Consider the following 144,179-nt stretch of genomic DNA (forward strand, 5'->3'; position numbering starts at 1 on the left):
ACGGCCCTATTGTTTGTAGTCAAGGCCTATTGTTTGACAAGCGTACCCACAGCCCCTACTTTTGGCTTTGGATCAGTTTAGAAACTTCACACTCAGTTCGGTCCCACCTTAAGAAGTCTGTTATTGCTACTATTCGTATAGTAAGTTAGTATTATTACTATTCACCCCAAACTTTCTCATGATTGGCCCCATATATGAAATCACATCTGGCCCCACAAGAGAATACTATTATAATACAGTGGTGTAATTTTTATTTCAACTTGTGTACTACTCTTACTGCATGACCCAACCGATGATAAGTACTAATCATTAGCAAATAAGTTATTAAAACAATATACTTCTAACCAACAAGCTCTTTCCTATTATAGGAGTTCATGGATGAAAGAGAGATGTATCAGGATGAAAATAATTGATCTACCTATAACCTATACATGACAGACTTATTAAGCAATTGAAACACATAGTGTGCATATACTGTAAAGCAGAGGTGCAGGACAGTGGAGAGTTTAGATCCGACCCACCTGGCTCTAATATTCAGATGCCCCTGAAGGCCTTGATTACCTGGATCAGGCGAGCTAGATTAGTGTTGGAGTTAATCTTTGTAGGGTGGTAGATCTCCTTGACCAGGATTGGGCACCCCTGCTGTAGCTACATGTGCTTAGCTGCTTGTATATTATATATATAATATATATAATATATAATATATATATATAGTCTATTAAGATGCTGAGTTGGTGAACCAAGAACAGTGAAGTCTCACTCACACTTTGCTGTTGACAGTTCTAATATCAGGCTTCTTTTCCTCTATTACTGTTTATCGCTGTAACACAGACCAGTGTAGCCATCAGAGGGTTGAAAGAGGGAAGCACAATGACAGAGAACTGCACTTTATCTACTTAGAGTGAGACCCAACTGGACATTTTAACGCAGCTTAATTGCAGTATCATCTAGCCACAGAGGCGCTCAAAACTGGACTCTCCGGTCTAAAACGGACATCTGACAACCTTGATTAGACATATGTAGGTGTCACGCAGGCACAGAAGCTCAACTTTTAGATGTATAAACTGTTTCCAGGTTAAATGAAATATATAAATCTGCTAGACCTACTAACCTACCTAGCTAGCTAGCTATCTCTACTATTGCTAACAAACTAGTCTACAGCATGAGTTTTTTTAATCCAGCTACAGCCTGCGGTAGATAACAATGGCAGTATATTACACTTATCACAGTTAATCTACTTAGTTTACCTCACTTTTAAACATCTTTGACAGTTATGAACTTGAAAGTGGAGCTGGCTCACTTAGCTAAAGTAAAGGAGCTTGAACTGTGCTAACTGTATATGGACTGCATTTCCCAAACACCTATAATATGTACCCATTAAACAAGCAATGTATTTTGAGGCTGTCATAAATTCCATAGATTTGTGCTGCATGTGGTAGGCTATATGATGACATTTATCATTATTATATATAGCATTTCTAAAAGTGTTATTGTAACAACTGTTTCATTTCAAATGTAATAAAATTAGGCCAGTTTGAATGGATTCAGTGCAGTATGTGAAACAGTAAATAAAGACTGTTTTTGACGGTATGTTTTAATGAGGCATTACTAGTTCTTTTTTCTCTTTAATCAAACCTCAGGAAGTAGCATGAAAATGTCAAATGTTGTGATATTTTTTGCCATATCTCCCATTTCAGGCTACATGACGACATGGTTTCTCTTCAAAGTCTGTCAAGATGTTGGGACAAGATGAGCACCAACCAGATAAGCTGCCTTTATTTATTTCCCTTCTGAACTCTGGGGATTTGTGTGAAGACTTTTCAGAATCCTATTATGAGCAAATAAATAAATCACTGGCTGCAGACCACAGAGGTTGAACAGACATCTTATATATTTACGCGGATGTAATGGCCTTGAGGTCCTTACCTGCTGGGCTTCTGTTCTAAACATGTCAGACTTTGAGAAGTTTGCCTGCACAAGCTTAATCCTGCTTCTTGGGGAGTCTATAGGTTTTCATTATTATGTGAGACCCTTTTAGCAGAGTTGACCCTTCTAACGGAACTCACTGTCTATTACTTTAAGCCTGGCCTCTTGAAAGACCCTTCAAAAAGCTGTACCTCACGTGAGGCCACCACACAAGATAAAGAAGATCATCCTTCTTCTCTGCCATCTCTGAAACTATAGAAAGCTGCTTTCACGCTTGGCTTTTGAATTCTGTGGTGGTCCAAACAAAGAATTACTGGATAACAAAGAGTTGAAAACTGACAATGGGGCAACATCACCCTCCCGCCGTCTTGGAGTGAATCAAAGACAAAGTCCATGTGCTGGGCTCTGATAGTATTACAGAACTGTGAGATATGCATAAAAGTATTGCATTTCTATTAGTATACAGCACCTAAAACCAATCATTATTAAATAAACCATTGTTTAAAGTATAAAGTTTGATATACAGTCTCCTCCAAAATTACTGGCAAGGTCAATTATTTTGTATTTGCTACACACTGAAGACGTTTGGGGTTGAGATAAAAAAATGAACATGAGACAATACACCAGAATTTCTTTTATTAAGCCTTTATTTCCCCATATTTACATCTAGACGTGTTAAGCAACTTAGAACATGGCACCTTTGGTAGCAGACCATCTGATTTTCAGGTGAACAAAAGTATAGGAACAGATAGTCTCACAGTAAATTAAAGTAATCAACACTTAATATTTGCTTGCATATCTCTTGCTAGCAATAACAGCATTAAGCCAGTGACCCACTCACATCGACAAACTTGCGTTCTTTTTTTGTGATGCTTTTCAAGGCTTTTACTGCAGCTTATTTCAGTTGTTGTTTGTTTTAGGGAGGTTCTCCCTTCAGTTCCCTCTTCAGCAGGTGTAATGCATGCTCAATTGAGTCCAAGTCAGGTGATTGTCTTGTCCAGTGTAAAACCTTTCACTTTTTCCCCTGATGAAGTCTTTAGTTGTGTTGGCAGTGTGTTTTGGATCATTGTCTAGCTGCATTATGAAGTTATGGCCGATTTGGATTGGATGCACTTCTCTGTTAATTGTAGACTTCTGAATTCATTCTGTTGTTACCATAATTAGCTACATCACCAAGGAAGATAGGTGAGCCCATTACTGAAGCAGCCATGCAGGCCCAAGCCATGACACTACCTCCACCATGCTTTACTGATGACCTTGTATATTTTGGATCATGAGGAGATTTTTTTTGCCACATTTTGGCCTTTCGTTCACTTTGGTAGAGGTTAATCTTGGTCTCATCAGCCCATACAACAGTTCCTGTGGCTCTTCTCTGTATGTCTTTGCAAATTCCAGTCTGGCTTTCTGATTCTTACTGCTGATGAATGGCTTGCGTCTTCTGGTATGGCCTCTATATTTCTGCTCTAGAAGTCTTCGAACGGTGGCTTATAATACTCCTACTTCTGCCCTGTGGAGGTTGTTGGTGATGTCACTACTATTGTTTTTGGCTTGTTCTTCACAGCTCTCACAATGTTTCTGTCATCAACTGCTGTTGTTTTTCTTGGCTGACCTGTTTGATGTCTGATTGTTAGCACACCAGTGGTTTCTTTTTTTGCAGGTCATTTTAAATTCTTCTATTGGCTTTGCCCAATACTTGTGCATAATAAAAAATAAATGCAAGAAAAATGTAGATTATGGACCTTTAAATAAACTTGCACATACTGTAGGCCTATATGAACAACCAGCCCACAACAAATGCCTAAAAATCCCTCCCTGTACTTCACCGCACACACACTCTCATAGAATCTCACACACCTACACACTTGCCAGATGGTGGGACCTTTTACGCTAAAATTTATCCAAATTTTGGTTCGCTATTGAAGTCACTAATGTGCCCTTCTGGTAGCATTATCCTCTGCAACGCTGATCATATAGATTTTCATGGGTGTTTGCAGGGCTGAACAGCGGAATAGGTCAGTTCAAGGGCACAATAGATCCAAAGCCCCGGAAAATATTTAGCCAGCAGGGTTAAAGACTCTGAGACTGCTGTTTGAAAAGGAAAGCGGTTATTTCCTTCACAAAGGGTGAAACGTGGGGAAGCACCTCTTCTAGGTCATTGTGGCCATCCAGATACTTCGGTATGGGAATGAAAGACATCACAAGACTTCCTGATTCTAAGCTGATGATCTCCATACGCGTCTCTCAAAGCTTTAACAGTTAAACTTTTTAAAGAGGAATTCCCAGAATTTTTCAAAATTTTGCATCATTAAATGGCTAAGATGTAAACAAAGTTATTCAGACTGGTGTGATGTGAAATGTTCCATTGTAAAGATGCTCAGTTTCAGAGCTGGTCACAGTTTACAGTTGTCTGAAGTGTTTAATGAATCTAAAAGCTACTTTGCAGAAAGGTATGACATGAAATGGTCACAGCTTTGCCAAATATGTTGTTGTAAGAGTTTTGAGAAGCTTTTGGCCTAAAATTTCTTAAAAACTATTCATCACACATAGGTACATGCAAGGTGTTGTCAAAATAGTCCTCAAAAGATTTTTTTTTCCCAGATCCTTTTCCAGATACTATTTTATCATTAACAATATCATTTTGGATAGTAAACATTATGGCTATATTTGCATTATGGACATCATGACTCCTGGTTCCTATCATCAGTGTAATTTTTGAAGATTGGTCAAAAATTAAAGTCCTCTTTAATAGCATCATGATTATGAGATTCTCTTGTTTGCACTTTGTACACACAAAATATACCTATGATTCTACGGGACACGTAGACACATAATGGTATTTTTGTACATCTTTCAAATGATCAGTTATCGTCTATTCTTCTCTTTCCTGAAGTCATAACCCCATCCTAAATGTGCTTTTTCATGAAGTAAGAAAACACAGGTATTTACTAGTAGCAGGCATGAACTAATGGAAACCTTTCCTCTCAGCAGTGTGATAGAATATTACAAGTGGAAAAAGGCTCTGGTTTTGGCCATGCCCTTGAATGACACTGCGTTCTTATCATTTTCAGGATTCTTCAAGCAGTCTGTGCACTCTTAGACAGATGGCTTGTGTTTTCAGCATGCATTCTAATCAAAAGCCATTTTTTTTCCCATTTTGAATCTATCACTTGTTACTGGTCTTCTGGTGTACAATGAAGAAATGGTTTGGTGAAAAATTATATTAACACAATTTTCCACTTACCTCAGATATAGTTAATCAGCCGAGGCATGTTTGGAGTCCAAATTAAATGAAACAAAAAAATGAACAAAAGTAACTGACTGAGGAATCCTTTTCATCAGTAGCTACAGTATCATAACACTACTGAAACTTCTACCAAATGTTTCAGTAGTGGCTGTTTTGGTACTGACAATTTTAGCTAATTTTGTGCAGATTTCAAAAACGCTAGCCAGTACATGACTAGCAAACACAGTTTTGAACAGCCTTACATGTGTAAAATCATAATGTTCATTAAAACAAAAAGTTTACTTCATTGCAAAAATCTGTGTTTAGATAGTGAAAATTCCTAATGTAACACAGATTTTGAGACTTTGGGACACATTTATTTAAAAAACAATGGGATCTAACTGCTTACCATGTGGCCATGAGGGACAGGGATGCAGCCTCACTTCCTGCTCTAAAATTCAGAGGATGTGGCTAAAATAAGGCTCCGCCTATAGACTAAAACTCTGTGTTTTGGTAGTGACATGAAAATGGGAACAGCATTTTTTTTTAAATTTTTTTTTAATGAAACTCCTGAGAAATCTAAATCTTTCAACTTCACTTTAAGAGAACCCAAAGAAATCTTTAAAAACCAAAAAAAGTATTATTTTCGCCAGTCATTTAACTTTATTACTATTATTATTACTATCTCAATGAATGTCTTGGTTTTAAGTAAATCCTAATCAAATGTCTAAGGTCTGAATACTTAATTGTTATTTGAAATAGTTTACTGTGGTAAAGAAGTTTGAACTAATTTGGTAAAATGCTCCATATCTTCAGTTATTTGTTAAAAGAAACAACAGAAATCATGAATGCAGTCTGCAGTGTTTATATGCATGTTTGACGTGTGCATGCGGAGGACTTCTGTACAACACCTGCTGAACACTGGCTGCCCTCATCATTTAGCTACATGACAATGTTTTGTTCATTTAGATTAGTTTGTTCATAGTAAGTTATACTGTGTCCTAAAACAATTGATCAGTCTTTGCAACCTGAATGAAGAGCTGAATGCAGTTTGACTATTGACTTCTGGTGTTTTTAGCTATATTAGCCTCGGAGCTCCAGCGCTAAACTGAAGGACTAAAATTTGGACACCAAACATGTCTTAACTGATAAAGGGTTTGGCAAAAATATGGTCATGTATGGAGTATGCATATTTAAGTATCAAATATTGGACATGCATAATATTGCATAATATTTGAATTCATGTATGCATAAAATATGTCAGATACATGTCTTATACAAACACCAAACGTTTTTTTTAAAGCAAATCTAAATTAAATAAAAAACTTAGCTCCATGTTATATAATGTATATATGAGTAATATGTTCCATACATATATGAATAAAGTTTTTTATTGCATAATTGTAAACGTTATATAAATAAATAAATGTTTGCAACTATTGAAATATGACTGAAATATATGTCCCACATTTGAAAACAGGCAATTTCAAATACATTGGCATATATGTCACACATGTGTCCATATATGACAAAATGTAAGTTGGGAAGTTCATATATGCTAATATATGCCATACATTTGAAATCCATATATTGCCATAGATCAGATTTCTGTATCGGATGACACCGTACCTCTGCTTGACATGGTCGCACAGATCTTTCATGGTGTTTTAACTGGAAGTAAACTGTGAAAATGCTAAAGGTTGCGCTGTTGAGAGTGAGACAGTCTAGTTTTATTCTCTGTAGCTATATATCTTTTAAATAGCGTGATATGATTCGTGCTTTTACAAGGTAAAAAAGGTTAAGTTGTCTTTAAAATCTGAGTGATTTATTTGAAGGCATTTCACTTCAACCATAATTAGCTTCAGGTTGACCAGACAAAGAGTCAAATAGCAGGCTCAGTCTCTTGACCTCTCGCAGCAGAGAATTCAGTCAGCTCCTAATCAGTGAACTACTCTCCATATAATCCCTGTCAGAGGGAGACTTTATTTGTTATGAAATCATTGAGCTGGGAATAGTTTGCCCACCACCTGGCTTTGCAATAGACAGGTGAAGTGAAGAGCCGCCAAAGACAGGTCATTCTGCTATTTATTACGCTACCACAGAATATTAATACAGTACCTTGTTTTGGAGCGATGGTATGCCTTAAAAGGCTACATGTGAAAGTTCTAAATATTTCAGAAGTGAGTCATATAGTAACTGCCCCAAATCTTAGGAAAATACAAACCCATTTCCAAAAAAGTTGGGACGCTGTGCAGAATGTAAATAAAAATAGAATGCAATGATATGTAAATCATCTAAACCATATTTTTAAAAGAAAATACTGCAAAGACAATATATCAAATGTTGAAATTGAGAAATTGTATAGTTTTTTTTGAAAAATATATGCCCATTTTGAATTTGATGCCAGCAACACGCTCCAAAGAAGTTGGGACAAGGTTATGTTTGCCACTGTGTTTCATCACCTCTTCTCTTAACAGCACTCTGTAAGCGTTTGGGAACCAGGAGGAGACCAATTGCTGTAGTTTTGAAAGGGAAATGTTTTCCCATTCTTGTTTGATACAGGATTTCAGCTGCTCAACAATTCAGGGTCCCCTTTGTCATATTTTTCATTTCACAATGTGCCAAATGTTATCAGTGGGTGACAGGTCTGAAGTGCAGGCAGGCCAGTTTAGCACCTGGACTCTTTTAATATGGAGCCATGCTGTTGTAATACATGCAGAATGTGGTTTGACATTTTCTTGCTGAAAAAATCAAGACCTTCCCTGTAAAAGACGTCATCTGGATGGCAGCATATGTTACCAAAACATGTATATATCATTTAGCATTATGGTGCCTTCACAGATGTGCACGTCACCCATGCCATGTGCACTAATGCACCCCTATACCATCATGAATGCTGGCTTTTGAACTGTGCACTGACAGCAAGCTGAGTGGTCTTTAGCCCGGAGGACACAGTGTCCATAATTTCCAAAAAGAATTTACAATGTTAATTCAGCAGACCACACAACACTTTTCTACTTTGCCTCAGTCCATTTTAAATGAGCTCAGGCCCAGAGAAGGTGGCAGCATTTCTGGATCCTGTTTATATATGGTTTCTTCTTTGTGTTTTAGAGTTTTAACTTGCATTTGTGGATGCAGCGATGAACTGTTTTCAGACACTGGTGTTCAGAAGTGTTCCTGAGCCCATGCAGTGATTTCCACTAGAGAATCATGTCTATTTTTAATGCAGAGCCACCTGAGGGCCCAAAGATCATGGCCAGCAAACACTGGTTTTTGGCCTTCTCTCTTGCATACAGTGATTTCTCCAGATTCTCTGAATCTTTTAACGTTATTATGTATCGTAGATGATGAAAAAGTAAAAGTTCTTTGCTATTTTACATTGATAAACGTTATTCTTGAATTGTTGCACTATTTGCTTGTGCAGCCTTTCTCAGAGTGGTGAACACCTCCCCATTGTTACTTCTGAAAGACTTTTTATACCCAATCATGTTACTGACCTGTTGCCAATCAACCACGAGGTGTTTTTTTTAGCATTACACAACTTTACCAGCCTTTCGTTGCCCCTGTCCCAACTTTTTTGGAATGTGTTGTTGGCATCAAATTCAAAATGGGCATATAATTTTCAAAAAACTCTAAAATTTCTCAGTTTCAACATTTGATATGTTGTCTTTGTCTTTGTGATTTGCACATCATTGCATTTTGTTTTTATTTACATTTTGCACAGCGTCCCAACTTTTTTTTGGAAATGGGGTTGTAAGAATAGGGCCCATATCCTCCATTATTCTTTCATCCATCCATCATCTAAACCGCTTATCCTTCCGGGTCGCGGTGGGGTGCTGGAGCCTATCCCAGCTGTCATCGGGCGGAAGGCAGGATACACCCTGGACAGGTCGCCAGCCCATCGCAGGGCAGACAAACAGACATATACATCCACACACTCACTCACACCTAGGGGCAATTTAGCATGTCCAATTGGCCTGACTGCATGTTTTTGGACTGTGGGAGGAAACCCACGCAGACACGGGGAGAACAGGCAAACTCCACACAGAAACGACCCTGGTCACCCAGCCGGGAATCGAACCCAGGCCCTTCTTGCTGTGAGGTGACAGCCCTACCCACTGCGCCACCGTGCCGCCCCCATTGTTCTTCAAATTCTTTCAATTTTTTATATGAAGTATGTTCATAATGTTGGTATGGTTATATACAAAAGCAGTCAGAATATATATATATATATATATATATATATATATATATATATATATATATATATATATATATATTCATTTTCCAACCTCTCACTTACCATTTAAACAGGCTGTTTTTATGCCTTTAAGACTGAGGGCTGTTCTGATTGGCAGCCCTGTATTGCACCTCATTCAGAAAGCAGCCCAGGCTGAAACACTCCTTATAGCTTCAGCATGAATGGGTGGAGCTGAGCTCCTGTAGGCTGAATAGTAAATGAGTTTGTGTGACATCACAAAAACAGTGGATTCAAAACAGGCTCTTAGTTTTCCATACATGGACTTTATGGATTGGGAAGTGAAGGGTACACTCTTAAAAAGATGGTTCTTCAAGCGTTCTTTAGTAAAAGGAATTGTTCTGTTTAGAATCATGAGTTCTATATAGAGCCATTTCATGCTTAAATGGAACTTTGCATGGTGAAATGTTTCTTCAGATTGATGGAGCATGTGTTGTATTTGTGATTTTATTTGACACCAGAAAGGGTTCTGCTATTGTTGTTGTCAAACTTGTAACAATAGAAGACCCATTTTTGGTGCTATATAGCACCATTTTCAAAAAGGTTCTATGTAGAACCAGATATAACATATTCTCCATCAATCTGACGACCCATTTCACCATGCAAAGAATCTTTTAAGAATTAAACGATTCTATTTAGAACTCATGGTTCTATTTAGAACCATTTGCCTTTACTCAAGAATGCTTTAAGAACCATCTTTTTTAAGAGTGCATGTTTTGAGACTTTTACAGTGTTTCCAAACTACATAATTAAATAAACTGTTTATTTTAAAAAAGAAATGACAGAAATTCTGTTTTTCTTGTAATCAGATTTCTGGATTTATCCTTGATTTTAACCCTTTTGTTGCTGTTTTTCCTGTGCATGGTTAAATATACAATTCCACCGTAAGTTCTATGATTCATCTGCCATGTTTCTAAGTATGTGTTCATTCTCAGAGCATATTCATACGGCTTCAAGCTTGAACAGTTCTGAGGCCCAAGCGTAAGATGCTGGCCTGAAGTGCAGTGAGACAGATGAAATGTGGGAGAAGGCCTAGCTTTCCCTGACAATAGCAGAGGATTATTGGGCGTGAGGTGGTGGGGCTTTGGTTGTTTTTCTAAGAGAGGCAGAACGGTTGCATCAGCAGAATTCCAGTGTGACTAAATGCAGCACTGCTAAATGGCTCTCCACTGTTTATCGAAGATCTTAGTGGACGTGGCACTGCAAAATGATGTAACCCTGTGATCTTGAATGCTTGGAGATGAATATTGAAAGATGTATGAGAGACGAGACATGTACATTTAAATGTCAATGTTTATTTATGCACAGTTAGATGAATGTATACACAGTATACAAAGGAAACGTAATAAAATATAAGTGCCTCTTGCTGCATGAACATCAAAAGATGCAGATCCTCAAAACCGCTTTCAGAACAGAGACTCCAACAGCAATAACAGATGTATAGGTATTGTCTAAACTAGACGTATACAGCAGGGAGTAGATCTGTGAGGAGGAATGTGATGATTTAGCATGGGGGTCATTATATTTGCAGCTACTGCGTCCTTTCAGATGGGGTCATATAATCCAATAAAATGAAAAATACACTATTCAGCATATTTTTGATGATAAATTCTCTATGTTTACAAATTGCAAGCAAACTAGATTCATGTTTAATCATTTGAATTAAACATGCAATATAGAAACAGGAGGGAAAAAAATGCTCACTTGGCATTGAAAACATTGAAGAATACTTCGAAAAATTGAAAGAACCACTAATATCTACTTTTAGCCTGTTTTACTTGTTCATTTGTTCAGTTTTAGGCTTGGTTGCACACTAAAGCATAAAGACGGAACATTTTTTCCAAGGCATCTGAACATGCAATACAGACTTATGTTACTTCCACAACCTTTGGTGGAAGTTTCAATATGGATATTTCAGACTTTTCTGGGGTAAATACCTTTTTGGCCATCTACTCGGTTAAACATAATTCAGCTAAGTGTTTGTCTCGAGCACTAACCTGAAAGGAGCCACTGAGGATTACAAGCATTACAAGCATATCAGTAATTGTGAATCTTCAGTCTACAGGCATACTGTTAATTGACCAAGCCAGTACAATTGTTTCTACTAACAACAGTTCAACGTACAGCTTTTCAAAAACAAGTCTGAAATGCTCAGTCAATTAGATTTTGTAGCACCAGGTGTTTTGAAGTTCCAGTAAACCTAAATATAACCACAAACACTTAGTGTTGTATTTACACCGATTTTAATGCTTCCAAAAGATGGATAACTGTGTATGAAACCGTTATACTTAAACGGGTATTACTAAATATCATTGTGTATAACTGAAGTTACCGGCAATACTTTACTTGAACCCTGCTATATAACATTGACATAACCATGCTGTAAACATGTCATGGAAGATGAGAAGAGGCTTTGAGAGCAAGGAAACATACGCAGAAGCCTTTTTGTATCACAATATGTGACACAAGTGTATGTTATTTCTCCTCCACAATTTCTCCACCCCCACCTCATGTAGTCAAATTGTTGATGTGGCTGAATTTTAATAAAGCATTCCCATGTGAAAAGACAGTTCATAATAGATCATTTGGTTGGTATAGTGTAGTGGGTAACACCTCTGCCTTCTATGCTGTTCAATACCCCATCTGGGCCAGCACCCTACACTATACCAATAAGACAAGGCTTGGGCAAGACTTCTAACACTACCTTCGCCTACCTGTGTAAAATTATCAAATTATAAGTCGCTCTGGATAAGAGTGTCTGCCAAAAATGTACATTTGACAAACACATTAGACAGATATAGCAGACCATGAGATGGCTGTAATATAATATCATGTCCCAATTAACCAGTTTATTATCAGCGTCAATGTATGTTTTGAACCTGTGGGCTCACTGGGTTCTGCCGAAGTCCTTACATTATAAAGGAGGAGACAGTTCACAGGTTGTAAAATGAACAAGAAAGCTTGTAACATGGGATCTGTTTATGGGGAACGTTCTGCCCTTCAATTAAAAAAGCCAAATGACATGCTGGTAAAGCCACAAGCGAGGGAAAAGCCCTTTGTTGTTGTAGATACATGCACATTCGCAACATGTGATTTTTCTCCAGTTTCCCACTGATTTCAAATATATGTTTGAAATGTTAACGTGGCTTTCAATTTTGACTTTATTTCTCCCCATTCAAAGAGATTGTTAGCCAACATGTGTGAACAACATAATCTTAGCAGAAAAAATATAGAAACTGACATATAGGCAATTTCACATAGCGTGGAACATAAACTGTAATTGTCCTAAACTCTTACAGAAGTGTTAAAAAGTGGTGAGGGCATCACCCCAGTACCTTAAAAGTTGGGGGTTCAACTGTGGTCCTGGCAGCCATGGTGATATCACTGAACAAAATCTGTCACGACAGCATATGACATCTCCCATGATATGTTTATGTCATGGTTATGTACTTGGGTTCAAGTAAAGTAAAACCAAGTTACCTTAGAAAACCCCTTGTAGTGCAAGAGCCATGCATCCCTATTTTGTATACCCTTTTCTTCACATTTAACTTATGGTACTGATGTGGATTCAGATAATTTACTACAAATCAAAAGCCTTCATTTATTCTTCTAACAGCAATATTGTGATGTGTGAAATAAGGATGCCTTTGCCTTTGTGTTTTTCACTTGGGAGGACATTTTTACTGTGTTCTGCGTTCTGACTCTTTGTTGTTGATGTTGTACTGTAGTTCAGTGTCTTTTTCGAGGTAGGCTGTGTGTGACTCATCACATAAATGATACCAAAGTTTGTAATGTGCCTTTTTTAATCACGTCCACCTCCAGTCTCAGCTGTCGCTTTGCTCCTGTTGCAAAGGTGAGGCACCATGAGACACCAAAGTAGAAACAATGGAAACTAAATAAAGAACAAGTTTCTTTCAGCTGGAAAATAGTTGTCCTACAGAATGTCTACAGCTTAACGTCTGAAAGAGTCATAACAAGTCTTAGCAAGACTCTAGCAGGTTTGAACAGAGCAGAAATCTAGTTCCTGGGGCTTCCTCTTGCCAGAGCAATGGTCTCTGGGTAGAAGTAATCCTGATAAAGTGATGCAGCGTAGAGGCCTTCTCTTGAAGCCTTTCCCGCAGCTTTTTGAACAAGCAGACCACTCTCCGGTGCTCCACATGGGGCAAGGGTCACCACACACCCTGATGGTACTAGGCCTTTGAGTGCTGTCACAATATGTGGCTGCTTTACCATTAGAGTCCAGACACTGGACAAGTCTTTTCTGAAAGCCATTCCCACAGCTCACAGAACACACCTCCCAGTCACCGTACACCCACTTACTTGAGGGCTTCTGATAGGCTGGCTTCTTCAGCTCCACCTTATTGGTGTCCTCCAGAATGCTGTTCTGGGCATGGTTCCTTTCCTCCTTCTTCAAGATCTTCTCCTCTTTGCTATCCTTGGTCAGGTAGTAGGAGTAGCGCACACGAGGAGGTGTCATTTTGCCCACAGACAGAACCTCCACTGTCAGGGACTCCCGAAGAGGTCTGGTGAGATGCAGCGTCTCCACAGCTGAGGAGGTTCCACTGTAGCGCAGCAGGCTGCCTTTCACAATGATGTCCCTCTCCACAGCAGACACCACATAGTTCCCATTGAGGAGATACTTGCCATGGATGTCCTTGACAGCTAAGTAGTTGTCATCATTGACCAAACCACGGTAGCCACGCTGTCTGATGTCCACGTTTGATGCTCCGACAGGCAGGGTGACCACAAAGTTATATCCATGTCTGAAAAACAACAAAAAATTTAGTCATTGGTTTATTTTGAACTCAGTTCACACTTATCTGGTGAGAAGGTTATAGAATGTTTTTTAAGTTTAGTCAGTGTGAACTGCAGAATGTTGCATGTTGGCAGTTGTTTTAGAGTTATAGAAAGTTGAACATACATCATTCCTTCATTTGACCAATTAACAGACGTCAAATTTACACTGGATTTTGGTATGAGGAAAGAGAGAAGCTTATTCTCCTATTTTGCAGTGTATAGACTGTGCAAGATCCAGGGACCACCCTTAATTCATTTAATTTGAAATAAAAAAACAGCCATTGGGTTCTAGTAATCTCCACTGACTCGTCCCACCCCGCACACCACCCGTTCCAGCTCCTTCCCTTAGGCCGGCACTTCAGCCACATGAGGATCAGGGCATCCAGGCTACAAAGGAGCTTCTTCCCACAAGCCATCACTCTCTTGAACAGTTAAAATATTACACATTAAAATATTCCAGCTCCTAAACTGCACTTCTAAAATACTGGTATATAGTATCAAACTCAACTCCATCCTCTGAAACTACCATCTCAGACCAGTGTTTATTCTAGCATCTTACTTACCTGCCTTATTACCCCACTTATCTGACTGTCACCTCATTGATCCCTTTGAATGAATTAGCTCCTCATGGGCTGGGTTTAGTGTATTAGAGTAGGGAAAACACAAAATTGTGCAGAGCATGGGATAGCTAGGACTAGGATTGGGAATCACTGATTTAAGAAATGGGAAAGTCAAAAAAATAAGTGAAAAAACAGAAAATTATGAAAATATATAGAGAAGATGAGGCTAGAGGAGAAAATTAAGCTGATCTGAAAACAAATCCACAGGAGTTTCTGTCCATCTTTCCACTGTGAGAAGACAACTCAACACTATGAGTCTGAAAGGATGTGTAGCTGTCAAGAAACCATTATTGACTGTTGGTGTTCTCAGAACAATGGACTGAGCACCCCACAGTCCAGACCTCATCATCACTGAATGTGTTTGGGATTACTTGAATTGTAAGAAGAAAAAAAAATGCAACCAACTTCTAAGACTGAACTTTGCAGGTATGGAAAAATATCCTTGCAGATTTCTTTGAAAATAATGGAAGCTGTAATAAAGGTAAAGCGTGGACACACTAAATACTGAACACACTGATATTTAATTGTTGAGGTTTCTGTGCAATTTTCTGTTGATGTTCATGTATGTTTTCTGCTTTTTTCTGATGCGGAAAAATATATAACTGGAAATTTGGAAAAATAAGAGTTTAATTCCAAAATGCTGTATATCAGTTTATAACTATTTTATAACCAACAGGCTTTTGCAAAGAATAACATAACATATAATGGAAACACAGTTTTATTTCTCTAATAAAGGTGGTATTAATCGTAATATAGCATTGATATTTCTTATACATGTAAAGCCGACTCCCAACAACTTCTATTATAATAAAAAAAATACATTTTTGAAAGTGGTCTAAACTGTGTTTTGCAATGCAACCCTTTAAATGAATGGTGGTCTCTGAATTTTGCACAGTACTGTATGTACAAGTGGCAACAGCTTGACTAATTGATTAAAGTCTAAAGCAATGATATTGGAAATAATAATTATATTAATAGTCATAACAATAAGAATGTAAATGCAGAGAAAGGCATTTGCAACTTTCATTTTCAGCTCTTCACAAAGGTTATAAGAGGCACCCTGACTGTCCCACCGCTGAACCCAATGCTGACAAAGTGACCAAATAGCAGTGCCAGCAGTGTCTAATCCACAATCAAACATTTGATGACAATGATTGATTGAAAGGATGAAAACCAAACCTCTGGAAACCTTGGATTACTGAGTGACTTTGAAGTTTCAGAACCTTTCATGGTAAACCATCACTCACTCTTTAAGTGTTCACAAAGCACAGAGACCTTAGAATGGAACTCACATGGGTTTGGTGAAGACTCCAGAGACCTTTTTGCAGTTCTGGTTGTCCCCTCCACACACTCCACACTTGTCAAACTTCAAGCTGGAGCTCAGCTTGCCATCACAGCCTGCCTTGATACACTTCCCTTGAACGCAGACCGCTGAGGTGTCAGGAGAACAGAGTGTTCCATCCACGACCTGTTTATGAAGATAAAACACTTGTGTCACTGCACTCTGCTTTCAACTCAAATGCCTAATGGATCACGAAGACCACCTATTGCACATCAGTCACATACAGAGCAAAGGTGCTAAATTATACAAAGCTTTCTGAATGTAGAAGCTTGAACATACCATACCAAGTACTCAACCAAAATGTAGTGCAAATGCAGTATCAAAGCAGTGCAGGGAAAGATGTTCAGCCTGTAATTGGTTTATTCTGAGGTGGCTCTGTAAACACTCAGGACTGATACTATACAGCTGTATATGATCTCCTCTCCCACTTCAGTCCTGACATAACAAGCAACCCTGCTTCCTCTCACTCTACACATCCATATCTGAGAGAGATAAGCTCTAACCATTACTCTTCAGAGTCACTCATTTCCTCTACAGCATGGATGTTATTCATGTTATTCTGAACAGAAAATGCAGAGATAGTTGTTTTCCACACCTTTGGGGCAAGAACGTAGAAATATCCCGTGCCATTGGCTCTGCAGATGAGCTTGCATCTGTCTTTTGGGGAAACTCCGGAGTATTTAGGGATCCAAACCACAGAGGAGCCCAGCCTGTTGGTGTTGAGGCTGAAACCATTGAAGGCCTCGCACTGCTCCTCCCGAAAGCTTTTTCCTGCAAACAGCAGTACAACATCAGTACACAGCAATAACAAGAAATATCAACATTTTGCCAGGGGTATCCAATTGGCAGAGCATAAAGTTATGATTGACACTCTCAGCCAATCACAAACATCCCTAAAAAAACTCCTCAGAACAAACCTGCGGTAATAATGGCGGTGGTAGTAAGTTAGTGTGAATTATCGGGCTAAGAAACAATGGAAAGGTACTGCAGAGGAACATTTGCCATCATTTGTATTGTTTCACAAGTTCTAGATTGTTTCATGAGCTCTAGTGTTAGCTTTAGCATTAGCTCATCTAAAAAGGCAGCATTTTTGGATCATTTTTACATCAGTGTCCCCTTATTAGACATGAAAACCTACCACTTTAAAGCTGCATGACGAAAAGGGCACCCTGGTTTGATTAAAAGGGAACTCCACTGATTTTTTACAAAAATCTGCATAATTAAGCCATTAATATACAAAAAAAATCCATTCCGATTGGTTTGATGTGAAAAGCTTTGTTCTCATGTGATGATAGGAACCCGATTTAACCAAGGTGTAGCCAAAGGGTGGCCAGGGGTGGCCAGAGACCCCAGATATGGAAACTGAGACTGTCAGCCATCATCAGTAAAGCAGTCACTAGAAAAAAAGGGTCATAGTTATCAGGGTCATTACCAATCTGTTCTAAGACTCAGATAAGTCTGCATTTATTAATTAGCATAACTTGCTGTGATAGGCTAATTATGCTGAGTAAGCAGGTGAGTGAATGTAAGCTACATTATGAAGTAGACTACAAAATAGTAAGATTTGCAAAAAACAGTTAGCTATAATCGTTTATCATGCTAACTAATTACTTTTTACAGCTAAATATCTACAAGTTGTTGGCTAGATTCCATCTGTGGAATAAGTTTATGCCAAAGCTAGGTCAGGTTTTTCTCCCATTACGTTCCCTTATACAGTGCTATCTGGCTAGCTTTCTAATATTTAGACTCATGTATAACCTAAAAACCTGTGGCGAGGGCAGCCTAAATGAATAACTGTGGCCTGAGTACGTGATTTTTTTCTTAAAGTTAACATGTTGCGGTGGTGCGTTAATTAACTTGATTCAAAATTCCACAATTTTCTCCTGAATTAATAAAATACCGTTTCATCATTGAGTTTACTTTTGGGCAATAATTGTGCTGATGTAATATTTTATTCATGTGGAAATGATGGACAGATTTAGTTATGTTCAGGGAAACACTTTCATCACTGTTTATGTACTTTGAACGTGCACCCCAATAATATTTCTGGGTCTAACCTGGCCACCCTATTCTGAAAGTTTTATGACTTTAATGACTCTAAAAGCTCCTCACAGAAAGTTATTAAATGAAATTGAATATGAATATGAATATGAATATACTGCCTGATGCCTGAGACATTGCTTTTTGAGATAAAATTTTTGCCTAAAATGTTTTTTTTTATTATTTATTTATTCATAAGAGAGAGGGGCATGTAGTGTGTTGTACCATTACTAACATTACATATAAAACTCTGAAGACACATGTAGGTTCACTAGTGATTTTGGATAGTAAATAAAAAGGCTGTATTTGTGTTGTAAACATTGTGACCCCTGGTTCCTAAATTTTTATATGATGCACCATTTCACATTAAACAGCTCTAGATTACTCTAATTACATCTTAATGACTGAATTATTCAGAAATTTAAAACAATCAGTGGAATTTCCCTTTAATGTAAATGTTTTTCAGAATTCTTTTTGTATGTTATATTGACCTGCATTCATATTGCTAATACTCAAATATTTGTCTACACTGAACAGCTAAGGGAGTAACTAAGGGAGACAAGACTTGTCCGATTTTCATTCTAATTAACCTACACACAAAATTCAGTTCTAAAGAAAAATGAAATAAACCCAAAGGTCCACTATACCACCTGGGCAAATACAAAGGCATTGAAAGGGAACCACTGTCACCATTTACTTATGTTAGTTTGTTTATCTGGACTTTTGTTAGCAAGAAATTTGATGTAACAGGACCTTCATAAGTTTTAGTTTAGAGCTAAGGCCAAGAGCTGGACACTCCTGACATACGCAAATCATTGCCTTGAAAAACATTGTTCATTTGAAAATGGAGATGGTTTACCTGAATCTTTGCATGGCTCCAGATTGCAGGAGCGATGCTTCACACGCAAGCCTTGACAGTATTTGCCCCCATTTTCTGGAAGAGGGTTGTTGCAGTCTCTTTTGGCCAGCTGAACTCCTCCCCCACAGGTCCGAGAGCAAGATCCATATGCCCCCCACTTACCCCAGTGGCCATCTACCTGTGGAAAAATCCCATGTTCAGAGGCAGCACATACTGCATGTCCTAAAATAAGGAACTTAGAAAATTTCCATACTGGCAAATTAAGCTTCTCTGTATGACTGTAATTCAGAAGGACAGTGGTTCTCAATCCAAGGTCTGGATTACCTCTGCCCTACATAGTTTAGTATCTCCCTGCTGTAACACACCCAGTTCAACACAGTTAAGGCCTGTCAATGAGCTGATGCGTTGAATCAGATGTTTTGGAGCAGGGGTATTCGAGGACTAGGGTGAAAAACACGGCAATGTTGCATGGACCATGAAACAGAGGAGGGGGCCCTATGTTTTTTGGGCCCAGGAACTTTTCCTAATATATCACTTTATAAAATGTGGGACTGTATACAGTGCATTCAAAAATATTCAACCACATTTGTTTTTTCCTTATTTTCTTGTGTTTTACAGCCTTAAAATTGATTCAAATCTACAAAAAACACTCTTATAATAAAGCATGAACAGGTTTTGTCAACATTTTGTAAATGTGTTAAAATGTATCAAAAATGTGAAAAAAATGAAATCAGATATACCCACATATTTAAAGCCTTCACTCAGTACTTTGTCGTAGCCCCCTTAGCAGCCATTACACCCTGAAATCTTCTTGGGTATGATATTATAGGTTTGGCACACCCGAATCTGGGGTTCTTCTTTTATTCCTTCCTGCAGAACCTCTCAAGCTCTGTCATGTGGTATGAGGAGTGTTGCTGCATTCAGGTTTCTCCAGCGATGTTTAATTAGGTTTAAGTTCAGGCTCTGGCTTGGCAACTCAAGTACATTCACAGAGCTGCCCTTTAGCCATTCTTGCATTGTGTGCTGTGTGCTTCAAGTCATTGTCATGTTGGAAGGTGCACTTTCACCCCAATCTAAGGTCCTGAGTGCTCTTGAGCAGGTTCTCTTCAAGGATTTCTCTGTACTTTGATCCTTTCATCTTTTCCTCAATCCTGACAAGTCTCCCAGTCTCTGCTACTGAAAAACATGCTAATAGCATGATGCTGCCACCACCGTGCTTCACAGAAGGGATGGAATGGGCTAAGTGTTGCCTGGTTCCCTCCAGATGCAATGCAGTTTAATTCTGAGTGAAATTTTAGTTTCATCAGACCATAGAATCTTGTTTCTCATGGCCTGAGAGTCTTTTACTTGCAGTGCATCTTTTACTGAGAAGTAGCTTTCATCTGGCTATTCTACCATTAAGCCCTGATTGGTGGAATGCTACAGAGATGGTGGTCCTTTTTGCAGGTTCTCCCTTTTCCACACAGGACATTTGGAGATTCATCAGAGTGACATTTGGGTTTATGGTCATCTCCATGACTAAAGCATTTGCTCAGTTTGATGGGGTGGCTCGAAGATTTTAAGTGGTTCAGAACTTCATGTCAAACCAACTTAATGTATCACAAGTGAACTTTAAGCAAGTTGTAGAAACATCTCAAGGGTGATCAAAGGAAACAGGATGCACTCAGGCTCAATTTTGAGTATCACAGGGATATGAATGCTGTAACTGCAATTTTTATTTTTGATAAACTTACAGAACCTTGAGAAAGCCTGCTTATGCTTTTCATGCTTGTGCATTTTTATAGACTGATGGGAAACAATTACTTGAACCCATTTTCATAGTAAAGCTGGACACCTCTGGAAAGCACTGTATTTTTGGGTATGAATTTATTGTCCTACCCATTCTGTTGCATGAAAAAAAGAAACTTAACTTATAGGCTTATTGATTTTTACCTGTATTACAATCAATGCAATAATAAACTTTACTTGACCTCTGCTTTTTAATGATTGGTTTAATTCATCCCTATTTTGAGTGTAACCAATCAAGCTGTTCTCTGCAAACAGACAGACGTTATAGGATTCTGGGATGCAGATTAAACTAACTGTGTCTACAGTGAATAACATGCTATAACACAAAAGAAAGAATGCCTGGCTCCACCTAAAGTACGTTTCATGGTCCATGAAATATTAGTCTTGGATCTTAAGGGGGGTTTCCCATAATGTCTCTATCTGATGTAGGATGAAAGATTACAGCCATTTATTTCAAAGATGAAAGCCAAGAAGACTCAAGTGCATATTTGAATGAAATGGGATCACCAGCAAGGCCATAATAGCATTTTGAGTGCTCTCACCTTGGCTTTTGTAGTGTTGCTCTTCTCTATGCATGACCCTCTGTAACATATCTTGTTGTTGCCACAGTTGGTGCCATCAGCCCAGGGGAAGTGGCGAGTCTGGCACACCAGCTGCCCCCTGGCCTGTCCCGTGCACCACAGCTTGGAACAGGCTTGCATGTAAGGGCAGGGCTTGGATCCGGAGCCAAAGGCCAGCTCACACTGACGGCTAAGACTGTAACTGAGTCCTGGAGGGTCCTCAGGTAGAGCAAGCAGCTTCTGCGGCAGGTCCAGTAGACAATCACCTTATGGAGAAACACCAGCAGCTGTTGTAAATATGCTTGCTCGTATGCCACAATGGTGAATGAAATCATCATTTCAATAGTGAGAATGAATTACCCAAACTACAAAAATGACTCATCAGATGAGAAAGGCAACAAGCTAAATGCTATCAGTTTGGTGCTAAATAACGATAGAATTGTTCATTTCTTTTCATTTGTGTTTGATGACTTGGATCAAACTTTATTAAAGTTCATTTAATACCACCTTTGTTGTATTTATTAGCCTATAGATCAGCAACTATGATAGCAATGAAGATTGGTTGACACCACAGGAATGCCCAATGGTTGTATGATGTATTTGCATAATGCCTGCTGGGTATCATAGTGAGTGAACACTGATAAATGAAATACACAAAAACAATAAAATCATGAATTTGTGGCATTCATGAGTAACTGTGGTAAAATCACTGGAATGTGCAGTTCTCCAATGGCTAAAGAATTTTAGAAAACTGCAACAAACTACAATATGATAAATGTCATGCAAATGTTCTATAAATAATTAAATCTAACTTGATTGCTGAGTAGGATAATGTTTTTATAACTGCTCATGTTAATGACATAGTTCACTGGATCTCTGTGCATTTTTTATGTAGTAGTATGTATTTAATGTATTTTTTGTATTTTACAGCAGCTTTGAATGTGGCTCAGCCGGTCAGATCTTACAACCAGAACTATCAGTTATACACCAAACATGTTCAGCATCTGAAGTTAGAATTTTCCACTTCCACTGATGGCAGTAGACTGTATCTTTTAAGTGTCTGCCATAAAAATATTCAAAGCAATAACTACACCTCATCCGCTAGCAACACTGATAATTATTTATTGCATTAAGCTGGTCTGTTTTCTAGTGAAGCACTTAAAAATAGCTTTGTTATGTATACAGTTGTAACCATGCAAAACTCAGGCCTGTCCTGATGGCCTCCGCTCTTAGTAACCATGAAGGTGATGCCAGACTACATTGTGTGGTCTCTCTTGTTTTAGTGAGAGAGTAGGCGGAGTGTTATGACAGCTGGCATGTTATCAAAGGCAAAGATACTGTATGGCAGGTTTAATGGAGGCAGGTTGTCTGGACTAACCGTGGCCACTGTCCAGGAAGTCAGTGACGATGGCGGCACTGCAGACAGACCAGGGACTGTTGCGGTCAATCTGGATGAGGGTGGGGGACATCATGTGGTTGTCCTTCAGTTTCCCAAACACCTCCTCACAGGCCTTCACATTGTCATGAGGCATGTTGAGGACATGACCTGGACAAGACATAAAACACGACTTGAAATATTGTTTTTATACTGTTTAAATGTTAATATGTATTTTGTATGTAAGCGTTTGGTCAAATTACAAGTTGTGCTGATTTTCTAAGTGAAAGAAGTTAGCACATCCTCAACAAAGAACATACATTTGCACATTTTAATTCACAATTACTGTGTATTTCCTAAATTTAACATACTATGAATAAAATAAAACATATATTGTAGCCTGTGCAAAAATAATGACACATTTGATATTTTTTCCAATATGTTAAACTCAGCAAATAAACAGAAATTGTGCACTGAAATTTACAGAAAAATGTCATATTTATGTTCCCTGCAAAGGATGTGTTTACTTATTTTCACTGAGATCAACATGTCATTTGACCAGATGTGTTCAAACTTTTTCATACGACTGTAGCATGTAGGTAGTGTGGCATTTACATTCATAAGCAGCACAAAAATCAATGTTCTATATACGTCTGTTAGCATGTGGTAGTACTTTCCCATCTGTTTCTGTTTAGAATTCTGCTTCCACAGTGATTAAGAAATGATCTAAAACACTTGATAGCTTGATAGCAGCTGTCATCGTTTTAGTCATTAATAACAAGTCCATGACAGCGCACGCTTTTGTAGGAGTTGAGACTCGGTTTGAGTGACAATCATCTTACAGGATCAAAGCAGCGAGAGAAAGAGTTCAAGAATGAGGACAGGACTGATTCAAAAGGACCACCAACCTGACAGACTGTAATTTATCTGCACCACATTTAAGACCTCTAAGAACTGAGGGGTTTAGTTAAGGTCAAAGCCTGACAACAGGGCCTGAGGGTTTATAACAGTGGATTATATAGATGCCACAATTTTACACAACTGTCACATGATATACTTTGGCAGTCAATATTATGATAACTAACGGCAAATGTTAATATTTATTGGCTCAGTATTGGAATTATAGTCGATAACTAAAACCGATGAACTGAGGCACGTGTAGCCACTAGAGGTGGACTGCTCTGTTCTTGCCAACTCACTGAAAAGGAGAGCGTAGTAGATTACATCACCACCTCACACAAAAGATTTGATTCCTCATCCAGGCAGGAATGCCACTGCTTTACCAGTGTTGTATTTATTAGCTTATAGATCAGTGGCTAGGTTAGCAGTCAGGATTAACTGACACCACAGGGATTCCCAATGAATGTATGATGGAAGGGGAAAGTCAATGGAGAATACATGAAAAAGAGGAGTTTTCAAAACTCAAAAACTGGCCAAAATCGTCGCCATATAAACAGTACTTAAAGCTTTGAGAGAGAGGAGAAAATCAAGCTCCACTCTTACTTCAGATCTGAAAAAACAAGGGGTGTTTCTGTCCATCCTTCCACTGTGAGAAGACACTATGAGTCTGAAAGGATGTGTAGCTGTTAAGGAGCTGTTACTGAAAAAAAAAATTGTCAAACAAAGAGGCAGCTGGTGTTCTCAGAACAATAGACTGGTCACCCCAGAGTCCAGACTTTATCAACATGGATCACGAAGCCAAAATGCAACCAACTTCTAACACTGAACTTTGGGAATGTAGGAGAATATTCATGCAGATTTCTTTGAAAAACTGAAAGCAAGACTTCTGAACAGGGTGGAAGCTGTAATACAGATGAAGAGTGGACAAACTTAACACAGATTTATTATTATTATTATTATTATTATTATTTATTAATTTTTCATGTTTCTGCTTTTTTCCTAATGCTGGAAACGGAATCACTTTACACTTTAATTTTTGTTTACAATAATTACAATAATGTCTGATTTAGCCATGTCAAGGACACGTAAAATGATCCATCTTTGGAGTTTTAACCTGTTTTACACTTCATAGATGAACTATAGTGTGAACCAAAATGCTAAAATGTAAAATGATTAAATGACTTATTGGGGTCAGGCTTTAAATTATGGACTAGAGTTATTGGTTCTGAAATTCTATATTCGTGCATATCGCAGAATTTTTATAACATTTCTGTCACCAGCAAGGAATTTTTATCTCAAACAAAAGGGCTCTTACAGGGTAGTAAGTCAGAAAGCTTACCTAGCTCATGTGCTGTGGTGAAGGCTGAGGGCAGGCCATCATCCTCGATGACTGAACAGCTTCTCTTAGGGTCACACATGGTCCCAACATCAGCCATGCCCAGAGTGTCACAGGTGGTAGCCCCACACAAATCCTAGCAGAATTAAAAAAAAACTGGTCAGGGTCTCTGAACAGTAGTCAAGTGTTAATGTTTTAAGCTGGGCTTTCACTATCGAGTGATCACTATGGAGCTATTTTTAATAATGACGATGATGATGGTAAGGGAGAAAAAAGGCAAAGAATAAAAATGCAACAAAAAACCATGCACAGCTTTTCAAAGATGCCAAAACACTTTAAAAAGATAAACAAGAACGACTTTCAAAAGGCTTGTAGAAAAATACTATGTAGCAAAAACTCATATAAATGGATCAGGCACTGTTTCTTACTGTAAGAATTACATCACAGCTTGTGTGAATCAGTGATACGATGGTCAGCATGCCTGGTATTGATCAGCATTTTGAGTCAGTGGGGAATTTTATTGTCTGGCCAAATAACGTGCAGGACAGCAATGACCAGCAAGGGTGGCCAAGAATGTCTATAAAGAGCTTTAGTTAAAACACAGATGGAAACATAGAGAGTAACCATCAGGGCCACCTGTTACTCCCATGAATACAGAACGGATAGTCTGAATGCATTTCAGTGGTCTCGTCCAGGAGAAACTGAAACGTATTCAAAGCTCTGTCTGATGCCAGCTGCACATTTTACAGTGTCAGTCATTCTGCACTGTCACACTGAACCTAACAGACACCAGACTAGGGTGGTTCAGGGTTAGAGGATGATGATATTGGTCTCCTGCAACTATATATTCGCTAAACATTATTTCTTTTCCCATAGACGTGCACTTTAGTGTATTACTAACATAAATCTGCTTGTAAAATTTAACGTTTTGGGCAATGCAAGCTTTTAATGATGTGCTTTCAGCTTAATTGCCAGTTTGTCAAAGGCTCCTCTTTAAACTCATTTGGCTAAAACTGGTCAGCTAGCAGTGCCCAGAATTAGAACCAAGCATGGTGACAGAGCATTTAGCTCTTATGCTGCCCAAAGCTGGAACTAGCTAGAAGATCTCAGATATGTCCCAGATTTGGCAATTTTGAAAAGACAATTCCATCAATATTTTCAAATTGTCTACAAAATTCACTCATAGAGATGTTTTGATGTGAATTGGTGATTTGTACACTCTTAAAAAAGATGGTTCTTGAAAGTTTCTTTAGTAAAGGAAAGGGTTGAAAGGGCATGAAAAGGTTCTATATAGAACTCATGGTTCTAAACATTCCTTTTGTTAAAGAACCCCTGAAGTACCATCTGTTTTAAGAGTGTATAGAAACTTGCCAACTCAGAATTCTTTACAGTGGTGTTGATAGGAACCAGGGCGACCCCTGTCTACAATGCAAATATAGCCATTTTATTTACTATCCAAAACCACCAGTGAATCTAAACGTGTCTTCTGAGGTTTTATATGTAATGCTGATAATGGTAAAACAAACAAAAATTCTTTGGGAACTTTTTTGCCTTACAACACCCTGTATGTACCTCTCCACCATGAATGATTTGAAAAAATACATTTTGAGCCAAAAGCCGAACTCAAAACTATAGTAACACAATGTCTCTGGCATCAAACAGCAAATTTTATATCTTTCTGAAGCTTTTGGGCGACTTAAACACTTTGGACGTCTGGTTCCTATCAGCACCACTATAAACAATTCGGTATGTGAACCATTTTTAATTAGGACTCCTTAAAATGGAGCATTTCACATCAAAACATGCTGAATTATTCATTTACATCTTAACAATTTTATTATGCAGACATTTGAAAGATTGGTGGAATTCCCCTTTAAGCCCAGACTAAAGACAGTTCTTTTTAATTATCTTGTTTATCATGCTGTTTTTTCTTTTATTAATGTAAAGAACTTTGTACTGCCTTCGTGTATGAAATGTGGTATATTTTGCTATGACTTGCCTTGCATAGGGCAGACTGTTTTGACAGTATCAGATGAACATCATATAAACCACACAGGTCAGCATATTTCATATATTTGAACCTCCTGCCCAAGACTACATTATTAACTAAGTGAATAGAAAGCCCCCCAGAAGAGCTTGGGCTTAAATGCCTTTCTTGAAGGTGTGACTCCATTAAATTGGACTTGAACCCTTGACCTCTTGATTCACAGCCAAGTTCTTCAACCATATTGCTACCAGAAGTTAAAGTGCCCTCACCCACCTGTGCCTTTGTAATAACCCACATTATGCTGCAGTACTTTGTGCAGTTGTTTTGTGGCTTTCAATGAAATCTGTAGGAAGGGCTGTTAAACTGCATGTAAGTTGTAGGTTCTAATACACATCTCAGATTATTTTACACTGTTATGTCTTTGTCCAGATGTTTGTGCAGTGACTCTAGCACACATCTGGCAGCATCCTCCTCTCTAATAAAACAGTTAACAGCCCGGAAGAGCTAGCCTCCTCCAGGCTGAGAGTGACGCTACCACCCCTTACCTGCTTAGTGAACAATATAGCAGTGTCCCAGTACTCGGGGTGTTTGTCGTTGACCTTGTTGAGCTTCTTCTGCCAGGTGCAGAAGTTCCTCAGTGTCAGAGCTGCATTGCTGGAGATCTTGGGCCCTTTTTCAGCCTCAGTGATCACCATGAACTTGACCACCACAATGTTGATGAAGTTCAGGATGCTGGGGTGCTTGTACAGCTTAGCAGCCACAGACATAAGAGTCAGAAGGTAATGCTTGAGGTCGTCCCCGTGGAACTTGGCCATGGAGTCGTCGGCGACGACCAAGACCTCAACATACCTGGGGAGAGATGCAAACCTTTTAGACCTGGTCATGCCTTTCAGCACAGTTTCCGTCAGATTTTTGGCCTTCAGGTGCTTGTATTTCTCCAGGGACTCCGCAATACCATGGTCAGGAGCAGATGCCACCCCACATCTGGACGTGGAGTTGTGGGGGTTGATGATGGCATGCCTTCTTCGTATGATGTGAGTCTTTTCTGCACTTGAGGGGAATCCTGGACCTGTGTGGTTCCCTCTGGGCTGGAACAGGTACTCCATCCCATTGTAGGAGAAGGCTCCCTGCACTCCTCCGCACAGGCTGAGGGCTGCATAGGAGGAAGAGTCTGAGTTCACCTCTCCCGAGTAGAAGCACCTTCTCAGCTCAGAGACTGAAGAAGCTGAGGATGACGGATGACTTTCATATGTGGCATCAGGTGCAAGAAAACTGGCGTCTGGCAAAACGTTTAGGTAAAATTCCTGTTTAAAAGCGCTTATTTTCACCACAACGCCAGGTTTTTTGGTCTCTTCGCGGTCAAGTTGCACAGGCTGACAGAAATCTATTTCCACACAGAGGGACAAGTGGATATAAAGCAGGATGTTGAAAAGAAAACATATAAGCCGGGCTAAAATGGACATTGTTGACCCTGCGGTGTTGTCCGTAAAAACAAGTCATTCACAAAAGACGTGCTGCCCGTCACTGCACTCCTTTATATCCCGGTAAAAGTCCAGCCGTGACCCATGATGTCTGAGCAGTGCAGACGGACTCTCCGCTCTCTCTCTCGGTCTTTTGCGTCACATGTAAACATCGCGGCTCTGAAGCGGAGTTCGCTGCTGGAGGCGCAGAGCGGCGCTGATTGGCCGCGCGCACGTTTTAGCCGCAGCCAATTAAAGCCCGCGCGCGCCTCACGAGCAGCGAGAGTCAGACTGATGAATGAGACCAAACAGAAACGGGCTGTCTTCAGCTGTCCGGTAACGACGACCACTGGAAACGCGTGTATATATCACCTCTCTCTCTCTCTCTCTCTCTCTCTCTCTCTCTCCTTTCTCTCTCTCCCTCTCTCTCTCTCTCTCTCTCTCTCTCTCTCTCTCTCTCTCCCCCCCTCTCTCTCTCCCTGTCTCTGAATATCCTTTCTCTTTTTCTTCTTTCTCGCTGTCTGTCTCTCCCTGTCTCTCCTTTCTTTCTCTTTTTGTCTTTCTCTCTTTCTCTGTGTCTCTTTCTTCCTGTCTGCCTTTCTCTCTCTTTCTCTCTTTCTGTCTTTTTCTCAGTCTTACTCTATCTTCATGTCTGTCTCTCCTTTCTTTCTCTCTCAGTCTCTCTTTCTCGCTCCCTACATGTCTCTCTTTTCTTTCTTTCTCTCTCTCTCTCTCTCTCTCTCTCTCTGTCTGTCTGAGGATAGTTTAGCAGCTGACGACATTTTGCTGGTTGTCACATGAAAACATGCTGTTTTTAACCCCAAAAAAGAGCAGAAAGGTCGCCTACTGATAGTGGCCTATGGTTTAATACAGAGGTCTATGGAGGTCCTCACAAATATAGCAACACCACCTATATCCTCACGAGACGAGAGAATTTTAAGGAGCTTTATATTTAAAAATACTTATTAAAAGCATTGAGGTTAAGACCAGCCTTTACTGAGGTAAAGAAGCCATAGCGTCACGGGGGCGGGGCACTGAAGTAATCTTACAAAGATAGAAATACAAACGCAAAACGCGCATAGCTACGGGAAATGCTATTTATTTATTTATTTATTATTTGTTTTTTTATTTGAAAATGCCAACTTTTAGTTAAAAGTTATTTTAAAGAAGTCAACACTGCAAAAGATTATTACCTGTTTGATGTCGGTTGGCTGGATCAGTTGTAGCTACAGCATAAATGAGCTCCAATATGAGAGTCAGTGGAAACACTCTGCAGAGATAGCAATATAAACTCGTTTGTTTGTGTGGGTTTGTGGTGTGTGTGTGTGTGTGTGTGTGTGTGTGTGTGCTTGTACCAGGTTTATGCCACATTATGGGGACCAAAACCTGTTCATAAACTCACGTTGTGGGGACCTTTCTTCCTTGTAGGGACCACTACTTAAATCGTTACATTTTAAGGTTAGAGTAAATTGAGGGTTAGTAGTATTTCTTAAGGTGTGGGTAAGTCTCCAGGAAATTAATGGAAATCTATGTAATGGCCCCACAGAAAAAAAGGAAACAAGACTGTGTGCGTGTGTGTGTGTGTGTGTGTGTGTGTTGGGGAGGGGGGGGGGTGACGTGGGATAAAGTGAATTTAACTCTCCGGAAACGTCGAGTAAACACAGCATTAATTCAGAGCTGCGCGTTGTCTCATGTCTGAAGCTCTAATTCATCTTACATTCTTCATTTATTACGAATCTACATAATGACTCGTTCATCTCAAAAGACTCGCACAGAGAGTGTCAGCAGAGCTCGGTCATTAAGGATGCCGTACTGAGCCGCTTCGCTTCGTGTATTCTCGTGTTTTGTCGCCCCCTGGTGTCTGACTTCACCAACATCAGCTTAAACAGGGCGATTGAACTATGAAGGAAAAGGTGCACATTTAACCAGTGATGTGGATCATTTTAATTAAACTGTTAATCAGTAAATAGCTGCGACCACCAGACAAAATGTATTTTAAATAAATAAATTAATAGGTTCAAACTTCTGAAATCGACTGACGTGCATCACTGTAGAGCCAATAACACAACACCATATCGCCACCCTGTGGAGATGAAAGCACATTACATAGTTTGCTCTGCTTGCCGAGCTCAAACCACCGCAATATTTTCCCCTATAGTGATCTTCAGAAAGTCATCGATCTCTTTTTTGCTAGTGAGTTTTCATACATTAGTTCTACCCATTTGACTCCCGTTAGCTGAGTGGACTGAACCCCAGAGTAGCTCTATTAAAGTTCCCTCTATCAGCTCCAGACACCTTCACATCATTTTCAGTTTGACTTTTCTGAGAGATTTCAGATGAAAGTACAGATGCATATACATAAGTTTATTTGCGAAGAAAGTATTCAGCGTTTTTCTCATTTCCATTCTGGTTGTTTACATTCAGTAATTCCCTTTTTATGGGCTTAATTTCATTCTCTTGCTGAAAGTGTCTTGGCAATTGTCTCTTACAATTCGACCAAATGAACCCTGCTGTTATCTTCAGACTTACCAACCTCTTTATCCTTTACTCCAGCAATTCAAACCTCCAGAAAATGATTATGATTAAAACTGTCACCCAGCCTTATGTGTTAGGTCAAACTAAGCTAAAAGAATAGGAGGGTTAACCAACTTCCTCCCGCTGACAGATGCTGGATGCATTGAGAGGTTCCACTGCTTTACTCGAGTGTTTGTGTCAGGCTACTTTTCCTTCTACATGAGTCCTCCACTGAGGGAGCTGCCTGAGTCCTCTGTGGACTGTACAGCTGTAGACTCCTCTACCCGCCTCTACGGCAGAGGAAAGGCTAATAAAGCTAATAAAAGCCCTTCTACACGTAAAACCATGTTCATTAATAGGGAAATACCCCCGGTTTCTATTGGACCAGCCTGATTCTGGGCGTTTTTGTCGTCAAATGCGAGTGGGAGGAGAGAACGGCGCAGCGCTGGATATCAAAAATAGTCTGAGAGTGATGTGTGAGAGGAGAGTGGAAGTATAAATAGCAGCGCCATGCAGTCCGCGGGCAGTAGGAGAGCGAGTATCCCAAGCTGGCTCACACAATAGCTTTAGCTGGTGGTCTGTGTGTGGACGAAGCTGCAGGCTGAAGGTTTCCTGATGAAGGCATGTGCTGCTGGATATTCAGTGTCTGTGTCAGTCAGTTAGCGCCCTTTCAGACCGAGGCTACACGACATAGCTGTACAGTGTAGCAGCATTTAGCAAAGCGCTGAATAAAAAGTGACTTTCCCCCCATTTTAAGTCTCAGTTTCGGATAAAATGCGCTCGTGGTTTGTGGCTGTGCTGCTGGTGGTCTGTGCGGTGGGGACGAGTCTCTCTCAGCGGTCTGACTCTGAGGAAACTCTACCTGTTCGGCTGAACGGCGGACGGGTGTCGAAGAGGAGTGAGGAGCATCCGCGGTTCAGGCTCACCGCCTTCGGCAGGAACTTTACACTGAATTTAAGCCCGGACAGCAGCTTCATATCGCCCACCATGAAGATCTACCGCATTAAAGCGAAGCACTCTTCTGAGCACAGTCGAGGGAGGGTGGCGAGGCAGGTGTCCATCACTGCACCCTTCACACATCCTCTCAGAGCCGTGAACACGACGAGGGAGAGCGGAGCGGACCTGAGAGGCTGCTTCTTCACAGGCACCGTGGAGTCCAGCGCGGACTCCGTGGTGGCCGTCAGCCTCTGTCACGGCATCCTGGGCTCGTTCATTACAGGAGGGGAAGAGTTTCAGATTGAGCCGAAACGCGTCGGCTCGGAGAGCTCCACTCAGCAGCTGCACGTCATCAGGAGGAGAAGGTTCACTGAGGAGCTTCTTGGAGCAAAGCCTTCATTTGGACCAGCAGAGGATGGACGTTACAGAGGACCATGTTCAGCTGGAGAAGACAGAGAGGGAGTAATCAGAGGGGGTGCAGAGGAGAGCCAGGAGACACTTGGAGATGGTACAGTTAGAGGGGGTACAGGGGAGAGCCAAGGTACATTTACAGATAGGACAGTTAGAGAGGGTGCAGAGGGCACAGAGGAGAGCCAAGAGACTTTTGGACATGGTACAGTTACGGGGGGTACAAAGGAGAGCCAAGAGACTTTTGGAGATAGTACAGTTAGAGAGAGTACAGAGGGCACAGAGGAGAGCCAAGCTACATATACAGATAGGACAATTAGTCAGGGCACAGAGAGTACAGATGATCCAGTAAGAGAGAGAACAGTTAGTACTGTGACCCCCAGGCACAGGCGCTTTGTGTCCGCGCCAAGATTTATTGAAACTCTGGTGGTCGCAGATGCCTCCATGTCCAGATTCCATGGAGAGGAGATAAAGGCAAGTCGTCTTTTTGCTATTAAAAAGACACAAATAGTCCAGTTTAACACATAAATTGCCTATAAGCAGCCCTACACTTACAGGTTCTCTGGTTCCAGTATGTTCTGTGGGTCCATTATGTCCAGATGATTCTAGCAGGCTGTTAAGACTATTAACTTTTTGTTTGTTATTTCGAAAGAGGGTTCCATCTGCTAGTCCAGTGTTCACACCCTAAAATTCACACCCAGAGATCTATTTTGTGAGACTTCTTCACTATTTTTCTTTGTTTCATCCAGCTTAAACACAGTGCTGACTTCGGTATTACTAAATCAAATAAGGAAAACATTTTGTCAGTGGGTTATTTATGCAAATCTGTTGAGTTTGATTAGGTTTGTGGTCAGATGTGGTTCCTTCAGTGACAAAACAGGTGTGCTATATCATCAAAGCCTATTTTTCCCTGATACATGTGTAATATGATTTGTAGCTTTCAGGGCATAAATTGCTGGAATAGACACTGAATTGGGTTCCACCATCTGGAGAGAAGAACAAGCATATAATTTTTGCAGTTAAACTCTCTGAATCGGCAGTGCCAGACCCCACATTGAGCATTTCCAACAATGTCAGATCTCTGTTAAAAACACCATTTATAACTGTGTTTGACCTCATGTGTCAGTGCCAGTTCCAGGTGAATTCACTGGCTGACATAGTGGTTCATGTTTAGAGGTGACTGTGAAATGAATGCAGCTTAGTCTGGATTGTGTAGTTTGTCTTTGAATAGTGGTCTTATAATTACATCAGAGAAGCAGCTAATACTGTTCTGTACAGTGGGACTTGGCAGAGTAGCACATTTTTTACAAGCTCAGCTGTCAAAGGGTAACATGTTTGATTTGCTTCCTTTAAACAGCACTACATCTTGACCTTGGTATCTGTGGCTGCTCAGATGTACAAGCATCCCAGCATTAAGAACTCTTTGAACATCGTGATAGTGAAGGTGTTGATTGTGGAAGATGAAGAGGTTGGACCATCCGTTTCCAGCAATGGGGGTCTGGCACTGCGCAATTTCTGCTCCTGGCAGCAGCTGTTCAATCCATCCAGCCAGAGGCATCCAGAGCATTTTGACACTGCTGTGCTCTTCACTAGAGAGGTAAGAGGCCAGAGCTGACCCTTCTGAATCCAAACAATGCTGTGTATATTGATAGTTTTGTCCAAAAATTAAAATAACACAATTTTGCCTTCCCTAAACATAAAATTGGACAAAAATATGGACAAAACTCTGTCTTCAGTATGGCAACTTCTACTCACTTTAGCATGCAATATACCTGTGACCAGTTTTATTAATAGCTGTATGTCATACAGTGTCAGAAACCACTTAAGCAGGTCTATTTGAGAGGCAATGTGGTGATTCATGCATGCAGTTTGCACAATGCTAAGCTGGTGACTATAAGATTTTACTGCTTGTTAGTATTTTGGCTCAGGTGCAAAAGTAAACCAGCCAAATTTAGGCACCAAACAAGTCTTTGCAGATGATTTAGGGAGGGGGAAATGGTGTAAATTGTTTGGCTGAGTCATCACTTTCAGCAGAAATGCTCTCTATGTAGACCTGCCTCTGTATTGGTCCTGTGAAAGGTGTACACATGAGTTTGATTCACTAGCCGTACCCAGCTCAGACATGATTCGAATCATGTGTGGCTTTGTCTTGCGGCATCTGAGGGCTGAGCAAGGGATGGAAAAGATTTAAGGCATGTTGTTCGGACCTATTTCAGATACCACACTGTTAAACGTTGTCACTTGATACGTCTGCTGTCTGCCAGAAGTATTTATTTGCTTGGCTTTATTGTGGAAACACTGAAAAAATGCTGCTGTCTCTTCACTATGAGGAGAGCGTAATGTGTTTAAAAGATTCTCTTCTTGCTCCTGCTGTCTGCCAGGATATCTGTGGCCATCAGAGCTGTGACACGCTGGGCGTTGCCGATGTGGGGACCATGTGTGACCCTAAAAGGAGCTGCTCCGTTATTGAAGACAACGGACTGCAGGCGGCCTTTACAGTAGCCCACGAACTGGGTGTGCATATCCACAATGCGTACTTGCAGATGAAATGTGTTTACATTTACTAAGTGATGCAGCGGTACATCAGCTGTCAGTGAATGCCAAACATGGAAAGTAACCAATTAGGATACAGCTACAGTCATTACAGTGGAAAAAACGAGACATTTTTCCCTGTAATGGAAATTTTGTGTGTAATTAAATCATAGTGGTTTTACTTTTATTTGAGTTCATTTTTAACATTAGTAAGTTCATTAATATTAGTAACTTCAGCCTTTGAATAACCATTAAAGTAACAAAAAAACTCAATTTTTCACAAATTGTTCACTAATCTTAGCTGAATAGCTACTGTGTCCTTTTATTATTTACTTTGTTGCCTAGAACTTTACAGCTTTTGATTAAACCTAAAGCTGTTGCATATGTTGTATTGAGTGCCTGTTAGCTTGTTCATTTAACTTACTTTGAAGGCTAACATATAGGTTAAGCTAATAATGCAAGGTAATCCATTAGCGTACATAGAAGGCTAATTTACATAGCTAACGATAATCTAATGGGTTAGCTTGAATTATTATCTTACTTTGAATATAAGCTTACATCTGCTATATTAGCTAGCTAATTAAGCTAATGTAAGGCACTTAAAGATAAGCTAATTCTTTTGCTACGCTACTCTGCTTTTAAGTTTTTTAACCTAAAGTTGTTGTTTATGTTCTATTATGAGTGCCTGTTAGCTAACTAATTTTGCTATAGCAATCATTAGTTTACCTTGAAGGCTAACGTAGCTAACGTTCAAGGTAAGCTAATGGGTTAGCTTAGGTAGTCAGTAAACTTGGTGAAATCTTTGGCATTGAATCTTCTTTCTGTATTATAAAATTAAAGCAACTCCAGTTACTTCAGTAATATTTTTATTTTATTAAGACTCATTTGTATTGAAGTGAATTACAGTATTATTACTTTTACATAAGTAGGCATTTTCAGGTCTCTTTCTGCTGTTGGTGAATGCACTAATGTAAATCTTCTTGTGTAGGCCATGTGCTGAGCATGCCTCATGATGACTCCAAGAACTGTGAGAGGCACTTTGGACATGTGGCTCAGCATCACATCATGGCTTCTGTATTCAACGGTTTCAGTAAAACATCTCCCTGGTCTCCATGCAGTGCTTTCTACATCACTGAGTTCTTTGACAGTGGTTATGGTATGTACCTGGTACGACTGTACATGGTATTCATAACTCTCTCTCTCTCTCTTTCTCTCTCTGCAGGCTTGCTGAGAAGTTTAGATTCTTAGTCCGATGCAGTCCCAACCTGTTGCTCTGGCTATTGCTTTACTGTACAAGAAAGTTTGCTGGAAAAGTCATTAAAATGAGGTCTACATGTAAAGGGAATTCCCTCCTTTCCTCCCTTTAGGAATATATTACTGTATCTGTGACACAGAAAGTAAAAATAACCATGCTATTGTAAGTCTATCAATAACTGGTGATTCATTGAGTTCCCTTCTTTTGAGTCACTCAGACATTATTACAGTTGTCCCATTCAAGAATATATGCCTCAGAAGTAATGGTGTAATATATTTCCCCCTTTAACTACTGTAGCATTTGTGGTGGGCTGTGGCCCATCTCCCCCACGTGGCTCTGGTGCTCATTTGGATTTCTTCTCTCCACTCACTCGCCCAGATGTGCATTCCTGCAGGTTTCCCTAAATGTCAGCCAGGGGGAGCCAAATGTTCCTACTGTTACACAATACTCGGCCTTCTAGATTTACTGCTCTCTCTCTTTCTCTCTTTTCTCTCTCTCTCTCTCTCTCTCTCTCTCTCTCTCTCTCTCTCTCTCTCTCGGCTTAATAACAGGAGATTGTCTACTGGATGCTCCTGAGAAGGCGATGCCCTTGCCCACTGAGTTGCCTGGTCTGACTTTTGGTCTGGACCGCCAGTGTCAGCAGATCTTTGGGGAGGGGTTCTCATATTGCCGCAACAGTTCAGCTGACGAGGTGTGCAGCCAGCTTTGGTGCCAACAGGAAGGCCAGTCTTTGTGCACCACCAGAAACGGAAGCCTACCCTGGGCAGATGGAACGGAGTGTGGCCCTAACAATTCCTGCCTGGACGGTGTGTGCACTGCTATTGAGGAGGTCATGAGACCAAAGGTAAAGCATGTTATGTAAGCATATACTTTATAATGCAAATTGAAATACGTACTGAAGTACCTTGATATACACAGTGTCTTGCAAAAGTATTTGCCCCCTTCCTGATTTTCTCTATTATTGCATATTTTAAATGTAACACATGACAAAGACAACTTTTTTAACACAAAACACATTTAAAATTTTTTTGTTTAATTTATTTAAGGAGCAGAGTCATTCAGCATGCTAATCACCCATGTGAAAAAGTAATTGCCCCTTTAGTTCCAACAAATTGACCATATTTCATTGTTAATGTGTTTGAACACAGCTAATGTAAACCTCACTCATACTGAAGTTGTAGTTGCCACAAACTAGGACATGATCGAAAGAAAATCCAGGAGAGATAAGGGAGGAAAAAGCTTTTCTATGTTTAGGACATCACTGAACCACAACGAGAGTCATTGTCTGTAAAGTGAAAACCCTAAGAGTAAAAGTGTCAATCATGGAAGAGAAGCAAGGCAGAAAACACTGCTATTCAAAAGAAACTGCAGTGCTGGTCTCACATGTGCAAGGGAGCACCGGGACAGTACCTTTATATCTCCCTAAGTACCTTTATATCTGCTGTTAAACAAGTTCTGCATTCACAGTAGAAACATCATATCAGTAATTCAAACATGGTGGTGGTAGTGCGAAGGTGTGGGGATGTTTTGCTCCCTCAGGATCTGGACAACTTGGTATTATTGACAAAACCATGAATTCTGTTCTGTATCAGAGAATTCTTAAGGAGGGTGTCTGTCTCTAAACTGAAACTGAAACATAATCAGGTTATACAGGAAGACAGTGATTAGAAACGAAACAGCAAACCCATACCTGAACTGCTGAAAAAAAACAAAAGTAATGTTTTGGGGTGGCCTCGTCAAAGTCCTGACATGAACCTATTACAGCTACTGTGGCAGGACCTCAAATGGGCAGTTCATGCTCGGAAACCTACTTGAAGCAGTTCGGCAAAAAAGAGTGGGCTCAAATTCCTCCACAACAGTGTAAAATTAAAGAAAATTGTGATTGCAGGTATTGCTGCTTAAGGTCCAGAAACAAATTCTTACTTTTAAGGGGGCAGTTACTTTTAAAGGATTCACTGTGAAAAATAAAGCATTCACTGTGACAAGTATGCAATAATAAATAAGAAAAAATATAGGAAATGCCTTTTAACAGCACAGTAGATTGGATGTAGATATTTTAGCTATGTTTATTACAATAACTTAATAACTTAAAATATAATAATTTACTCTATATAATCTACATAATTTATCTGTTATACAGATATGCAATCTACAAGGGCCCTACATAGCTCCCACTTCAATTCTTCACTCTTGCAACTAATACTCTTCCCCATTAGTTTCACAATAGTTACCTAATAAGTGATAGTAGTTTTTGAATAATAAGCTTGTAGTTTAAGTGGTTAATATTATTAATCTATTATGTAAATATAATTAATCCATGTCTAATCTATATATGAAATTCTAATGTGTTGAACCAAAACTATTATTCAAATAAGTCATGCTTAGTATAGACACATCAGTCTTCAGACTGCTTAAATATGTTTTGAGAAGACCCTAAAATATAGTGGCATCAGAAAACACCTAGTACAACATTTTGTTGTGATTCAGGCCTGTGTGGTTGTTATTCTTGGTCAGGTGTCTGTGGATGGAGGCTGGGGCGAGTGGAGGCCGTGGCAGCAGTGCTCCAGATCATGTGGAGGAGGAGTAATGTTCTCTTACAGAGAGTGTGATCAACCATCTCCTCAGAATGGTGGGAGCTACTGCGAGGGCCAGAGAGTGCGGTATAGGTCCTGTAACACACAGGCCTGTGAAAACAGCCACGGTATGTTACACTCTACTCTTTACAGAGCAGTGTTTTCAAATCCTGGTCCTGGAGTAGGCCTGCACATGTATTGTTTTCTCTGCTATAAGGCTGCACAATATGTAAATTGTTAATTATTATTATATTTGCATTTGAAATACTGATATCGCGAAAGTCTGCAGCATGTAAACTACCAATCACAGCTGCAACTGAGTGTTTTGATAAATCAAGGTGTTCATATTAAAGCAAAAGATTTCAAAAGGGAGGGTGTTATCGCAAATAACACATGACCTTGAGTGCTGTGTTGCTTTTCGAAAACAGTTATGCAAAATAAAGAAAATAGTAAAGCAAAGAAGCCCTGAATATTGCATCATCAACGAATCTTTAATATTTGCAATTTCCTCTGCCACAAAAGGGATAACCATTTGTGTCATGGATAGAGCCATAAAAGTGCTGCAATATCTGGTTCAGCTCATCTCTTTCAATATTTGCCAGATAAACTTGTGTAACGGGTTTTGCAATTTTTAATATTATTATTGCTATAACCTTATGTGAGGGTGTGAGGTAACCCGGATTTATTTGAAGTCTACAGACCAGGGCAAGAGAGAGAAACGCTCGCACCGAGGATGCTTCAGAAAAGGGAATTTATTGGCTAAATATCAAACTACTTTTGGACTACATTCAATGATAAACAATAGAAAATAAAACAAGAAAACAAAACAAACAAAGTGATAGTAATGAAAGTAATGGGTCGTCTCAGGACAGACTCGATCGAAGGCTTGAGCTCACGCGGTGGTTCCTCTCCTAGCTGGCCGTGGATGCTGCATCTCTGTGCGGCACGCGCCTTCCCATCAGTGATTGGGCGGAGGCGTCTCGTGGCCGTCTGACGGTGGAGCTTGGGCGGCATTTCGAGGGTCGATCTGTTCACAGATCAGTGCGTGGCTCTGGGTGCGATGCTGGGTCTCCGTGGCGTCAGAACCGCTCCCACTCCGCTGGCGAGGTTCAGGTTGCAATCAGGGTTCTGAGGCTGGTGGTACCAATTTAACTAACAACCTCTCTTTAGCAGAATCGAAAGTTATGGATATATTCTCCCTGGCCCGACAAGAAATATCCACCTTCCTTCTCTGAGGGTGGTTCAAACTTAAGGTGTGTAGGCGAACAGGCGAACAAACAAAGGTTTCAGATCTGATCATTTAGCGTCCTAATACTTCTGACCTGTCTTTCTGACCTAGGCCGGCACAAACTTAGAAACTTGTTGCGAACGCAGGAACTCCCTAAATTTTCGGTGCACTCTGGTTTTGTTCAGCTGGAGGCCCTTCCCTTCAGGGGTGGAACCCAGGTGTTGATAGGTTCTCTCACCTAACGGGTAATTAGCTATTCCTAATTCTTGGTCCTGATTGGTGTGGGTTTTCCTGTCCTACCAGGGAACTCCCTCCTTTGTTCCTTCTAGGTTTAAAAGTTCAATGCGATTGAACAAAACAGTTTTCAGATCAATTAGGTTACTAAAATCCATAACCTACAAACCTAACATTTAGGTATCTACGTGCAGTTTCTACCCACATTATCTGAGAACAACTATGGCAAAGGCAGAAACAATCTTATAGATAATCCTTGGGTGTCTTTTCATTGCAGGGACTTTCAACACAGTAAAATCATTACTTCAAATGACAATTAAGTAAATGAGAAGAGTAAAGATATAGAAGGCTAAATAAAATAAGTGACAAGAAAACCTAGGTGCATAGTGGTCTAAAATCACTACTTTAAATGGTTATTTCGGTAACTTCAGACATTTATCCCACACATTCCTAACGTCTGACAAAGAAAGGATGAATACACTTTAAGTAACTGAGTATACAAATACAAGCATCATCACTCGTGAAATTAGATAAAGTTGATAGTCGACAATGCATATCAATGAGTTTTCCTGGGATCCTTTGTGAGTAACAGTCCTTAGGTGGTGGCGTGGTAATCCTCGTTTTCACCCCTTGGGGGTGCTGTGGGTCCATGCTTGAGATCCCTAGGGAATTTAGAAAGTTGGAATTTTGCCGTCCAAAGTCGTACAAATTCCGTTTTGGTATGTCTAGTTTAGTTAAAAAGAGTTCTAACGAATGGTTGTAGTTTGGAGGGGACAAACACCTTAGTACTTTCTTTTACTTAAGAAAAATTTGTCCACAGGATTTTGGAGAGCCGTGCAGCTGCATTCCAGTGAAGGGTCCTGTTTTTCTCCAGGTCAAAGGAGAGAGAGGGGTGCTGCTCCTTGATTCAGCCCTAAATCGACTGATTTTGGGAGTTGGGGGTGATAAGTGACAGATTTACACCTCCAGCTCCAGACTCGCTGGAGCCAAAAGGCTTTTAGTTTTTGGTTGTTGAGTTTAAGTAAACAGTCAACTTGAGGTCATGTTTCGGCCAGTGTTTGTTTCAGCCAGTGTTTGCTACACTTGCATGTCGTTTTGTTCCAGCCAGTCTATAAAGCAGAGTTGTTCAGTACTTGTCCTGGAAATCTACCACCGCAGAGAGTTCAGTACTTGTCCTGGAGATCTACCACCCCAGAGAGTTCAGACCCAACACACCTGACTCTAATATTCAGATGCTCCTGAAGGCCTTGATTACCTGGATTAGGTGAGTTAGATTAGGGTTAGAGCTAAACTCTGCAGGGTGGTAGATCTCCAGGACCAGGATTGGGCACCCCTGCTATAAAGCATTTTACAGCCCACCTTGTTTGCTGAATTGTATTCTGGAATTTGATGTAGGCCTGCTGTCATAGTCTTTTTCAGAATCTGATAAAGTTAGTGCAGGACAAATATTATCTTATAAAAGTTTAATGTCTAATATATCAGCTTTCTGTTTTTGTTTTTGCTAAAGTAGAAAATTAGTAGCAGTTAAAGGCAGTGTAAAGCGTCATTACTTAGCGACTGGTGCTTAGGGGAATGATACAGTTAATGGGGAAAGAACAGGTAGAGGGCTTCTTAACCAATCAGATCGTGCTATCACAACTAACTGTTGTACAGGTCAATTAGTTGTTCTCCATGAATGATTATTTTTAAATTATTGTAGATCTTTAATTAATTAATTTAATTCACTTTCTGTTTTAACCGTGTGTTTCAGGGAGTATCACCATCACATGATGTAGCAATATAATTTTGTCCATATTATGCATCCCTGCTATGTTTCTGTCACCCCTGACTCAGATCATCAGCAAATGAATAAACCCTTCACTGATTACAGGGAAGCGCTTCCGAGAAGAACAGTGTGAAAAGTACAACAATCCCAATCATTTTGATATTTATGGAAACATCAAGCAGTGGATACCAAAATATGCTGGAGTGTCACCGCGGGACAGGTGCAAACTCTTCTGCAGAGCAAGAGGCAGCAGTGAATTCAGAGTGTTTGAAGCAAAGGTAAATACAGAACACACAAATGAAAAATCATGCTTGTTTATGAATTTGTTAAAACCTGCTTATGAAAAGAAAGAAAGCATGATGTTTTTTGGACTTCTAAATGATTTAAATATGTATCATCCAACTCTAGGTAATTGATGGAACAACATGTGGTCCAGATACCACATCGGTCTGTGTCCAAGGCCAGTGCATCAAAGCTGGCTGTGACCTGGAGATCGGGTCTAACAAGAAGTTTGACAAGTGTGGTGTGTGTGGTGGGGATGGACACAGCTGTAGGAAGATATCTGGATCATACAACAAAGTCATGTAAGATAAATAATAATTTCAATGCTTTTAAAGCTGTTACAGTCAACTCTGACTGTAAAGTCAACGTGTGTCGAGTTATTTGATGATTTGAGCATATTAAATAAAAACGGCAAATCAATAATTGCCTTGCGTGGTGCCATTAAAGCTCCACTTTTCTACCTTTCAGTGGGTGGTTCTTTAGAGAACCATTTTTGTAAATCAGATGTGAGAGTGTGAAGAACCTTTTTAAAGTTTAAAGACCCTCCACAAAGTATCAAGGTTCTCGGAAGCACTTTGCATCATTTGAAGGTTCTTTAAAACTTTAGTAGGTTCTTCACATTCACAGATATCTTGTTCAAACACATTTCTTTAGGGAACTAAAAGTCATATCACTCAAAAAACTCCTTGTGGCATCTTTTTTAAGAGTGTAGAAGAACCTTAGTTTTATGTTTATAATAAACTCTTCTATTTTCAGCCACGGATATAGTGATATTGTAACAATCCCAGTCGGAGCCACCAACATTGACATCAAGCAGCGCAGCCACGGAGGCGTAAAACATGACGGAAACTACCTCGCGGTCAAGCGAGAAAACGGCGAGTATATACTGAATGGCAACTTCTCAGTGTCCACTGTAGAGCAGGACATTCCAGCTCGTGGAGCTATTCTCAAGTACAGTGGCTCGGCCACCACCTTGGAGAGGATTCAGAGTTTCCTTCAACTTCAGGAAACCATCACCATACAATTGCTTTCCACTGCTGGGGAGGCGAACCCACCAAAGGTCAAATACACATTCTTCATTCCTAAAGGCGTCTCTTTCAGTAAACCCAAAGAGAGGAACACATCTGTCCACATGATTCATCCTTTCGGTGTTCCGCAGTGGGTGTTAGGAGAGTGGGCCGAATGTTCCAAAAGCTGCGGCTCGGGATGGTCTAGGAGAGCCGTGGAGTGCAAGGACAATGCTGGCTTCTACTCAAACCACTGTGACAAAGACCTCAAACCCACTGATATCAGGCCTTGCGCAGACCTGCCATGCCCCATATGGCAAATCGGGCCTTGGTCTTCATGTTCCCGAACATGTGGTCTTGGAGAACGCCGCCGCAGTGTGCTCTGCATCGATTACACTGGGAAGGCTGTTGAGGAAGAAAAGTGTGATGCTTCCAAGCAACCCAAGCCAGTATCTGGAGACTGTATGTACCAGGAGTGTTAGCAGCCTCTAAGCAGGCTTTGGCCAAAGAAGAGGCTAGATATTTTAGAATGAACTACTAACCACCTTGACAGAGCTTTAAAGCAAAGCAGGAAAAGCTTAGTTTTAGAATGAAGAACTAAACTGACCTGAGTGACCAGGCTTTGGCCTGTTTGAATGAAGCTTTGTATTTCTGAGTGCTGTTGCCAACATTTATTTATAACCACTATTTTTCAGTAGAGATCTACCTCAACAGGGATATATTGTTTTTTTAATAACCTTCTCCCTTTTTTCCATGCAGTGAAGCTGTTGAACAAAAGCTGTCAGACAGTCCACTCCTCATAATTCATTTTCCACACATTTTATCTTTTGTAATTCCAGGTGCTACTGTATATAGGATGTGAAGTTGGTAAATCCTTGCCATTTCCCCCGAGTGCCAAAGTGATATTAGTGCATATCATTGCATAATTCTAAATATTTACATTTTTTAGTGCTGTATGTCTTACGGAAAGATTTATTGCTATCATTTTACATATTCCTGGCTATAAGAAGAATTCATATGTCCTGTTATTGGGTCAAGGTGCTAATGATTTCTTTGCATTGTGTTATCTTTTACATGTGATACAAAGCAAATTGAATCATCCTTCCAGTTTATGGTAGCTTTAAACAGACATGCTTTAATTTACTGTATTGCCTGTCTTTTGTTTGTGACAATTAACAGAAACTTGCAAATATGTCATATTACAGCTAACTATAATTATTTTGTACAGCTACTCAAATGTATGCTTATGTATATATATGTATTTCTAACTATTTAGAAAGTCATACAGTTGGATGTTCATCCAGAATTAATGACTTTTTATAGTCTGTACAGAACTGTTTACATCAAAAGTAAACATACCTGTAGTCTGATTATGACTTGCTCTGCAAATAGCGAGAAAAACCATGAACCGCAGAATCAGTAGGGTTTCCCTACTCGTTCCTCTGTTTTGTTGTAGTTAATATTAAGATCTGCAGTACTGTGCAGAAGTCAGAGACCACCCTTTATGTATTTAATTTTCAGAGTGGACATTAAGTACAAGTTAAGTGCCTTTACTACAGCATTCGTTCTTTCTGGGAGTCTTGCTTTCAGTTTTTCCACACCTCCAAAGTTCAGTCTTAGAAGTTGGATGCCTTTTCTGCTTCTCACAATTCAAGTCATTCAGTGACAGTAACAGCTTCTTTAATTTCTCCTCTCTCTCAAAGATGAGATTAAGTTCTGTTTATCTGATGGTGACAGGATTGGTGCTCTAGCGGTTGTTAGGGGTCCCATTTTCTCTACATCTTTTAATCATTTTTTGAACTTTAGTTTTGGCAATGCTTGTTTTTTCAACAGCCGGACTTTCTCTTTCCTTATGCAGGTGGATCATCTTATATCTAATCTCCTCAGAAATTTGTCCTGAAAAATGAATAGCTTGTACTTAATGGCCATTTTGACTGGAAATTAAATGAAGGGTGGTCTCTGACTTCTGCACAGTGCTTGAGTTTAGTACAATTTGAGACATGATGCAGCTGCATCATCACCAATAGAGTAGATGAAAACTCTTTAAAAACGTGCCCACATGAACAAAATTGGTCAACAGTTAATGTGTAATATAATAATAAAACATTGTATGATTGTTCCTGTTGTGTATATTACATGTATCGGACGTACAGTATAACAAATAAGGCAACGCACTTTATCCCTTCAGTGAAGGACCATGCCGTTTTTCTTTTGTAAGAGCTTCCTCATAGAGCTATTTATTTTTTTAAGGTTTATATTTTTAAAAAAACAAAACAAAATGTTTCAGATGCTGCTGTTTTAAGATTTTTTGGACATCTGTAAAATGGAAGGAAATGAACAAATGCACAGGTATATGAACGTTTCTCTGTGTGAGTGGATTTTTTGAAGCTTTTAATTTATCACAACTCAGAGCTTGTGTAAAAGCTTGTGTATAATGGAAAATCTCTCCTGCCTCTGAGGAGATACATAGCTGAGTAGCAGCTGCACTCCATCCTGCAGTGGGCTAAACATTTGGCTCTCAGCGAGATGCATCTGCAACAACTGTTATATAACCTGTCATTTTATTTTATATCCTTCTGTCCTTATCTTAAAAAGTCTCATTTTCAAGCAATCACAGTTCTCCAACACACAGTAAAGGAATGCTTGAGAAACGGAACACTCTTTGAAATGAGGGACTCCTTTTTGTGATTGTTTTTCTTTGGAGTCCAGTGGGAAGCATTTGTGGCAGCCAAGGTTGGCCTGACGTCTGTGATTTCTTCTGTTCTCAGATGTATCTATGTGTACGTGTCCACACACGTGAAGCTCAGACTTTGCCTTTCAGCCCATTCAGGTTGACATGCATTGATAAATGAATGACACGTTGATGGATGTATTTAAATGTATGTATATCTGTTGGATTGTTGTCATCCTCGCTCATCTTGGCAATCTGTTTGGCTTTGAAGAAATAAATGAATCCTTTGCATTAAATGAGTCATGTCTCTAACAGCAGCTCTTCTTGATGTTTCTAAGGAGGCTTTTCAGAAGCTCTGCCCTGATTCCTTAGCAAATTGAGCAAAATGCATTCTTTGGTAGCTAATATTGTGCAGTTGGACAAGCTTTTCAAAACACTTGCAATCAACCTAATGAGTAATGAATTAATAATTAGGTCAGACTTTAGGTATACTGTATATAGTGTGGAGTCTCCAGTTTAAAATGCCAGCTACCAAGCTGGTTGGAACCAACAAAAAATTTGTCACCATGCTAATGTTTAGCCCAAATGCACAAAAAAAGACACCCCATCCATCCTAACCGTGTGACATTTTTCATTGCTGTACTTTTTAGGGAACATTTACATTGTTTGTACCTTGGCAACATACATGTACCTATATAGTACAACAGTGTTTGGGAAAATTAATGGCATTTTCCAAAATCTCCTATTTTATACTTTGAGGTAGAAAAAAAATATTACTAAGCAAATACGTTCTGCCCAATGTACAATTTCCATTAATGTCATATATGGGATTTCCATCCACCTCTTTTATGCTCATTTTGAAAATATGCATTGAAAACCTTGTTGGAAATGCCAGAAATGAGAAAAAGGCCTAGATATTGCCAAATAAGTTTTTATGCTTGGGTAAAGTGGGAAAACTTGGTTTATTGATCATGGAGAAATGCAAATACTGCTGTAGCAGGAACCAAAGTCATATGTTTACCTCTATGTCCACTGTGTACCCTTGAGTATTTGTGAGGGTATCTTGGGTGCCGGAAAGGTGGCACAGTGACTTCAGCCCTCATTAAATGGACCACTGCCCGATCCTCCTCCTGGAGATCTACTTTCCTGCAGAGTTTTGATCCAACCTACATCTAACATGCTGCTCCCCTCAACACTCTGATCCAGCCTGTCAAGGACTTATGAAGAAGTTAATTAGTGGAGCAGGTGTGGCAGATTGTGGTTTGACTGCAGAATTACAGTAATGTACAGCTGACAGAGGGCTGACAAAACTTTCCTATTAAGAGCTAATAAAGGTCAAACTTATATTTTATACGGCCCGCACAATGAGCAAGAGTGTCTTACCGTATGCCGCAAGTGTGTCGCGTCATCTTCAGGAATTTGCATGAATGAATTAATTCAATACTATACACTTTCTATATGCATGCTAACACTCCTGCACATTGCATGAAAGTAATGCTAATACTACAGCGGTGCTTGAAAGTTTGTAAACCCTTTAGAATTTTCTATATTTCTGCATCAATTTGACCTAAAACTTCATTAGATTTTCACACAAGTCCTAGAAGTAGATAAAAAGAACCAAATTAAACAAATGAGACAAAAATATTAAACTTGGTCATCTATTTATTGAGGAAAATTATCCAATATTACTGATCTGTGTGTGGCAAAAGTATGGAAACCTTTAGGATTAGCAGATAATTTGAAGGTGAAATTAGTCAGGTGTTTTCAATCAATGGGATGTCAATCAGGTGTGAGTGTCCACCTTGTTTTATTTAAAGAACAGGGATCTATCACAGTCTGATCTTCACAGCACGAACAAAGGAGATTTCTGAGGACCTCAGAAGAAGAGCTGTTGATGCTCATCAGGCAGGAAAAGATTACAAAACCATCTCTAAAGAGTTTGGACTCCACCAATCCACAGTCAGACGGATGGTGTACAAAAGGAGGAAATTCAAGACCATTGTTACTCCTCAGGAGCGGTCGACCAACAAAGATCACACCAAGAGCAAGGCGTGTAACAGTCCGCAAGGTCACAAAGGAACCCAGGGTAACTTCTAAGCAACTAAAGGTCTGTCTCACAGTGGCTCCTGTTAATGTGCATGGCAGGGTTGCACGGAGAAAGCTGCTGCTCTCCAAAAAGAACATTGCTGCCTGTCTGCAGTTTGCTAGAGATCATATGGGCAAGCCAAAATACTATTGGAACAATGTTTTGTGAACTGATGAGACCAAAATAGACCACGACCCTAAGCACACAAGTTGTTCTTCAACTTCTTCAAATAAAGTTAACGTTTTGGAATGGCCAAGTCAAAGTCCTGACCTTAATCCTTTAGAAATGTTGTGGAAGGACCTGAAGCAAGCGGCTCATGGGAGAAAGCCCACCACCATACCAGAGTTGAAGCTGTTTTGTACAGAGAAATGGGCTAAAATTTCACCAAGCCGATGTGCAGCACTAATCAACAGTTACCAGAAATGTTTAGCTGCATTTATTGCTGCACAAGGGGGTCACTCCAGAAAGCAAAGGTTCACATACTTTTGCCACTCACAGATATGTAATATTGGATCATTTTCCCCAATAAATAAACGACCAAGTCTGATGTTTTTGTCTTATTTGTTTAATTTGGTTCTCTTTATCTACTATTAGGACTTGTGTGAAAATCTAATGAAGTTTTAGGTCAAATTTATGCAAAAATCTAGAACATTCTAAAGGGTTTACAAACTTTCAAGCACCACTCTATATACTTCAACACTATACTATCAACACTATCTAATCAGCTAAAAAGTGTAGGATGATAACTGCAATTTATACACCTGAAAGGTTTAGGAAATATTCAAAAAGAAGGCAAATTACTCATTTTACCCTACCCTGGATTTCCTGACTAAGAGACCTCAGTTAGCCAGGATAGGTAATAACATCTCCAGCACCACTATACTGAGCACTGGCGCCCCTCAGGGCTGTGTGCTCAGTCTGCTGCTGTTTACCCTGCTGACTCATGACTGTACTGCAAAGTACAGCTCAAATCACATCATCAAGTTTGCTGATGACACGACTGTGGTGGGTCTGATCAGCAAGGATGATGAGTCGGCATACAGAGAGGAGGTGCAGCGGCTAACAGGCTGGTGCGGAACCAACAACCTGTCTCTGAATGTAGACAAAACTAAGGAGATGGTTGTTGACTTCCGAAGAGTGCGGGGTGACCACGCCCCACTGAACATCACTGGCTCTGCTGAGGAAATCGTCCAGAGCACCAAGTTCCTCGGTGTCCACATCACAGAGAATCTCACCTGGTCCCTCAACACCAACGCCATAGCCAAGAGAGCCCAGCAGTGCCTCTACTTCCTACGGAGACTGAAGAAAGCTCATCTCCCCCCCTCCCATCCTCACCATGTTCTACAGGGGGGCTGTGGAGAGCATTTTGAGCAGCTGCATCATCGTCTGGTTTGGGAATAGCACCGCCTCCGACCTCAAGACCCTACAGCGCATAGTGAGGACAGCTGAGAAGATCATCGTGGTCTCTCTACCCTCCATCATGGACATCTACACCACACGCTGCATCCGCAAAGACACCAGCATCGTGAACGACCCCGTCCATCCCTCGCACAGACTTTTTTCACTGCTGCCGTCTGGCAGAAGGTACCGGAGCATCCGTGCCATCACTGCCAGACTCTGCAACAGCTTTGTCCCTCAAGCAATCAGGTTTTTAAACTCACAAGGACTGAACTAAACCCACACACACTCATACACACCTCTTTTGATTCTCTACTTGCACTATCTATCTGGGACATTGCTGCCAATACTGTGTTTACACTGTGTTTACACTGTTTTTCACCACCTCAGTAATTGTTTTACTATCTCAGTAACTGCTGTGTTTATGTATGTTATCTGACGTAACTTACAGATCACATCATGTTAATATGTCTGCACCTTATTCCACTACCTCATGTCCAGAAATCTGTGCTGTGTTGGTGCTGTCCGGTCTGTTTACTGTGTCTAATGTCTGTTTAATTTATCATATTTATTGTATTGTTTCTAGCTTAATTTTTGTTTGCACACTGCCTGCATGTTCGCATTTTGTAATTTTGTACTTTTAAACTTTTGTACTTTTTGTTTCTTGTTGCCTCTTGACTTGACTTGACTTGACTCTAGGCCTACCTCAGGGCTATTTTTGCTGTTGCTATATCGAGTCTGTCTAAAGGGACCTGATTGTCTTGATTGCTGGGTCCGTCCTCTGCTGACGTCAGGCTAAAGGTGCTTGTTTCGCCTGGTGCCATGTGAACAGCGCAGCAATGAAAAACATGCCTTATTAAAACAGCAGGGCTGCTCTTATTTAGCAGCTGTAATGGGAGCCTCCTGAATTATGCTGTACTTTAAAGCTTAGGCCTGACATTTATAAAGTTCTGTTTTACACATTGCAGCGCTCAGTTAGTTCCTTCTATACATTCTGGAGTTCCCTTGGTGAAAAATGAGCACTGTGTTCCACAAACTGTGACATTTAGTTTTTCTTAGAATGTTGCAGTGCCTGTAATTATATGAGTGTGTATGTGTGGGGGGTGGTGTACAGGACCCCTGGCTTACAGTAGCTACACAGCTGGCTCCCTGTAATTATCTAGCCATTATTCTAGAGAGGTTCCAGGCCACTTTGTGACCTATTTTTAATATCTTTGCTGATCAGTTGTTGGCCTGCATCCATACCTTTCTCAAAGATGCAATGTGCTCCCACTCTATTGCAGGTGTTTAGCAACTCTTGTATGTATAGTACTGTGCAGAAATCAGAGACCACCCTTCATTTATTCAATTTTCAGACAAAATTTTAATTAGGCTACCAGTTATTCATTCTTCAGGAGATATTTCCAAAGAGATATTTTTGGTATGGCAGTGTGTGGTTTCGGATGCAGCCCCTATTGTCAGCGTTGTCCAACAAACAATGACCCTGTCGTTGTTGCCCATGGATGTAACTAATGTAAATAACCATGACAAAAAAGTCTCCCCAAAAACTGATAAGAATGCATCTGTGTTTTGTGTGTGGAGAACACATTACAAGTTGGAATGAACATAACCTCTTGAAAAAGAGAACCAAAAGGTCGCCCCAGACGTGCATTCTTACTATGAAGTCATGTCTGACCCACCAAACTACAGAACTAAAAGCTACTCATTTTTTTTTTTTTGCCATGGTGCCTTTGTACGTTGTACATATTTTTGGAAAGATACTTTCATTTTTGCTTGTCATTCCTTCATTGACGTCACTGCCCAGCTCTGCTTTTAATGTTTTAATGTATGTTTTGGATTTTGTGTTCATTTACTAAGTATTCCTGAGACTTCCTTTAAAAATCACTCTCCCAGGTTCACAATGCACCTCAATAGGCAGCATACAAACCATGTATACTAGCAGACATTGAATATCCACACTGTACTATGTCTTATGCAATGAATTGTAGCTTCTGTTGCAGAGTGATGAGCAAACCTATGTACAAAACTGCTTACCTGAAGTTCTGTTCCCTGTAACTGTGTACAGTTGCGCTGATTTAGTGAAGGTAGCCACTCTCCAGTGTTCCCTGATGAGTTTTCCGTGGTGAGTAACGCAAGCACTTGTATGTAGGATGGCAGTGTGGAGTCTGCGTTTGAGTCGTCCTTGGGTTTCAATACAAAAAAAATAGCTGTGACTTAAACCTCCACCAACCTGTCGTATTTTCCATTTTTCCACTGCAGACACTTTCCATGGCATTATTGGCAATCATGGAAAACCTAACCCGATACCAATGACATTAAAAATCTCAACACCTGTGAGATTTTCCAGTTGCCTCCATCTGAGACTGTACACGCAACACATGGTTTTAGCAAGGGTTCTGCGCAAGGTTATGGATGAATTACCAGGTTTACTAGATTTGTAATGAACAAATGCAGCATTGTTCTGTTTCAATAGCATCATCATATTCTCTACTGGTAAAATCTGTTGAATGAAGCTTGCACTTAAGTGTTGCACTGTTAGTTGTGTGTTGATCTGTATAAAACATTGGAATAGATGGCTGGGTGTGCCTGTAATCAGGGCTGGCCAACAACAGCAAGTCTGTGGTATCCAGCAAGCACTAATGATTATTTTGGGTCCAGAAAGCTCACATGAGGTGTTTAAAGGATGATTTTAAAGGCTTAGGAGAGATATTTACAAGCAATAACTTTCTTACACACAATTAAACTTGCTTACCTAAAAACATACTGGAACTTACCACTGGAAACTGTTAAGGCCTCCCCATCTCCCTGCTTTCCTTACAAAAATGAGCAGTTCTATTTTCCTGGATGGATTACTGACTGCTGTGCATGAACTATAGGAAACTGAGGAACAATGAACAATATCCAAGCTAATCTCTGACAAAAGGATTTCCAGCTGGATGACCATCATCCTGCACTAAAAAGCAGCATAGTTATTTTTCCAAAAAGTGTTTTTATTCTGGGTTTAGGCTTAATCTGTGTCTGCAAAACTGGCCCTATATATTCTACTGCAGTACAGGGAGTTTAGTACTTGAGGAGTTTTTGTTAACTGATCATTTTTACATCTACTCCTGGTTTTAATAGCTGCTCTTACTTCTATTTCAGTTAATAAACTTCTACTAGTTACTTCAGTGAAGTAATGGGTATGGTTTCAGTTAGTGTGCAAAATACTCAAATGGTATTCCAGGGGTCCCATGTTGGCTGGCTAGTCCAGCATTGGCTTGCTGCTATCTCAGTCTCTATAGCAGCACTAATGCTAGCAACAAAATATTTGGTTCAACAGTTCTTCTTGTTTTGGAAATGCTATTTTCTAGTTTGGTAATGCGCTCGTTCACACATTAATTCAGGTCTTTCCCATCTCCTCTTTTCTCTTTGGTTTAAGAAATGAGTTATAATTCACTCTTTCCAACAAACTCTTGGGAAACTGGGCTAGTTTTCTGGTTTACAAATATGCTACGACATAAGTTTTTCAGCACTATCCTGGGCATAGCAACATTTGCTAGGCTATGAAGGACAAGTTGGTGGAACCGAATTGCTACAGTACCACCCTGAGGCAGACCAGTGCTGCATCATTAGTTAGTTACAAATACCAAACACAGAAGCTTGCTGATTGTGGGTGAAGCAGGCTAAACAAATTGTATTTAAGCATCTATTTTTCCTTAACGGACACAATAATGTCACAATAAGTTTATATTCAGGGACCCTCCCCCTGCCAGAATTTTGAAGGTCAAAGCTGCAGGAGGGTAGATCTCCAGGAGGTTGGTTGGTGACCACTATTTTATATCCTTTCATTGTTCTTCCCAGAACCATAAATCTAAGCTAGGAACAATTTAGGAACTTTTATTTTTGCCACTGAGGTTTCTCTTTATGCAGAAGCGGATCTATGAGGTGGCAAGAGGTTGGGAGCTGCCATCCAAATTCTGTACTCCTATAACACGTGTCAGGCTCCAGTCCTCATGGGCCAAACCACTGCAGACTTCAGCACATTGCTTCATTAAACACACCTGATTCAGCTCATCAGCAAATGAGCAAGGCTTTCATGAACTGAATTCAGAGCATATGAAAAGGGTAAACAAACACTAGTCTCTGCAGAACTTTGGCCCAGAAGATCTCTAGTTTGACATGCCTGCCGTATAATATAAGAAAAAATTGAATTAAATACAATGTGTCTACACTCCGAAAATTCTTGAAACAGACAAGAGCATTGAAAATTTCTTGAAGTTGAAACAAGTTGCAAGACATGCCTCTGTGTGAGCACAAGCTGCTTTCCCACTCAGAATACAAAGGAGCATCATAGAGCTCTCATTGAAGGAGAGTAAGTGCAGATAGTTTGGAAGTCGTCAAGAGACAAACAAACACACAAGCTAGCTAAACAAATTAAATAAATGAATAGGAGTAGCTACAGTGGAACTCCATTTGTTCGTCAGTTAATATTCAGTGTTTCACTACAGTTAAATTCATCTCAAGACATGATTAGTCTTGATTTGAATTGCAACTGTTTGCAGCTTTTGGCTAGTTTATTAAATTGCTTTGCTTGGCCATGTGATATAGCCTACACCTATCTCCTTACAGTGGACAGTCATGGAGTTGTATGGATAGACTGCTGTACGAATCTGTACTACATAGATCTATATATAGTAGTGTGTGTATATATATATATATATATATATATATATATATATATATATATACATTATTATTTCATTATTCATTATTATTATTTTCAATATTTTCAATATCTATCTATCTATCTCTCTCTCTCTCTCTCTCTCTCTCTCTCTCTCTCTCTCTCTCTCTCTCTCTATATATATATATATATATATATATATATATAGATAGATAGATAGATATTGAAAATATTGAAAATAATAATAATGAATAATGAAATAATAATGAATATGGTATCAGATGTACAGTTGCTGAGCCAAACATGCACAGCCCCCCCTGACATGCCAACCTACCAAAACTCCCTGCTACCCCTGGTACCACTTCCTAGAACCACCACTGTCTTTAGAGCCTGGGCTGTGAGGTAGTCACTGTGATAAAGCACTCTAATTACGAGCTGACTGGTCCATCTGCCTCAAGCCAGCTGTTATTCATCCTTTCACAATTACTTGTCAAGGTTCAGGCTACAGTCTGGGAGCTGATTCTGGATCAGCGTAAATGGTCACATTTTGAGCAAAAGCAGGAGCGCAAAAACTACTCTGGCTGCGAACCTCCTCATCCAGTGCTTATGTAACACAGTGACAGACTGAGCTGGGGGAGGCGGCCCAGGCCTGCACCTCATTCAGCTTTCAGAATCCCCTCCTTCCTCCCTCCATTCCCTCAAGGAAGCTTTTCAGTGACGTAATGATGGCCATGATGAGTGGACTTTCCACACGCAAGAGCAAATGAGGAGAGAGGGCATACCTTTTAGACACCGAGTCTTGTGAAAGAATTTATCCACCTTGAAAGTTATCAGCAGTGTCTGGATTTAAACACAGATTTTTCCAATCAGCATTTTACTGTTTTACCAGCTTTGTGATATTTTTCCCATTTGTCTTGATTGATTTGCAGCAGATTGTTCAGTGGATAGTGAGACTGAGATCAGCACATTGACTGGGTCACTGAACATGTACCTTTTTGTTTTTTAGCAACTCTGGTGTTATTAATGCCATGTACTTGTGATCACTGTCCTGCTGAAAGGTGACCTTTCTTTCTCACATGCCTCAGGTTCTCAGTAAAGTAAAGTAAGTTTTCTTGAAGCACTGCACTTTCTTTTGCCTTTAGAGTGTCTATGTAGTGTGACACAGCTTCAACCTCTTGATCTCTTATCCAGCAGAGTTCACCAGGAGATACAGACACTAAGTTATGCATTTGTTTGGCTTATATTTTTGGCATATTTTGACTGATTTATTGTAAGAGCTCAGGAATCAAATTATACAGTGGAAAAAATGTGTTTCATTTGTATCACTGCAGTTATCATGCAGTCCCTGTTTTCAGTGAACAGAGTACCCCCTGGTATTCAGGAGGTCCCATGTTGGCTGGAGTTGCAGCTGTAGTTAGTTAAGAATACCAAAGATTGTCTGTTAACCGTAATGATCAGCATATTGTCATACGTTTATTTTCAGTCATGTACAGACTAGCGTTCACAGTGACTAACAGTCACTACCGAAACATCTGGTATCCGGTTTTGATGGTGTTGTGATTGTCTTGTTAGTGATAAAATGAATTGTTCAGTCATTTGTTTTAATAAAATAAACATATTTAAGGTATAGAATCACTCAAAGCAAAATGATTTTAGTGTAAAGTCCAAGTCAGTTAGAAGTCTGAAATGACTTTGAATCAGTTCAGTAAAATAGTCCATATGTAAAACTATGCACCCCTGACTTTTTCGATGCAACTGTACTACATCATGGACTGAGCCGATGGCATTTTTACACACAGTCCCTCCCTGTCCAGACGAGGAGGACACACGCAGAGAGTGTAATGAGATGCAGACAGACGTGCTTTGCTGAAGGAATATCTCCATTCTAAATGGAGGAGTGGAATGTGCACAGACCGTTCCCTGTTGATAAGGAGATGAGTGCAGAGACTCAGAGAGTGAGATAGAGGAGGAGACCGTGCTGTAATTCACTGTTTGGCCTATCACTGAGTCATTTCCCAAGAAACCATGCCGTTTATTTTCTCATGCTGTCACTGCCTACTCTGTAAAGTATCTGTCAGCCTGCCTCCCTCCTTCTATTGCCTTCAGCAAATAACTGGAAACTAGGATCTTGGAAAATCACGCTGGGTCCAGATTTCTGCACACTAAAATACGCCATTTTTCTCTAAAGTGCACAAAAAATAAATTCGATTTATTAGCTGAGTTTAAGATATCGGAAAAAAAATAAAACATACAGTATAAAATGTGCCATGACTTTTGCACAGGCCACATTTTCTGTTTTATTTTTTTCTAATACGTTAAATTCAGTGAATAAACAGTAACTGAGTGTAAAATGTGCAGAAGTGTGTTCTCTATAGAGGACTCTATAGAGTGTTTACTTATTTTCACTTCACAATCAACTGAACATCATTTGACCGTGGGTGCCCAAACTTTTGCATTTGACTGTATAAGCATGCTTCATGAGGCGCAGTGACATGGATCTTGTAACTGTCAGCACTTGCAGAATGTTGCCATCCAGTCGTAGCCACTATCAGAGAGATAACTCCTGTCCTAGCAGTTGCACAATGCTGAGCTGAAACAGAAAGTATGGCAAAAATGGCAAAATGCCAGTCCACTGAGTTCAGTGAAAAGTGCAAACCTACAGTCCTCCACTAGAGGTCAGTATCAGCATTGTTAAAGTGCAGGAACTTTTACACTACTGAGCTTGAGTCCTTTTCACCTGCAAAAGGTGCTTTTACTCTGAAGTCTCCACAGGTGGTAAGAAAAGTTCACATAAAAGACGACTTAAAGGACTTCAGACTGAAGGTCGAATGGCTGCATATGATGACGATTGAAACTTGGTTCTCTTCATTGCAATTTCGACTTATTATATGATCCAGTTTAAGCAGCAGGTTTGATTGTTTATCAAACTGTAAATGATTGAACCACAGTTTTCAATGCTGTGTGTCATACTGTTGTCTTATAGATCTTATGTCATTCATATAGGAAGCATAGTGGCTAAAAGCTACATTAAGCATGGAAACACCAGTACGTTTCAGTTTTAGATCCAATGCAAAACGTGTCAATTCACTCATTATTTTACTGATACAACATGTGCTTTGTAGAGCAGTCATTTATTTGCAAGAATAAATATAAAAGGGGAACCACCGATTTTTCAGTATTTCTGCATAATTAAATAGTTATCATATCAACTAAGTCATTCAGAGTGGTTTGGTGTGAAATGCTCTAGAGAAACTTACAGGGTTAGAATTGTTCTCAGTAGTGGTGATAGAAACCAGACGACTGAAGCGTTTAATGCCTCTGAAAGCTACATCACAGGAGGTTCCTCTATGAAATAGACATTGTTTTATGGTAGTTTTGTGATAATGTTTTTGGTCTGGTTATATGTGCACTGTAGACATGGTGACCCCTAGTTCCTATCAGTACCACTTCTCTATAAATGATCCATTTCACACCAAACCACTCTGAATGACTTTGCTTACATGTCAACCACTGAATTGTGCAGATATTTTGAAAAATCAGTGGAATTCCCCTTGAAACTGCTTTGGAGCCCATGCTATCAACCTTGGATGCACCTCAGGTTACTTTGCAGGACTTTGGCAAATGCTACAGACTTCCTCTGAAAGGAATAACTATGTACATTTTTGTGCTGATCTTTGATTGCTGACATGTCGAGGCATTTGTAAAATTATTATTCTGCAATTTTTAATTCAGATGGCTTAACCACAACATTGCCTTCAATGGCTGAAAAGCTAGCAAAGAGGATTCCATTAAAGGGAAATTCCACAATTTGTAATACAATTTCTTCATAATTAAATGGTTAGGATGCCAAAAAAGTAATTCAGAGTGATTTGATGCGAGATGCTCTGTTTGAGAGAAACTAGCCAGGTCAGAATTGTAGACAGTGGTGGTGATAGGAACCAGATGTCTGAAGACTTTAATGCCTCCGAAAGCTCCCTCACAGAAAGCTGTTACATTAAATGGCTATCAACATGCTTCCTGATGCCTGAGACATTGTCCTATGATAGTTTTGAGATACACTTTTAGCCAATTTTTCCAGTTTATTTATGATGGAATGGTACACGGAGGGAGTTGTTATGGCAAAATAGTTCCCAAAGAAAACTTGTGTGTAGGTTCACTTGTGGTTTTGGATAGTAAATAAAATGGCTATATTAGTCTTGTAGACATCAAGACTCCTGGTTCCCATCACCACTGTAAACAAATCAGAGTATGTAAGGTTCTATACAGTGAACCATCTCACATCAAACCACTCTGAATGACTTTATTTTCAACACAACAATTATGCAGAATTATGCAGACATTTTGAAAAATCAGTAGATTTTCTCTTGAACAAACTGAACGAGGATGCCTTCAGAACAATCCAGATATGAAATATGGTATATGAAATAAGTTATTATCCTTACTTCTCCAGAAATACGACACAAATAAGGAAGAACAGTTGACTGTTTGAGCTGCTACCCTTTACCTGCTGACCCTGTCCAAGATCCTCTGTGTTTATGTTTTCTGCAGAAGACCTTTTTGGAGCTTACTTGTTAAACTTTATGAAAGCCTAAGCGCATAAATACGAAAAACATCAACGAGTAGCTAAGGCAGCTGAGAAGGATTTAGCAGTGATGCTGCCTTGTTGTTCGTGCTCTCTCCTCTCTAATCTAGAACATGGATGCAAATATTGGAAAAACGTCCTGCCGGTTATTTGCATTTAAACAAATGGGTGATGGTCACTTCAAAAGCCGCCTACTTTTTCTGTGCTGATGGAAAAGTTTCTCTTTGGCTTAGCAGCATCTCATGTCTTTGGTATAATGATCAAATTCAGTAGGAGTTTTGAAGCAGACGCTGCCATTTCACTGGGATAGAGGATTGGCCTCCAAATTCTGCTCAACCTGAACTGACCTGTGACACCTGCAACATGGAGGCTGGTAAGATCAGGCTTATAATAACCTACAGTAACACTTGCTGTGGAGGAGCTAGGATAGTTCTATTAAAATAAAAATCAAGTTCAGTTATGATGGGATATTCAGCATGTTAAGACATGAAAAAGCTGCCTGGAATTATTTTAGTATAGAATCGGAGGCACTGTGTAATAACGACCCAGAACTGTTCTTACAATTGTGTCCCTTTACTGTGTTATTTTACAGTGTGTGTTGTTGTAGTTAAACTGTAAAGCCCTGTATGTTGGCCAGCATTCAGTTCCTCACTCTAATAGCTAAAGTTAAAGGGGAATTCCACCGAAATTTCAAAATTTCTGCATAGTTCAACCATTGAGATATAAAGGAAGTCATTTAGAGTGGTTTGATGGGAAATGGTTCATTATAGAGAAACTGTACTAGGATGTTTTTGGTGATAGGAACCAGGGGTCCCCATCATCTACAACACAGTCATTTTATTTACTACCCAAAATGACCAGTGAACCTACATATGTCTTCTGAGTTTTTATATTGATGCCATCTGGACAAAACCTCATATCTCCATTGTTGTTTTTCATTTTTTGACATAATTTCATGGTGAAGGGACCAAATTAAATGGTCCAAAATTATGTGGAATAAATCATTTCTCTAACTTAAGAATGTTTTTCCTTCTCCTATAAAATTGAACTTCAATGCTTTGGGTGCCATTTTGCCTTGCTTTGCCCTGTATGTAACTCTCCACCATGAAGGATGTTTAAAAATACATTTTAGGCTAAATCCTTGTCTCAAAACTATTCTAAAACAGTATCTCAGGCATCAGGCAGTGCATACATTACTATTTCCTGGAATAACTTCCTGTGAGGTAGCATTTAGAAGCATTAAACTCTTCAAAAGTTTAGTTCCTGTCTCTGTAAACGATTGTGACCTGCTAAGTTTCTCTAGAGCGACGTGCTTCACATCAAACCACTCTGGTTGGCTTTAATAAGTGAGTAAGTCTGTAGTGTGCAAGGTTAAAACGCTAAAAAAGCAAAAAATCTGTTTGGCCTACTCAGAGACTGCTGCTTTATCAATGTAGTATTGAAGATTTCGTGACAGTCTGCAGAGAAAAAATGAGAAGCTTGCCTTAATAAAATAGTGTGCCGTGGTGCCCCTGTGGTGTCTAGTGCCCCTCATCATTCCTGTGCAGTTCATTCATAAATCTGGGGTCTTTTACATAATGCTACTATGCTTTTTGCATGCAATTTCCTATCGCAGAAAACTTTAAATTGCAAATACGGCACTCTGTTTAGAAGCACATGCGCTACCCAGGAAAGTTATTCGTAGTGATTTGTAATGTAGACTCCACATAATGATTAATGAAATAGGAACATATACACCAATCAGCCATTAAAACCACCTCCTTGTTTTATACTCATTGTCCATTTTATCAGCTCCACTTACCATATATGAGCCCTTTGTGGTTCTACAAGTACAGAGTGCGGTCCATCTGTTTCTCTGAATACTTTGTTAGCCCCCCACAGGACCACCCCAGAGCAGGTACTATTTGAGTGGTGGATCATTCTCAGCACGGCAGAAACACTGACGTGGTGGTGGTGTGTTAGTGTGTATTGCGCTGGTCGGAGTGGATCAGGCACAGTAGTGCTGCTGGAGTTTTTAAACACCTCAGTTTCACTGCTGGACTGAGAATAGTCCACCAACCAAAAATATCCAGCCAACAGCGTCGTGTGACCTCTGATGAAGGACTACAGGATGATTAATCCAAACTGTGCAGCAACAGATGAGCTACTGTCTCTGACTTTACATCTACAAGGTGGACCAACAAGGTAGGTGTGTGTAATAGAGAGGAAACTGAGTGGACACAGTGTCTGACCCACTCGTATGAGCCCAACACACTAATACACCGCTACCACATCAGTGTCACTGCAGTGCTGAGTACCTGCTCTGTGGTCGTCCTGTGAGGGTCCTGATCATTGAAGAGCAGAGTAAAAGGGGGCTAACAAAGTATGCAGAGAAACAGATGGACTACAGTCTGTCTACAGAGGGCTCTTATATGGTAAATGGAGCTGATAAAGTGGACAATGAGCATAGAAAGAAAGGTTTTAATGTTATGGGTGACCGGTGTATATCATATATCACATCATACAGCCACCTGACTGATTCTCTTCCTCTGTCTTAAAATGACTCTGAGGACTCATGCTTTGCAGCCATTATGAGTCATCTTCGATAATATGGCCAGGTACTGAGTCATGGGTTTCAAATGGGCCAGTATGCATTGAACAAAACCAGATGAATTTCCTGACCAACACACCCCATATGACTAGAGGCACTATGAACATTTAGCTGCATGTGTCATGGGTCACTTCAGGAGTGAAGTTTCTGTAAACACATACTTTCATAAAACAGGGAAAATATAGGCAGGAGACTTTCATGCAGGCTGGCTGTTTTCCTTCTGGCTGTTTTCCTGCATTTACTTATTTCCATCAGCTAGCTTACTGCCATTTATCCCTTCAAAAATAACATCTTAAAATAAATAAATCAATGAACAGTATTTTCTATATGGTCTCTGAGAGCATTATCTGGTTAAATTAACAGCTTATAATTACTTGAATTATAATTAATTGAATTCCATGAATTACTAGTTCACTAAATACTAGCACATCTGCACTTGCTTTGTTTTTAGGTCACCTGAGGTTGCTTCCCTTTGTTAATCACTGAAATAAAATCTTTACATGTACACATGTGTATTTTATACAAGATATAACAGTCTCATAACAAAAGAACTAGAAAAAACATCACATGAAGTTCATTCAAGCTTCAAAACATTCAAACTACCATGATTGTCTGGGCAACTCCGACTCCTGTCTAACATTATCACCCTCTACTGGTGAGACTAGAATATACAACCTCAAACTTTGGTTAAAAGAAAAATAAATCTCACTATCCCCACACATATTTTCTCACCTAAGTTGTTTCAAACAAAAAAGTGATTTTTTGGTACATGCCACATGTTCCCCAACAAAAAGAAATTACCTTCTGACATTTAACCCTTTCTTATTCGAACCTCATTCATTGTCCATTCTTTTTTTCTTTCCTCTTTAATAAATACAAATTGGCGTGTAGGGTAGAATTAGTGTAAGGCTGTAGCAAATGTTGCTGCACAAGCTCTGGAGTGTATGGTGACTGAAATATATAAACAGTGTTTACAGAGGTGTGTATATCTGGTTGGCTGGTTCTCACAAGCAGAACTTCTAATTGGATTTGCAGGGTTACTGGGAGCCAGGACAGGTTCAGGATGTACAGGATGTCCTGGAGAAGGTAATTCAGTTTCAGCCTCATTTGCAAGGGGATGACTCCTGGACACATCAAGTTTTCTCCTTTGGACAAATCTTGTTTCCTCAAGGTCATTTTGGGTCCTGAACTCTCCCCTCCACTTTGCTGCTGTAGACTGCTGATGTTCCTTGCTAACTTCACTTGTCTCACCCTTATAGATTCTCTCTCTCCAACAGGTACTCTTTCTCTCTAACAGGGTGTCTGTAGGTCATCCTTGCCTGAGGTTCAACAGGAATTTGGCTTGCTGTGGGCTTGCCAGCAGATCCACAGGTAGCTATAACACCTGCTTGGGCCCATCTTGCACTGGATATCAGCCAGTGGTGTGTGGGGTGTTGTTCAAGTCATTCTTTCTCTGGTCTACACAGTTATCAACGCTTGACTGCTTTTGACCCTTTTGACATTGCATTACAACTGCTTTACCTCCTGAGGGAGGTATGTCTGCAGGTAGGTCGAAACCATGTAAGTGATTTTTGTGCAGAGCACGTGATTTGGATCTATCAGTCTCTGAGACCACACTGTACACTTATCTGTTCTTTAACGAGGTAGACTTTATGTTCCCAGTATGACCTCGATTTGCCTGGGCCACCCCTCTCACTCAAATTCCATATAAGGACCTTGTCTCCTGGTTGTAGGGTTAGTCCTCTCACGTGTTGGTCATATTCATTATTTTTTTCCACATGCTCCTGACCATCTACTATGCTTCCAGGCAACATGGTAAGCCTCTTCCATTTTTCAGCATAGCCTTTCAGTCTTTTAGGTTCTTCTTCAGTTGTCAGTCTGTGTAACAAATCAGTGGGCAAGTGTGGGTATTGGCCAAACAGCTGGAAGATTGGTGAATACCCTGTGGCTTCATGACATGTGCAATTATATGCATGTACAATGTGGGGGAGGTGTTCCCCCCACTGTCCCTCCTCTTTCTTCACCAGAGTCCGCAACATGCGCAGGATGGGGCAATTAAAGCACTCTACTGGGTTACCCCGAAGGTGATATGGGGTAGTTCTCAAATGCCCCACTTCACTCAACTGCTGCAGTGTCTGACAGAGATCATTCTCAAATTCACAACCTTGGTCGTGATGCAGCTTGGCTGGGAAACCAAATCTTGGTATGAAGTCTTGGTATGTCAGAAGACCAGAGACTTGTAGCTAGCAGGTAAAACAAACTGTTGCCAGTTGTCTTGTGGTACAAGAATCCGTTCTTAGTCTGGAGCTTTCCCTACTCCCTACTCATGGATCAGTTTTCTGACAGCCCCACCAGCATATTATTTCACCTATGAATAAATCTTTTCTCTGAGATTCCTGCAGTTCAGATGGATCAGTTGCAGACATTAACTATCTGATGTTAGGCTCTAGCTGGCAAGCTTGGTTCAGGGTTATAGCAGTGGCTTAGGCCACATCATGAGTTTGGCTGCCCTCCCATGTATCACTAACAAATTCTCTGAGGATCTCTTCTGTGGATTCAAAAAAATAGTGGTCAATGTCAAGTGGACACTGCTCGCAAACAGATGTCAAAGCAGAAGTCAGACAGCTCAGTAATGCAATGATGGTCTATTGCATTCAATTTAGCTTTACTCATGATGTAAGTTAAAAGATTTTGTCTGTATAAATGGTAAAATATGGAGCATAAAACAGTTTGTCTCTGAATTTCTCACATTTAGCGGGCGAGAAACTTAAGGGTGAGAAACTTGAGCTTCCCAGAGTGAATTCAGTAATTTCTCCCTGTGGGTGTAAGAGTTCTTGAGCCATATCTAATAACTCGAAGCTTGGCATTCTGTCTTTCAGGTACAGGTATCTTTTGTCAGAAACATCCATATGAAGTACAAATGGGAGCTCAAAGTCAGGGTAAGCAGGAACAGGTGAGGTTGTCAGTACATCAGTCAGCTTACAGAGAACTTCTTGGTGTTCCTTTGTCCACTGCAGAGGTGTTTGAGAAGATAGCTGCACACCCTTGTACCTTTGCCCCCTTGGTTGCAGCTGTCCTGGTGAGTGTGTGTTTAGCTGAAGCAGTTCATAAAAAGGCTTGACGATGTGGGGGAAATCCAACGGTAATAACTCAAGAATCTGACAATCTTCCTTACATCCTCTTTAGCAGCAGATATCTCATCCTTTAGAGCATACACAGCTTCCAGATCTGCAGGGTCAATAGGTACACCATTACCTGAAGCCAACCAACCCATGAATCTCACCTCTTGTGTTATGCTGAAGAGCCCTGAGGACTTTCCTGAGTGCTTCAACATGGTCCTCAAAAGTCCAAACATAACATAAAATATTGTCCAATTATCGAATGCAACACTCATCTCTAAGTGTGGCAAACGTCTTCCACGCTACACTGAAATGCCGCTGGAGCATTGGTCAATGTAAATGGGGTATACATCTACTTATATAGCCGCCAGGGAGTGAAGCCCTGGTAGTATGCCTTCCCTTTATCTAGTATTGAGAACCAGCTGTGCCCAACAAGGGTGGCAGTTAGATCCTGTATCCACTGGTTTAGCAGCTTGTAGTGAATACAATGTCAAAGGGTACCATCTATTTAACACACACAGACCACAGGTGCTGAACAAGGGGGCATAGACTTCACAATACACTCCTTCGCCAGAGGGTCTTCAGTGTACTCCTTTACCTCCTTGTAGAGTGGTCTTGGAGTCGAGGTGTATGAACAGGAGTGTTATCCTTGAGTGTGATGGACATTTGGAAGCTAAATATACATCTGTCATTGTCTTCTCATGCAAAGGCATTTGACTCCTCACACAGCATTTGTTGGACCACTTTCTGCTGCTCTTCACTTAAGTGGGTAACATATACTGGTGGGTCCCAGTGTTTGTCTTCATCTCCATCTCTCCATTATTAACTCTGACATGGATTGGTGGCTGTTCTTGGCTCAATTAGTTAGCATAATCTTAGCTACATGGTGAATGCTCCCTAGGATTGTCAGAATGATGTTCTGTTTTGTGTGATTGCCCACAGGTACTCTCAAGTAGGGACTATCTGCCTTGCAAATTTGCAGTAAGTTGTCACCCATGTCCAACTTCTTCACCTGAATGTTGTCTTTATTTGGTTAAAAAAATACAAGTGGATTGTGCTTGTAAAAGTTAGGGGGCACTCTACACTTGACCAGATGGGATTATAGCATCAGTCCTACTTTCAATCTGCTCCCTACAGCATCAAGGTCTGTTGCATCTGGATGAAGTTTACAAGTGCCTCAGCTGATCAATCACATTGAACCCAAGTAAGGGCTGGTCAGTGGACACACCGCTCACCAGAAAGGGTATGTGTACTGACAAGTCTGGATTACTGCTCCTGGGGTGGCTCACAGACAACTGATATCAGAAGCACTGTCACCTACTTGCCTCCCATGGACTCTGTCTCTGTGATGCAAAAATGGCAGATCCCTTAAAGAATCAAAACCAGAGGCAGAGTTGAGTGGTTTGGGTTACGATTTTGGATAGATTCATGTTGTGCTGGGTTTTGGACTGGTTAAACATAGGAACGCAAGCAGGTGGTGGAATTATTTAGGTAAGCCTAGGTGGCACAGGTGGCGTATCTGACAATGTTTTAAGCTCAGTTGGTTTCTTGCCCAAAGCATCATATATTGCCATTAACTTCTGATACACATGGATCTGTGGATCAACTAAGTTGCCCTGAGGAAAGTCAGCTACTGTGTGTTCTGTCATTTCAGATTGGGTCAGCATACTGATATGTGATGGAGCTGATACATTCGCTTTACTCTCTAAACCTCTAGGTTGACTCCTTGAAGTTATAGCTTGTCTAGCTACAAGATCCAAATAACTATCTGCCAAATAACATTGCTGGGACAAACCCTTATCCTCCAACTCAAGCAATGTTTTACAATCTAGGTAAGCAGATATGTAGTCATAACAGCCCTCCTCATCACCTCTAATTACCCTGGAAAAATCAAGGTCGTGGTGCTCTCTGCGACTTCAAAGAGTTTGGCAGCAGCTAGCCTGTAGAGACTCTTCTTGATCTTCCAAGTCAGCCTTTTCCGTTCAGCGTCATCCATGATTTGCTTCTCATCATCAGCCTTCATTCAGTCCTTCAGTCCCTTTGAATTTGTTGTGCTCCTCCCCATCAGCTAGGGCTCCTCATTCTCTGGTCACCTCCGCTGCCTCAGCTAAACACGGCGTACCCCCTGCTCTGGGCCTGTGGCTCTTAGTCTTGGCTTCATGGATTTAGGGATCAACAGCAAGAGTCATCGGTTGATCCCTGTATGGGCCATCAACTTTTGTTACAGGTCCTTCAAGGGTGAGGCTCCTGTAAACATGAACCTGTAAAAAACAGGAAAAATACAGACAGGAGACAGTTAAAATAAATCAATCAATGAACAGTATTTTCCAGTCGGTCTCTCACAACATTGTCTGGTTAAATTAACAGCTTATAGTTACTTGTACCATATAAACTGGTAGTTCACTGAATACCAACACATCTTTTTTTAAATCTGTACATGCACACATGTATATGGCACAGCCTGTTACTTTAAACAAAGATAATCTTATAACAAAAGAACTAGATAAAGACATAATGTGATGTGCCAAATAACATATAACACAACAATATACTGTATTCATACTTTCTTGGTAAATAAATATTGCAATTTAATATCTATTTTATTTACTCATAATGTGCATTAAACATAATTGTCCATGCATTCAATGAAAAGCATGAAAGGTGACTGGCAAATGAGGATACTGAAAGCAATTCTTAGACAATTACTACATTTAATGACTCAAACTTTTGTTAATATAATTTTAGATTTCAGTATATTTGATTTGAGTTATAGTACTGTGCAAAAGTCAGAGAGCGCCCTTCATTTAGTTAATTTCCTGTCAAAATGGCCATTTAGTACTTTTTTTTAATATTCAGAATCAGAAAAAATCTGAAACCATGTATTTAATAGAAAATAACAGAGAATCCTAAAAGAAAATATATCACTTTTTCAATATTTAGTAGGACTTTAATTTCCCTTTACAAATACAAGTGGATAGATTAAAAGCTCCAATAATTGTTTATCAATAATGTATGACATTACAGGGTGGTCTGGCTTTTGCATGACACTAAATACATTAATATCATGGTATCGTGTTTGAGTTACGAGTGCTGGAATGAAGCTGTATATGTGGAAAAAAGTCTTTTATTTGCTACTTATTTTTCTCTACAATTATATCACAAAAAAATGAATGAATTGAATAACCCATAATATATTTACATAAAAGTAATCTTGCACTTCCTTTGACATTGATATGACTGAAATGAATTATTTAATGAAAGACTTTTTTTTTTTTTACCTAATCTCTTTCCGTAGATCTGTGTTGTACAGTTGATTACTACATAAAATAACTTCAGTATGTTTCCCCTACTTAGGACAGAAAACCCACTGACACAGATACACTTATAATAGAAGCTGATGGGAAGTTTCTTCAAATTAGCTTTAAAAATATTGAAGTGTTCTTTTAATCCCTTCAATGGCGGACTTATTTTTCAGTTATTGATCTTAAGATTTGTTTTGTAACTATTGTATAAATTAGCTATTTGTTAACTAATATGAAGCTCGTACATAAAGAGTGTTGTTATGAAAGTGAGGAATTGAAATGTGGCTATACATACAGGCCGTTAAGCTTTAAGTGGTTAAACTTAAATGTTTTACCTCAGCTTTACTTTTCCCAGAGTATTCCAAACGAGTTTATCAGGGCTCAAGGTTAAGCACACTTATTAAGTTATTATTCTTTAGACATTATTCAGGAACTACTACAAACTACTAATTATTTAGTACTATTTTATTTGCTATGAGACCAATATATGAGTTACACTTTAGGTAACACTTTATTTTAAGGAACACATATTGGGGATTCATTAAGGTTCACTAAAGCCAAAATTAGACACTTCTAAGTCATAATAATGCACAATAGGCAATTTGTTAAGACCTTGTTATGTAAATTATTGATCACTAAGTAATCTTCTAAAATCTTATTAAAGTATAATTGGCAACATTTGATTCCTATAGGTTGTAGATAGCATCAAGTGACTTCTGGAATTTTGTACTATAGAGCTAATAAGATTTTAATAAATCACTGATACTTCATATACCTTCACATAACTTTAAATACCTGGGAATATGTTTAAAGTTTCAACCTACTTGAACAACTAAATGTGGTTAAATGAACTCTTGTATGGAAGAGTTTTCAATACAATCAATAAATCCATAAATATCATGAAAAGCTATTCAAATTGTGATGCAAATTGACTCATTGATAACTTTAGTGCTTTTTAAACTTTTATTAGCTCTAGGTTTCCTTTCCTGGACAAGTATTGAGCCAAGCTCTGGACTACACACCATTCTGAATGGATAATCCCCATTGAAAGCAAAATGTAGTCCAGAACTAGACTTAATCCCTGACCAAGAAACTGTGCTATGAAGTAATAACTCCAGAAGTCACTTGATGCTACATAGAACATCTAGGAATAAAATGTTGCCAGTTTTACACTAATAGGATATAAACTTTTTGCTCAATAATTTGCACAACAAGGTCTTAAGTTGTACTGTACATTATTGCAACTAGTAACTTTAATTATTAGTGACTTTCACATAACAGACCTCCAGATATGTAATAATACAGGTCAAAGTGAACAAAGCTTAAAAATGTCTAAATTGGGATTTAATAGGATTTTACCCTAATTTAGTCATGGCCAGTTATCACCCACTAGTTAGAATGTCCCAGATCTCACAGTGCTGCTAGCACATGCTCTCCAAGGATGGCCTCACTGGGATTCAAACAAGGAACCTCCTGATGCTGGGGTGAGGTTTAAAAAGAAATTTCTGGCAGTTTGTGAAAATGCAGCTGTTAATTGTATTTTGTCACTTTCCAAAGAAAAACATGCACCTCCAAAATAAGGTTTTATTTCAAGTAATTTTGCAGCATTTCTATTCTATTCATAATGGAATTCACACAATGCAAATGACAGCCACTGTGTTCAATAAAAATGGACAAAAATTGAGATTATTTGCACATTATTTGTTTTAAACTGGGACAATAACTACATAAAATATTGAATAAAAAGTTATAGTTTATATCTCTCTCAAACATTCTTAAAACAGTACCCATATATTAAACACATGATACATGATCTGCATTGCAGTCCTTTCATTTTGAAACAAACTGCATAATGTAAAAGTGATAAAAGTAAGAATGTTTAGATCCTGACAGGCAGTCATGGTTGAGAGTCTACCTGTGTGTCTGACCTTACATGGGTTTCAACTATTAAATGATGGAAAAGTGTGAAATAATTGTCATTATTGTTTTATTTAAATTTAGGGTCATTAAACTGTCATGTGATTTGCATGTTAAGTGACACAAACTTTTACAGTAGGTTTTATGTAAATGTAAACCTTTGTGAAACTTTTTTGTTTGCATTTTATTGAAAAATTCTTGTACAAATACAATCATGTTATCAAATCACCATCACTTAACCATATTGCAAAGTTTGTTCCTAGAATGTTCTTCTTAAAGGTAGAATAACATTGTCTAAAAACATCATCAAGTAACATAAACTGTGGCCCTGACAAAGTCCTCAAAATATCCTCTGAATGTTGCAGTTAATACATTATGTCTAAGTTTAACCTTATAGGAACATTATTTTAAATGATAAATGTTCTTTGAACATATGATTAAAATGTTTCCTTTAAAACGTTATTAGAACTTGAGGTAACATAAGCCAAAGTTGTGGGAATGTTCCCTGCTAGCTGAACATAAAAAAATTGTCATTAACCACAAATGTACAGCAGTTAGGCTGTTATTTTTAAAAACAGAAAATGAACTGATGCAAATTTCTTATGGTAGATTCTATGTAAATATACATCTTTTTTTACAGTAAAATTATTGTTGTGAAAATGAGGAACTGAGGTGCAGGAGCCACATACAGGCCATAAACATGAAAGCAGTTAGTATTACAATGTCTTTACAATGCCATTACTTTTCCCAGACTATTCCAAGCGAGTGTATCAGGGGGTCAGAGTCAAGCACACAGTCAAGGACCTGCTGGCAGAAAAGAGGTCGCGACAAACAAATGGGCCACGCTTCACTGTAAGTCCAACATCCAAACTCACCCTGGTCATTAAGCTCAACTGAAATTGAGTCCCCTCTCATTGTTCCCATGCACTCCATTCTCTCTGTCACTCCACTCTCCTTTCATGCATGCAAACAGACAGTTGAAAACAGTTGGTATGGCTATCTAGTAACACTGTGCATGGCTTTGCACTTTATTTACCCATCGGCTTAATGTTTTATTCCAACGATTTTAGTCTTTGGTCTCTGATGGAAGCGTCTGTAATCTTCTGGTTCTTTTCTCTTCCCCATGTGGTCACATAAATCCTGTCAGCAAATACCTAAACATAAGCAGTAAGCAGCTGAAAGGAGCCCCAGCAATTGCATGTGGCTCCACAATGAACCCAGCAACAATACCCACAATGCTAATGGCCATGAGCGTGAACTGCAGGAGTCTGCGGCGAGTAAAGCTGCCGTTTCGGTGTGTGGTCTGCCTATGCAAAGTCACCGTCTCGCACACCTGCCCAATGGCATTGCTCTTCCTGCAAACCATGGACAAGTCCTCCATTGTTGTCACAGATGAGCTGAAATGGGGCTTTCAGCCGTCTTGCTGCACCAGCAACGACAGTCTTTCATGGCTAAGTCCTCACCAGTGTTTCTCACGGGAGTCGCTTCTGTTTGCATTGCCTTTTTGGGGTACGTTTATGCAGCCTAAGACAAAAAAGACCAAAATATATGCACAGGAAAGTAGGTTACAGTGTTTTGTGCATTGGTTTTCTATCTTAAAGTAAATTAGTAGGAAAGAGTTTAGCAAATACAGGTGTTTTCAAAAGCTATTCCACAGTCTTAAGGGTGCAAAAAAAAATCTATGTATTTCAGTCAAGGAGCTGTATATATATATATATTGTATATATATATATATATATATGGTAAGCTTCTTACATCAGACCACATCAAATTCATTTTTATATGTGAGATGTATGAGTGTAAAGAACCTTTCAAGTTTCAAGAACCTCCGCAAACATAAAAGTTCAACATCAATTTAAGGTACGTCCAAACCAAGAACCATTCAGGAACCTTTCTTTGTAAGAGTATACAATGAGAAGTCAATATTAAAAATCATCATTATATTTTAAAGGGAAAATTCACCAATTTTCCACCAATTATCAAGTCAGACTTGCAACAGAGGTGATAGGAACCAGACGTCCAAAGCATCTAAAGACTCTCTCACATAAAACTGTTGCACAAAATGTTATGAATGTGCTGCCTGATGCCTGAGACACTGAGAGGTACATGAAAGGTGTTATAAGGCAAAACAGTCCTTAAAAATGATATAATTTTCAGATTTACCACTATTTTACCATTATCAACATTCTATATGAACACATAGATTCACTGCTCACTTTAAATAGTAAATAAAAAAGCTATATTTGTGTTATGGACAAAATCTGAGTTCACCTACACCATTTCTGCACCATTTTACATGAAAACATTCTGACTGACTTATTTTACATCTCAACAGTTGAAGTATGTAGAAATTTTGAAAAATTGGTGGAAGTTTCTACTGGTAGAAGTAATATGTATTTTAAACGCACTTTTCTCAACATTAGGTAGATAAGACTGCTGTAACTCTGTGTAAAAACACATGATTAAGTCTTATTTAGTCTTTTTACTCTCATTCAACTATAATCTGTTCAATACTCTGACTGGTAATCAATCATTTAAGCAGACAGTATCCAGTATATTATGTAACAGTTTGGACGCATCCATGATTTCAGTGATGCACAAAAAACAGAAACAAAAGTAGGTGTCAGTCTTTGTGAGCACATGGAGAGGATCACTGTGGTCATAGAAGTATAACAATAGCTGAAAAGGAGGAGAGGTATTGAGAGGAAATGGCCCAAATCAAAAGCAGCCAACACAAAGGCTGCTTTCGTATCAGGTGGCTTTAGTCTATGGCCTTTTAACCAAGAGAGAGGAGCCATCTGCAGCAGCAAACTCAGGCCGCAGCCTTCAGGTCTAAACACGACACCAAACACTGAGACGCACTTGCCAGGCCTGCTGCCCAAATAACAGCTATAGTCTTACATAATCTGTGCTGAGCATGAGTATTAGGCCATTCTTTTGAGGTAAAAAAAGTATTTGCGTGTTTATGTATGTACATATACTGTACATGGACCATTTTTCTGAATCAGTTCAAACTATACTGCCACTGCAAAACTATTTAAAAACAATGAGGTTTTCAGACCTTAAATATTTGAAAGCATAATATTATGATCTATTTAAACCCAAGGCAGTTATTGAGATAGTAATAAACTAAATATGTACAAAGTCATGATTTATAGGGCACTTTCTATTGGGAGGTGCCCCAAACCCTAACCCTAACCACCTTAACATACACCAAAGCCTAACCCCTAAACATACCCCAAGCCCTAACCCTAACCCCTAAACATACCCCAAGCCCTAACCCTAACCCCTAAACATACCCCAAACCCTAACCCTAACCCCTAAACATACCCCAAGCCCTAACCCTAACCCCTAAACATACCCCAAGCCCTAACCCTAACCCCTAAACATACCCCAAGCAGTTAGATCCCTTGGTTCTGAAGTAAATGTGTCCTAAAGCCTGAAAACCAGATGATTTTTCATGATTTTCTTTTTACGTGTAAACTGTTGAAGGATCACATAGCATTGCGTGCTTATATTTGTGTTGGCTAGTCCTGTACTGGCTAGCGTTTTTAAGTTCTGCTCAAAATTAGCTAAAATTGTCACTACAACAGTCACTACCAAACACAAACAGTTACTACCAAAAGTTTTGGTCGTGTTTTGTTAGTGACAAAATGGAACGTTCAATCAAATAAACATAATTAATGTATAGGATCACTCAAAGCAAAAGAATTTTAGTCTAAAGCTGTGGGCTTCCTAAGCAAATTATTTAAAACCGTTTGTCTTAACAATAAGTGTTTTTGATCACTTTTTTTCAATAAAAGAGTTTAGTGCAGCATGTAAACAGTATTATTTACGGTCCATATATGTGGCTCAAACCACAAATAGGTTTGAGGTGCTGGAAGTGTGTATAATTAATTATCGGGATGCTTAGCGGACTAACTAAGAAGTGACAATGTTCATAACATGCATATAGAAAGGAATTTGGACAGCCAATCAGTAGTCTTCAATTTGCAACAAGCATGCTTATTGGCTCATGGATGCCGGTATTGAATGACATGCAATATTTTCAAATTTGGTGGTATTGAAGTAATCGGTCAGTACCATAAATGTATTGAATTTTGATTCCCAGCTCTAGTTAGCAAAGCTGTTTCCCCTGTGCCTCAGTTGGAGTCAGACAAAATGTAGTTAGTGGCTGATGTTTGCTTCTTTATTTTAGCAATAGATCAATGAAGGTAATGTAGCTAATGGAGCAGGGAGTTTGCATCCCACCAGCTAGTAATGCACACACTGCATGCCTCAATCATCATACACTTGTCTGTATGATCTACTGTTATTTATAAAATAGGGAAAAGTATGGATGAAATTCAGGCTTTAATGGCTGCCATTAGTTTTAGCTTTTAAAAACGTACTTTTGCCCATTTGTATCAATGACGACATGGCATACAGCATCAGAACCTACACAAACTAGTAAATTTGAGATTACTTCACAACTTAATACACTTACTTTGGTGTAAGTGTATGGTGATCTTGCAAATCATGCAGATTTACACAATGCTAACAGGTGGCCATTAACTTCTACTCATTGTTAGCTTCTTTATTGTAGCCCTAGCGCAAAACTAAAGAAGCAAACTTCAGAGACTACATATTTTGTCTGATTTGGGGTAAAGGAAAAATTGTGTGCATTTTTAGCTGTGTTGTTGCTTTAATGATTTTCTTTAGTACATGTTTAGCTGCTAATGGGGACTAAGAAAGGTTGTTGGAGGTTATGGTTGGAGTCTTCAGGGCTTAGTTGGGTAGTTGATGTAATAAGGTGGCCCTCCAATTCCTCTACACATTGAACTACTACTGGTGGCTTTCTCACCATTCAAGCCTGCATTTGTATCTCACTCAATGAGCTAGCACAGCCTTAGGTGTTAGCTGGAAGAACAGGCACAGGTGCACAGGAAGAGTGCGAATCAACTTCTGTGAGAGTTCAACTGATGTCTAGTGTAAACTATACATGTCAATTTGAGATTGTGGGCTGCTCAATGGGCCGTTAAGGAGCTCTTTGTAGCCCTGGGCTGTGACCAAAATGAGTCCCTATTTGTATTTTAGGGTGCTACTGAGCACTTCTGCCATTTTTCTCTTAGTGTCCAAATCATAAACTGGAATTCCAGAGTGATTTTAAAGGCAATACAATCTCCCGCTTGTAATTTGTAGTGAACTATGGGGTTAGTTTTGTGCCAAAATGTTTGAGAGAAGATCCTGATGTTTGAGAGAGGAATGTTCCGGTTTGAGAGGACAGTGCTGATCTGAGCGCAGCTAATGAACTTGAACGCACTTGGCAGCATGAAGTTCGCAGGTAAACACCTCGGATCTGCTCAACAAAACACTCTGGTTTCATTCAGAACTTGAAAATCTGCACAACAATGCATTTCCCTTTCAGAACTCGAACGTGCAAAACACTCCGGTTTTCACTCAAAACTGGAAAACCTGCTCAATCGCGCTCTTCACCTTCAAAACTCGCACATGCGCGCAAATCATTTCTGCTCGCAGCTCCGCAGCGCGCGCTCGACTTTCACATCTGCTCGCTGTAAAATGTCTGAATGTTTGTGCCAAAACTCCAGCCAATCAGAGCTGCCGAGGGGCGGTTCCTGTCAGCGCACCAATCATGGCATCTTTTCTTAAGCAGCTTTATGCCAATTGGTCAAGGCACGTTCGTGGCTGTGGTATTGAGTTGGCTAGTGTGCTTGTAGCCTCGACATTAGCTAGATGGTTTCTAGCTTTCTCATAGCAAATGAATAGAAACGATTTATCAGTAATACTCTGTCATTGATAATAACGTATTAATCTAACTAACATTGGTAGCTCGGCCATTTGTTCCCTACCAGAAGCTTAACGTTAGCTAACTTCAAATAGCTTAACATTAATCAACTAAGCTGACGTTAGCAAGGTTTCTTTGACTGTAGCTAACAGTGTCTCACAGTGTTCTACTGAACTCTCCTATAGTGCTTGTCTTCCTAGGCTCATCTTATTAATCCTGTATATTTATCTTCTATAGTCAAGTTACTCACCGCTGTCCTTTAAAGGTGTTATAGCACCAGTCAGAAGAACTTCCATGACACGTCTCAAAAAGTGTGACTTCTGCCTTCTTTTATTTACATGCATTTACCACAATCCAATGTATGAAAACTCAATTTACATTCATACAATTGCGACTATGGAAGAACTCTATATAGCACGGGACTAATGAAGTAGGGATCAATTTCGATCACTGAACTTTTAGACTCAAAATTATTTTAACAATTAAAATTTTTTCAAATGTAAAATTATATTATAAAATAGACATTTGTGATTCTAAAATGTGGCTGAGGCACTTGTAAAGTGCTTGATATACACATACAAATGACCGTACACATTGACTAAATTTTGTATTCGTGTATCTCTTAAAATTCCTTGTGCTATTCATGTCTCATGTGACGTCACTGTATGACCACGTCACCATGTTGATGACCAGAAGAATCTGTGTGCTTTACAGATCAATGTGAAAACAGCCATCAGAAAACAGAAGCTGACATGATAGTGTTTAATTGCTTCACTGTTTCAACAGTAACATCACCAGCATTAATATTTACTGTGGAAAAGCGGCAAAGCTAATCAAACCAACCAACACTATCACTATACAGAACCTTCTGGCCGGTCCACACAGTCCAGTCACCTGACTAACATTAGATAACTAAGGTAACCAGAGGAATGGACTGTGTACTAAATACAACTACATATGAGTCTGTACATATTACACTATAAAAGAACTGTTTATAGTGATTATTAGTACAGTTTTAACTGTTGCCATTAAGGTAGATCCACTGTTTTATGTAAATCTGTGAAGCAGTAAAGAGATATCTGCGCTGTAGTTTTTTTTCATTTTGTAATAAGCCTATTATTACATTGTTATTGTTGCAGTTGTTTTTTGTAATAAGCTTAATTGATTTTGTTTATCTAATGCTTTGTTTTCCATTATTTCATTGAAAGTATTTAAGGTGAACAAAACCAAAGGTCTGTATTACCTCCACAACCTGATCTGCATTATTTGGCCACGTTCTCGTCCACGTCACACTTAATGTCCTCCCTTGCTGTGAAAACTCTCTATGTATGAATATCCACTTTCATACTATGTGCTGGGCCCATAATGGATCATCTGTTGTGAATAAAATAACTCCAAAAGTGACCCCTTTTGCAAATGATCAACACCTGGGCAGGACTTCAGCTCAGCCGTGATTGGCCTAGTTACATACATTCAGTCAGCAGTTTTTATTGTTTAGGTTTTGGTTGTTGTCTGATTTAGTATTTGTGATATGCAGTTAAGTTTCATATTCTGGAGAAAAGAGTCACAGTTCTGTAATAGTGTATGCAAGCATTTGCCGTTTCAGCTACAGTTGTGTTCCAGGCTGAGACTGAGTGAGAAGTGAATGAAAGAATTTTAAAAATTGTGGTTACTAAATGAATTTTCCACTCAAGGATGGAAAAATATGTTGATTTGGTACAAACTAAGTGTTGTTGTGCTAACTGTTTGAAGAGTTTTGAAAAAGAGAACTCAATACTGACAATGTTTGTTCTTCTTCCTTTGTCTGGCTCCTGTTTGGCACACTTGAGTGCCTTTTTCCTGCATTTGTTTTGAAGCACGGTAATTCCAAGGTAACAAAAATGCGGGATCAATCTTGTGCTTATACTGTTAGCAATGTGTGTCCAGCAGTACAGTTGAATTAATGTTTTCTTCTTTGAAGAGCTTGCTAGTCATGTACAGAGGTAGGTAGAGTAGCTTAAATCCATATTCAAGTAAAAGCATTGTTACGTCTGTGAAGCAATGGCTAGCAATGGAAGTAAAGTAACAACCAACCTGAGCAGACATACTAAAGTACCAGGTCAAGAAAACAGTTTAACTGCTAAGTAAACACTTGACTGAGATCAGCTTCAGCAAAGGAGGTGCAGTTAAACACCTGTGTATATTATATTGCACTCACTTGCGTCACTGTGTTTAATTGAGCTGTTTCCCTGTTTGAGGACAAACTGGGCAAAGTTTAACTGCAACATTATGTAAACACCAGTGTTAAAGATGAAGATATTTGAATTTAAAAAGGATCATGAGGTGTATAGGTTTGAAACTCATGCTTGATTGATGTTACAGTTTTAAAAAGTGATACAGAAAAGTGTTTAAAATCTAAGCATTTGGATTTACAGCAGATGTAATGTTTTGTCAGAAACAAATCAATTAAAATTTTTTATAGAGAGATAACTCATAAAGATGACAACTGTAAACTTTTTAATCTAATGTTAAAGAACAGATCCACAAGTTCCTCACAATTTTGCAAATGTTCACATTCCCTGACACTAATTAGAGGGTGACATTTTTGGGGTCATGTTTTCTGATATTTAGATTGTCAATCATGATTTTTAACAGGAGTGCGTGAGGCTGACTCCTCCACGCTGAACTCCAGCCTCATTTGTCATCTCGATCATTATGTTGAGCTCAGAGATGAAGTGTCTTTGGAGTCAGCCTATTCTGTCGCCCCCCCCCCATCACACCCCCCTCCATTTATCCAACTCATCGCTTTATTTTAAGCCCCCTGTCAGGTTGCCTCTGAGTTTATTAGCTTTAACAGCCTGATTTTCATAGCCTGCCTTCAGAGACGCACTGAGCCGTAGATAGGTCATATGGGGAAGTCTTGGCATGAGCAAATGACATTCAAATCCATGCCTCAAAATTTGCTTACCCTGCAGCCAGTGTTACGTTGATATCAACTCTTTCATGTTTGCAATATGCAAACAGTAGAGAAGCTCTGTGTCTGTAGTTTTCTCTCCCAGATCTGTTCCCTCCACTTTTCAGACACAACACGCTTCCTAACAGCATTCAGACTGAGTAGTGCTGCACATTAGACTGACTGAGTGAATTATAATGAATAGCAACAACAATAAGGAGAATTCAAACTGCACTATGTAACATTCGTCTGTTAATGTTAAACAGTAGCCTTACTGAGTCAGGAGAAAAGATGTTTTTTGGACCACACTGTAAGTCTTTATGTATAAACATCACACAGACAGAATCATCAAGAAGGTCTGGCTCGATGTCCAGCTCTTAAATTCAAAGTCAGTATTATCCTAATGAGCTGCCACAAAGCTTATCTGACACTACGCTTAAGTCCTCACCTCTACTGTACTCTCTGTCCAAATAAGACTTCTGTGTACATTATGTGCCCAAAGGTTTAATCTTTTTGGGAGGAGGTAGTTGAATCTCCTCTTTGACAAAGACGCACTTTCCCATGGACCGTGACCTTCATTTGCTTAATGATGACTCAAGGTTCTCCATCATGGAAACATCCCAGAACATATGACTGGCTGGCTTAAGTGCAGCAAAAAGTAAGCTACCTCCTCTGAACCTGTCTTGAACTATCAGCTGCAAAAATAAACAGTGTTAAAACTCTTCATACATGGAATGATGGAATATCCCAAGTGAAGTTCCTTTTGCTTGCTTAACTGTGTGATGCCTTTAGGCTGTGAATGGAGTAACCAAAGTCCCATGTGTGTGTGGGTTGCAAAGCACAACCCACTTTACAAAATGTTCTACTACGTGTTATGTGTGATTGTACATTTACACCAGAGAGGGCTCCAAATCTCCAATCCTCACACATTTTCTAAACCGCTTATCAGTACAGAAAATAATAATATAATAACATTGTACAATTTGTTTTACCTATTTTGAAGCAGGAATGTACAACACATCATTCATTGCAAGGAAAGGTAGTGAAAACATTAGCTAATCTCTCCTAATAACAAACAGTTTATGTTATTTATGTTAAAGACAGTAACTGAACTGAGAGCAGACTGTGCTACCGTGTGCTTCTTGTACACTGTAAAAAGTGGCTCATCAGATCTACCTAAAATGTACTTCATGTGGTAACAAGTACATTAACTAGTTTTATTCAGCTCAAAAAATGACTTTGATTGAAAGAATTGTTCATTCAAAGTATTTATTTAGGTTGAACAAAACTAGATAATCTACTTGTTACCACATGAAGTAATTTTTATAGGTAGATCTGACGAGCCATTTTTTACACTGTAGAGTCTGTTACTTTTGAATGGAGTCAGATAGCAACTATCTCCATGTCTCGAGAGAGCAGAGGAGCTACGACAGTGTTCACATTTCACGGTTTCTCACACGTGATTCTATTCCAATTACCCTCAGCTTTCCATAGAGATGGATATACTTTGGTATAAATTCATAAACTCTGTAAAAAGTGGCTCGTCAGATCTACTTAAAAAATTACTTCATGTGGTAACAAGCAATTCTACATTGATTGGAAGAATCGTTCATTCAAAGTATTTATTTAGATTGAATAAAACTAGGTAATTTACTTGTTACCGCATGAAGTAATTTTTTAAGTAGATCTGACGAACCATTTTTTACAGTGTAGATATATGTTCTTGCAGTTCTTATCAACTTTGTCTATAGATTAGCTGTACTGACTAAAGGAAAAATGAATAACACACATACCATAACACTGGCATGTTATGAGTAACTGCATTGAAATAATACATTTTAACTCTTCAGACTAATCTTTGTTGCTTGTTTTCAGGGGGTGTCAACTCCTCAGAGCCCGTTTGTCCAAATGACAGGTGAGGCCTGTTATCTTTACAAATTCTTATCACATGGTGACCAGACACTGATCAAAGAGAAAGTAGAAGAATGTACAGTATGCAGTTGATTTTATGAACAAATATGTACAAAATAGTATTCGTCTTCTTGTTGTCACAGGAATTTATAGACAAACTTTTAACTGATCTAGAACCTTAAGTTGAGGTTTGTTAAACTTTAAGATTCACCTTCAGAGGTGAATTATATTATAGGAAACAAGCACCTTCTTAAAAATGAAGGTTCCTTAGTGGCTCATGGCCTGGTTATATAGTACTAGGAAAAAGCTTTAACGCTTTAATTTTAAGTGCAACTGCACTTTAAAACAAAATTAAAAACAGACTAAATAGAGATACAACTTCTGAGTTTTTTCTGCAGAAACCTTAGTACACCCTTCCAGCATCCCAGGGGGCCTCGACCCCCCATTTTGTTAACTGCTGCATAAAAAAAATCGTCCACTGAAGGATTCTTTAACAAACCGAAAGTGTTCTTCTTTGGCATCACTTAACACAATCCATTTAGAGATCTTTATTTTTAAGAGTGTGTATGTCCTGCTATCACTAGTACTGCCATAGCATTTTCATAACATTTAAAGGTTCAGGACTCTTGAATGCTGATTAATTCATGTTGTGTTTAGGCTCCCATGTGCTTCCAGGATACTACAGCATGAGAAGGCCATTCATTTCTGAAGCAGAGTTTTGCCCTTCGAGCAAGCAGTTCTCCACTGATGTGTACTCCTCACCACTGACAGGGAAGTCCATCTCCTGTGACACTACGTCTACGTCCAGCTACTCGTCCCTCATAGACAGTTACTACCCGGAGACTTTCAGTGACTACCGCAGTGCTGCCCTGTCCAGTGGAGGAAGCACCATTTTCTCATCTTCTGCATTGTCCACTCTGCTGCCCCCTTTTCCTGGAGATACTTCACATTTTGTGCTGGTAAGAGTCTTAGCAATGTGTTTGGTTTTCTTAACCTGACAATATGAAATTAATCCTCACTTTCAAATCTTACAAAATAAAAGTACCTGAATAGTTCTTGGCTTTACAATGAAGCTTTAATTAGTATAGAACTTTTAGATTTTGTGTGAGTTTTTTGTACGTTTAAAATGGTTCTTAAAATAGTTCCATAGTAATTATAGTGTGAAGTAAGAGCAATTAATATGTAATAAGCTTCATCATTACTAACTGAATAAAAAGCTAAATCTAATCTAAAATTACACAGGAACATACTGCATTTATTCAGTTAATGATCTCATACTCTCAAAAATAGGTTTCTATAAGGCTCTTGTGGTTCTAAGAACAGCCTTTAATTGGTAAAAAAAAAAACTTAGAATTTTGTGAAAGTTTTTCAAACTTCAAAATTCTCTTCACTCTCACACATTTCATTTTAAAACAAAGAATCCATCCACGAAAGATTCCTTAGGGAAAAAGTGTTTTTCTATAGTATTGCTCCAAAGCATACTTTCTATGTATTTTTAAGAGTTTAGCTGCTTAAGATATGAGTTTTACAGTAGTTACTATGTAATCCATAGTAAATTTAACATTTATAACAGAATAACTGGGGTTAGAAAAGGTTCCTAAAAGGTTCTTTATGTTCACATCTCATGAGTGTAACTGCTTAACTTGCATTAGTTTCGTAGAAGCTACTTTGTAATTCATAGCACTAAATTATTACATATTACTAAATAATAACTGAACAATTAGCCTAGAGCTTAAGGTTAATGGTCATATATTCTTAAAAGTAAAGGTTCTTGGCTTGGATACAAGGTTCTAGAAAAAACTTCACTAATGATGAACCTTCGTTATCCCTTGTTTCTTTATAACCTATATATACTATAATCACAGTGATTAAAAACTATTAGATCATTGTGTTTTTCTGTACTCCTCTGTTCTTTTCTCAGCTTGTGTCCTCTCCATATGTACCTCCACATAATGTTCTCCAATGTCCTTTAGAACAAAGAGATGCAATCAGCCTGGTACTACAGGCTAAACTGTCATTTTCTCCTGTGATAAGATCTTGACTGTCCTCCAGTCTGAGCTGAAGCTCACGGTAAAGAATTTGAGTGTTGTTTGTGTGCTCTGCAGAGGGATTCCTGGGAGCAGGCTGGGACGGAGGCAGTGGAGGGTCTGTGCGGCGATGGCCTGGCTCCCGCGCCGATGGCCATGCCGGTGACCAGCTCCCTGACTGGCTCGGAGCCGTCCAGTCCCAGCCAGTACCGTTCGTCCTCCAGGAGCGCCAGCATGCCTCAGTTCTACTCCCTGCACACCCTGGAGGATGTTCAGTATCACTCGTCCTTCCAGCCCACGGCCAGCAGCTACACGTGCCCCTCATACATGACCGCGTCCAGCGAATCTGCAGCCAAAATGCCAGCCCTGTCCACAGAAGAGACTGAGAATGACCCTCCAGCCCTGAACGAGACGATCCCATGGGCCAAAGAGGATGCCACTGGCACCTGGTCACAGTATGAAATGCGGAGAGCTTTCTGATAAACCTCTGACTGAATGGTCGTGAAAGCTGTCCTGCTTTAAAAGCTCTTTACAATTTGTCCTTTTATCGGACACACATCATCTACCTGGGCCAGATTGATAATAGGAGGGACATTTCATTTTAACTTTATTCTTAATTGCAAGTTGAGTGCAAATGGCAGGATTTATATTATATTTATAGCAAAATGATTTTTCAATATGTCTACACTTATAAAGATGGTTCTTCGAGGATTCTTTAGTAGAGGGAATGGAATCTGAGAACCATTTCACCATGCAAAGAACCATTTATCATGAACTGGTTCTAAATAGAATCATTCCTTTTACTAAAGAACCCTTGAGAGCCATCTTTTTAAGAGTGTACACAATTCAATTTTTAAGATGTAAACAAAGTCATTTAGAGTGGTTTGATGTTAAACACATCATCATGGCGAAACTTCAGAAGCCAGAATTGTTCGCAGTGGTGGTGATGGGAACCAGACATCTTAAGCTGTTTATGTCGCTAAAAGCTCCCTCACAGAAAGTTATTGCATGAAATTATGTTATGAATATGTTACCTGAGGTGATATTTTTGAGAAGGTTTTGGTGTAAAACATATTTTAGTGATATTAATTGTAGAGAGATGTATTCATGGTGTTGTGAGGCAACATAGTACCCAAAAAATGTGTCCTCTTTTCAGATTGTCTGCAATTTTACCATCATCAACATTACATATAAAAAGTCAGAAAGCATGTAGGGTCACTGGTCCACAGCCCTTTACATTGTAGATATCATGACCTCTGGTTCCTAATCACCACTATTGTAACGAAAATTTTCAGAGCCTGTAAATTCCAATACAATGACCCATTTCACATCAAACCACTCAGAATGACTTTGTTTACATCTTAATGATTAAATTATCCTAATTTCTTTTACCAATCAATGCAATTCCCCCTTAAAAATAAAGGTTCCAAAACGGCTCTTGGCTTCGATGTATGACTCCAGGACAAATCTTTAATTGGCGTAGAACCATTATGTTATGTGCATGTTCTTTGAAATTTATTTTCACATATCTCAATTACAAAAGTAGTTCTTCCTGTGAAATGTTCTTTAGGGAACCAAAAGTCATCATTCCAAAGAACCGTTTTTGGCACCATTATTGTTTAAGAGTGTGCTAAAATATTTCTCTGATATATCAACATTAATAAGACTCGATTGTACTTGTGGATTGCAATTCACTGTAGCTTCTTTTCTATTGTAAACAGAGAAATATTCATCTAATGAAATATAAGCCTCCTGATGTGTAAACATATGTGTTGTACATGTTTTAGATGCTTGTTTAAGATATTCATATTCACAGATGAGGGGGCATCAGGGCAGCAGGCTGGGATGACGTTCTAACAATGTTGTCTACATTGTAAATAAACAGGAAAGCTAAAACAAGGATGAACAAAGTTGTCAATGCAATCAATCAGTAACATTTACCTTTAATGACGGTCTGCACAAGTTTTTCACTTCCAGAACTAGTTAACTTATATTGTTTCTCTACAAACAAATAAATAAATATACATCAAATACAGTGCATTTCTACAGCAATGGTTCTTTACACTATGTGGAACATTTGGGCCAATAGAAATGCTCCAAAATTGATTTTTTAAAATATTAACTTACATTTAAAGTTGAAAAGATTTTGTTTTCTCTTGTAAAGTTACCATTTTGAAGATGTTTTTTTTTTTTTTTCTAGACTGCAATAATATATTACTTAATATTGATATAGCAGATTAATTTATGGTAGTTAATATGTATTAAGATTAATAAGCAATAATAAGCCTGGAGTTCGAGGGGTTAAAAATAACTTTTTGAAATTATGAGCAGTGCCCTACACTCTTAAATCATGTTTCTTCAAGGGTTCTTTAATAAAGGCAATGGTTCGATATAGAACCGTAAACACTCAAAGAACCATAAGAATGCATAATCACTTTTTGCATGGTCAAATGGTTCCTTTCTGCACACTACACATTTCTTCAAGGGTTCTTTAGTAAAGGCAATGGTTCCATTTAGAACCATGAGTTCTATCTAGAACCATTTGCATGCTTAAATGATTCTTTGCATAGTGAAACGGTCTTCAGATTGATGGAGAATGTGTTGTATATGATTCTACATAGAACTTTTCTGAAAATGGTTCTATAGCACCAAAAGGGTTCTTCTATTGTTATGATATCAAGCTTGTAACAATAGCAGAACCCTTTTTGGTACTACATAGAAACGTAAATCCATAAAAACATAAACAAAAAAACAATTTAGTCTCCCATCAATCTGAGAAATGATTTCACCATACAAAGAATCATTTAAGCATGCCAATGGTTCTATATATAACTCATGGTTCTAAATTGGCTTTACTAGACAACCCATGAAGAACCATCTTTTTCAAGTGTGTATGATAGAAAACCAGCTGCATATCCTTCTATATCGCACCAAAAAGGGTTCCACTGTTGTTGCGAGCCAAAGACCCCTTTTTGTTAAGAGTCTAAATTTACAGCTCTGCTCTAGGAAACACTGTATTGTATCATCACTATCGTGTAAAAGATTCTCAGAAAGCTTTAGGAACCGTGTGCTGCAGTGATCATCAGGGATTAGAGAGATGATTCACAGTGTTTCTCAACTCTGGCCCTGGAGGCCCAGTGTGCCCCATTTTTTCGTGTTTTCTGTGGTCCCGACACGCCTGATCCAACTAATCAGCTCATTATCAGCCCATTACTTAGTTAACGCGGGTGTGTTAAAGCAGTAACAGGACCAGGGTTGAGAAACACTGCTCTAGTACATGTTTAGGCCTCATGGTGGCGACACAGGGCCAGAACATACACAGAACGCTGCTCTGAAGAACCGGTGAAAATGCAACAGAAAATGACATTTAGTCATTTTTATTGTGTGCAGCATCCCAGTGATGATCCACTAATTCGATGCTGGAACAGCTTCACTTGAAGCACTCTCAGCCTCTCAGCCTCGACAAAATCTAGAACTAAGAACTAAACATTTCTTGGTGGATTACCTCCAAATAAGAGTGCTGGAGGTGGAGCTTCCCTGAAGCAAAACCTGAAAGTCCTTCAAAACTGAGCATGCAAAATAAATGCACATAAAATAATACAAAAATACAGCCAAATAAGTGAACATTACATCTTAATAAATTGTAATGAGATTTAGATTTTATTTATTTACTAATTTTTCAGGTATCAGGAAGATGCCCAGTTTACTTTGACCCACTAAATTTCCACCATGCAGACAATGAAATAAAAAAAAACACTCCTCCAGTGTTCCAGTAGATTTGCCCTGTGATAAACATTTCTATGACTTCTTCTTTGTAAAAAAAAAAAATCTAGACTGTAGTTTGGGTTTGTTTTACACGCTTACACTTCAGAGTTTAAAACAGAAGTTAGGAGACTACTATATAAGCGAATAAGAGTTCTCAACCCAGTCTCACAGTTGTGTGCAGATCACACAGTGTGTAATTTTGACGCATTAAGAGTCAGAAACATGCTCAACGCAAGTTGGAAAACATAAATGACAACGCTTGGCTGACGCATTGCAAACACATAGCCCTTCTGTACAAACTCAGCATGTGTTCTTACACTGCTGTGGCAGGTAAAACACTCAGTGCTCAAGGGGGAGATAGAGGACAGATCAGAGTGGGATCTTCTGCCATTCCAACAGCAACAACAGCTAAACTTAGAGGAGGGTGAATCTTAACCTGTTATGTTGGAATGAAAAGCTTGTATCATTTGTCTTTATGTCAGCCATTTTTGCATGAGACTGAGTTGAGAAAGCACACTGGCGGTACAAGACCGCTTGACAGGCTCGGCTGCCGTTACAGCGCCACCTGCTGTAATGCTGAGAATGCAGCTTGTGCTTGTGTTGCGTTATGAAATGCCTGTCGTTGACGCATTTTTGAACTCAACGACAGGCAAAGTCTGCAATCACATCCTTGTGTGAATATGTTTCAGGCCTTACGTGTGTCAACAGTACGCTTACACATACACACTTTCTTGGCCCTCCAATACAACTCTGAAATCATCAAGCTCCACCATATTTGTAGTAGATCACAGTAGATCAAGCAAGGAAAGGTCTATAGCTAGCAAAGAGTGTCGTCTGTACTTTTAAGTGTAAGAGAATTCGCATCTAAATTATAGTACTTAATCAGTGACTACAACCATATGTTTTAGTTATATGCAGTATCGAGAGGTCTTGCGTTAAGTTCATCGCTTCTCCTTTAGCTAGGATAGATAGACTAACTAGTGTGTCAATGATGCTAAGTTACATGAATTAGCACGCTAATGTTATAGAGCCTCTGCGTCAGCATTTCACCGCTGCTCACTAGTGTTACACTGAATGTAGTTTGTGCACATTGCTGCTAGAGCCCCTTTCAGAGGAACAGTTAATTTTCTCCATCAAAAACTGTCAGTATCTGAGAGAACGAGTGCTCAATAGGGCATAGATGTTCATTCACTGGAGTTGGTAGTTGTGTTAAACGTCTACAGTGGCGCTACGGACCATGACGACCAGGGCGTGCCCCCCTACCAGAATGTGTGTGTGTTTAGCTTTTTGCAAACTATTTTATTGTTAACAAGCTGTTTCAACATCTCCAGCTAATGTGGCTTATCTAGCATTCTCGTTATAGTTATCTTCACCTATTCATCAATTTATCACTCTGTAACTGTTAGCTGACGTTAATGTACTCTAATAGCTGTGAAGCAATTTTTCCACAAAAAATTTATAACCTTTATTTAGTTTGCACTCCCTCATTGTTGTGTGTTTGGTTTTCCAACCATTGTGGACACACCCTTGAATTCCAGTCTTGGCAACTATGACAAAGATAAAGTGACACACCTTTCTGTGGTGAGCTGAAGTGATATGAATGCCTGTATTTCTGAGGTTAGTAACTGTCCGAAAGGCAATAGCAGAACTTGTTTTACCCAGTGTTTACGCAGTTCCAATTCTTGTGAAAAGGGCTTATTACTCTTTCAGCTTGTGATGATAGACACTTGTACTTATAGAGTTGGTAGCATTTGGCTGTAAAGCACCATTGGTGTATAGCACCATTAAGCCACTGACGTTAGCTGCCTAGTTAAGCTAGCTTTATGTTTAAAAGGATTTTTTCAGACTGTGACCAATATTATCCATCCATTTAAAGCTGTTTTTCTGGGCAGTTGTTTGTTAAGACACTAACATTGGAATAAATACAAACAAGCATATAAACAACCCTGCTGAAAAAGCAAGCTAAAGCCAGCTTGTGTAGGTAAACTGTTATGCAGTGTCAACTATAAAAATGTATATTCTTTGTATGTTTAATTATGTATGATTTTTGTGCAAATGAATAATAAATTAATTATATTCTCCATTCCCGTGTGCTTTCAATTTATCTCATATGTTGTTGCGTATTATTTTAAGCGTAATCATTATTTTCGGTTCATATTGATGTGCCTGGTTTAATCAAAAGTTCGTTTTCATTGTTTTGGACGGCAATTTCTCTCTAAACTACTGAAAACAGTTGTTTTTTCTTAGCTTTTACTCTTTAGTTTGGTTTTAAGGCTGTGCACAGCACTGAATCTGCCCTCCCTAAGGTGGCAAATGATCTATTACTTTCAGTTGATTCAGAAAATTGCACCATCCTCATGTTATTGGGTCTCAGCTCTGCTTTTGACACTGTCGACCATAAAATACTTATTTACCGCTTAGAAAAGTTGGTAGGGTTACAGGAAGTCACCCTGAGGTGGTTTAGTTCTCACCTCAAGCACAGAACATTTTCATTGAACACTGGCAACTTCTTTTCCCTCTCTGCTCACATGACATGTGGTGTTCCACATGGGTCCATACTGGGGCCCATCCTTTTTTATTGTACATGCTCCCATTAGGGCAAATTATTAGAAGGCATAACTACAGGGAACAAGAAAGGAGACCATATTACACCAGTGCTTGCTTCGATTCATTGGCTACCAGTTCAATATAAGATACAGTTTAAAGTGCTTTTATTTGTTTTTAAAGCACTGAGTAGTTTAGCCCCTTCTACTGGCAATTTGCTCAGACCCACAACCACACAACCTTCTCTGAGGTTGTCCTTACAGAATTTGTTGGCTGTTCTGAGGGCTTGTCTGAAGCTTAAAGGTGATCATGTGTTTGCAGTTTATGCTCTGAGACTGTGGAACAGCTCCTTCAATCTCAGTTTTTAAATAAGGGCCGAAAAACATACTTGTACACACTGTACAAATAAGAAATAGGCTTTGGCCTTAGAGTCTGTTTTTACTCTCTTTGACTCATCTGATCATCTCTCATTTTTATGTGTTGTTTTTCTTTTGAATGGTCTTATGTAAATTTATTGTGCTGTCTTACGCGCATTCATTGTGCTGATTCTGTTTTTCTTAGATACTTTGCTGGTTTTGAAGGCCACTATAATCTCCATCTGCCTGAAATAAACTGCACTGAGTGTTCTGCTTACTGGACACCAGGGACTCCAGACTTAATTCTGAGTGGTTACTGGTCTGCATCTTTAAATGCTCAGAGAGTTTATGAAACAGGCTTGTTCAAATCATAAATCATTTGAGGCAATGAAACTAGTTGCCCTAATCTGGTCCAGACAAGCATTTCTGAAGATGCTCAACCAGAGGTGATGGAATTTGACACTTTAAATAATCTTAGTAATAAATAATAAAATTTCTAGAATTTAACTTTCATGTCACCTTTTGTGTTGTATTCATATCAGATTGGAGAGATCTGTGCAGACAGCTTCCATACGAGCTTCTTGGAGTACACATACTGTCAGCATGGAAGAGAGAAAATATGTCTCCAGGATGACTTTGTTTGTCCTACCTGCACCCCAGACATGGTTGCCATTTCTTTTTCATCTTTTTCAGCCTGGGTATTTTGATGGCATTTTTCTTGCCAAAGATGCAGATGTATCACAGTTTGTGGATGTCATCCAAAGCAGGATCAATAGTGTGTCTGGATATTTTTAGAATATAGAATTTGATAACTACATCCATACTATGAACCACTTATTACATAATGCCTTGTGAGTACAAGCTCCGGGCAGTGGGTCCTGTGGCTCAACTGTCTGGACAACAGCAAAAGAGACATCAAAAGCCAGCACCAGGTTGGATGAAGAGGGTCTGGAAGTGGCAGTGTGCACACATTGGTTCCTCCTCAGAGGACTCAACATGTATATTGGGGAAACTTTTGCATATCCCATGTTCTCATAGAAAGACATCACAGCTAGAGCAAATGTGGCATTTTTTTCTTCTGATGTAATGTGCAAGTATTGACCATACTTGCAAAATGTTGTGCTATACTTTCCAGAGTCAATAAACCTCAATTCAGTGAAAGCTTTCCCATCTGTCATGCATGTCAAGGCCCATGCAACCAAACGTGAGGTAATTCTTTATGTTTTACGGTGCGGTATGCATGAAAGTCGTTGGTTCATTTGATAACAGAAATTGCATTACTGTCCACATACTTATACTTCCTTCAGTATACAGTGGTGCTTGAAAGTTTGTGAACCCTTCAGAATTTTCTATATTTCTGCATAAATTTGACTTACAAATTCATCAGATTTTCCCACAAGTCCTAAAAGTAGATAAAGAGAATTAGACAGCAGGGCTAGGCAACACCACAATATTTATTTTTGCGAAAACGGCTGCAAAGATTTCAAAATTTCCTATTAGCGCCGAACATAACTGACAAAAAGCGAAAGTGGGCCATGATACTGCACTACGTGGGACTGGAGGTTTAGAATGTGTTTGATACATTAACAGATACAGGCAAAGTGGATGACTATGATGCGGTGATGAGAAAGTTAAATGAATACCCAGAGTTTGCGGTGTGCATGTTTCATAGGGCAAAACTGAACGAAGGTGAAATTTTAGACAACTTGCAAATTCACTGATGTGAATTTGAAATTAAGTCTCAAATAGTTCAGAGTGGAAGTGCCTCAAAGCTCCAAAGGATGGCACTCAAAGCTGGCTCTTTGGCCCTCACACAGTTGCTTGATGTTGGGAGAACGCAACAAACGACACTGAAAATGCAGAATCGTTGAACAAAAGTTACTTAGTAGTGCATGTAGTGAACAGAAAGAAGCACTACAGCAAGTCCTCTCATTAGCAGACTGCACTAACTACCAACCTGTAACATACTGGCCTCCTACTAGGCCATAACCAGCCACTAGGGGGAGGAAGAGAACTAAACCGGACTGATTAGGGTTGACTGCTGGCAGCTGTTGAGCTCCCTACTTAAGGAGAGCTCACACACAGCGCTCCGTCTTTGAGTCGGTTCTGTCAAGCTTGTATTGGTCTCTCGTGACATCTGGGTTTTTTTTTTAAATCCTTGGTGTGTGCTGAGGAAGGATCTCAGTGTTTATATTAACAAAACAACACATGAATACACACAAACCTTGAGTTTTTTACTTTCTCCCAGCCACTAACAGGACGAGGGGGGCAAGGCAGACTAAATTTGTTTTGTTTTCAGTTTTTTAAGGGATTCTAAGTTTGTGTTTCCTCCTTTGTTAAACTTTGATTTTCAACATTCCCTCTTCAGTGGTGCGCTGCTCAGCACACCGGCTGTTGTCTCAAGTTTTCCGTTCACCCCTGAGAACTTATTATTCATTCTGTTTTGTGTTTTGTTTCCTTTCGAGTCTCTACTGCTCTGCACTTCGGCCCACCCTTTTGTGCTTGGTCAGTGCCTTGTCCCCATAACGTTCTGGTCTTCAAACATTGTTGGTTTGATCCCAATGCGGGGTAAGCCAGCCACTTCATTCCACAAATTAAATAAGAAACTTGCAACAACTGTGGAGGACAGTTTCCCCATAAGGGTGGCTAAGTATGTTGTCCATCGAGAGGAAAGCTGTGTAGATCATGTGGGTAAAGTGAGTCAAAAATCACAAAGTAAATGCATGATGCAGCCAACTGCAAAGAGGCACACATCTCAACATTTTAAAGGCAAAGTGCACAATATTTTACTACCTAGCAACATGGCTGCGAAGAATGACACCTCATTCAGCCTCAGACTGTGTACATACTGTTTGTACACTGCAAAAACCTGCACAACTACACATTCAGGTGGTCATCTTGAACACACCCATTCAGTTAACCTTGTGGATGAAGCTGCATATGAGTAAGTCAAGGGAGAACTGCAAATTGCACCACTCAAAGGCTAAGATATGTACATATGGATCCACAGGCATTGTCATTCAGAGGCTAATCCACAGCCATGGTGAGCTCCAAGAGTAACAATGTTTCTGAAACATTCAAGGACCTTCCTGCCCATACCAGTGCCACAGAGGTCCATGGTTTTCTGGGAATGGTGACCTATTGCTCACATTTCATTCCAGATTTTGCAACAACCTCTCAACCTCTGAGAGAGCTTACAAAAATACAGCCATGGTCTTGGGGACCACAGCAGCAAGCCTCCTTAGATGAATTGAAAACTCAAACTGATGCAACATAGGCAACATTGCTGCCAATCTACCTCACCGATGTGGAACAACATTATTTCCAAATGGAAAGGGAAGCCATTGGAATCATCTGGGCATGTGAGCCCTTTCATCTGTATGTATATGGCTCACACTTCACAGCTGTGATGGACCACTTGAATCGATTTTCAAAAACCCCAAAGCCAGACCACCAGCAAGAGTGGAGCGGTGAAGACTCGCTTCACTGTAAGTTACAAAGCAGTCAAAGGCAATCCAGCAGACCATATGTCTATGTACCCCACTGCAGGAGACATAAGCCCAAGGACTTCTCACTTGGCAGAGGAGTATGTGAAATTTAAGTATGTAAGTATTTAAGTAAGTATAACTTTTTGATACTTTTTTTGCAATATTGAAGAAATCTTAGCCATACCTTGTAGCAGGAGTTCATAAGAGGTCTTAAATCTGTCATGAACAAAAAAAAAAAAAATGCACTTTCTGTTATATTTTCACATGGGTAGAAAACTTAGGCCAGCCATCTGTTTTGCTATCCACTGTACTTTGCCTACAAGAGCAAAAGCCTGAAGTCTGAGGACTTGAAACATTGCACCCACACACACCTTAAAAAATAATACTGAGCTACAATGAGGTAAGATTTGGAAATGAACACACTGGCATACATAGTGTATTATGTCATTTCAATCAGGACCACTTCATCAAAGAAAAAAAAATTCGCAGTAAGTTACATTTGACAGTATGGCTCTGACCTCCCTGTCCTTCCATGTGCATACATGGAAAGCCTAAGACAGGGGGGAGCAGCAGAAAGAACAGTACAAAGACAAGATATTTAACATTTTAGCCCATCAATTTAATTGCAACAATATGTATCAGAGAGTAACCTGCACATCTGTGAAATCACCATTAGGACTGAACACGTTTTGGAGCAACATATGCTGCCTTCTAGACAGCATCTGTTTCAGGAACCCACACTATGCACATTACAACTACGTGGCAGTATAATCAGAGATCGCTGGTGCTAGACTGACCTACCTGCAGTCCAGAACGTTTCCCATTGAAAACGTGTGTCTTATTATGCTCAAAATACGACAACAGATGTCCTGTGCCATTTCACAGCTAGTATAACAGAAAAATGCAAAAATTACACTTTCAAAACTGGATCAATTGGTGTCTTCAGTCGTCAAAAGATCATTAAGTGCTGTTAAAAGAAAACGTGACGTAACACAGTGGCAAACATGCTCCTGTCCTGATTTTTTATAATGTGGTGCAGACATCAAATTTGGAGTGAGTGTGTGAATGTCCAAAATGAGTGGAATGTCCAAAAACAATGGTTATAAGGTAAAACATTAAATATCGTGTTTTAGTACCATTTTCAAACTAATAAAAGTTAGTACAACACACACTAACACACCAACACCACGTCAGTTTCACTGCAGTACTGAGAATGATTCACCACTCAAATAATACCTGCTCTTTGGTGGTCCTGTGGGGGTCCTGACCTACAAAAAGTGAACCTGTGTGGTAAATGGAGCTGATAAAATGGAGTGTTCTTTCAAATCAACTGAAAATATTTCAAACGGAACTAGAATGTTGGCTATGCAGCTTCATGAATATTAGTATAATTTGAAAAAATGTGTCTACCACTATGGCGGCATAATCAATGACATGGCTGACGTTCCTGCTCTGCCTCATTTTGATTGCCCTGTGCTGGGCTTCAAGGATTGGCAACCTGGACAACTTCTAACTGCCACATTCATTTGATTTGGGCACTTTAAGCATGTTTTTGCAGAAGCCCCAGCCACGAGAAATTCTGAAAAGAAGGGTGAACAGTAATTAGTTAGAAAGAACATAACACAAAGGATAACATAAGTTTTTAATGGTAAAAATAGATTTTGGTTGGACAAGGCTGCAACCTAGAAAATATTCAGTCTGCCAAACGTCTCAACACATGACATGCTAAGCAGGCCCTTTTCTTGGTTTGATTTTAAGTTATTGTATGTACCAGGCTCAAAAATGGCAAAGCTGATGTGCTGTCATGACTCTATGAATCAGAACCTTCTTCTAAATCTGATGAAACCATACTTCCTTCCTCGTGCATCTTAGCCCTGGTATAATAGAAGATTATTGAAGACATCCAAAGAACTCAAGCCGCTAAACCACCTCCACCATAGTGTCCTCCTTCTAAAACTTCTGTGCCCCACAGTGTCCATGCTATCCTGCTGCAATGAATCCACACTTATTTGAGTTCAGGACATCCAGGTATTCAGCACACACTTAGTCTGGTACAATACAAGTTTGTGTGGCCCTCTGTAGTGCGGGATGTTTTGGACTAAGTCAAAGCATGCCCAATATGTGCTCAAAGCAAATCACCCCATCAGCTACCTGCTGGGCTGCTTGAGCCACTATCAGTCCCATGTCGACCATGGTCAAACTCGTCTGTTGATTTTATAACAGACCTGCCTCTTTTCCAGGGTAACACTACTATCTTTTGTTATTTAAGATCATTTCTCCAAAGCATGCTGACTGGTGCCACTACCCGAACTTCCCATGGCCATGGAAACAGCAGAAAAACTCTTTCAGGAAGTATTCCATTTCTATGGATTACCAGAAGACATCACGTCTGACAGGGGAAACAGTTCACCTCCTGGGTATGGAGATCATTCTGTCATGTGCTGGACTTCTCCATTAGCCTGTCATCAGGATACCACACTCAAACCAATAGGCAAATGAGACAGCTCCATCAAGAGGTGGGTAGGTTTCTTTGATCTTATTGTACTGACAATCAACACGACTGGTGTTGATTTTTCCCTGGGCTGTATATGCCCAAAATTTGCTTATTAATGCCTCCACTGGCCTCAGTGCATCTTGCATTACCAGCTCCCCCCAATCCTGTGGTCAGGTGAACCTTCTGAAATGCACACAGTTCATGAATGGGTAAGGAAAGCAAGCAAATCTGGGCAGCCACTCATGTGCTACTTTAGAGGAGATGTGAGATGAAATGGCCATCATAGATCCAGTACATAACCAGGGGGGACAAAGTATGGTTCTCCATCAGGGAGAACCATACTTTTTACCATGTAAAAAGTTAAGCCTGCGGTTTATTGACCCCCTCATAGTCAACTCTGTGTCCTACAAGCTTTAATTGCCTGCCAGTTACCACACTTGTCTCACTTTTCATGTTTCACTATTAAATCTCCCCACCAGGTCACATCGTTCTGTCCTCCATGGGTCTTCCTCCTAATATAGCAATGGACAGCATCTTTTTACCTGAATTTTGGACTTTGATCTTTGAACTCTGATTTTGATACTTTGTTTGCTCTGAGCTCAAGCTGAACTTTTATATTTGACCATTTTTCTCCTTGTGATTTTGGATAGTGATCTGTGCTGCTGTCTATGCTCATTAAAGCCTGTTAATGGATGCTTCCCATTTGTCTGTCAACACTTGACACACACAGTCAGCCCACATTCCCCTTGTGTTTGTGCAACTGGTTACATATAGTTTAAACTAGTTTAAGACCATTTACATACAATAAATATAAAAATGAACGGTTCACTGAGAACTGAGAAAAGCAAGCTGTTAGCAAGCAAACATGTGACAGGAATCCAAGATAGCTGAATGTTGTTGAGGTGAGAGAAGGTGAAGTAAGAGAGAATGAGGTGAGAGGGTGAAGTGAGAGAGTAAAGCGGGAGAGGGTGAAGTGAGAGAGTAAAGTGGGAGAGGGTGAGGTGAGAGAGGTTGAAAAGAGAGAAGGTGAAGTGAGAGAGTAAAGCGGGAGAGGGTGAGGTGAGAGAGGTTGAAAAGAGAGAAGGTGAAGTGGGAGAGGGATAATAAAGTGAAATGTTTCAGCTTGCTCTGTGTTAACACAGCATGTCATAAATTTTGACATTTCTTTTTCTTTTTTTTGGCTTCTATTTGGTGATGTTTTTGCCAGGACTGTCAGCAGCCTTTAGACAGACTGTTCCTACAAGGGAACTTCCAAACACTGTCTGCTGTTGTGGGTAATGTGAACAGGAGATATTTAAGATATCTGATAATTCCTGTCTGACATTGCCATAAATTAATTCCTCATTGGGGGGGTATGTGTCAAGATTGAAGAGATAAGCAAAGTGGGGTCATTAATAGAAACAGAGGCAGGTTCAGCTGCACAGCTTAATAGAAACAGGCTCTGTGGTTCTGAATAGGCAAACCTGTCCCAAGATTATTTAGGTTTTTCATTAATATTATAGTTATTGTCAATTATTTTGCAATCATTTGTTCATCTCTACAGCCTGTCAGAAAGGTATTTGTGGTACAGGTCAACCAGTCTGTTGGCAGAGAGCGAGGGCGAGCCACAGCATGTGTTTTTATTTGCTTGCAGCTAATGCATTTCTTTTACTTTTTTATTGTGTTACATGTTTTCTCACAGCTTTTTTTGCCAGAATGGATTGGCCTGAACCTGTTGGGAGTGCACTGAGAAATCTAAGCAGGTTTCCCTCCTCCTCATCTGTCACTGCTGTTCCCTTTAAACACGTGTTCATTATTATTGGTTAGTAGACAAAATATTGGACCCAAAGAAAATGTACTATGAACTAAATGAAGCCAAGAAAAGGTCAGATGACTAAAGGGATAGCCACAAAGTGAGCACCTACCAAAAACAACACCATAAAAGCTTTAGTCCAGTCTGGACCACGCTTAAGAATAGACAGAGATGGTTAAGAGCCGCAGTTCTGGTTCAGACCTTAGAAACGCGTGGCTTTGTTTACAGCAGTGGGCCAGTCAGGGTTATCCAAGGTTCCTAGGCTAGACAGACGTTGTATTGTTCCCACCCGTTTTTCTGCATCTGGTACTAAGATTGGCTAGATGGATGCTCATAACTGGCTTGTAGTTTTCAGACGTAGGACACTACCAACCAATCACAACACGAGATGGAGCTTGTCAGAATACAAGTGGGGAAAAAAATAATACATAGTTGTACATGGCAACATACAAGACATAGTAAATAGTTACACTATGTCACAATGTACAACTGGTAGGCTTGCCCAATATGCAATAATGAGTGCTTGATGCACAAAAAAATATGGCTCTTCAGGGTTCTTTAGTAAAGACACCGGTTCTATATAGAACCACGAACACTCAAAGAATTATTTGCAAGCCTAAATTGGTTCTTTGCATGGCGAAAGCATTCTTCAGATTGATGTTGTAATTGTTGTTTTGTAAAGTTCTTCTATTGTTACAAGCTTGACATCGTATCAACAGCAGAACCCTTTTTGGTGCTTTTGAAAAAGTGTCTATATAGAACCATATTCAACACATTCTCCATCAATCTGAAGAACACTTTCACCATGCAAAGAACCATTTAGGCATGCAAATGATTCTTTGAGTGTTCAGGGTTCTATATAGAACCATTGTCTTTACTAAAGAACCTTTGAAGAAACATCTTTTTTAAAAGTGTGGTTTGTCAGTTCAACCTAAAACTACTTCAAGCTGTGATCTGATTGGATTTATAAATGAAGGATCTATTGCTAAAGGTTTTCAAACAAATCAATGAGTAATCTGAGTTTTGTAATCATTAACAGTGAAGGATAGTAAGTTAAGCCTATGATTTTAGGATATGATTTACTTATAATATATGTAAACAAAATCATTGTCTCAGTGTTCACATAGGTTGTGCTCATATCAGAGAGTTGCACTTCTTATATTATCCAGTAGGTGGTGCTACCCGGTTTATTCCTCCTTTAACTGCAGAGGGAAAAAAACCCTGTAAACTCGTGCATGAGCTCTTTTCTTCTATTTGTTCAGCTTGTAAAAAGGTCGTTAGATTATCACATATTTTAATAGAAGAAAGAAGCTTGTAGTTAGACGTGTTTATCCCGTATATTTTGTTGGAGAAACTTAGGTGAGTTATCTGTTGTTTCACGCCTTTAATGGCAGACTAATAACGTGTGGAACGAGCAGTGAAAAAAGGTCATTATTAGCATTCAAACAGTCGAGAATACCAACTTATGTGCATGTATTAAGAAGTCTGTACCATAAAGAAATAGTCAGAGTAGTGATAACAGATAGTGGTAGCTAGCGAACGTTAGCTTGTTCAGAGTTTATGCTACTAAGCTACAGCTAATAAGCTAACGAAAAAAACCTTGTTTGCTAGCTAGCTAAGAACATTGATAAGTTCATATACAGACTGAAACGTAATGGTGAATAAAAAAACATTTGTGTGTAAAGCATTTAATAACTTTTAAGACAGAATTTCATAGTTTGTTAGCACACTGAAGTGCTGACGTGCTGAAACCTGAAACTGTTTTGCAGTGCATTTTGTATTAATTGTTCAAGCAAATGGTTTGCGTGTTAAAATCCCTTAACTGAGATTTAAGAGATTAGATTGTCTATGCAAAAATCTTGTGTTTAAAGATTTTGATAACAGAGAAGTGACATTTTATATTCTTCGTTATATATGTAGGTTTTTCATTGAGCTGGATCCTTTTGCCTCATGGCTGAGAGAGAGGGGACAATCGTAAAAGGATGCCAACCCCCAAGGTCGAGTGATGGTGTCGCTGTTCTTCGTGGACACGATGAACAAGATTTACAGGTAAGAGCTTTACCTCCAAAAACTCAACTTAAACTCACAGCGCAGCACACGCAAGTACATTTACATTGATAAAGTTTTAGCTACCCAGGTTGCAGCACTTTGGACTAGGATTTTTTCTGAAGCCTCTTTTTTAGCTGTGTATTGGTAGATGACACGACTGTAGAAACTGAAAGGTCCTTGCCATTCAGATAAGCTTGTTTTTAAAAGCATCTTTCATATCTCTCTTATTACTTAAACTTGTTTTTTTTTCTCTAAACTTACTTTATGTGGTTAATGCTCCAAATCCCCCAGTAGTGGATCTATGATTACAGACTGTTAATACTGTGCCCAGCTTTATTATTAACTGAATTTACAATAATAGATCTCACTATTATAACACATGTTCATTTTTCATGGTTACAAAAAGTGATGATCCAGCCAGGAGGATTAAAATCTTTACACTCAGTAACTGTAACTTACATCCAGTTTGTTCCTTTTGATAAAACACTGTACATTTTAAGTATATTTCTTAAAAAAAAGCTGAAAATGAATAGTAGGAATGTAGCTGTCACTTCACTCACCATACAGTCTGATCATACTGACTCCAGCTGTGATACAGATGTTGACTCTAGCTTTAGTCACACATCTCTGCTGCATAGATGCCTTAAGACCACAGAATCAAAAGGCTTCTTCTGTTGATACTTGGTCCACCAAGGCGGCCAAGACGTGGTTCTTCTGCTACGAATAATGCTCCTCCTTTTCTAATGAGCAATACTGAATCCTCCTGAGGTGCAGCGACTTATAATGGAGCATGTAATTAAAACTGATACAGCCATAGCTACTGCCAGCCCAGGAGCTAAGGGGTTAAGAGAATTCTCAGGCTGACTTCCAAAGCCCTCTGGAGAAACAGATTTCGAAAACTGGTACCTGCATGTAGAACCTATGTTTCGTTGCCTGAAAGCTTTCTTCCTCCTGCTTCTGATGTTGTCAGCGCTGTAATCACTTCAGGTTGAGGCTAAATAGACTAAATCACTATATACATACATATATGTGTGTGTGTGTGTGTGTGTGTGTGTGTATGTGTGTGTGTATGTATATATATATATATATATATATATATATATATATATATATATATATATATATATATATATATATTTCTTGTTTTGATCTATAATTTCTTTCCATTATTTTGATTTTATTTTGTTTTCCTGTTTGTTAAAAGTCTTTGTTATCCACTTCAGTAACTTATTAAAGAAACAGTGGCCAAAAGAATTGGTATTCAGCTAAATTAAATACTCAGATTAAAACAACGCAAAGCCAAAAAATACAGTATGTAACATGCATATTTTCAATTTAAACCTGAAAAACACTTCAAATCAACTTCTTCTCTGGTCCACTATGGTGTATGCTACATGTCTTTGTAGCCTATCACTTAAAAAAATAAGGGTCATTCTTGACCATATCACTTAATCATACCTTGTTAAATGTACCAATTTACTGACCAGCTTTTACACTGACCACAGAAAACCTGATCTTAACATATTGCAAATACCTACTTGTTTAATTTCACCAGCTGGGTTTTTCCCTCTGTCTCTTAAAACCAGATAGACTGGTTTGTTTCCTCTAAGAAAAAGTGAAAAATCCTGCTTTTTATTTCAACACGATGTAAGTGCAGTAACCTCTGCTGCAGCTCTAATGTGCCGTGTAGCTGAATGTCTTACAATGGTCTTAACATTCTGAGCTTTACTCTTCTTGCTGAGATTTGTCTTTTAGGTCACACTTTCTGATACAAAGTGATGAAGTGAAAAGGGAGGCTTGGCTGGACTGAAACATTTAAACTGTTGAAGACATTTTGCACATTCTTTATACTCAGATGTGAGCTAAAACGACTAATAAGCGCAAAATCTGAGTCAGTGTGATTATCCGCTTACATGAGGAAAGGGAAAGTCAAAGGAAAATCATTGAGGAAAAAAAACTGGAATTTCCTAAACTGGAGTTCAAAGAGTTACTAAAAGTTCTAGAATGGGATGTGACTCTTAATAAAAGTGCAAGACCTGGTTTCTTAAGTGAGAAGCAGCCTTTGGTGGTCTTCAGGCCAATACTGAGGGGAACCGTTGGGCCGGCGATGGCACTTTGTCATAAAAGTCACTGAAAAAATAATTGACTTAACAATAAAAAAGAAATATTAAATGATTTCAAATGCTGAAAATTAGTAACACAAGCCCCGAAACAATTTTTGCCCCTTCTCAATAGAAACAAAATACCCTCCCCCAACATTTCATTCGTCCACTTTTGAGTATTTGAGTACTAGTGTAAAAACTGTATTGTACACACATTCCACTTAATGTTTCACCATTCTGGTGATAGTTGTGACATTTTTAAGCAAAAAGGTGTTTTGTTTTCCTGTGGGCCTTCATACTTTCTAGTGATAAACAGGCCAGTCTTGAGGTGGAAAAGGTTGAGAACCCCTTTGGTACCCCTTACCAAAGCTGTCATTATACCTAATCCTTTCATCTTTGAGGGATAAGAGAAAATCAAGCTCCACTCTTACTTCAGATCTGAAAGTCCACAGGTGTTTCTGTCCATCCTCCCACTGTGAGAAGACAACTCAACACTATGGGTCTGAAAGGATGTGTAGCTGTCAAGAAGCTGTTACTGAGGAAAGGAAATAGACAAAAAAGAAGAACATGCTGGTGGTGTTCTCAGAACAATGGACGGACCACCACTGAATTGAGAAAAGCAGCAACCAACTTCTAAGACTGAAAAATATCTCTCCAGATTTCTTTGAAAAACTGAAAGCAAGTCTCCCAAAAAGAATGAGAGCTGTGATAAAGGGCAAGTGTGGATACATTAAATTCTGTAAAGCTGTAAACTCTCCAAAGTGTCAGTGCTAAAACATACACAGACTTCCGAATCATGAACTTCCCACCACTTATCCAACTTATGTGTCATACGTCTTTTAATATCTTTCAAAAAACATGACCAGTTCATCCTATGATAGTGAAAGTAGTTTCATGTAGGCGATCTAGGACTTAAGACTATTTACTTATTACTGGTACTTTTCAACAGGCTTAGCTCATGCAGCTTATTCATCCTGCACCTGCGTTATAAATTATCTGAAAACTACTCTTGGGGAGGATTCCCTGTGATGTTTCAGATGAGATGTTAAGTTCCACAGCACTGTTATCAGATGGATATTCATTTAAATGTGATTTCAATAGTCCAGTGTCACTCAGCTTGTTCTTCAAGGCACTTAAACAGGGATTTAATTCTAAGGAATTTCACACAATGCTTCAAATCCTTGGCTCTTTGATCCCCTCATCCCAGGAGTGAGAGTGCCATATCCTGGGCCCCTCCAGCACTGCCTTTCTATGTCAGTCCTTGGCAGGAACATTTAGTTCCTCACTTTCAGACTAAGCATGTGTGCAGACTTGCCTGGATCCTGTTGGCCATGAGCTTGAAGAACCAGGAGCTGTATGGAGACGTCCTGGCAGAGCCGGACACAAGAAGGATCTTTTCGTATCCGCACCAAGTTGAATACAAGGCTGCAGTGGTATTGTCTATTATAATCTCTCAAAATCCTCTCAAAGTTCTGAAAAGATAGGAAACAGAGGACATTTGAGGTCATGTTCTAGTTCTAACATCTCCCAGTCATGTTCTAGAGTGGTGGTCTTGTTCTACAGGCCCCTTAATGGCTATTCCAGAATGGAAATTGACTTTATATTTTTAATGAATATGGTCAAATTATTTTTTCCTCTGTAAATCATTGCAGTTAGGGGTAAATGGGAGGGGTGAGTTGTAGCAAGACTACTTTGTTTCCCTATTGAACCTTTTAATGGATGGTTCTTTAAAGAACATACTTCACTGAGTAACAAGCAATTTAACTCAAACAGATACATTGAATCAAACTATTCACAGTGAAATAAATAGGCTAAATGTGCAAAACTGTCAAGAAGTTATCTTTGATTGGGTGAACTTGTGGGTTTGGACTTGGATACAGTTTAACAAGGCACAGCTCACAATGAAAAGGCTTCAGTGCCTTGTTTAGTGGGATGGCAGGAACTTTGAACAGGCAGGTAGCCTACTGCAGTTAAAAATTGACTGTATTTCTTAGCTGTAGGCTAAAAAGCAACAAGCAAAAAAAGCTAAAGCAATGTTACTCAGCCCATTGCTTTAGCTGCAAAAAGTAACGTGGCAGTCTGACATTAGACCATATGTTGTTTGTTTGTGACCTTAAGTTGTAAGTGTTCTATATCATGTAGTGACGTTATAATGACAACCAGACACATTGCACTTTTAGAAACACTGAAGTCAGCTAACTGCCATTTGTCTAATGTTAGAGCATGCATTTATTATGCAGTGCCAAGGATTCAACTCCTCCATAATGTTCTGTTCTTTGGTCTCTTGTCTGCCTCCCTGTGAGTGACGTTTCTCTTAGCCGAATTTCACATGAAACTCTTCACATAAAAATCATAAATGGAAATTTGTAACCATAACTCTATAGGTAAAAGAGAGACTACCTTTTTTCTCACAACGGCCATTAAGTACAAATCATTTATTTTTCAATGTCAGAAAAAAGCAGGAAGCATACATTCCGCTGAACATTACTCAAAAACCTCCAACACAAAGCGTAATATCAAATCAGTATTACCAACTCACCTTAATGACCTAGCACATTTCTTCCTCATGTGCATCTTAAATGGCTAAAGGAGATATTTCTGAGGAGATTAAGGGCATTTTCACACTTGTCCCGAATACTTGAGTCTTGATACTGATTATGGGCTCATTTAGGAGAGGGGCTCATTATTGCTGGTTTGCTTTTACGCACAAGAATTCCATCAGAACCGTGGATCAATTGTGCAAAATTCCAAACGTCACTTTTCTGTGTGCAGGTTTGTAAAATGGTGGGCACTAACTTCATCCATTTGCTTTTTGTTATTTTCTTTTGATATAAACACGCAAGTGGCAAGGAGCAGCACTTTATGTCCACAACAGCCCTCTTGCCGCCCTAATACAGAGAAACCTGAAATGGAAATTAGTGTGATAGGTTGAAGCAGTCACGTTACAAAATGACTTAATCACGCAACCCCCCACACGCTGGGAGTTGATAGTTTACACACACAGCGGACCGCACCACACTGCGCTGGAAGTGAACCACGGACCACCGATTTCAGGAGGACCAAAGATCGGTTCTCTGGACTGCTCCCAGACTAGAAAACAGCTTTCATTCTTGAACAAACTGCTGAATTTGTAGAGCAGGCAGTCCGAAAAAAGCTCCAGTGTGATGAGTCTAAATTTGTAATTGAGTTACTTGGAAATCTTGTAAACCAGAAAATGCAATCCATCGGGACAGTTTTGCTAATCAAGAGTACAGTTTACAAAACCATGGGCACAGTTTATAAACTGAGAGTACGGATTACTAAACTGCAGGGACATATTTTCTGCCTCACAATTTTTTTCTCGTTAGTGACCCCTACAGGGCTCGGTAGAAAGCAAGTCTCCCAAGCAAGTCTGTAAAAAAGGCAAAGGCTGGAAATCCACACTAAATACTGATCATACACGTGTTTTTACCACAGATTACTTTTTTTTTGAAAAAGTGCAGAAAATTTGACTTTTGGATACTGAGGTTAGGGCTAAGTTTAGGTGTAGGTGTAGTGATATTTAGCTACAGCGATGCAAAAATCAATAGAAAACTGTGGAAGTCCTCAAATGTATAACAAGACGCGCGTTTGTGTGTGTGTGTGTGTGTGTGTGTGCTTTCGTCCTGACACTGAAAGATGAACTTGTACTCAAAGCCCATTTTGATTGGTGTCTGACTTTTGCATAATGCATAAACAACAATTCCTTTACTGTCGTTCACTGTGTTTAGTCCTCTACAGTAAAAATTAGTTACATTGACAGTAGAAGAGCAGGTGCAGGGCAGACTAGTGTTGTGGGAACAGAAAGAAACACCACAGCCCCAAGGTAAAAGACAATTGCAGGGCAAGATGAGAGATAAAATTCAGTGGAACTCTCTCCACCCCCCAGACACTTACCTATAAGGCGACATATGTACTGGAATCCTCACAGGACTCATAGGATGCCTGAGAATCCTGGCGAGAAAATATTCTCACAGGACAAGGCGAGGAAGAAAATATTTGACAGAACAGGGCAGTGAAGGGAAACAAATGGCCGGGGGTTTTCCAGGGTTCAGACAAGACAGAGCAGAGTGAAAAATGTAAATGTCTCTTCTCTGTTCTGCTACTACTACTAAATCGACTACAACTACTCACTAAATCCTTGTGACACGTCTGTCCACCTTTGGAAACAGGACAATCACTGACTTTGACACACATTCCTGTGTTTACAAAACATTCTTGTGTCCTTTTTAGCCTCTTGAACCCCAAATGAGCTGAACAATCTAAAGATAAGCCCTGCCCCCACTCCCTGAAAGCCTGCATTCAGAAAAATGTTATTTTATTTCTATTTACATGAAAGAACAATATATGCACATGAACAAAATGATGTTTAATAAATGATTAATGGCAGATTCACTAGTTTACAGATATTCTAAAGTAACAGGCATTTAACAGATACTGCAGTGTTTAGTGACAGCAAAGACAACAATATAAATGAACTCCTCAAACTAAGTGTCTGATGAGAAGTGTACATTTTCCACATTAACAAAATTTTGTCTTTACGTTTATACATTTTTGTAATACATTTTGCTGTTGTCGGGACAGAACCTTGTATCTCCATTTTTGTCGTTTGTTTGTTTGTTTGTTCGGTTTTCAGTTTTTGCCATAATTTGAAAATGCCTGTTGTCCTTTACATTGTGCGTAAACTTCATAATGAATGGACCAAAATAAATGGCCCAAAACGACTTGGAAAAAAGTCTGGGCCTACTGACTTACACTAAAAATAAAGAACGCTTTTTTCCTTCACCTGTGAAGTTACCATTTTGGAGATACAAGGTTTTGTTCCGACAGCAGCGATTTACAACTGTATTTTCATCCCTGTCCAAAAAATAGCTTTCCATAAAAGTAACCTTATAGGAGAAGGCAAAAACATTATTAACTTATAATGAAAGTTAATGCATTGAAATGTATTACACCTTTATTAAAGACATTTTATTTCAAGTAATTTTGGAGCATTTCACACAAAGTAAAGTACAAATACAATGTTAAAATGATGTAAAAAAAAAAATAAAACCTAAAAAAAATTCTGGAGATGCATGTTTTCGGAAGGCATGTTTTGTTTATGTGGAAATTATGCACACATTTGCATCAAATAAATGCAATGCATTGCCTTTTTTAGCTTTTCATAAAAATATTACACATTGATTTTTTAGTTGTTGCTAAATAATTCACATTAGATGCTGGATAAAAAAAATCTAAAGATAATAAGCTCAGAGTTTAAGATAGTTAGACATAAGTATTCAGGGGGCAGTGACACAGGCAGGAACTGGGGTGTGGCAAGGGGTTGCGGGCAGGTGGGGGCGCTGCATGACAGGTCCAGGGAGTGTGGACAAGGGCTGGGCCCATGGAATGTATGCCAGTGAGCTGTCAGGAACATCCACCTGAGGCAGGGCTGAGCTGGAGGGCCTTATGGTCTGAAACAGACACAGGGAAAAAGAGATGGGTATTTCAAGTAGTTAGTTCACCAGTGAGTTGTGGCTTACCTTGAGGTTGGTGAACAGAGGTGTGTGTGTCAGGGTCAGCATGGAGGATGGGCCCACCACTCTGTAGCTGGGACACACGGGCTGGACATACTTGTTGGTGGTAGGGGGGAGCATGGGGATGGCTGATGGTTGAGTGGCTGGAAAGCAGCTGAGCTGCAGGGCTGGGTGACCTGGCCTGGGCACAAGGCTCCCAACGTCCACTGTCGACACATTCTGTTGCACACTGGTTGGCTCCCAGGAGTCCAGAAGACCCGTTAAGGGTAAATCACACCATGAGAAACATACTACATCTCTAAAATTGAAAGTTTCTCAATGGGTCTTGGCCTGGATGTATGGTTCTGGGGGAAAAGCTTTTATTTAACGTTTATGCAATGAGGAGATTTCCAGGGGATTATGGTATGGGCTGTATATTTCTGCTAAGTGATGGCCACCTTTAGATAGATGCCAGGGCTCAGGTGACTATTATTTTTAAGAGATTTGGGCTATTTAAAAGTAAAAAAGCAGACCAAATGTGACCTGTTGGCTAATAAAGTGTGGTATTTAGGTCACATTATTTCGTGATGGCTAATCCTGAAAAGTTAGAAGTAGTTTGAGCTTGGCTAGAGTGAACAAATTGGACAGAAGTTAGGAGCTTTTTTAGTACTTGCTTATTAGTATCAACAGTTTGTGTGCGGGTTTGTGGAGGTGGCCCAGCCGTCACACCAGCTTACAGAGAAAGGAAAAACTTTCTGTGGGGCGTGGCCTGTCAGAAGGCATTTGAACAGCTGAAAGTTGGTCTTATAACAGCTCTTATATTGACTTCCCCTGATCCGTAGAAAATCTTTACTTTGGACACCAGTGCCAGTGATTTTGTTATTGGGGCAGTTTTGTCACAAGAGGTGGACAGGGCAGAAAGGACTTATGTTAGTCAAGCTCTTTTGAAAGCTGAACGGAGATATCCTTCCACAAACAAAAAGCTGCTGAGTGTGGTAGTATTTACCAATTATTTTAAACATTATCTGCTAGGCAGAGAATTTGTGTTCTGATCATAGTTTGTTGCGGTGGCATTATAATTTTCAGAGATTGGAAGGACACCTGCCTATCTTAGCAAGTTTTCAGTCTAAGATTGTTCATCTTCCAGGCAACAGCATGCTGAGATTGATGCCCTTTTTGGATTGCCATCTTTGTCTACAGAGTTTCATATTGCTGAATCCACTGAGGAAACTTAGAAAACCCCTTTTTGTAGTGAGACCAGAGTAGATGAGTCTTGTTTGGGGGGCATTCCAGTTGTACAGGTGGTGAGCCAGTATGGTGGGAGGGAGGGAAGTGCTGAAGTAGAGACAGAAGATTTGGCTTTAGTTCAAAAGTAATAATAATAGGTCCAATAATAGGTCTTTTGTTACAGTTGAGAAAGGTAACTTGGGGGATTGAAGTATCCCTCGTTACAGAAATATGTTCAGATGTGGGACAAACTGTAGGTACACGGTGAGCATTTGGTGCAATAATCACCATCATGCCCACTGTCACCTGCAGTGGTTCAGACAGTGGCTTCAAGAGTTTTGACTGTGATCTTACTGGAGGACATCTGGGAGTCCAGAAATTAAAGAAAAAAGTAAGGCCTCAGTTTTATTGGCTAAAAAGATTGGGAGACGGAAAAAGATGATTTAGAGAGTGTACTGATTGTGTGTCACTTCCAGCTCTGTATGCACCTCTTCTGCCATTGGTTACTTCAAAACCCTACGAAAGAATAGCCCTAGATAAATTTTCAAGAGACCCCTCAGGCAAGTACTGGGTTTACTTCATTTGTGGTGCTTTTTGGGTGTGAAATAGTGTTCCCAATTGATGTTCTTTGGATTGTTTTTACACAAGAGAAGTTTCAGACCACAGATGAATATGTTTCTAGGATGGAGGGAAATTTTATCAACAACCTGTGAAGCAGTCAAGAAGCACCAGACCAGGGCTTCAGAAGGGCAGAGGGAAATATGATATAAAGGTCAGTTTTCAGTATTAATCCAAAGGGAATCAGTCTGGGTGAAGAATGTGGCTAGGAGGCAGGGGGTATGTCCTAAGCTGCGGAGGTGGTATTAATCTCCTTATAGAGATTTGGAGAAGTTGTCAGATATTTCACATAGAGTTCAGGATGAGGAATAAGGGTCTGGCATGGTGGTCCATTTTAATCTCCTAAAACCCAATGTTACGCCATCAATCATGGCTGACCCTCAGGATGATGGTTCAGAGAGACCCCCCCCCTCCAGTGGTTTTCAGGTTTCAGCTGTGACTAAGAATAACCAGAGTGCAGTCCACAAATGCTTATAGAACATATGGACTTTCAAGAAGACTTGGCCCACCCCAGCTCTTGTCCCTGCGTCTGGCACCCCAGCTCTTCTCCCTGCATCTCGTTCCCTAACTCTTGTCCCTGCGTTTGGTGCCCCAGCTCCTGTCCCTGCTCCTGGCACCCCAGCTCATGTCCCTGCATTTGGCGTCCCAGCTCCTATCCCTGAGTTTGGCACTCCAGCTCCTGTCCCTGTGTCTGGTGTCCTAGCTCTTGTCCCTGTGCCTGACGCCCCAGCTCTTGTCCCTGCGTCTGGTTCCCCAGCTCTTGTCCCTGCGTCTGGCACCCCAGCTCATGTCCCTGCATTTGGCGTCTGAGCTCCTGTACCTGCGTCTGGTGCCCCAGCTCTCTCCAGCTTCTGTTCCTGTGGTAGGCAACCTTGTTTAAGCATCTGGGGATTCTTGGCCTCAGAGAAAACAAAGATGGCCAATAAGGGCGAGTGACTCTGTGGTTGAGTAACTCGAGTATAGGGCTGCAACAAACGACTAATTTGATAGTCGAATAATCTATCGATTACTGAAACGAATAATCGATTATTTGGATTACGAATCAATACTTTTCCAAATTTTCCACTTATCAGCTTTTAAATTTAGCTTTTTTGTTTTTTGTTCCTATATCTTTTTCCTGGCAAAATTTAAAATCAAGGATGTGCAAAGTAGCAGCAATAAAATATAACAAAACTTTTTTTCAAAACTGATGTATTCCTTTAATCAAGTAAACAAAAAAATCTATCTGAATTTAAATTTTAAATGTAAACTGTGATCTGTGCATTCTGCTGTCTGTCTACACTCTGTTGCAACTAAATTCTGCAATCACAGGTCTTTATTGAAACAGATCTCTCCGTGCTCCTGTGGGAGGCTCTCTCTCCTCTGAGAACAGATATGTCGCTGCAGAGGAGATGCGCTTTGATGGAGTGGATGGGAAAGTGGCGAACGTTTGCGACAAACTTCTCTATGAACAGTTACATTTGAACGGTTTTGTGTAAAGTTTAATTTTAGTGGTAACGCTTCGTCCAGCTGCCCTGTATGTTCACGGAGAACTACCTCCTGTTAGTGAGTGGAGTGTTTTCCGTTCACGGAAAACAGAAAACTATTTGGAAACGCTCTCCTGTGTTCGCCGAGTTTGACCGCACTGGTGGCCTTGGCGTTAAAACAACGATGCAATGTTTAAAAGTGTAAACGTTATCTGGAAAGTGAACAGGGTCGCTGTGAGTAATAGATAGTTCCTTCTCTGTTCTAACTCCATTAACGATTCCAGAGAACCTGCATTTCGAAATAGAAAACGTTACAGTTCAGCTCACAACATGAAGTAGGATGACTTTAAACACCAACATTAGCTGCGATTTGGGACACGGCATATCTCACCGAGATGAATCTTCTTCATCCAATGAACCGACGTGTTTCCTTCTCAGATGCTCCAACATGGAGGATGTGCTACCATGTCAGCTGAGGTCATCTTTACCAATAGCACAACTACAAACTTTTCCTGAGTTTAGCACGAAATGCTCCCACACTTTTAAGGATTTTGTTCTTGAAACGTTCTTGAATTTTAGTCAACTTAGTCGAAAAATCGTTGCACCCCTAGTTGAGTATGTGGGGTCATGTTTTCTGATGTTTGGATTGTCAATCATGATTTTTAACAGGAGTGCGTGAGGCTGACTCCTCCACGCTGAACTCCAGACTCGTTTGTTATCTCGATCATGATGTTGAGCTCACAGGTGAAGTGTCTTTGTGGTCAGCCTCTTCCGTCTCCCTCCATCACTCTGCTTCTTTAGCTCATCACTTTATCTTAAGCCCCTTTTCAGGTGCACAGCTTGTGTCTGAGTTCACTATCTTTAACAGCCTGATTTTCATAGCTTGCCTTCAGAGACGCACTGAGCCGTAGATAGGTCATATGGGGAAGTCTTGGGATGATTAAATGACATTCAAATCCATGACTCAAAATTTGCTTACCCTGCAGCCAGTGTTACTTTGATATTAACTCTTTCATGTTTGTAATATGCAAACAGTAGAGAAGCTCTGTGTCTGTAGTTTTCTCTCCCAGATCTGTTCCCTCCACTTTTCAGACACAACATGCTTCCTAACAGCATTCAGACTGAGTAGTGCTGCACATTAGACTGACTGAGTGAATTATAAGAAGTGTATAACAACAACAATAAGGAGAATTAAAACAGCACTAGGTAAGTTTATTTGTTAAAATTGAAAAAAAGGTCTGGCTCGATGTTTAGGTCTCAAATACAAAATCAACATTCACAATCATCAGATTTATCCGCTTGCTAAAGGGGTTCGAAGCACAACTGGCATTACAAAATGTTTCTTCATACGTTGCATGAAATTACATATTTCCAGCAAAGAGGTCTCCAAATCCCCAGATCTTACATAGTGCAGCTTTATAATCCGTATACTGTGTAGCAATAATAATAATAATAATATTAATAGAATATGTACTATTAAGAAAAGCAATATTTTACAATAATTCAAACTTCAAAAATGTTTCAGATCAACTTCTGTCCTGCTCCACTTTTTGAAGTGTGTAATATTCTTATTGTTTTAATTGTTTTAAAATAATCACTTCACATGAAAATTTCAAAATTTTAACTTTGAAAATTCACAATTCGCTAGCATATAGGATGAACTTTATTTATTTATTTATTTATTTATTTATTTATTTATTTTTATTAATGGCTAATAGTGTACTGGAATGGCAGAGATGAGGGATGAATACAGTACAATCATAACCCTAATCATATAAACAGAAACATAGTGAACATTAAAGAAATATTATCAGTTAAATAGTGGAAAGAGGAGTATTGATACATCTGTGGAGGCTGACAGGAGGCTGTACATTAGGATTAGACTATTGTGATGTCATTATTCAGTCTTAACCTTTAATAGTTGCTCCTTTTCTCACTCACCTCCATGTCACCTGCTCTCCCTGCTTTGTCAGCATCCTCATACTCTCTCTCTCCCTCTCTATTTGCTCTGAATGCACCAGAGTGAACATGAAAGAAATATTATAAACAACTGTAAACAACTGGTATTTCTGGCCGTGATGTCTAGGAATGGATATTGACCATTTCTGATCTGGCTTGCAGTCGTTCTATCAAGAAACACTGACTCATCTCTTATACTACTGTGCACTTCTATCATTGTTCTGAGGCTGCCCAAAAAACTGGTGAATGTCACTTCCACCCTTCCTCTTGCTGATGATGGCTCACTGTGAATGAAAGCTGACTGTAATAAAAAATAAAACTGCTGGTATTTTAATCAAACAATAATAATGCTATTTATCATAAGCAAGTACAGCTGTACAGGATACGGTGCAAATATGCAATGAATGAAAGCTACTACTGTCTACATGTTACACATGCATCACTACAATAATTGACACTTTACAAGTCTCAATGTGAGATTTCTAACAAATATAGCATAAAGGCAGTAAAGTTATTTGAATTTTCTTTGTATATTTGTGGTTACTGCATAAGTGTGTGGCTCATTAACTTTCCAGCTATGATAGCTAAAGTTAGTGATTGTTGATGGATAAACACTCACAATTGGCCCCCTTTTTCCCCAAAAATGTTTGTTTCCACTTCATACAATTGCTGTCACTTAATAGCAAAATATTATTTATTTTCACACTGACAGTTCCAGTGAACAATGACCTATTGATGTTATCGTTACCTTTTTATGCAATTCAAAAGTGTTAAAAAGACTTGAAGTGAGATGCTGGTATGGTGTTACAATAATAAATGTCCAGCAACAACTGATTTTTTTTTGTTTATTGCTGCAACAAGAAGATGTACAAACGCAGGAAATGGAAGCTTTAGCGAAAGTTCTGCCAGGAAGACTCTCATGCTACATCATTCATTCATTCATTACTCCTGACCAATCACGGGCCTACACCTGTCTTTAAAATGACTTGACTTACGTATCTATTCTGCTGCTTTCAGGTACCTATGTTTCAGGGTCCCCTCCTTCTTTCCCACCACCACCAGTTGGGTCCCTGTCTAGTTGTCCAGGGCCTAGGCTCTGCCCCTGCCGTCTCTATCTGGCAGGATCAGCGAGGGTCTCGATGCTCCAAGACCTGGACCTAGGACGAGGCCTGTGCCAAAGACTCTTAATTTCTACTGAATTGTTATCTTTCAATTTGTAAAATTCCATTGAGGATATAAAAAGTTGTCTCCTTTTGCCTCCTGAGTCTTTCTGGCAGAACTGTGAATACACTTTTTAAATAAATGATAAAAAAGCAGCAGAAAATAGCATACAATCATAGTTTAAACAAGGAAAGTATGTTCACCAATATTCACTCTAGAATGTGTACATAAAATTATTTACATGTTATACTAGATAAAGAGAACACTCGACTGTCCTGTTTGTGCCTAAAAGCGCTATCTCTGTTTTCGGACCACTTCCTGATGAGCTTGTAATGGCCTCTGAATCAGTCATGCGTGATTTGTGTCCACATATACTCATGTGTCAAGCCCTTTCAGGACTGACAGATATGGTAGGATCAAAAGTTGGACCAGTGCCACGTGGGTGTGTTTTGTCCTACTGGTGCCCACCAGATAAAACATTCAAAATCAGCACACTGTGTTTCCTGAACTGCCACCTCAAATTAACAGTCTATGACAAAATGTACAGTTTGCTCCCAGCATTTATCACTTCTGTCACCTACAAAGTCTTTAGGTGACCAGGGAGCTGTCCATTTTAATTGAAAGTGAACGGGGCAAATGCAAATTGTGGAATTAGATACGCTACCCACGTCTCACTGCTAGTCAATTGAAGCAGTGGATGTCCAGGAAGACTCAGGCTCTAACTCATATTAAAGGGGGTATGCCAAACAGAAGCTATGAAACGTGGGCTTGCACTAGAGGCTGAGGTCCTCACAAAGTATGCAGAAAGTTTCCAAATCCACGTCTTGCCCTGCAGTTTGGTGGCCCATCCTAGTGCTCCCCACCTTAGAACTAGTCCTGATGGCAAAGTGGTTGACCCCTCAGAAGATCCGCCATTCAGAGTAGTGGAAGTGAAGTGTGTCAATGTTTAATCCATTTTCTATGTTCTCCATGTCTGACTTACTAATGGAAAAGCACAACTTAAAAAAACCCCACAGAAATACTACATTCAAGTTGAAGGTCAGTTAACCATTTTTGACCTGGCTTGGTGTGATTTTATCACTGACACTGTAGAGAGGATTTGGAGGGATGAGCCATTTTCTGTCACGCTGAAAGAAAAACTTGATCTGCTCTACTACAATTTCTACATTGAGATGTTATCTGTCCAAACATTGGTATCATGTTATACATATCAAAGTTAATTTGTTGAGGTTTTATTTTTAAGCTTTCTTTAAAGAAAATTCACATTTTTCTCTGAACATTCATAAGTAGTAACATCCATATCTTAGTTACTTGTAAGGTTAGTTTATCTATTATTATTTAATCTATTATTCAATCTATTACTAATAGTATTAATACTATTTAATCTATTATTACTTGTATCTTCCCCTTAAGAAATGAAAACCATTAAGGAAAAATAAAGGATTATATTTCAAATATGGCATAGGAGCAGAATTAATCATTTTATCTTACCAATGTTAATGTTTCATTTAAAAATATGAATAAAAAATATACCACACTTACTTTGTGAACGATTGCTTGCTGTTTGCTGCCAACAATCAGAGATGCTGGCCTGGGAGGGAAGGGATAACTTTTGAGTGTTTATCACAGTCACTTCCTGTTTCAGCCATAGAACGTTTTTCTTGACAGTCTTGCTTTAATATTGGTCATTGTGTCATAGGATTGGAATTCTGTTCATTGTTGGGACAGTATGCATTCTTAGAAGATTTTTTGAAAACATATATATGAAAAAATATTCCTATGATGACAGCAGGAATGGGGATAAGGTTGGGAGAAAATTTTATCTCCATGCAGCCTGTGATGAGGTATAGTGAGGCCACGAGCAGGAAGGGTGATCTGGGTTTACCTTGGACAGATTACACATACACATCTGGGTGAGTTCAAGTGCTGCTCTTATATTAAGTGTCCAGGCCCTAACTGAGCCTGGAATAAACCAAAACAGGCAAAAAAAATCACATCATTCAGTTATCTGTATGTCACGCCTCCCTTCAATCCTGTAGTCTACAACTCTCTACCCACCAATCACAACCTGGACTCCAGCTCCCAGAATCCCTCAGGGGATCATGTGACTGACTCATTCTTCCTCATCCAATCAGAGACCACTCATCAGTTCAAACTTACACGATTACTGGTTTGTTTTCACTTATTCTGTTCCCTGTTTATGCTGTTTGTTTTCAGTCTTTCATTGTAAAATATGTCTCTGTTTATCACTCCTGAGCATTTTCCTCATGTGTATTATTCTCTAGTGCATCAACCTTGTTTTGTATTTTTTGACTCTGATTTTTACCTTATCCTTTTGGACCACTTTGCCTGTTAGTTGTTTGAACTGTTCTTTATCCCTCACTATTCTCTCAATGTGTCTCTGGCTTGGAAATCCTCTCATTCTGGTTTTGACCTTCAGCTGTTTACTAACTATGTGTTTGGATTGTCCTTTTCAAGTAAAGCAAGTGATTTTATCTGCACTAACTCGTCCTGTCATGTTACACTCTACATCAGCCATTATAAGTACAAACAGCATAGTTAGTATTTACATGGCCATTTTCTGATCTGTACCAGTAAGTATACATTCAGCCATAGCTTTGTTAACTTGTTAAATTTCTTCCCACATGTTTTTGGTTGCTGGAAAGGGTAAGTATGATGAGGTAAGTATCAACGTATTAGTCCTTATAAATGTCTCTTTCTTATTTGGGTGTAATGCCCTAAAACAGTCTTGGTGATGTGCCACTGGCATTTTCACACTGTCCTTTGATGTGTTTTTAATTGGAAGACTTACAAACCGGCAACAAGTGTTGCCAGGTAACACAGTGTGGTTCCAGTTCAATGGAACCAGCAGACAGCAGTTGACCCATATCTGATGTATGCTGCCAGAGGAATTACAGAGTCAAAGATGTGATACTCCTTTGCTCTTTGAATGACTTGTTCTACAGTAATCCTGAGTCGTGCGATGGCTTGTGTTTGCTCCATCTCCTCCTTTGTAAACTGCATCTTGTGTTTGAATGGTGAGTTTTGCTCCAGCAACAGACAACAAATTTTCAATCTTCAATCTTTTTTGGATCTAAACAGCGAAATGTTGCTCAGGAGGACATTTGAGGTAGCATTTAAAATTCTCATCTGGCACGCAAAATCTGACCATCAGTCTCTCAAAACATTCTGGAAAGTCACTAACTTTTTCCAGAAATTCTTCAAAAGCCTCTGTTCATGAAAACAGAAATAAAATACAAAACATAACTTCTCTGGTTAGCAGACATTAGCAGAACAAAAATAAACAAACAATACATACATAATTTTATATATTTTATGTATTATCTGACAGTTAAACAGCTAAATAGTTCCTCATCCACAGTCATATATACACATAGAAACTTAAACAAAAGCTATCAGAGAGGAAGAGACAGAATTCAAACTGATCTATACATTGATAATTACAACTTGTAGTTGCACAATATGAGCTGTTTATCTGAAGTTTAAAGGAACTCACCAGGAGTTGGCCAAGTCACGTAGTCATGGTCCCGCACCACTGTGTCCACTGCGTCCACTGCATTTTGCTCAGCTTGTTATTCACCTCCAATACATCCTGTTTTGTTTAGAATTAGCGCACAGAGGTATGCTACAAAAACACTGCATACGTGCACTGTTGCAATATTCCAAACGGAAATGATTTTACACAGAACTTCTCAAAGAGAGAAAGGCAAATTGAATCATAAAGAACACCCCATGCAATGCATAGGTCAGTAGCCCTTTCACAAATTTTGGAAAAAATGTCATCATTTTTGCGTCATTTTTGAGTCGTGGTTAGAATGGTTCAGTTTACCATGCAAGGCAGAATGACCTCAGGAAAACCATGAAAATGTATAATTATAATAATGTTTATTTATTTGACAAAATCTGAGTATAAACTCAAGTTCAAGGATGAAGGTTTCTAAGGGTGTCTAAGCAGATACCTGTTTAATTTGATATTAGTCTGAAAAGTCAGGTGGCACAACCAGATAGGTCAAATGGTGCAACCAGACCAGTACAGTTTTAATCACTGAAATAGGCCATGAAAAGCTTTGATAACACTAACTATATTTAAGCTATACATACACATAGAATACCAAATATTTAAGCAAATATAAAAACTGTATGTTGTCCTTTTTAATAAGATTTTAAAAATCTTATTAAAAAAAAACCATATGTGCTTGTTTTGACACAGCAATCAGATTTCATTTAATGTGCAGCTGTGTATTACACCACTAAAGTTTCCAGTTTAGCCAAATCTGCGTTAAACTGAGACTAAAGTGCTGCTAAGCTAATGACAGACCAATGGCCCCAGTGAATTTAAGATAAACAAGCAGCTCTTGGCTTGGATGTACAGCTACAGTGAAGCTTTAATTGGTATAGAACTTTTATATTTTGTGGAGGTTCTTTACGCTATTTTTATGATCACACATCTTGTTTAAACACAGCTTATTTTGAAAAATGTATCTTTAAAAAAGCATACAGGAAAAGGTTCTTGATAGAAACCAAGCGCAGTTCTTCTATGGTATTGCTCTATGTTATCGGCCTTGTTGCTGCTTATTACAGAGTAATTAACATTAGGTTACACAGCCATTACTATGAAATAAGATGAATAAAAGCCCAGAGCTTAAGAACGTAACCTCTAAAATTGGGCAGAGCATACTGCACTTTTTAGGCTATATAGGTTTCTATGAGGGTTTTATGGTTCTAAGAACAACCTTTAGGAGCTGGAGGAGCTGCTGGTGGCCTTCTACGCTCCACATTAGAGAGTGTACTGGCTTACTGCAACACAGTGTCATAGGAGAATTCTACAGAAAGTTATTACAACTGCTCCAAAAATCATCAGCTGCCCTCTGCCCTCTCTGGAAGGTATTTCCAGCTCCTGATGCCTCAGCAGAGCAGATTTAAGTATACTTTCTTTCCCTGGGCCATCGGAACTCTAAGTTCCACAAATATTGAGTTCTAAGAGCAGGAAACACTGTAATAAGCATATGTGATATGAGGACTACTGCTGCCTGTTGAGGTCTTTTAAGATTAACTGTGATTACCTATTACTTAAATCACGTTTTATTCTTTTAATTATATTATCATTACATTTTAGTGCAATATCGTTTTTCTCTGGTATTGTTGCAAAGCTTTCTATGAATTTTTAAGTGTTGCTGCTTGAGATGTTTTACAGTAGTTACTGTGTAATCCATGGTAAATGCTATATAATAGCATAGGAAAAAATAGGTAATAAGCTTTAACAGTAATAACAGAATAATTGGGGTTAGACTCTAAAACAGGTTCCTAAAAGGTTCTTCATGATCACATCTCAAGAGGATCCATCCAGAAGAGTAGTTCTTCTATGGTATCACTCTAAAATCCTTTCTGGTGCTTTTATTTCTGTTATTTTCATAGAAGTTACTTTGTAATTCACAGTAATTACTAAATAATAACGTAATAAATAGCCTAGAGTTAAAGAGGTTAAAACCTAAAAATAGGCTAGAATGCATTGTGTCTGTTAGGTTAATGATCACATATTCTTAAAAATAAAGGTTCTCCAAAGGTTCTTGGCTTGGACACATAGTTCTAGATAATGAAAACTTGATAATGAACCTTTACGTTATGAAGAAGTTCTGAAAACATTAAAGAACTCTTCATTCTCTTTAAAGAGCATTGCTTTAAATGTTTAATGAACCAACAATGGTTCTTCCATTGCATTCCTCAAAAAAAAAAATTTTTGGCACCTTTGTTTTCAAAGAGTATATCAGGAATTTCCACTTAGCATGGACAGTAAGCCCATTCTACATTCTACTTATAGTTACAAATCATAGTTATATGCCATAAACTCAGCTCTAACACAGTGATTAAAAACTATTAGATCATTGTGTTTTTCTGTACTCTTCTGTTCTTTTCTCAGCTTGTGTCCTCTCCATACGTACCTCCACATAACGTTCTCCAATGTCCTTTAGAACAAAGAGATGCAATCAGCCTGGTACTACAGGCTAAACTGTCATTTTCTCCTGTGATAAGATCTTGACTGTCCTACAGTCTGAGCTGAAGCTCACGGTAAAGAATCTGAGTGTTGTTTGTGTGCTCTGCAGAGGGATTCCTGGGAGCAGGCTGGGACGGAGGCAGTGGAGGGTCTGTGCGGGGCTGACTTGGCTCCCGCGCCGGTGACCAGCTCCCTGACTGGCTCGGAGCCGTCCAGCCCCAGCCAGTACCGCTCATCCTCCAGGAGCTCCAGCATGCCTCAGTTCTACTCCCTGCACACCCTGGAGGACGTTCAGTATCACTCGTCCTTTCAGCCCACGGCCAGCAGCTACACGTGCCCCTCATACATGACCGCGTCCAGCGAATCTGCAGCCAAAATGCCAGCCCTGTCCACAGAAGAGACTGAGAATGACCCTTCAGCCCTGAACGAGACGATCCCATAGGCCAAAGAGGATGCCACTGGCACCTGGTCACAGCCTAAATTCTTAAAGGGAAATGTTTTTTCAGTATGTCTACACTCTTAAAAAAAGATGGCTCTTTGAGTAAAGGGATTGGTTCTGTTTAAAACCATGAGTTCTATATTGCACCATTTCATGCTTAAATGGTTCTTTGCATGGTGAATCTTTTTGACAGTGGTTCTGCTGTTGTTACAATATCAAGCTTGTAACAATAGAAGGACCCTTTTTAGTGCCATACCATGAGTTCTATACAGAACCATATAAAACAAATTCTCCATCAATCTGATTGAACCAAATAGCATGAACTGGTTCTGAACAGAACCATTTTTTTTTTCTAAAGAACGCTTGAGGAACCATCTTTTTAAGAGTGTACTTAATTTAATTTTTAAGTTATTCAGAGTGATTTGATGTTAAATGCACAAATTAACTTGCCATGACAGAATTGTTCACAGTAGTGGTGATGGGAGCCGGACGTCTGAACAGCTTAGTGGTTCTAAAAGCTCCCTCACGGAAAGCTGTAATGAATGAAATTGTTGTGAATGTTGCCTTAGACGATATTTTGAGAAGGTTTTGGCCTAAAACATAATTATATAATAGCATTATGAATGGTAGAGAGATGTATTCAGGGTGTTGTGAGGCAAAATAGTACCCCTTTTCACATTCTCTGCTATTTTACTATGGGTATTACATATAAAAACTCAGAAGGCATGTAGGTTCACTGGTTCACAGCCATTTACATTGTAGATATTATGACCTCTGGTTCCCAATCACCACTATTGTAATGAAAATCAGAGCTGGGAAATTTTTATATAATGACCCTTTTCACATTAAACCACTCAGAATGACTTTGTTTACGTCTCAGTGATTGAATTTTGCTGTTTTTTAAATCAGTGCAATTCTCCTTTAAAAATAAAGTGGCTCTTGTCTTGACAATGTATGATTTCAGGACAAATATAAAACCTTTAATTATATGCAGGTTCTTTAAAAAGGTTCTTTATGTTCACACATCTCAGTTACAAAAATAGTTCTTCCTGTGAAATGTTCTTTAGGGAACCAAAAGTCATCACTCCAAAGATCCATTTTTGGCACTATTATTGTTTAAGTGTGTGCTGATATATTTCTCTGATATATCAATATAAATAAGACTCGATTGTACTTTGCAATCCACTGTAGCTTATTTTCTTTTTTAAACAGAGAAATATTCATCTAATGAAATATAAGCCACCTGGTGTGTAAACATGAGGGGGCATCAGTGCAGCAGGCTGGGATGACTGTTCATGTTTAGGTTCTTCACTTTACTAGAGAACTTATATTGCTTCTGTACAAATAAATAAATACACATCAAATGAAGTGCATTTCAGTGCATCATCTTTGAACACCTCAGTGACTCTTTACACTGTGTGAAACTTTGGGCCAATGGCAATGCTCCAATTTTATTTTTCTTTTTATAATAACTTGTGTTTAAAGTTTAAACGTTTTTGCTTTCTTTTGTAAAGTTATCATTTTAAAGATTTTTGTTTTTGTTGTTGAACTGTGATAATAGTTACACAGCAGGATAATTTGTAGTAGTTATTAGAAAATATCCAACTAATAAGCCTGGAGTTCCAGAGGTTAAGGATAAAAATAACTTTTTGAAATTTTGGGCAGTGCCCTGCACTCTTTAAAAATGATTCTTCAAGGGTTACTTAGTAAAGGCAAAGGTTCTATATAGAACCATTTGAATGCATAAGTGGTTCTTTGCATGGTCAAATGGTTCCTCTTTACACACTGAAAGAAGATGGTTCTTCAAGGGTTCTTTTATAAAGGCATATAAGGGCATATTTGGTCGATGGTTTATTTAGAACCATTAGTTCTATATAGAACCATTTGCAGGCTTAAATGTTCTTTGCATGGTGAAATGGCTGTTTAGATTGATGGAGAATGTGTTGTATATAGTTCTATATATAACTGTTTTGAAAAAAAAAATGGTTCTATAAAGCACCAAAAAAAAGTTCTGCTATCGTTGTAACAACAGAAGCACCTTTTTTTGGAGGTATATAGAACCATATACAGCACATTCTCCACCAGTCTGAAGAACCATTTCACCATGCAAAGACCCATTTAAGCCTGCAAATGGTTAAAGAACCCTTTACTAAAGAACCCTTGAAGACCATCTTTTTAAAGTGTTTAGTACACGTTTAGGCCACATGGTGGCGACACAGGGCCAGAACACACGTAGAGCGCTGCTCTGAAGAAGCTGAGAAACGCAAAAGAAACAGATATTTAGTCGTTTTTATTGTGTGCAGCATCTCAGTGATGATCCGCTAAGTAGATGCTGGAAGAGCGTCATTGATTCAGCCTCTCAGCCTCGACAAAATTAGCAAGAACTATGAACAGTTTTTGGTGGATCACTTCCAAATAAGAGTACTGGAGGTGGAGCTTCCCTGAAGCAAAAGCTGAGAGGAAACTCTGAGTCCTTCATAACTCAGCGCATCTCTAAAATAAATGCACATAAATACAAAAATACAGCCAAATATGTGAATACATTAAATAAAACGAAAAATGATAAGGCACACAATTTAACGTTAAATAGGATGAAATTTGGTGCAAAATTTGGTCAAATTTGGTTGAGAAAAAAAACTCTTCAAGGCATAAATAAAAAAGACATATCATTGCTGTTACTTATGTCTCGTTTGTTTGTGCATCTATACATATTTTATGCTATTTATTTATGTACCGTTTTAAAAATAAACGCTTTAATTAAAAAATAAATACAATTTTGAGCTAAATAAAATTCGTCTCCTGTTAAATTCAATCATTTCAAAATTTTAATGCAGCCAATCTTATTATAAGTTTAACTTTTTTTGGCCGGTTCTGAAGAAATTTGGTCAAACATTGCATGTTTATTTCTCCATATGAAAAAAAAACAAAAAAAACAGGATGTCCTATTACCAAATTTAACATGAGCCCTCAACTTTTATCAAACTTGTTTATACGCTTATAAAACTGTCCTTACTTGCTGGAAAGAATGGAGTCACTGTTAGTTTTGGAATGTCCAAAAGTTTGGACTTCATCACTGCTGTCAGGAAAGCAGGAGAAGAAGTGAGGATTTTTTTTACAAAATATTCCAAAAAGTATATTATAAATAAGGTAATTTTCTCTGATAAATATGAATTAATGCTATCAGATGCTCCTGTCTGTGTGTGCTCGGTGTGTAGCTGACACATGGGGCAGTGCATGGCAGACACAGACCTTCAAGCTCCAAATGCTCTCATGGCAAAAATGGCTGCTACCATATGCCACGCCCACTACTCCTATATTTCATAAAAATTGATTAAAATTAGGCCTCAGATCGTCATATGTGCGCTTTTTACACACTGACATCCACTGTAGAGTGTAAGTGTGCTGTAAAAAGTGGTGTGAGGTGTGTTTTGAGGGTCTCAACTCGCTCTAAAGTGGAAACAGAGCCTTACAGCAGGACTCTAAGCTGCAATATCAAAAGGATGCTAAAATGTTAAAATATATTTTATTTTTTTGTCCAAAGTGTGAAATAGCATGATATTCTGTTATGGGGGATGTTGTTTGATGCACTCGAATCGCGATTTTCACTAAGATATAAGTATTTTTGCGAAGTCTTTGAATATTCAAATTGAAAGTATCGCGCAATCAAATCATTGTCAAATCATGGACTTCTTGGGGATTTAAATAGTAGGGATGAGGGCAGAAAAACTCAAACTAATGCATCCCCAGCTATATTCCTATATTATTGTATATGGTGAGAGTGTTGGAGGACTTTTTTGTTGAGACTTTGGCAGACTTTTATGAATAATTCGTTCTTGCCCATATAACAGAGCCAGGAACAGGCGTTTGGGCTGTTTGTCTGAACTTCATCTTCTTCTTCACGCCAAAATGTCTGGTGAGTACACTTTCTTTGCCTTTTTCTTCTCCTTCTTCGAGTCTTGAGGGACCTGGAACACATAGAAAGGGGAGACTAAATTAGAAACGACTGCATTGGATGAGTAAATTCATGGTTCACACAGCAGGCAAAGGGCTCTGAGCTTCAGACAGACGGGCTGCTGCACAGAAAACAGGCGCCCAACTTCTCTTCCAGACTTTAACTTCAAGTGCAAGAGTAAAATAAAGTGAGTTTTGGGGTTTTTTTGTAGGTTTTAAGAATATTTCCAGTCTATATTTTTGACTGGCAGGCTGTGATCAGCAGCACGAGGGCGTTTCACGAGCCCGTGTTTTTAACCTCGCTTTTGTTTTGTCTGGATTTCAGACTGAAATGTTAATAGAAGCCGTTATATTTGAAATAGAGAGCCTCTCTGAATGTCTGTGCATATTTAGCTGAGGAGAAATGCGCTCAGTCGGTTCATCTGCTGCCTCTGACAGTGTTTAATGAGAGTTGAGGGATCAGAGTTGTTTCCAGCGTTGTGTGAGTCAGAATGGTGTGAGTGGGTTTTCTGAGTGCTCAACAGAACCGCTCGGAGCCGAACCTGAACTCCAGAAGGCTGAGCACTGCTGCTCTCTGTCTCTCTCTGTCTCTGCCTGTACAGGCTCAGCCATGGCGTGGCGTTGTTCTTACTGCAGCCATTTTCTCTCTCTTTTTTCTTCCATCGTGTGAAATTTTAGACACATTTTTCAGTATCAGGAAGACGCCCACTTAATTTCGACCCACTGAATTTCCACCACGCAGCCAATGAAAAAAAAAAACAAAACAAAACATCCACGACTTTAACGCTCTTCCACTGTTCCAGCGGCTTTTACCTTTTTTTCTGAAACATCTGGCTGCTTCCTGCGTTTCGATCAGGACGAACATTTCTACTTTTTATTCGTAAAAAAATTAAGTTATATATTTTTGCGCGTTTACACTGCAGACTTTAATCCAGGCGTTAGGGGACTTTTATACAGCGAGTAGGAGTTCTATGTGTTACTGTATGTTCTACAGTGTGGAGACCGACACTCGCAGCACAAAGACGCGCTTCACGCGACGCTGCACTGATTCGGCTCTGTTCTGTTTTACTCGGTTCAGTTTAACGCTGTTCTTTTTAACGCGCTTTTCTCACTCGGCTCTCTCTTTTTACAGAGTTTAAGATTCTACTTACTCTTTAACTCTGGAGAGATTTCCCCCCGCCGCTGTTCCGTCTCTGCTCTCCGAGTCGCGGTATTTTGCTCTGTTTCCGGGCGGCTGCGCGGCTAAACTCAAACACAGCCTCATAACACACACAGCTCTGAGTCTCCCGCTCCGAGAGGACTTTATCCCGTAAACTGAGCTGTTAAAGTCACATTTCGCTGTGGAACGCGGGGAAAGAGCTTTTCTCGCCGGGGCTGCGTTTCTCCACCGCCTGTAGCGGTAATAACCCGCTCACTACCGGCTCTGCAGGAAACTACCGCAGCCCGAGAGCCCCAGAGATAGAGAAAGGGGGAGAGAGAGAGGGAGACCACGGGAGACCACCGCCAAACAGTGGAGCCCGTCGGTTAAAGCTTTCATTTAACGATTTTAACCATTTCAGTGTTTCACTGCATGTCGAGAAAAAGCCGTGCTAGAACTGTGCACAAGCATGAATAAATAAAAAACCAACAAACAAATAAATAAATACTCTTAAAAATGGTTCTATATAGTTCCGAAAATGGGTCTATGACTTGTAGCATTAACAGAACCCTTTCTGGTGCTATACACATCCATTTTTATAAGGTTCTTTAGAGAACCCTGTACAACAGGGTTCCTATCAGAGAGAAGAATTAAAGCATTCAAATGGTTCTTAGAGTGTTCCTCATGGTTCTGTACTAGTACCATCGATAACCATTCCTCCATTGCCATTGATCATACATCAAATAGCCTATACACAATGTTTCAGGCAATATAATATGTACTATATTTAATACACAGCTACTGTTTGCTGAATTTTGAAATTTAACATAGTGGAAACAATAAGCTGTGCAAACGTTCTGGCTCGTTTTATTTATTTTTCCCCAACTAATATGTTAAATTTAGCAAATAAAGAGAATTTGTGTTCCCTGTGTTCCTTATATAGGATGAAGAGGGTGTTCACCTATTTTCATATTTTCTTATATATAAAACACAATATATATATGTATATATATATATATATATATATATATATATATATATATAATATACACACACACACACACATGGCTTTACTGAAAGGACTTTTTGCCTCTATGCAGACAAGCCTAAAGTGTACCAGGGTGTGCGGGTGAAGACCACCGTGAAGGAGCTGCTGCAGAAGCGCAGAGCCCTTCAGGCAGCAGAATCGAGGGTAAGAAATGTGAAAGGTGTTGAGAAGGCAGTGCTGCTCTCTCACAGCCCTCAGCGCTCAGGCGCTCTGACTCATGAGTAAAAGTAGCTGACACGCCTTCACTCCATTCACTGAGCGCTGCAGCGGCATAGTGTCGTTTATTTACAGTGCCATTATTGTTATGCATGTCAACAAGTTGAATAGGCTAAACGGCATGTCTCTCTGTCTCTCTCTCTCTCTCTCTCTCTCTGCTCGCCCCTCCCCCACGGACCCATCCAGAAGCCGCACGCTCTGCCCTCTCCGGACGCCTGTCCCGCTCCGCTGCCTGGTAGGTTCACATCAGCGCGTTCACTCCAGTCTAAACAGCAGCGTGAACAGCGCTTAACCACACACAGAAGCATTAGAGACTGTAACTCACAGCAAACAGCATGCTTACTGAAGCTGGTGAACAGGTTAAGCAGTACAGAGCTGACCCCCAATGAAAGCAAAATCCGCACACTTACTAACTCCAACATGAGCTCAGTTTCATCGATGGGCTCGCGGAACTATTGAGTAAGACCTCCGGAACAAAACAAAGAACAGACACAGTACAGACTAATCAGGGGCTCCTTACTATGTCCATGGGCTCCTTTTTATAAACTTCTATTCAAATGTGATTTAGCTGTTGGCTGTCGCTGCCGTGACATCATCTCAAGTCTTTCCTATAATTCAAACGCCCTCCAGTGCTGAATTGTCCTCTCTCCATCTCCCCAGCAGCCCACGGAGACGCTTTTCCCGCGAGCTCGGCGCCAGACGCCTATTTCCAGCCTCGGCACTTTGCAAACAACGGGCATGTCTCCATGGAGGACACGTTTGATCAGCACTTCCTGATGAGCGTGATGCCGTCTGAGGGTTTGAACGCCAGCAGCAGCACCATGTGCAGCCCTGCAGCGTGGATGGATGGATACATCCCTGCATGCACGGACTACTACAGCAACACCTTAGTGCGTATGAGCTCCTCAGCTATGCTATAAAACATGATCTGCTCGAGTGGAGACAGGTTTTATGTACAGCACCTGAAATTTAATTAGCTCAGCTTCACATAGTTCAGTGTAGGTCACTTAATGAGCAGCTTCATTAGGATGTGCTAAGATTATACTTAATATAGTGAAAGAATTTACTCACAGTAAAAGAGTGCTTAAGTATATATGTCAATACAAGCATCAGCTGGAATTGGAATAAGCAAGAGTTTCTTAGAGTTAAAGTGCCCTCAACTGCTTGGAGGCTCAGAGGTGCTAATTAAACCCTAGAGAACCTTTTTTTGATGGATAGATCTTGGAGAACCATTCTTGCAAAAGCAAGTTGTGAGTGTGGAGAATCTATTTTTGAAGTTCAAAGAACATCCACATGATGTAAAGGTTCAAGGAGGAGCCCATAAATTGGTATAGAACCTTCACAAAATGTAAAGGTTTCTATACCAATTTAGGGGTTCTTTCTCGGGTTCTTCCTTCCTATGGGTTCTTCACAAAATGTGAAGGTTCTATACCAATTTATGGGTTCTTCCTTCCTATGGGTTCTTCACAAAATGCGAAGGTTCTATACCAATTTATTGGTTCTTCCTAGAACCTTTACATCATATGGATGTTCTTTGAACTTCAAAAAAGGTTGTCATGAATCTGACATAGACTTTCTCTTAGGACTTTTCTCAAGAACACATTTAAGAAAAAACTTAGATATTGGTGGATGAGGCCCATGGTTCTTGAGGAACCAGAAGACGTTCTTCTGTGGTGTCACTCCAAGAACATTTTGTGGCAACTCTTTATTAAGAGTATTGCCTTAAAGTGGTGAGTTGATTGAAACCCAAGTAACAACTCAGCAGCCACTAAAACACAGCTGATGACTTGAATTGGCTTGACACTTTACATTCTATTGCTTCTGCTTTGTGATTTGACATTTTGATCTGGACTGCCTTTATATAAAAAACAATAGGTGAAAAAAGGGAGTGATACCATAGAAGAACCACTTCTGGTTACCTATAGAACTCTATGGATGGTTCTTTAACAAATTAGATGTGTGAGAGTGAAGAGCCTTTACCTTACACGAACCTTACATGAAGTGAAGAACCCCCACTGCATGTAAAGGTTTTAGTTATTTAAATGTTTAAAAGCTTCTTCACACTCACAAATCTCTTTTTCAATCATGTTTCTTTAGAGAGAAATGGTTCGTCTATGGTATTCAACTACATCTATATAAGTATAACTGGGTTGCTTTAAAATGTAGAGTTCATTAAAACTCAAGTAATACATCAACCTCCACTAAAACAGCTCACAGTTATAATGACCAAAAACGTCTGAAGGGTTTTTGCAGTGTCCTCCAAAGTTTAGTTGGATTTTATGCTTCTACTTTGTCATTTGACCTTATAACAAGGTTGTGATGAGCTCATTTCTTAGGGACCTTTTACATGAACCTTTGAGTGAATGGTTCTTTTTTGTGAATGACATTTTATTGGGTTATGCATAAATATGCATATGAACACATACACTTTAGCATTTGACTAATTCTCCACAGTAGATTATGGAGCTTTAGTTGAAAACCGTTCAAGGATCAATGCATCAGAATTGTTTTTATAGCTTTCAGGAAGGGAATAGTTCTTTATTAAAAAAGTTGTGAGTGTGAAAAAAACATTTTTCTCCCTTATTTTTGAAATAAAATAGTTTGATGTGGCATATAAACACTGTTAAAATTTCAAAATGTGCCACTCACCTCCCACTTCTCGCTTCCCCTTCTAAACCATCCATAAATAGAAAGTAAACTGCTGTTTTTTTGACATCATCAAAAACATATACATCTACATACATCTGACTGTTCAATCCACAGCAGTTTAGCTCCACCCATTCCTGTTGAAGTTATAAGGAGTGTTTCACCTTACAGATGGCAGCCAATCAGAAAAAAGGTTGATGCTATATATCAGTCTTAACGGCACAATAACAACAACAGCCTGTTTAATTGTAAGGGATGAAGAGAGATTGAAAAACGCTCATGTAAGAAGAATCACGGCTGTTTTCTGGTACATTTAATTAGATTAGAAAATCAACACAACCTGAAATTTGACAAAGGACTAAAAGTGTACACAATAAAAAAAAGTTTTTTTACTAGAACTTTACTAGAACTCACTTAAACCTCTGTTCTAACGTGACCACCTTCTCTTGCTTTCCAGGCTTCCAGCTCACCAACACACTCCTTCAACCTGCCCAGTCCAGCAGATTACAACAGCTACTCCCCTCCTGAGTCTCACTCCTCCTCTTCCTCGTGCTACAGCTCTCCATCACGGCTGGACCTGAGCTCCAGTTTTGCTCCTGAGAGCTGCCACTACCAGCACTGTGACCTGCAGCGCGGCTTTTGCCACTGGCCCGCGCTGCAGGACGCTGGAACAGCCTCAGAATACTCAGCTTACAGCTCTTCAGACTGTTTTTACCCGACCTTCGGGGACGACTTCTACTTCAGGAGGGAATCATCGAGCGCTGAGCTGTGTTACCTTTAAAAGCACTTTGTCCAATGACTGTATGTAAAGTGTCATGAAATGCTTTTGATTACAACTTTCATCTCATCGTAGTGTTTTTTTTATACAAAACTATAAAACTCACAATTACAGTTTTTTTACAATGGTGAGGTATTTTTTCCATAAATATCAAGACATGTTTTATCAGTTTCAAACAGCTGGAATTTTTTTGTTATTGTCAGTGATGAACAAATTGTTCTTTTTTTCCACAATAAAATGAATATTTTTTCGTAAATCTGTCATGTGGTTCACTCGACTTTCACCCAACCGATTAAAAGGTGTTAATGACCCTTCAGGTTCCAATAGCCTAATGACTCACCTTTTCAATTGAAAATCACTTATTTGTCTTTTGCAAATCTGAAGGGCTACTATGAATAATGGCATGAGACACAACAAAAGCCACTGTAGATGTTACAAGCGAATGAATGACTCACAGCAAAATCCCTGGTGTTGAATGAGTAGATACAGTATTTGTTTTAGTGCAGCTGGACATGAATAAACACAGTAAGACATCATTCATCACTGCAGAGTTTGCTGTGCAGTGCAAATAACCTGCAGGTGAAATATAGCTCGTCTTAGAAGAATCCAGGTGCTGAAGACTTTGGGCTGTGATAGTGGATGAGGGTGGTGTGTTGGGATACTGCAGCTTGAGCTGGCTTTTAGCCCAGTGAAGACATGCTGGGCACAGCCCTTCATCACAAGCACTCAAACGTATTCTGTAGTTTCCACACAGCAAAATCCCCAGTGTTGAATGACCACTTGTAGGGTTCATTTTTATGGTGGACTTGAACAAACACAATAGGTGTTACTTCAACACCAAATAATCATTTAATGCAGTCTTATGCAAAAGTTCTGGCACAAATAAAAACATAAAATGTTGCCTGTGCAAAGTTATGGCACATTTTCTGTTTTATTTTTCCCAATATGCTAAACTCAGCACATAAACAGAAATCGTGCACTAAAATTTGCAGACAATGCCATTTTAAGGTTGTTCCCTGTGGAGGACAAATTGGAAAATGGTCATGTAAAATGAGTGACTGTTTTTTTGGTACATAAAGCCACACAAATGTGTGTACTACTGAGTAGATCTCAGTAGAACAAAAACAAAAAAGAAATGTAGGATATGGGTCTTTAAAATGTCTATAGGATATATACTCTGTAAAGGATGTGTATTTGTTTTACTGAAATAACCAAAACAGCCTGTAATTTGACCAGGGGAGCCCAAACTTTTGCATATGACTGTAAATGCATACAATAAAAACAGTTTTCCTAGACCTTTTAACCAACTTATTTTTACTTAGAAAATCAACAAAACACGATTGGTGGTGTTCAAACCTTTCCATGCGACTGTATATATAAAAGTCACTCTTTTTAAATTTGACTTTCAGTCAAAACAAGCATTAAGTTCATTTCTCAGCATAAAGAAGCTACAACTAAAGATAATAACGATTTTTAAAATAATTAATGCTTTCACACTCATTTTCTCCAAGTCATCTGCAGAGACATGTTTTCACACCTCCAAAGTTCAGTCTTAAAAGTTGGTTGCATTTTCTGCATCTCATGACTCAAATAATCTCATTTCCCATCCATTTTTCTTGAAAACCTCTTTTTTGCCTTATTTTTCTCTAATATTCTTCTTCCTTATGCAAGTGGATTATTTTATATCTAATCTTCTCAGAAATATCCTGAAAAATGAGTAACTTGAACTTAATGGCCTGCATAGCACACACACAGAAAAAGCAGGTTCTTCAAGGCTTCTCTGGTAAAGGCAATTGTTCTTAGAAATATGAGATCTGTATAGAACCAATTCATGCTTAAGTGGTTCTTTATGTGGTGACATGGTTCTCCAGATTGATAGAGAATGTGTTGTAAATGGATCTATCTAGGATCTTTTTTCAAAGTGGTTCTATATAGCATCAAAACGAGTTTTGCCATTGTTAATGATGACTAGCTTGCAACAAGAGTCAACAAGTTCTATATGGAACCGTTTGCAGTCTTAAAAACCATTTCACCATGCAAAGAACCATTTAAGCATGCAAATTGTTGTGCGGAACTCATGACTCAAATAGAACCACTGTCTTTACTAAAGAACCCTTGAAGAACCATTTTTAAGCGTAGAGTATGGTATAGTATGGTATAGTATAGTATAGTATAATATGTGGTTTCAGTCGCAGCCTAAACACTGGGGACTTTTGGTGAATAGAGTTAAGATATCTCAAACACATGCGCGTGCAAAATCCACATGGAAGGACTGTTATTCAAACACACACAGCAGGAAACACTTTGATTTGATTTGATATTGAAGCTGTGACTTCATACAGGTCTTTGTGATTCTGTGTGCTCTAGCACAGACATTTAATGGGTCATTGAACAGTCTACATATTAACTCGTGCGTAAGACAATGTTTTACAGTCAAACAAAGGGGCGTGTCCCGTGTCCCTGGTCTGAGGAGCCACATGTTCCCTCAGCCTGCTGCTGGAATTCCCCTCATCCGTCCTCACCTCAGCTCAACCTACCTTTCAGCAAGAGCCCTCAGATTCCCCTTATACATGTACTGTTTTTTAATGATACCATGATCTGAGTCACAGAGTCACAGCTGTGTCTTACAGTTGAGCACTTGATGATCAGCGTGAGCACCACCAAATAAAGTGTACTGCACTGCAGGGCTGGACTGGAAGCTAAATTCAGCCTTGGGCTTTTGTCTAGACCAGACCAGTACAATCGCTTCGGATGGTCTCCATTCCTTTTATATGATACTTGATTAGAAAGAACAGTGCAGCACATGTGCTGGGCGAATACGTTAAGGCAGTTTCTCTTTCGCTCTCTCAGCGGCCCGAAAGCATGGCGGCCCACTGGGAACTGTCCCGGCCCTTCTGATGCCCAGTCCATCCCTGCTGATGAGCTTGACGTTGCTGCCTCAGTAATTGGAAATTAGGGTCGAGGAATGAAACATAAAGAACTAGTTTCCTGGGCATGGATCAAGTCTACTTTAGTCTTGGATTAAACATCAGTGCTAATGATAAATCACCATTAGAAATCAACCTTAAGATTAGGCTTAGTCTAGCTCTGGAAAATTAGCCTGGCATTGGGCATATGACAATAGACACAAGAACTCAAAATGTTACTCAAAATATCTAAATGCCAGTCATTTGTGCACTACAGACTATTATTACTGTTATCAGGGTTATGCAAAATATTTAGAATAATTAGTGATGGCTGAATACTGTATTCAGTGATGTATTTCATTACAATGCATAAAGATAAAATATTCAGAATACATTTAGAATACATTTAAAATACCCCTTGATAACACATAGAATCAGTCTACTCAGGCTTCAGCAGAGCTCAGTAACACTGAGATTAATAACTGATCTGATCATCACATTGATTTATCAGTCTACTCAGGCTTTAGCAGAGCTCAGTAACACTGAGATTATTAACTGATCATCACATTGATTTATCAGTCTACTCAGGCTTTAGCAGAGCTCAGTAACACTGAGATTAATAACTGATCATCACATTGATTTATTAATCTACTTAGGCTTTAGCAGGAATTGCAGTGTTTGTAAAGAAGCCATAATTATGGTCCTCTTTAGAGTTTTTCTAAAGTATGTTTACTGATTTTAAATTTTTGTGCTGCTTTTGAAGATTATATGTTTTTCATGGCTAAGTGTTCTAAAAGTATTCTACTAAAATATAAATGTAATTGTGTTCTCAATTCTACCTTTAAAAAATGTAATGTGGACTAAAAACAGATACGTAATTTTTGTATTCTGAATATTTGTATTCTGATACATCCCTACCCTGATGATGATGATGATAGTAATAATCATCATCATCATCATTATTATTATTATTATTATTATTATTATTATTATGCATCAACTGCTTCTTTCTGGCCTGTTCTGCTAATGCACTCTTGAAAAGTCTGCTTGTTTGAAGTTGCCTTCAGTTGTTGTTATCAATATAATTGCAATAATTAACATAATTATAAAAATCATGATGTAACATAATTATGGGCTGTCGTTTTTATAATATGACAAGTATAATATGTGCAGTTACACACTGGAGTCTGTAATTTGGGTGGGTCAGTGTTAGTTATGATTGCCAAGTTTCCACTAGGTATGAAGCAAGAGGGCACTGATTTCTAACTGACGTCATTTATAACAGCTTTAATAGTGATTGCTATGAATGATATTTTGTATATTCATTGTAATTACATTATTTGTTTATTTAAATGAGAACAAAATCCTCACAGTTATTATAACTAAAAGTGTCTTGGATTTGTCAGTCGATTGATTAGCGATAGAGAGGCTGGGGACACAGAAATGAAAATCCTTCATAAGTTCAACAATTCTTCAAGGTTTCTGAGTTTTTTTTGGGTAGGGGTCAATATGTGCATCACCCCTGATATCATTCAAACAGGTCAGAGAAGACCTTCCATCTCTCAGGATTGCAAATAAGGTTCAATTTTCTTTTACTCAGTAAAAACACCTGTGTTTAATTAACTTTTACAAGTTAAATTTTATTCAGTTTAACTTTGTATGGGTTAATTCAGTGAGTTAATTTTTACACTGACTTTACTTTGCACCCTCAGACCTCATAAGGCTGATGATGACTGTCCCTAATCCTCAGAGTTTCCTATTAAAACCTTGCTCAGTTAAAAATAAATGAATAAACAAGTTCAGCGGACATGTTTTACATCTGCCTGAACATTACTGAATATAGTTGAAACATGCATCAAATTCTACTGGTGTTCCAATGATATTTCAGTGTGTCAGCAAACCTCACTGAGACGCAAAGTCAAACAGGTTATGTGTATTCTTTACAATGTATGAAAGGCAAATATAGCCGTTTGATTTGTTGTCCAACATCACCAGTGAATCTATATGTCTTTTCTGAGTTTTTATATGTAATGTTAAAAACATAATTGTGAATCTAGGAAAACAGCTTCTTTTTCATGCAATAACTGTTACTGTAGCTTCTATTGTAATAACTGTAATAGCATTAAACTCTTTGGACGTCTGGTTCCTCTCACCACTCTGAGTCGCTAGGTTTTTCCAGAACTGAGCATTTCACATCAAACACCTTTCAGCTGGCAAAGTGAGAGAGGGTGAGGTGAGAGTGAAGTGAGAGAGGGTGAAGTGAAAAAGTGAAGTGAGAGAGGATGATGTGAGGTGAGAGAGGGTGAAGTGAGAGAGGGTGAAGTGAGAGGGTGAAGTAAGAGAGAGTGAAGTGAGAGAGGGTGAAGTGAAGAAAAGTGAAGTGAGAGAGGGTGAGGTGAGAGAGGGTGAAGAGAGAGAAGGTGAGATGAGAGAGGGTGAAGTGAGAGAGGGTGGAATGAGAGAGGGTGAAGTGAGATGGTGGAGTGAGAGAGGGTGAAGTGAGAGAGGGTGAAGTGAGAGAGGGTGAAGTGAGAGGGTGAAGTGAGAGAGGGTGAAGCGAGAGAGTGAAGTGAGAGAGGGTGAGGTGGGAGAGGGTGAAGTGAGAGAGGGTAAAGTAAGAGAGGGTGAAGTGAGAGAGGGTAAAGCGAGAGGGTGAAGTGAGAGAGGGTGAGGTGGGAGAGGGTGAAGTGAGAGGGTGAAGTGAGAAAGGATGAAGGAGAGAGGGTGGGGTGAGAGAGGGTGAAGTGAGAGAGGGTGAAGTGAGAGAGGGTGAAGTGAGAGAGGGTAAGGTAAGAGAGGGTGAAGTGAGAGAGGGTGAAGTGAGAGAGGGTAAGGTAAGAGAGGGTGAAGTGAGAGAGGGTGAAGTGAGAGAGGGTGAAGTGAGAGAGGGTAAGGTAAAAGAGGGTGAAGTGAAAGGGTGAAGTGAGAGAGGGTAAGGTAAGAGAGGGTGAAGTGAGAGAGGGTGAAGTGAGAGAGGGTATGGTAAGAGAGGGTGAAGTGAGAGAGGGTAAGGTAAGAGAGGGTGAAGTGAGAGAGGGTAAGGTAAGAGAGGGTGAAGTGAGAGAGGGTAAGGTAAGAGAGGGTGAAGTGAAAGAGGGTGAAGTGAGAGAGGGTGAAGGGAGAGAGGGTAAGGTAAGAGAGGGTGAAGTGAAAGAGGGTGAAGTGAGAGAGGGTGAAGGGAGAGAGGGTAAGGTAAGAGAGGGTGAAGTGAGAGAGGGTAAGGTAAGAGAGGGTGAAGTGAGAGGGTGAAGTGAGAGAGGGTGAAGTGAGAGAGGGTAAGGTAAGAGAGGGTGAAGTGAGAGAGGGTAAGGTAAGAGAGGGTGAAGTGAGAGAGGGTGAGGTGGGAGAGGGTGAAGTGAGAGGGTGAAGTGAGAAAGGATGAAGGAGAGAGGGTGGGGTGAGAGAGGGTGAAGTGAGAGAGGGTGAAGTGAGAGAGGGTGAAGTGAGAGAGGGTAAGGTAAGAGAGGGTGAAGTGAGAGAGGGTGAAGTGAGAGAGGGTAAGGTAAGAGAGGGTGAAGTGAGAGAGGGTGAAGTGAGAGAGGGTGAAGTGAGAGAGGGTAAGGTAAAAGAGGGTGAAGTGAAAGGGTGAAGTGAGAGAGGGTAAGGTAAGAGAGGGTGAAGTGAGAGAGGGTGAAGTGAGAGAGGGTATGGTAAGAGAGGGTGAAGTGAGAGAGGGTAAGGTAAGAGAGGGTGAAGTGAGAGAGGGTAAGGTAAGAGAGGGTGAAGTGAAAGAGGGTGAAGTGAGAGAGGGTGAAGGGAGAGAGGGTAAGGTAAGAGAGGGTGAAGTGAGAGAGGGTAAGGTAAGAGAGGGTGAAGTGAGAGGGTGAAGTGAGAGAGGGTGAAGTGAGAGAGGGTAAGGTAAGAGAGGGTGAAGTGAGAGAGGGTAAGGTAAGAGAGGGTGAAGTGAGAGAGGGTAAGGTAAGAGAGGGTGAAGTGAGAGGGTGAAGTGAGAGGGTGAAGTGAGAGAGGGTGAAGTGATAGAGGGTAAGGTAAGAGAGGGTGAAGTGAGAGGGTGAAGTGAGAGAGGGTAAGGTAAGAGAGGGTGAAGTGAGAGGGTGAAGTGAGAGAGGGTAAGGTAAGAGAGGGTGAAGTGAGAGGGTGAAATGAAAGGGTGAAGTGAGAGAGGGTAAGGTAAGAGAGGGTGAAGTGAGAGGGTGAAGTGAGAGAGGGTGAAGTCACCGATGTAGGAGGCAGATAGTCTAACAGTCTGGGCTCACTGTGGTGAGCTGTTACCTGCAGTACAGGAGAGATCTTGCTCCTGATAGCAGATAACAGTGTTTTGAAGCAGTCGTTTGTCTTATCAAGTAGCCAAAGAGATTTCTCTGATAGTTTAAAGTAGCACAGCACATTTGTGGATTGGCAGTTTGTCTAGACTCCAGCAAAGAAACGGAATGTAAGGGTCCTCTTTTTCTAAAATATACTGTGTTCAGCACATTTTAGTCGACTGTTTCTCATCTCTATGTGCTGCTCTGGAGTAAGCAGCGAACATGAGGCTACATTCCCCAGGCACCAACGACAACATGGTCGAATATTTTCACTAAAGATGTTTCAGCTTGCTACGTTAGCACAGTGTGTCATCATTTTCAAACACTTCTATTAATTAATTTATTTATTTATTGTGCAGGCTTGTTTTGGGTGATATTTTGTGCCAGGACTGTCAGCAGCTTTTAAACAGTCTGTTCCAACAGGGGAACTTCCAAACACCTTGTTTACTGTGGTGGGTAATGTGAACAGGAGATATTTAAGATATCTGATTTTCCTGTCTGACATTGCTATAAATTAGTTCTTCACTGGGGGGGGTATGTGTCAAGATTGAAGAGATAAGCAAAAAGGGGTCATTAGTACAAACAGAGGCAGGTTTAGCTGCACGGCTTAATAGAAAAAATCAGCTGACATGAAATAGCAATACAGTAAACAAACAGTATCAGACAAATGACTGAATATGAATTACTGTGTTGTATGAGTGCACTGGTTAGGTTACAGAACAAATACACACACAGAGGCTCTGTGGATCTAAATGAGCAAAACTCCTTTTTTTTCATGATCTATTATTATTTTGCAATCATTTGTTCATCTCTACAGCCTGTCAGAAAGGTATTTGTGGTACAGGTCAACCAGTCTGTTGGCAGAGAGCGAGGGCGAGCCACAGCATGTGTTTTTATTTGCTTGCAGCTAATGCATTTCTTTTACTTTTTTATTGTGTTACATTTTTTCTCACAGCTTTTTTTGCCAGAATGGATTGGCCTGAACCTGTTGGGATTGCACTGAGAAATCTAAGCAGGTTTCCCTCCTCCTCATCTGTCACTGCTGTTCCCTTTAAACACGTGTTCATTATTATTGGCTCGTAGACAAAATATTGGACCCAAAGAAAATGTACTATGAACTAAATGAAGCCAAGAAAGTGTTAAGGAGGCTAATGGGAATTTAAGATTGCTCCAAAAACAACACTGTGTAAGCTTTAGTCCACTCACGACTGTAGAATGGAGAGAGATGGTCAGAGCTGCAGGTCTGGTTGAGACCTCAGAAACACATGGCTTTGTTGACAGTGTGGGCCAGTCAAAAAATTCCCAGGATAGACGGACGTTATTTTGTTCCTACCCATTTCCAGCATTAAGTGCTAGGATTGGCTAGTAGTATGCTGCTACTGAGCAATCACAACACAGGAGATGGGGCTTATCGAAATAACAGTGGGAAAAATATACCGCTATGTCACTATTAGGGTTGGGCTAAATGCTTAGAAAAGCAGAGATGGCTAAATATTGAGTACACTGTCATAAATGTATTCAGTAACATGTTATGTTACAATACACTACACAATAACATATTCAGAATACATTTAAAATACATTTACAATACATCTTGGAAAAGGCTGTGGCAGAAATCACTGACACTGAGATTAATAACTGATCATCATATTGATTTATCAGTCTACTCAGGCTTTAGCAGAGCTCAGTAACACTGAGATTAATAACTGATCATCACATTGATTTATCAGTCTACTCAGGCTTTAGCAGAGCTCAGTAACACTGAGATTAATAACTGATCATCACATTGATTTATCAGTCTACTATATATCATCATAATAATAATAATCATACCATTTTAATTATACCAATTTACTGACCACAGATAAACTGCTTTTAAACTTAACATCAGAATTTCTGTCATTTTAACACATTGCAAATACCTACTAGTTTAAGTTCACCAGTTTGCTGGGTTTTTTTCCCTCTGTCTCTTTAAACCAAACAGACTGGTTTGTTTCCTCTAAGAAAAAGTGAAAAATCCTGCATTTTTTTCCACATGACATAAGTGTAGCGACCTCTGCTGCAGCTCTAATGTGCCGTGTAGCTGCATGTCTTCAGTGTTAAACTGAATGTCTTACCTGTCTGAGCTTTATGCTTCTTGCTGAGGTTTGTCGTTTAAGTCGCACTTTCGGATACAAAGTAATGAAGTGAAAAGGGAGGGTTGGCTGGACTGAAACATTGAAACCTATTAAAACCTTTTGTTCATTCTTTATTCTCTTTCAGCTCAACTCTTAGATGTGAAAGAAGGTAAAAAGCACAAAAGCTGAGTCAGTGACACAGCACCTTATCAGCTTATACATCCTGCACCTGCGTTACGTTATCTGAAAACTACTCTCGAGGAGGATTTCCTGTGATGTTTCATGTGAAGCATTGAGCTTCATAGCACTCTTATCAGATAGATATTCAATGATATGTGAAAAACATATCTAGTGTTTATATAGTGTACAGTACTGTGCAAAAGTCAGAGAGCACTATTCATTCATTTTCCAAAAGTGGTAGGTAAAATGTAGTGGGTAACACCTCCTTTTACGCTGTAGACTGGGGTTCAATCCCCTATCTGGGACAGCACCCTACCATATACCAATAAGAGTCCTTGGGCAAGACTCTTACAACACTACCTTCGCCTACCTGTGTAAAATGATCAAATGGTAAGTTGCTCTGGATAAGAGTGTCTGCCAAATACCATAAATGTAAAAGTGCAAGACCTGGTTTCTCAAGTGAAATGTGCCCTGTGGTGGTCTTTGGGCCAATACTGAAGGGAGCTGATGGGCCTGAACGATATGAAGACAAGCCCTGCAACAATTTTTGCCCCTTGCCTCTAAAAACAAAATACACTCAAGTGACCATTAAGGTTGGTCAAAGACGTAGAGTATCTAAAGATCCTCTATTTTCTGATTGCTGGTCCCCCACCACACCCAAAACCAAAAAAGGACCTTTCAGTTCCCTGTAGTAAGCATGACACATTTAAAAAAATTGTACCAATAATTTGTGGTGTACTGCCAGCAATGAAATCAACTGTGAATCATGAACTTCCCACTGATCATCCATCATAAGCCAATGCCTTTGCACAAGATCTTTTCAGGTGTGAGGCATCAATACAGTTGATGTGTCATACGTCTTTTCATATCTCTCGTAAACACTACCAGCTCATCCCATTGCAGTGAAAGTGGTTTAATGTAGGCAATCTAGGACTTAAGACTACTTAGTCATTAGTGATACTTTTCAACAAGGTTAGCTCATGCAGCTTGTTCTTCAAGGCACTTAAACAGGGATTTAATTCTAAAGAATTTCACACAATGCTTCAAATCCTTGGCTCTTTGATCCCCTCATCCCAGGAGTGAGAGTGCCAGATCCTGGGCCCCTCCAGCACTGCCTTTCTATGTCAGTCCTTGGCAGGAACATTTAGTTCCTCCTTTTCAGACTGAGCATGTGTGCAGACTTGCCTGGATCCTGTTGGCCATGAGCTTGAAGAACCAGGAGCTGCATGGAGACGTCCTGGCAGAGCCGGACACAAGAAGGATCTTTTGCATCTGCACTAAGTGAAATATGAGGCTGCAGTTTTGAACATGTTGCAGGAGTAGTATTGTCTATCATGAACCCCTTAAAATCCACTCTCTGAAAAAATAGGGAATAGAGGAAGTTTGAGGTCGTGTAGCCTCTTTCTGCCGGTCCTGGCTATTATTGGTTGAGTGGAAATCAGCTTTATATTTTCAATGAACATGAGTTAATAACGTTATTTTCCCTGTAAATCAGTTACGAGACAAACTACACACTTAAAAGTGACGTTTTTTCAAGGGTTTTTAGTAAAGAAATTGATTCTATATAGAACAATAAACATTCAAAGAACCCTTTCCATGATTAAAGGGTTCTTTGCATTGTGAAAGTGTTCTTCAGACTGATGGAAAATGTGTTGTATATGGTTCTATATTGAATCTTTTTGAAAAGGGTTCTATATAGCACCAAAAATGGATCTTATATTGTTATAATGTCAGGCTTGTTACAACAGAAGAACCCTTTTAGGTGCTACATAGAACCCTTTCCAAAAAGATTATTGCTACCGCAATAAAAAACATCATTTTAACATAATAAAAACACTTGCTTGCTCACTACAGACAAAAATCCAGGTCACTTCTAGTTTCATAAATCATACACTCTTAAAAAAGATGGTTCTTTAGTAAAGAGAACGGTTCTTTTCAGAACCATGAGTTCTATATGGAACCATTTGCATGCTTAAATGGATCTTTGCATGGAGGTTCTTCAGATTCATGGAGAATGTTTTTGAAAATTGGTTTTGTTACAATGGCAAGCTTATGACCATAAAAGAACCATTTTTGGCACTAAATAGAACCATTTCCAAAAAGGTTCTGTATAAAACTATATACTATACATTCTCCGTCAATCTGACGAACCATTTCACCATGCAAAGAACTATTTAAGCATGCAAATAGTTCTATATAAACCTCATGATTCTGAACAGAATCATTCCCTTTAGTAGGTGCCAAAAAGGGTCCTTTGGAATGATGTTGTAGAAGGACTTTAATGGACATTTCCTCAAATAACATTGTTTGCACCCTGTAAAAAAAGTTTGGTCATTTCAACCTAAAGAACATACTAATGTAGGGAACAAAAAGTTGAACTAGCTTCATTCAACCCATACAAATATATTGAATGAAGCAAAATAAATACAACCCCATTTCCAGAAATGTTGAGACATTATGCAAAATGTAAATAAAAATAAAATGCAATGATGTGCAAATTATTTAAGCACTATATTTAATTGAAAATAGTACGAAGACAACATATCAAATGTCGAAACTGAGAAATTTTATTGTTTTTTGAAAAATATATGCCCATTTAGAATTTGATGCCAACAACACGCTCCAAAAAAGTTGGGACGGTGGCAACAAAAGGCTGGTAAAGTTGTGTAATGCTAAAAAAGCAGCTGGTGGTTGACTGGCAACAGGTCAGTAACATGATATGGGTATAAAAAAGCATCTCAGAGAAGTAAAGATGAGGATGGATTCACCACTCTGTGAAAGACTGCACAATCAAATAGTGCAACAATTCAAGAATGATGTTTCTCAACATAAAACAGCAAAGAACTTCTTCTTTCTATCATCTACGGTACATAATAACATTAAAAGATTCAGAGAATCTGTAGAAATCTCTGTATTCAAGGGATAAGGCCAAAAACCAGTATTTGCTGGCCATGATCTTTGGGTCCTCAGGCAGCACTGCATTAAAAACAGACATGATTCTGTGGTGGAAATCATTGCATGGGCTCAGAACCACTTCTAAAAACTACTATCTGTGAAAACAGTTCATCGCTGCATCCACAAATGCAAGTTAAAACTCTAAAATGCAAAGAAGAAACCATATATAAACAGGAGCCAGAAATGCTGCCACCTTCTCTGGGCCCAAGCTTATTTAAAATGGACTAAGGGGAAGTGGACAAGTGTCCTGTGGTCCAACAAATCAACATTTGAAATTCTTTTTGGAAATCATGGACACTGTGTCCTCTGGGCTAAAGATCACTCAGCTTGTTATTAGTACACAGTTCAAAAGCCAGCATTCATGATGGTATAGGGGTGCATTAGTGTACATGGCATGGGTAACATGCACATCTGTGAAGGCACCATTAATGCTGAATGATAAATACAGGTTTTGGCAACATCTGCTGCCATCCAGACAACGTCTTTTTCAGGGAAGGCCTTGCTTATTTTAGCAAGACAGTGCCAAACTACATTCTGCATGCATTACAACAGCATTGCTCCATATTAAAAGAGTCCAGATGCTAAATTGACCTGCCTGCAGTCCAGACCTGTCACCACTGAAAACATTTGGCGCATTATGAAATGAAAAATACAACAAAAGAGATGCAGAAATGTTGAGAAGCTGAAATCCTATATCAAACAAGAATGGGAAAACATTTCACTTTCAAAACTACAGCAATTGGCCTCCTCAGTTCCCAAACGCTTACAGAGTGTTGTTAAAAGAAGAGGTGATGAAACATAGTGGTAAACAGGCCCCCGTCCCAACTTTTTTGGAACATGTTGTCGAAATTAAATTCAAAGTAGGCATATATTTTTCAAAAAACAAAACAATTTCTCAGTTTAACATTTGATATGTTGTCTTTGTAGTATGTTCCTTTAAAAATTTGGTTCACATGATTTGCATATCATTGCATCCTATTTTTATTTACATTCTGCACATCATCCCAACTTTTTTGGAAATGGGGTTGTAGGTTAGATGAACAAAAGCAATATTTTTAGCCATTCAGATCTCAACACTTCATAACAACTTCTGCCTTGACCACTTTTTACAGTGTAAATGAGAGACTGAGTGTAAAGAACATTTTAAAAGTTGCATAATAAATGTTCTACACCAATTAAAGTTATTGAAGTTTTGTTGCCAGAACGGTAAATCCAAGGTCATATTGGTGACACATAAATTCAAAGATTTCAATAGTCCAGTGTCTGATAAACAGCACATGAAACGTCTGACTGAATTTAACTGTCAAGAAATGATCTTTTATTGGGTTAACTTGTGGGTTTGGACCCAAATGAATACAGATTAACAAGGCACAGCTTCCAATGAAAAAGCTTAGGCTTGAGTGCCTTGTTCAGTGGGATGGCATGAACTTTGAACATGCAGGTGGCCTACTGCTGTTAAAAATTGACCTCTTAGCTGTAGGCTAAAAGGAACTCGGCACTATATGGCACTGTTAGAAAAAAGTTAGCTAGCTGCAAAAGGAAAGGCACACATGACAGGATTATGAGTATTTTCCTCACAGAACATGGTTTTACTATGTAGTGATGTTATAGGACAAGCCAGCAAGTTGTTCAGTTCATCACTTCAGCCGAAGATGAGGCCACTACCTCACAGTCTCTAAGACAAAGTTGTGCCATTTCATTGTGCATTGCCATGGATTCAACTCATCCATGATGTTCTGACCTTTGTACACAGGTTGTTATTCTAAAAGAATACTGTCTTCCTGCGACTTTTCTCTTAGCTCAATTTCACATAAAACCCTGTCTGGACTGAAAGTCATAAGCAGAACATTGCCACCATAATTCTCTTCGTAAAAGAATTAGAGACCACCTTTTTGCTTAAAATGGCCAGTGAGTACAAGTCATTCATTTTTAGAGTCAGAAAAAACCTGAAAACATACACTATATGGACAAAAGTATTGAGACAACTACACATTACATTTACAAGAGCTTTCATGACATCCCATTCTAAATCCATAGGCATTAATATTCACAGCTATCTGTGGGAATTTTTGTCCATTCATTCAGAAGAACATTTGTGAGGTCAGACACTGATGTGGATGAGAGGGCCTGGCTCGCAAACTCTGTTCTAATCCATCTCAAATGTGTTTGACAGGGTTGAGGTCAGGACCAGTCAAGTTCTTCCACACCAAACTCATCCAACCATGACTTTATGGACCTTGCTTTGTGTACTGGGGCTCAGTCATGCTGGAACAGAAAAGGGTCTTCCCCAAACTGTTCCAACAAAGAAACATACAATTGTCCAAAATGTCTTGGTACATTAAAGCATTAAGATTTCCCTTCACTGGAGCCTAGGCTGAAAAACAACTCCATAGCATTATCCCTTCTCCACCAAACTTGTGCAATGCAGTCAGACAGGTAACGTTCTCCTGGCATTCACCAAACCAAGACTCATCCATCAGACTGCCAGATCCCAGCACATTTTTGTGCTGATGTTACTGCCAGAGGAGGTTTGGAATTCTGCAGCTACTGAGTCAACAGGACGTTGATGACTTTTATGCACTATGTGCCTCAGGTCTCGGCAGGAGTGTCCCAATACTTTAGTCTATAAAGTGTGTATTTGACTGAAAATTACCCAGAAGCCTCCAACACAAAGCATAATTTCAAAACTGTCAGTATTTAACATTCAAACAAGCAACTATCTAAACTCATCTCAGCAGCCTAGCAAATATCTTCTGCATCTGAAATGGCTAAAGGAGTTATTTGTGAGGAGACTAAATACTGTAA

General features: G+C 39.3%; 4 protein-coding genes and 1 pseudogene across 4 annotated transcripts; 3 read left to right on the forward strand and 2 right to left on the reverse strand.

Moving 5' to 3' along the window:
• Positions 1–11,841: 11,841 nt before the first annotated feature.
• LOC118799839 (A disintegrin and metalloproteinase with thrombospondin motifs 15) lies at positions 11,842–28,688 on the reverse strand. The gene is made up of 8 exons (XM_036559916.1): positions 27,557–28,688; positions 25,028–25,160; positions 22,792–22,959; positions 21,396–21,679; positions 19,066–19,243; positions 16,762–16,937; positions 16,117–16,292; positions 11,842–14,170 (listed from the first exon to the last, which is right to left on the reverse strand). The coding sequence occupies exons 1-8, from the start codon at positions 28,472–28,474 to the stop codon at positions 13,399–13,401; spliced, it is 2,805 nt and encodes a 934-aa protein (XP_036415809.1). The 5' UTR covers positions 28,475–28,688; the 3' UTR covers positions 11,842–13,398.
• A 2,766-nt stretch (positions 28,689–31,454) lies between these two features.
• Positions 31,455–44,873, forward strand: LOC118799850 (A disintegrin and metalloproteinase with thrombospondin motifs 8). The gene is made up of 9 exons (XM_036559927.1): positions 31,455–32,803; positions 33,687–33,926; positions 34,711–34,843; positions 35,850–36,017; positions 36,668–36,960; positions 38,631–38,817; positions 42,022–42,194; positions 42,325–42,500; positions 42,955–44,873. The coding sequence occupies exons 1-9, from the start codon at positions 31,760–31,762 to the stop codon at positions 43,685–43,687; spliced, it is 3,147 nt and encodes a 1,048-aa protein (XP_036415820.1). The 5' UTR covers positions 31,455–31,759; the 3' UTR covers positions 43,688–44,873.
• Positions 44,874–58,822: 13,949 nt separating this feature from the next.
• On the forward strand, positions 58,823–84,181 carry si:ch211-213d14.1 (uncharacterized protein C11orf53 homolog). Its single transcript, XM_036598480.1, has 5 exons — positions 58,823–58,978; positions 70,285–70,385; positions 80,126–80,165; positions 80,819–81,120; positions 82,267–84,181. The coding sequence occupies exons 1-5, from the start codon at positions 58,969–58,971 to the stop codon at positions 82,666–82,668; spliced, it is 855 nt and encodes a 284-aa protein (XP_036454373.1). The 5' UTR covers positions 58,823–58,968; the 3' UTR covers positions 82,669–84,181.
• Positions 84,182–89,738: 5,557 nt separating this feature from the next.
• LOC118797493 lies at positions 89,739–107,812 on the reverse strand (annotated as a pseudogene).
• Positions 107,813–122,974: 15,162 nt separating this feature from the next.
• colca2 (colorectal cancer associated 2) lies at positions 122,975–129,207 on the forward strand. The gene is made up of 5 exons (XM_036559939.1): positions 122,975–123,087; positions 125,364–125,455; positions 125,714–125,762; positions 126,188–126,417; positions 128,631–129,207. Exons 1-5 carry the CDS (start codon positions 123,081–123,083, stop codon positions 128,952–128,954), a joined length of 702 nt encoding a protein of 233 aa, XP_036415832.1. The 5' UTR covers positions 122,975–123,080; the 3' UTR covers positions 128,955–129,207.
• The last annotated feature ends 14,972 nt before the right edge of the window (positions 129,208–144,179 follow it).

The sequence above is a fragment of the Colossoma macropomum genome, unplaced genomic scaffold (assembly GCF_904425465.1).
Source record: "Colossoma macropomum unplaced genomic scaffold, Colossoma_macropomum, whole genome shotgun sequence".
Taxonomy (NCBI): Eukaryota; Metazoa; Chordata; class Actinopteri; order Characiformes; family Serrasalmidae; genus Colossoma; species Colossoma macropomum.

Coding starts and splice junctions, on each gene's coding strand:
- si:ch211-213d14.1 (XM_036598480.1), top strand. Junction 70,386..80,125: donor CAAATGGGCCACGCTTCACT/GTAAGTCCAACA, acceptor GCTTGTTTTCAG/GGGGTGTCAACTCCTCAGAG. Junction 80,166..80,818: donor CCCGTTTGTCCAAATGACAG/GTGAGGCCTGTT, acceptor TGTTGTGTTTAG/GCTCCCATGTGCTTCCAGGA.
- LOC118799850 (XM_036559927.1), top strand. CDS start 31,760: ATGCGCTCGTGGTTTGTGGCTGTGCTGCTGGTGGTCTGTGCGGTGGGG. Junction 32,804..33,686: donor TCCATGGAGAGGAGATAAAG/GCAAGTCGTCTT, acceptor TCCTTTAAACAG/CACTACATCTTGACCTTGGT. Junction 36,018..36,667: donor GTTCTTTGACAGTGGTTATG/GTATGTACCTGG, acceptor GCTTAATAACAG/GAGATTGTCTACTGGATGCT.
- colca2 (XM_036559939.1), top strand. Junction 125,763..126,187: donor CTGTCCCGCTCCGCTGCCTG/GTAGGTTCACAT, acceptor CCATCTCCCCAG/CAGCCCACGGAGACGCTTTT. Junction 126,418..128,630: donor ACTACTACAGCAACACCTTA/GTGCGTATGAGC, acceptor CTTGCTTTCCAG/GCTTCCAGCTCACCAACACA.
- LOC118799839 (XM_036559916.1), bottom strand. CDS start 28,474: ATGTCCATTTTAGCCCGGCTTATATGTTTTCTTTTCAACATCCTGCTT. Junction 22,960..25,027: donor CACCACAGCACATGAGCTAG/GTAAGCTTTCTG, acceptor TGTCTTGTCCAG/GTCATGTCCTCAACATGCCT. Junction 14,171..16,116: donor GGAGTCTTCACCAAACCCAT/GTGAGTTCCATT, acceptor GTTGTTTTTCAG/ACATGGATATAACTTTGTGG.